Source organism: Microtus pennsylvanicus, chromosome 13 (assembly GCF_037038515.1).
Source record: "Microtus pennsylvanicus isolate mMicPen1 chromosome 13, mMicPen1.hap1, whole genome shotgun sequence".
In the NCBI taxonomy this organism is placed as follows: domain Eukaryota; kingdom Metazoa; phylum Chordata; class Mammalia; order Rodentia; family Cricetidae; genus Microtus; species Microtus pennsylvanicus.
In genome coordinates, this window is record NC_134591.1 from 64,486,099 (window position 1) to 64,603,288 (window position 117,190).

The window sequence follows — 117,190 nt, forward strand, 5'->3', positions numbered from 1 at the left end:
TTCTCACCTCTCTGGTAATGTTTATTGGCCCTCTGACTTATTCATAGGGTAGAGGAAGAAAGAGTCCAGGAGCTGGGAGCCACTGATGCACTAGGCAGTTACTAAGAGTCGACTCTGGCCGGGTGGTGGTGGCGCACGCCTTAAAATTCCAGCACTCGGGAGGCAGAGGCAGGTGGATCTCTGAGTTCGAGGCCAGCCTGGTCTACAAGAGCTAGTTCCAGGACAGGCTCCAAAGCTACAGAGAAACCCTGTCCCAAAAGAACAAAAAAGAAAAAAGAAAAGAAAACCAAGGCCCAGGGGTTGCATGATATGTCTGGATCACATGAATGCTTGTGACAGAGCTGACTTTACACAAAGCCCATGGTCTCTTCACCACACAATGTTACCACTGGGCTTTCGAAAGGGTGTGTATCAGTGTGTGTGTGTGTGTGCGCGTGCATGCATGTGCATGTTTGTGTGTGTTCTCTAGTTACTGACAGAAAGTTTCCCTAGAAACCCCTGCCATACTGAGGGATCTAAAGGCAAGCGGGCAAGGTGGCATCTACTGAGCGTTCCCTGTGACCGTGTCTGTACCAGGGGTTGTTGGACAGGGGTTGTTGGATAGAATCAGAAGATGGAGAAAATCCAGGTGGCTGCTCAGAGACATTGTTACAAGATGGTAGCTTTAGCTCTGCAGACAAACTCTCAGGTAGCAAGGCTTCTCAAGGCCACAGTCTCCTAACCAACCGAATTCCCAGGAGCCTGATGTGCAAGCCGGAAGGTAGCATTTCTTTCTTCCGGCCGGCCGTGGGGTGAACAAGTGAGGGCACAGCTCCGGAGCTGTAGGTCCTGCTCTGGCTTCTGCCTCCACCACTAGCTGCCTAGGGGGTTCTATGCACGCTTTTAATTTTGTTAAGCTGTAGAATGTTCAGTCCACATCAGCTGTTGGTCACTGTCATTTGCCCAGGTGTCCTGCTAAGGGCATGCTGCCATCCCGACCTCACATAACCTAGGGACACCGGAGGCTGTTCTGATAAACTGAGGCACTGTGAGGGAAATCGTGCCCCCACCACACACTTTTTTGTTTTTTTTGGTTTTGGTTTCTCGAGACAGGGTTCCTCCGTGTAACAGCACTACCTGTCCTGGAACTAGCTCTGGAGACCAGGCTGGCCTCAAACTCACAGAGATCCACCTGCCTCTGTCTCCGGAGTGCTGGGTGCTGGGATTGAAGGCATGCGCCACCACCACTCCCTCCCGCCCCCCCCCCCCCCCCCCCCCCCGCTTTTGAGATAGGCTTTCTCTATGTTACCCAGGTTCCCCACTGCTAGGACCATAGGCATATGTCATCATGCCCTGCCTAAGTGAAAATTTTGAAGGTGTCCAGCACCTAAGCTGTGGATCAGGGGCTGGGACCAAGTCTCTGGCTCCCAATTTAGTGCTCGGCCCCCAAGCCCTTTCCTGGAACCAGGATATTCCTGTCTGCCCCCTGGGGCTCTGCCTGCTGTCTGCGGCCCACGGAGTCTCAGTAAAGGCCCAGCAGGAAGCATCTGGAGTTCTCCAGGCCCCTCGCCGCTCTTCAGCAGACCAGAGCTTCCCTGTGGCTACAGGTTCCCCAGCACTCCCTCCAGAGCAGCTGGATGAACCTCCTTGGCACCCCCACTTTAGTACCGCCTCCTGTTCCCTCCAGATAGAGCACAATGCAATTGATTAGGCCACTGCTCTCTCCGTTTCAATCACATCCTCTCTCGCCCTGCCTCCCCGAGATTACAGGGGGGTCACCTTGATTGCAGCGTGCACCGTTCACAAAACTCTTCAGTCATTTACAAAACCGTCTCTCGCCTCATTCACTCCCCCACCTGGCTCTTCTCCGCCGCGATGTGTAGATTTTACTGGCTTAGGACTTGGAGGGCAATTTTATTTCCAAGTTCGTGCTGGGGGAGGGCACCTAATTGACTGAGGCAGGGTGTTTCACTTGCATGATCTAATTTGATCCCCGCCACGAGGCTCTGCAGCAATGTGAGGTTATAACCAGTTACAAAAATAAGGGAAACGAAGGCTCTGACCCTCACCCAAGGTCAAACAGTGAGGCAGTGGAGGCTAGGTCTGAACTCTTAAGACTCCTGCATCCCACTGTCACGTCCACTTGATAGGGTTGCATGGTGATCCAGGGAGGCTGTGGGATAGATATGGACCCAAGTGTCTATGCACACTGCCGATTGCACTCAATTGGTTCTAGAGAGATGGCTCAGTGGTTAAGAGTGCTTGCTGCTCTTGTAGAGGGTCTGGGTTAGATTCCCAGCATCCATATCTAGAGGCTCACAACTCCCTGGAGCTCCAGTTTCAAGGGATCAATGCCCTCTGGCACCCGCACTCACATGTACACATTAACTCATGCAGGTATACACACACACACACGTAAATAATTTACATATACACATAAGTAAACAAATAAAAGCCCCAACCTAGTCATTTGTTAATTTCAAATCCACCTGTTTTTTTTTGTGTTATTTTGTTTGTAGCTTTTGATGGGTTTAGTTCTCTTTGGTGTTGCTGTTTTTGAGATACACATGGTCTATGTAGTCCAGGCTGGCCTTGAACTCAAAAATCCTCCCATTGCTGATTCTCAAATGCTGGAATTACAGTCAGCTGCCACCCTGTTTGGCCAATTTGCATTCATTTGGTGTTTTCTCCATTAGGCTGGTCTTATCCAGGAGGCATGGCAGTAAACAATTTCAACACACGGCAGCGAGGCCAGTGTCGATGCCCTGGGAGATTTCTTGGAACATGCGAAATAAATTGGCCTGATGAAGTAACAGGAGAATAAGGCAATCCTGGTCGAAAGAATAACATGTGCAAAGGCCCAGAGGTGTGGCGGAGGGAGGCTCACTCTGACAAACGCAAATCACTACAGATGAGAAGGCTGAGGGTGTAGATGCACTCGGCAGAAGGATGACAGATCAGAAGACCTGAACAAAATCACCTGGGAGGTCGGGACACATTAGAGGAGCCCTTCCTGAGACCCACTGCCCCAGACTGGGCTGGAGGACCCCTCTGCCCACTCCTGTAGGTGCTTCCCTGGTACAGCTGGGAAACCTCCCTCTCTCTATCCCACCCACCCCATGCACATGGCCAGGATGGCCCTGCATGTGATGCTTGCCCCCCACCTAGTGGAAACTCTGAGAACTACATCGAAAAATGATGTTTGCGAGGTGGGATGGTGAGGTGCCAGGTCCCAGTTCCCATTCTCAAGGTACACAAAGTTTAGTGGTAACAGGGTTCAGAGGACAGATAGAGAAAATGACATCTAGGCTGTGTTAGCAGGGGAGGATCCACACTCAACTGGGCAGGAATTTTTCTTTTTCTTTTTTCCAAGACAGGCTTTCACTATGCAGGCTTGTCCCAGAGCTCACTATGTAGACCAGGATAGCCTCGAACCCACGGACATCCACCTTCCTCTGACTCACGAATGCTGGGATTAAAGGTGTGTGTCACTATGCTAGGCTTGGGCAGGACCTTTTCAGTGAAGAGAAGTAAGCAAAACCAGCCAGATGGAGTGCTTTATGTCCAGCACTCTGAGACAGAGGCAAGCCGCTCTCTGTGAGTTCGAGGCCAACCTGGAACTACAAAAGCTACATAGTGAGACCATCTAAAACCACCAATCAAACAAAAACCAAAGTCAAAGAACTGGGGCTGGAGATATGGTTCTGCAGTTAAAAGCACTGGCTGCTCTTCCGGAGGACCACAGTTCAATTCCTGGCACCCACACGGTGGCTCACAAGCATGTCTTATTCCAAATCTGGTGCTCTCCTCTGACTTCCTGGTCACTAGGCATGCACACGGTAAACACATAGACAGGCGACTCATACACATTAGATTTTTTGAAACGCAGGTGAAAAGTCGGGGGATGACTAGGAATGGCGATGCAGTCTGGCACTTGAGGATTGTGAATTTGAGGTGAACATGAGCGACATATGGAGAGACCTTGTTTCATATACGAAGAGATTAGAGAAGAAAGGAAGTGGGGAGGGGTAGCCTGCTGCAGCAAGCCTGCGATTTCAGCCCCTGGGAGGCGGAGGCAGGAGAATTGAGAATTCAAGATCCTCCACAGCTACACCGTGAGTTACTTTCAGGTCTGTCTGGGCTATTTGAAACCCTGTATCAAAGTACCCCACTCAAAAACGTTTCTTATTCTTTTTTATTTTATTTTATTATTTTTGGTTTTTCGAAACAGGGTTTCTCTGTAGCTTTGATGCCTATCCTGGAACTAGCTCTTGTAGACTAGGCTGGCCTCAAACTCACAGAGATCCACCTGCCTCTGCCTCCCGAGTGCTGGGATTAAAGGCGTGTGCCACCACCGCCCGGCTCTTATTCTTTTTTAAAGAAGCAAGAGACAGAATTAAGTGAACCTAGAGGCAGGATATTAAAACTGCTGGGAAGAATATTGCCTACATTAGGCAGGGTTGACTGGATGGGAGCTCCACTCTCCAGGGTTAGCAGCTAGAAAGGAAGATGGTGAGTTAGCTAGGTTCTGGTCAACCTTACACTTGGCTGGGATTCTAACCCTCGGGTGACAGGAAGCCAAAGAAGAGTTTTGTGGCTTTTTATTTTATGTGTGTATATGTGTGTATTTGAATGTGTACACATACACGCAGTGTCTGTGAATGCCAAAGGCGTGCCACCCCCTGGAGGTGAAGTCACAGATGGTGGTGGACTGCCCAAGGTGGGTGGATGCTAGGAATCGAACTCTCATCCTCAGAAGAACAACTGTAAATCCAGAAGGCATTCCCCTAACCCCCTGTTTTGTTTCGTTTTTGAAACAGGGTCTCATACTACAGGTCGGGTTAGCTTGGAACTATGTAGTCCAGGTTAACTCAGATTCACCTCCAACCTCCTGAGTGCTGGGGTACAGGCATAAACCACTGTGTTGAGCCCCTGGAGGGTTTTGAGCGTGGGAGTAAACAAGGCCAAATCCACTTTTCAGAAGAAAACCCCTGGTGACCTGTGTGAGGTTGACAGGAGACGAGGCAAGAGGATACCCATTGTGAACACACAGAACCACACTAGGTCACACTCATAGGACACGCAGCTCTGACCAGGCCTGTGAACCCAGCATATGATAAACTAGATAATACCTGCAGACTTATCAGTGGTGTCCCAGGCTAAGTACTCACAGACAGCAGCGTGCTGACCGCTGACCTACAGTCAGAGAGATAACTGAAAGCACACCAAGGACAGACATTTACCCCTAGACATGGAGAGAGCCAGGACCTTGCACACCCTGATGGGCACAGGAATTTACACACATGCAGTGTAGCTGTCAAGGGCCCTACCCTGCCCCCCTCTGTCTTCTCCAGGTCCCTCACCACCTCTGGCAGGAACAAAGCTGACCTTTGCCCTGTGGCCTCTGGCCTCTCCTCCCACACCCCCTGCCCCAGAGGGAGGAGCTGTTTGAAGTCTGGGCTGCAGCTGGGGTTTCCTGTTGCCTGGAGGAATGTGGGAGGACTTACACAGGGGAGGGGAGAGGGCTGGGCTCAGAAGGAGGGCTAATGGGGGGCCTGGGGGCCTGAGTCTCCACTTTGAGGGTGGCTTCCTGCTCCCCTGATCTCCTGGGCCCCATCCAAAGGAGGAGGAAAGTGGGGACCTAACGGCTCCAGTCCAATGGGCCTCTTGTTCTTGGATCTGCTGTTCAGTGGCTCAGGAAAGTTCAGGAGAGCTTGTTAGGTTTCAGTTTCTTCTTGTATGGACTAGGCTGAATTACTCTCTTGCAATCCAGGTCTCCACTGGAGAAACTCAAGAACTTCTGTACTCAAGAGAGAGGGCACCCACCCCTTCTTCCCTTTCCATAAATCCCAGGGACTTGACAATCATTGCCATTCTTTTATGACTCAATAGTCTCTCCTGTACCTTGACAGTTTTCAAATCATGTTTTTTTTTTTTAAACAGAGAGTCTCTTGTAGTCCAGGTCAGCCTTGTATATCTATATCTGTTTAGCTGAAGATGACCTTGAACTTCTGATCTTCCAGCTCCCACCTCCCCTGTGCTGGGATTATAGGCATATTCCACTATTCCCAGTGTAGTTTGCAAACCACTTTGACTTCTAGATGTTAGGTTACTCTCAACCTATTTTACTCATGGAGAACCTGAGCCTCTGACAAGAAGACATAACAAATAACAGCAAGATCAGGTGTGCCTGGGTCCCAGTTTACAGGGCCTCTACAACCTCAGATCCCCACAGCTTTATCTGGACTTTCAGCAATATTTCTTGGGGATCGAATATACCAGGTTTTCATCTATTGAAACAAACGTGGTTGGAGGAAGCTGAGCCCAGAAAGAGATGAAGACTCTTGGAGACAGCTTTCAGTTTGACGCAGTTTACTGACGCAGATATGTAGATTGGACACTAGGTGGCAGAAGCATCCCACAGAATATTTCATGTGTGGCGTTTGGGGAACCCCCAACATACTTTGGAGAGGCTTCATTTGATAAAAAAAAAAGAAGAAGAAGAAGAAGAAGAAGAAGAAGAAGAAGAAGAAGAAGAAGAAGAAGAAGAAGAAGAAGAAGAAGAAGAAGAAGAAGAAGAAGAAGAAGAAGAAGAAGAAGAAGAAGAAGAAGAAGAAGAAGAAGAAGAAGAAGAAGAAGAAGAAAAAGAAGGAGGAAAGAGAGAGAGAGAGAGAGAGAGAGAGAGAGAGAGAGAGAGAGAGAGAGAATGTCCCCAAATTTCAGTAAGACTGCTGTGCTAGTTATCTGCAACACTTTGGGGCCACCACTACACCCCCACAGCAGCCCCTAAAGCAGCTTGCAGTGCAAGGGGCATACTTGGAAAATTCTGCCTAACTTCTGTTTCCTTTTCACTACCCAACTAGCGTTCTTTCTCCATCCTTCCATGCTTTTCCCGAACTCTGAACTCCAATTAGTCCCTTCTTTGCCGGGGCTGTCTGCCTCCTGTGTTACTCCACCCCATCCTCTCTCTAAACTCAGCTCCAACAGTATAGAGCCTCAGGGTGGTAAGGGTGTATGAGGAATTAAAGATTGGGGGACCTGGACTTCTCTCACTCTCTTCAGTGTTAAAGTCTACACTGGGTGGAGGGGGGCAACTATGGCAAGACCCCCAAAATGTCATAATCAATTCCCAGGGTTACTCTGTAAAAGAAACTGCCCCTAGACAGAGGCCTCGCCAGCAGGTTGCAAGACACCACATCAGTAGGCATTCTCTTTGAACCTTTCAACTCTCCGATTGTCTTCTGGAAAATTTCCGTTTGTTCCATGGGAGGGGTTTGGGGGGAGTGGAGGTAAGGGGAAGGTGGTGGGAATGTGCTGTGCTTAGTTTAGCATAATGTCACCATCTACTTTGGATACATGATGACTAGCTATTACCCTGAAGGACTGAAGAAGGCATCAGAAACAGGTGGACCAAGGAGTAAGGGCATTGCCAGAGAAGCTTTGGACAAGAGGCAAGATGGGCTAAGCCAGCAGCCACTGGGGAAAGGAATGTCGGACACAGCCATGAAGTCGGGATCAGCTCTGGACCAGTCAGTATACATGTAGCAGAGCAGCGATCATGCATCCATTATTCGCCTACTTCTGCAAACCTCAGCTAACACTTGGCTACCGAAGTGCCAAGGGAGGACACACAGACACACGGGAAAGGTCAGCCACAAAGGGGGATATATAGGGAATCACTACTCTCCGTCGCTGCCCAAAGGTTAAGTATGTGAGCTTTGGAATTAGGCAGACCCTGGATCCACCACTTTCTAATCGAGACACCTGGGCTTCAGAACTCCTGTATCTACCATTGAAATAAGGGCTCCTAGGGTTGTTGCGAGGCTCAACGGCTCCGTGGTGCCCGGGTGCTCAGGAAATGGCAGCCGCAGCAATTCTCCTTTCAGAGCTGTCCAGCCACCTCCCTGGGGTAACAAAGCCTTTCTCAGCAGCGCACATTCCCATCTGTGGGGTAGACAAGGCAGGGGGCCTGAGCCAGGGGCTGGAGAACAGATGTGACCTGAAGAGGAGGTAGGTGAAAGTGCTGAGCCCAACCCCCAAGCCGCAGCAGGAGCTAGAGAACTGTTGAATTCCGCTTACAAACACTTGCTCAAATTCGGGAGGGGGCATGGTATCTAAGAGTTGTCCAGGATTTTTGCGTCCTTGCCGCCCTTGGACGACAACAAAATGTAGGAGCTGGAGGAATTAAATTCAGGGCTGAGTTTGAAGGGAAGGGCCACTAAGCACGGAGGAGGTTTGGCTTTTCCAGAACGGCTTTCTCGCCAGAAGCCTCTACTGGTAGGAAAAACGTTCCCAAATTGAGAGTGTCGGTCCTCTCTTTTCTTCACGGCCCCTCTCAACGTGTTTGGGACACCCCAGAAAGTCGCAGCCCTCTTGGCTCATCCTCTGATGCCCTATTCCACTCATTCCATTCTCAGACCCCGCCCCTGCGCTACCACCCGCAACCTCGGCGCAGCTAGAGCCCGGGGTAGGGGCCTCGGAACGCCGGGAATGTTCCTAACCCTTAAGGAGGCTCAACAGTCCTAGATAAACTCGTTCAGGCAAGGAAGACTCAGGCACAAGGTCCGCTTCGGGCCGCGCCGTCGGAGCAGCGGGAGCGGCCCCGCCCGCCCAGCGCGCGGAGCGGCCGAGCGGGGACTACAAGTCCCGGCGTGCCCTGCGCGCGCTCCCCCCTGGGGTTCCGGATGGTGAGCAGCGAAGGTAAGGCGAGCTCGCAGAGGCAGCGGCGGCGGCGGTGGAGACGGAGAGAAGCAGGCAGGCAGGCAGGGCGAGGGCGAGAGACGGAGGGAGGGAGCGAGCGAGGCAGACCAGACAGACAGACAGGCGGGCGGGCGGGCAGAGCGAGCCACCCGCCAGGCTGCGCTCAGCCCCGCTCGCAGCGGAGAGAGCAGAAGGCAAGAGGAGGGAGGGGAGGAGGGAGGAGGGAGGGAGAGAGGGAATCCAGCTACCACCACCCAAAGCCAGCGTCTGCTTTCTGTCCTCATTTCCTTTTCCCACCCAGCTCGGAGAGCAGAGAAAGGCAGAGAGAGCGAGAAATAGAGACAGGCAGACAAACAGACAGACAGACAGAGCGGGAGGGAGGAGGGCGGCGGAGGAGGAGCAGGAGGACTACGCGGGGCGCCTTCCCTCCCAGGTTTGCAATTGGGGGGGTTGGGGGCGGGGGTGTCCAGGGCTGTGAGAGTGTGTGCGCGGCTGGGGGAGCGAGTGGGGAGCAGATAGCGAAGGAGTGATCGTGGTGGGGGGGCGCCGCGGGAGCGGGGGGCCGTGTCCAGCAGAGTTAGCGGCGGAGAATGTGAGCCGAGGCGCGAGCCATGCTGTCAGCGACGGCAGGCGGCTCAGGGCTCCTCTACGACTCCTCTTCCCAGCAGCCGGGCGCCCGCGTCGCTGCCGCTGGCGGAAGATAGACGCCCCCCGAAACCCCTCGCCTGGCTCGGACCCACGGAGCCGGCAGCCCAGCACTCCGGTAAGTAGCGCCTCCTGCCCAGCTCTAGACGCCGCTGGGGACCGGCCGGCCAGGCTCTTTTGTGCAGCGCACTGAGGGGGGGCCCAGCGCCCCCAGTCCGGTCCGCCGGACCCCGTGGCTGCGGTGCCCGCGGTGCGGTCGGTCTTTGTTTCCACCGGGGCCCGCGGCTCGGCTGGGCTCGGCTCGAAGCCTGGCAGGCAGCGCCGGGAAGGGGGAGGGGGAGGTGGACGGGGAGGGGGGGGCGGGGAGGGGGGGTTCTCGGGTTTCCTGGCCGCCCCGCGGCTCCCCCGGCTCGGGGGCGAGGTGCGCGCCCAGCGCTGCCGCGCACCCCCTCCTCCTTCCCCCTCCCTCCGCCTTTGGATTTAAAACTGCAATTTGCTCTCCAGCTTGCTGAGAATGTGGGGGGGTGGGATGTAGGGGGACCGTGGGAGCGGAGAACAAGGCTGGATTTTAGGATAGACGCTGGGAAAAGGGGAGACTGCGGAGGGAGGCGCCCCTCCCCTCCAGCCCCCAAATCCCAAGGTTCCGCTGGCGCTCTGGGAGTTGAGGGGCGGGGACCTAATGACCCAGAGGGGGTGTGGGGCGGAGGAGGGATTTGGGGGCGGCCTGGCCAGAGGGGTTGGGCCGCGTGCCCGGTTACCTGGCGAACAAAGTCGGCTCACTTTTGCATAAATAAATAAATAATAGTCTATCAATACGTTTCCTCTAGGGCTCTGATTGAATCGGCCCCCTCTTCCCCAGGGGGTGGGGTGCTGAGTGACAGCTGTCAGCCCCCTAGGTCGGGAGCTGGGGTGAGCTGCTGAATCTCTGCTTTCTGGCTGAGGGCGCCTTCCCCGGCTGGGTCTGGGTCCCCGGGCAGAGCCAGAGGGGCAGGGGGCTGGCTCTGAGTCTAGGAAATAACCTTGTTTCCTGTTCTACAGGAAAAGGGACAGCAACCCAGAGTTTGGGGGCTGGGGATGAGAACTGATGGGAGCTGGGGGGAGGGTTCCCCAGCAGCCTGACCCCCCAGCCTCCTGCCAGGCAAAGGGGCCAGCTGAGGGAGGAAGGATGTGGGCCTTGCTGGCCGGAGGCGGGAGCTGGGGCTGTCCCTGAGGCGGGCAGCGGGCACAGATCGCACAGAGCAGGAGGAGGGAGAGAAGCGGGGGCGGGAATTCTCTACCGCAGACCCTAGGGGCCAGGGCCAGATGTGGAGGGGTGGGGAGTCTCCCCTCCCTCCCAGCTTGGGGGCCCTGGGGCTGGGCTGGGAGGGGCTGAGCCTGGTGCCCTCGGTTCTGCACCAGTGCCTGACTGGCAGGGCCAGCTGAATTTGGGCCCAGGCGTCACCCTGGGAGGCAGGGCTGGGCTGCACCAGCCTGGTCCCTCAGCACAAGGAGGGACCCTTGGGGGGCCTGTGCCTGTCTGGCTGGGCAGGCGTTTCCCGCTGGACCAGTTGGTGTCAGGCGGGACTTGGCCCCAGCTCCCTGGGCTGAGCTCAGGGTGTGAGGACAAGCTTTGCCTCCGGGTCAGGGTGGCCACATTCTGTCCGCTCTTGCTGTTGCCGCTGGCAGGGAAGGGGCATGAGCCCAGGCCTGGGCAGAGTCCTGCCAGGGGCATTTGGGGGTGTTTCTATTGTTGACTTGTTCCTGTTCAGCGTGGCCCGGTGTGTATGGCTGTGTGAGCCAGGGCTGTAAGTGAAAGATTACCAGTCTGTCCACCCGCCTCCCAGCATGGGAGGAGCAGGCAGGCTCGGCTGTGGTGGTCAGCTCTGGGACCCTCGAGGTAGCGCATGCAGCCACTTGTTATCTCCTTCCTTTGAGCAGACGTGTGTTTATTTTTATAGTAATGGAAAATCAAACTGGATAGTAAGTTGAATTCATTTTCCCCCGTGTCAATAGTTGGAGCAACCCCCAGAGACTGATGAACTTCTGGCCCCAGAGCTGCCACCCTTCAAGGGTGGCAATGACTAGGGAGGGTATGAGCTTTGGGAGTCCGTGGGCATCAACCCAAACCAGTGACTCATCTCCCACTTGGTCTGGCATTGGAGCAGGTGCCCAGGTAGGGCAGACATTACCCCCTCCCCAGGCATCCCCAGGGTGCAGTTTGACCATTCAGTCACCTCCCTGGCCAGTGCCTAAGTTGTGCCTAAGCCCTCAGGGGACATTCCCCTGGTGGGCTTTCTTCCCCGCCTGGGCTCCAGGCCCACGTGCTGATATTTATTTTCTGTACTAAAATCCATTTTTAATGCCGTTACTTTTGAAATAATATAGAGAGAAACAAATGTGATGTGTTTAAGTTGCCCTCTGTGAGTTTTTAATGTGATCTATGGCTGAGGTACTGATGGAAAGAGCGGCTGGGCTTGGAGAAGTCTGTTGTCAGAGGGAAAGAGAGTTTGCTGTTATTATGGTTGTTGGGTTGGGGGGGTCTGGAACAAGGTTGTGGGGTCAGGGAGCCCCCGACACCCCCAGGTAATATGGGTGAGCTGTTTAGTTTCTCGGTTTTAATGTGTGAGGCTTCCAGGATTATATCATATTGTTCCCCAGCCCAACTGATGGGGCCTTTGGTGTGTGGGGGGGCAACACTCCCCCCCCCCCCGTGTGCATAGCTATTGGTAGGAAGAAAACTCTTGCTTGCTAAGTTAAATAGAGGGATACAGTAGGGAGGTTACGGTTGGATTCTGGAAGAAGTTAAGGGGTGGGGGCTCCACCTGATTGTGACTTGGGGGCAGACTCTGGCTGAAGACAGTTAGGGTCTGAAGCATGCCTCTGTTCCCCATTGGACAGGGCTTTCCTTCTAGCAAACCTTGATTTTGGTTATTTCCTCTTCTTGCTCGGTACCAACCCCAGGTCTACTTGTGTGCTTTTGCTTGTGTGCAAGTGTGCTTGTGTGTGTGTGTGCGTGCTCACATGTGTGTGTATGAGAGGGGGGTGGGGGGAGTTTGAGCAAGCTCCATGTCTTCTGCCAGACTCCCAAGACCAGGGGGTGCCATGCCTGTGTACCAGATGCCCTGGCCCTTCTGGTCTGGCTGGGTGAGGTCAAGCAGATGCACTATTATGGGATGGAGCCAAGCTCTGTCTCTGGCGGCTGGGATCTCTTGGGACACAGAGAAGGGGCAAAGCTTAAGTGTGGTGGAGCTGGGGACTGCTGGTTAAAGCTAGGGTGATATGGTTGCTAATGCCAGCAGATGGGCCCCCCCAGGGAGACAGAGTGGGGTGGGGGAGGAGACCCAGACAGCCACATGCTGCTGGAGAGGGAAAGATAGAGGCCATAGCCAATGAAGAGAGTGAGAGAGAAAATAGGCAAGGAATGCCGGGATCTGGCGGCTCTGTGGTGGGCCCCAGGAACCTCAGAGGGCCTAGGCATGTCCCATTTACTGTCTAGATGGAGCCAGACTCAGGCTCTGAGGGCTTCGGGCCATGATTGAGTGCTAGGGTTATTTTTTGGTGGAAAGATAAGCACAAATGTCTCTGGGAAGTGGGGGGGACAGGTGGGGTAAAGAAAAGGGAAGAATCCCACAGGATGGGGGGGTGGTTCCCAGGGGTCTGGACTTTGCTTCCAGTCAGGGCAGCTTTTCCTCTCTGTCCTTCTCAGGTGTCTGGGAACCAAGCTAAGTTCTTGGGACCTGTGGGCGGGGCCTGGGCTCAGTGGAACACTCCACAGGTTGGCAGGTACCCTGTGATAGGAGACACCCATGTTATAAAAGTGGGGGACATTAGCACCCCAAAGGCATGTGTCATCATCCATTGGCATCCCCTCCTTTCCCACTTGACAGAAGGAACCCAAATCTAGAGGGGAGCTACTTGCCCAGGGTCATGGATAACTGTGGCAACCCAGCGGCTGTGTGCTACCTCACTGTAGCTGGAGAAGTAGATCAGCAGCAGGGGGCCTCGTCGACATAGAGGGGGGCTGGAGCCTGGGGAGAAGAGCAAGCAGGCACCCTTGTGGCCAGAGCCCCCTCAGGGGAGGGGGAGGCACTGCTGCCAGGAGAGTGAGGGAGGGAGGGGAAACAGTGAGTCAGGCTTCCAAGAGCTGAGGATGTGAGAGCCAGAGCGTGGAGCGAGAGGGCAGGGAGGGCTGCTCTGAAGGGGGAGAGGGAGAGAGCCCAGCCAGGGGCAAGGAGAGCTGTGGAGGGAGGCTGGCCCCAGCCCAGTGGCACTGCAGGGTGCAGCCAGTATGGACTTTGCCTGAGGTGGGTCAGGAAGGAGCTGAGCATCTCTTTCTCTGATCAGTCTCATTGGCTGTGACCCCAGGGTCCCAAGAGGATGATAGTGTCTTCCCATCCATTCCTCTTGCTCCTCGTTTTCTCTGTCAATTGTGGGACTTGAACTCTGAGCTATTGGAGGAGGGAGTGAGCGCAGCAGCCTGGAAGAATGTTGGGAGGTGCGGTCTGCAGATGTTGTCGGGGTGCTGGGGCACTGTTGGAGCCTGCTGGGAATGCAAGGTAGGCAGCAGATCTCTGGGTGTGTGCCACTGCAGTAAGGTCTAGCATGTGGGCAGTGTCACTAAGATCCTGTGTCTGGATGTGCATATGTTGTGGTTGCTTCCGGTTTGCCAGTGGTGAGCGGTGGATAAGTGGCTTTGTGTCTCTCAGGATGGTCAGTGCCTAGACTGCCCCAGGGTTCACACATGACCCCAACCACCCTCTGCTTGTTTCTGGGGAGATACTGGTGTGACTCCCCCTCACCCCATATCCCTGTGGGTAGACAGGAGGTAGAAATGGCCTCATGGAGCTGACAGGAACTGCCAGTATAGCCCCTAGTGCCTGGAGTTGGGAGGGGTCCCCAGAGACTGCCTGGGAAGGAGGAGGGAAAGAGCCCCTCCTGCCCAGCTGACAGGAAGCCCTGGCTCTCAACCCCTCCTTCCCTTCAGGCCTAGCCTTCCCCTCTCCCAGGATCCCTGTGTCTCTCCCATTGGCTAGGGCATAAGGAAGGTGGGCACTCAGGAGCCCTCTCCTACAGGGCCTGACTTTGGGGAGAATAGTGAAGTTGGGGTAAAGGGAGATCCCTGCTAAGCCATGTCTGAACTCAGCTGCAGATCAAGCCCTGCTCTCAGGCTCCTTTCTGCTCTGGGGTCCTTGGCCTGGAAGCCTAGGGGAGGGGCCGCTTGCTTCTGCAGCTGCCTGGCCCAGATGCGACTGAAGCCAGAAGCTGCAGGTCTCAGCCCCCTCCCATCCTGAGCCAGGAGAGGCCTTTGCTGACCTAGAGGAGGTTGAGAGAGAGAGAGAGTGGGTCCCTTTAGAAGGACTAGCACAGACAGATGGGTGGTAGAACAGACGGACAGGGACACCCACGCACAGACAGACCGAGAGAGACGGACAGATGGACTGGGACAGGGAGAGATGGACAGACAGAGGTGCTGACAGAGAGAGGAGTCAGAAAGATGGAAAGACTGAAGAGACACAGGGTAAGCCAAAAGATGGGGAGAGACTGAGAAACAGGAAGAGATAAAGCAAGGGGGAAACCCGGGAGGTGGGGGGAGAGGAGAGACACACACACTGAGAGACTGACTGACTGACGACTGACTGACTGGAGGCTACAAACCACAAACAGGAATTTGATGAGAATCTGGAAGGTGTTTTCTGCCTCCTCCCTCCCCAAACCCCCAGGCCAGCCAGCCAAGTCCATTCCTTCCACCCCCGGCTCAGTTTCCAGCTGCTAAAAGAGGTCAGAGAGAGAGAGAGAGAGAGAGGGAGAGAGCCAAGCCTTGTAGAGCCCCTTCTTTCCTGCTCTTCTGTTGGGAGGGGGATGGCTGAGAAGGCCGCCTGGCCCCTACTCCAGCATAGAAATGTATGGCTTTCTTATCTCTCAGAAAAGGTTCCTTCGCGCTCGCCACTCACTGGAGGGTTTCTCCTTTGTGTGAATGCACCCCGTGACTCCTACCTGTACACATTTTGTGACTTGGTACTTTACCCTTCCGTCCATTCTGTCTCTTACCATGGAGCAGATAACAGCCTGTGCCTCCTGAGCTAGCCAGGTGGTGACACACAGGCCTATTGTGAGGTCTCACATGTGTTATCACAGACTCAAAACTCTGACACATACAGTGCGAGTCATACCCGAGCAGAGAAGACCCCAACTCTGACCCTGCTGGTGGAGGGTCTACTCAAGGGGTAGAAGCTCTCAGGGAAGACAAGGCAATGGTCTGGGCCCAGAGGTGCTACGGAGGATTGGATATTGGGAAAAGGTGTGTGTGTATACAAACATGAACACGTATGAGTCTGTCATGGAGTATGTGAGAAAGACTGAGTACCTGTGACATGGGGTATGGGTGTGACAGTGTGTGTGTGTGTCTGTCAGAGAAGAGAGAGAGAACTGTTTGGCAGGCATCAATGGGGATGCATGTTTTTGAGATTAGTGTGCGGAAAGAAAAACTGGGGCTATAGCTCAGTGATTGAGCATTTTCCAAACATACACAAGACCTCAGGGTTCAGTCTCTGGTATTACCAGAAGAAGGAAAAAGAAAGAAACCTTGACTTTAGGTTGCCTTGACAAGATGACGTGTGGCTATGCTGGGTTTTACAGAGATGAGTAGCTAGATACAGTGTGTACATATATATATGTTATATGTGTGTGTGTGCATGTATGTATGTATAAAGGTTCAGGGGCCTGAGGATGAGCCACATGTATAAGGGTGCAGTGGTGAACCTTGTACGTGGAAGTGTGTGGGTGTTTGTCTGAACCAGGGGTTGTGCATAGGTGTGTACAGCTGCAGGTACCAGGCTGTGCCTGTTGTCCTGGTTTGGGTGGGTGTTTTTCAAGACCAGAATAGGAACTATCAGCCTAAAACCATGACAAGGGCTACCAGGGGGCTTGCAGCTGGGGACTGACCCATACAGACAGCCCAAGGACAGACATGCCTGCCCCTGTCCTTCTGCTTCTTGCCCGGCGGCAGTGGTTTTCAAAGGAACCTCCATGAGGACGGTTTCTGTGTAGTTCTCCCCACCCCCAGCCAGTGCCTCTTCAAACATAGTGACACCCTTCAGGCAGCTCTCTAGAAGCTTCTGCTTGGACCATCTGAAGGCAGGTGGGTGGGTGGGCTGAGTTCATTGTCGCCCCCCCAGGGACAGAGGAGTTCACTCTCCTCTTGGGCCTAGGCACGAGTGGAGACAGATGGACCTGCCTATCTCAACAATGTGGTCCTAGTACAGGTACCCCACAGCAGAAAGTTTCGGGGGGGGCAGTCCCCAGGTGGACCCCTGAGCAAAGGCTAGGACTCTGCCTTTCATCTTTCTAGAGATCTATCCCCTTCCCCTCACCATACAGCCCCCCAACAGCTCTCCAAGCCCCCAACTCCTCCGGCACCTCAAAAATATACAAGTGTCCCGCATATATGCTTACTGCTTCAACAGCCGCAGATAACTGCTAAACATACCTAAAAACACACAGCCCCAACACTTCTACACACAACCACCCAACACCAACACCTCCTTGACATCCAACTGTCTCACAAGCGCACAGCCAATACACCCCCAAATACAAACACCATGCAGCTAGCCGTGTAAGCTGCAACACCTCCCCAGACACTGGGAGCCTACTTATAATCCTGATACCCTCCTACACATGTGCTTTATAAGCCCGGCATCTCTGATATCAAGGACCCATCCTTGCCCTCCCAGTGTGTGATGTAGTTCTCAGGCCTCTGGCACCTCCCCAGATAGAACCGCCATATCCTAATACGGTAGCTCCTGCCACACTCTCAGACCCACGGCCCCTCTTTAGTCCCGGCACCTCCACATCCAGTCCCGGTTAAAATCACTGTAATCTGTCCAGAAACATCGCTTCCTCTTTTTTCCAAACGCAGTGCAGTCCCAGCACTTAACCAAACCCCAATTTTTATGACTCCCAGACACCCCAACACACACAGCGTCTACCGCATTCCCGAGTGCTTCAGAGCCTTCTCCAACCCCAACACTTCACCAGGTACACCCCAGAACTGCTTACAGTCCTCACACCTTCCCACATGCATAGACTCCACACCCAGCATTTCCCCTCACACAAGCCTGGCAGCCCTGTACCCCCACCTTTTCAAATAAGTCCCCTCCAACACAGACATGCACGCTGCACACACCCGGCCAAGGCTCCTTATTTCCACCTTTTGCCCAAACTCACAGACATACCTCCAAAGGTCCTCATAGCTTCTAATCCCTTCCCCAGCATGCGTGTGCATGCGTTCATACATGTGCATGCGTTCATACATGTGCATGCGTTCACATTCCCCGTGGGTTCCCACATTTCCATAGGCAACCCTGCCTGAGCCCCAGCACCTCCCTAGACTTAGCCTCGCTCCGAGTCTAGGCTCAACCCTGGAAAGGCACAAGGACACTCCTACACCTTTCTCCAAACACACTCAGCTTGTCTGTGACATGCACAGCCTTGCCTAGTCACCGCCCTGACCCATTCGCCCCTTTGAGCTCACATGGAGCTTTTCAGCTTCCCCGGCACCCCATGACACCCTGTCACACACCCCGCCTCAGCCTCATGTCTTCTGCAGCCCTCACTCCCACCAGCCACACATTCCAGCACACCCTCCCCCACTCAGCTCCTAACCCCCAGACAGCCTCGCCTTTTCACACACACGCAGAGCGCTCTGTCTACTGCCCAAGCCTCCTCCACTTCCCGAGCCTTCTCTGCCTGGGGAGCCATCTCCACCCCTCGCTGCCCCGGGCCTTTCATTCCTGGACAGTGAGGCTGGACATCTGGTTCAAAGCTGCCCCCCAGATCCTGCGCTGTGAACACTCTGGCCTAAACTTGGTGGGGGGTGGGGGGTTGAGCCCCTTTTGGGAATAGGCAGAGCCACTTGGCACCTGGTCACCCTGGACTCTCAGCCAAGAACTCTTTGAGTACCTAGCCTTGCCTGCGCTCTGGCATGCATGTTGGGGGTAGGGGAAATTACTCCCATATCTCAACCCTGCCAGGCCCCCCCCATACCTGAGAGGGACAGGGCTTCAGGGCTTTGGGGGAGAGTGCTGGCTTGATGGGCCCCCACAGATCCAGGCTGTGGGGCTTGGCCTCCCTGGGAGTCAGTTCCTTTACTAGATGCATGATTTTAAACGGAATCTCCACCATCTGTTCCACCCCTAATTACAGATGCACAGAATCCGCCTCAGAGGGCAGCATGAGGGGAGTGATTTAGAGCCCGAGCTGCCACTGCCTGCTTTAGGGATGGAGAAACTGGGGGGGGGGTTGTTGGGTATTACAGCACCCCCAACTCACTTCTTTGCTGAGGGTCCCTGGTATCTCTTGCTGAGAGAAGGCTCATTGGGGGCTTCCCTGACCTGCCTCCAAGTCCTAAAAGAGGAAGCAGTTATATTGCTGTGGGAGGGGGGTCCCCAAAACATTGCCTAGGTCCCAGTTTAGCAAGACCTAGGTTGTAGATGACGTTAGGCCCTTAAAAAAAAAATCAGAGGATACCATCTCCTGCCTTTGTGCCCTAGGGAGCCACAAGCACTGGCTTGACCAAGCTGTCTGCCCACCCTGGGGGTAGCAGGGATTAGTGAGATAGGGAAGGGAGTGAGAGCTGAGTTGGAGCAGCTAGGTTCTGGCACACCAGACACGGGCAGGCAGGCACTCCCTAGTGCTACCAGGTGTGTTTGTACATAGTGCTATCCGCCTTGGGACTGCTGGGTATACCTGACCCCAGCTGGACCTGGGGTCTGTGGGCTTGGGTCAGCACCAAGTGGGAGAGGGTCTGAGGGATGTAGGACTTGCACCATGAGGATGGGCCCATCTTTGTCCTTGGGCACAAGGGACCTGGGCCCCGCTTGCTTGGTCGTGGTGTTGCTGGTGGCAGTAGCGCAGCGGCAGTAGGTACACTGCGGTAGACTCCAGAGCATTCCCCGCAGGGAGGAAGGGAGAGAGGTCGGGCTGGGGAATTTTAAAGACCGCTGCAGGCAGGAGGGTCTCAGAACCTTGTGTGGCGTGCAGTCATGCAGAAGTAATCCTATCGCTGCCTGCCTGGAGGAGTGGAGAGGATTGGGGGGGGGGGCTGCATGAGGTTGGGAGGGAGGACAGGCTATTGCCCCTCTGAACCTGCCCCAGCCAGCCCTGAAGGGAATCAGGGTCTCCAAATCCTTTCCTGAGGAAACACCTTGTCTTCATTCCCCCACCATGGCAGGAGCCCCCAGAGGGCCAGTGTCACAGCTGCTGCTCCTCTCTCACCTCAGAGTTTCATAAATAATGCAGCTCAGTGGTGGGAGCCAAACCTGCCCCTAGTCACCTTGGTCACACAGCCTGGCACCTCTAGCTAGCAGTCCTGGAGCTGGGCTCCTCTCCCTTCCGGCCTGCTTCTTTCCTTCTGTGTGAGCCAGAGTCAGAGGCCTAGCCACTCTGGGCTGGGACCTTGGCAGAGGAGTATGGAAGAGCCCAGAAACCCCCATCCTTTTGTCCCACCTCTTCGCTTTCACAGGCTAACTGGCAGCCAGCTCAGCCAATCCAGACTGGAGAAGGATGGCCTGCTCGCCAAAGGCCTCACCTTCTGGCCCCTCCATTTTGCAGATGGAGTAACCGAGTCCAAGGGCGGAAAGGATGGTCAAGGCCAGCCAGCAGATGAACCCCCTCCTTCCTGCCCCATTCTGCTGCCACTCAGGCTCTTCCCAGCCTCAGCTGAGCTGAGAGCAGGGCCTGGGGGGGGGCAGGCGGGGGATGTTTGGGAAAGTGGTTGCGGCTGAGAGGTTGCCATGGCGATACTGCAGGATGCCGAACAGAAGTGGGGGTCCCACAGGGTCTCTGGGGCCCCCAGCTCTACACCTCTGTGGGCTTCCCTTCCCATCTCCTGTCCCCCACCCAGATGCCTGTCAGGCGGCTTCAGTGACAGGCTGGGTAGGTGACAGGTGGTGCAGGTGACGGGCTGGGTGGGTGACAAGCCTGGGTGGGTGACAGGTGGTGCGGGTGTGAGGCAGGCAGGTGACAAGCTGGGTGGTGACGGGGCTCTGCGGATGACAGGCAGGGGGTGTGGTTGGCGAGGGTGCTGTCTTCCTGGCTGGTGGCCTGTTGCAGCCCCCCTACCCTCACGCGTGTGCATACACATAGACACTGGGCTCAGAGCTTGGGGCTAAGATACTAATGAGGCTTATTACGCATGGAGGGGCAGGTGCCCGGGCTCACTAATGAGAGGCTTTTAACGAATAGGGGAGACAGCTGGGGGGCTTCCAGGAAATTTGGCTGGCCCTCCCGGTCTGAGGCTCTGGGGGTCCCAACCTGTCTCAAGGAGGTTAGTTTCATCCTCCAGCCACATCTGGATCCCTCCTTCCTTCACCTCTGGCCACCTGGATTTATGTGACTAGAGTATTAAGCAGTTGGGAGAGCAGTCACTGTGGGTCAGGCTCCGTGCCAAGCCATTCGCCTGCATGAACTCGGCCGGACTTCACAATCCCATGAGGGCTACAACCCCATTTTACAGATGCAAAGTCCGAGACGGAGAGAAGGTATGGGAGTTCACACAGCCTGTTAGTGGTATAGCCTGGACTTTAATTCGGGTCGCTGTAGCTTGTCCTGGCTAATTCTCTCCCAGAGTCTTAGTTTCATTGATACACAAAATGGATATAGGAAGGAGACTAATCCTAGGTTTTTAGCAATGACTTGGGTGACTTCAGTCTCTTTCAGTTAGTTGCCTGGGCCACCTCACCCCTTGTGGCCCAGTTTCTGTTGACTCCCTTGCACTGGAGAGAGGGCAGGGTTTGGTGTTGAAGGGGCTGAGCTGAATGGAGAATACCTGGTCTATCAGAGCCACTTCCTGTAGTGTGTGGTGGGGCCCAGAGAAGAGTGGAAGCCACCCAAGGTCACACGCCCTGATGAGCTGTAGGGCCTCTCTGGATCCCAGGTCTTTGGGTCTGTTGAAAGGGTGGGGCCTGGAGTGGCGAAGGGGCTGGGAGGCATCTCCTCTTGGGCCCCACCCTACAGCCTAGTTTCCTCCCTGGAGGTTTTGAGCCCCCCAGCTCTTAGGAGGGTGCAGGGTTGTTGGCTGACTCTTTAGGGCCATGCCCCCTCCCATCCATCTGAGTCCCTAGTGTCGGTTAAGCCCCTCCCTTTGGTACCCGTTGGGGCGGAAACTCCCTGGCAACAGCTGATGGATGGGTTAGGGCCTTGACATTGGCCTGGGGCCACAGCACAACCCTGGAGGGACCAGGCTGGGACTGGGGGACTTGGAGGGGAATTTGAGGGAGAAGAATGAGGCTCATAAATCTGGGAGTCTCTGGTTCCTCTTCCACCTTAATCTCTTACCAAACCAGCTTTCCTGCTGCTCATCCCATGAAGCTGGGGTTGAGAGACCCTACCTGCCCACTGATGGAGGCTCACTGCTCTGACTTTGCACTCATGGGAAAGAGAGAGGCGCAGCAGCCTTGGTGGGCAAAATGAAGAGGCCTCTGGATGGGTGAGAGGGCCTGTCATGGGTAGAGTAGAGGGCTTCATTCCCTCAGTTTCCCCAGCTGGTGCTGCTCAACTCAGTCCAGAAGGAGAGCTGAGACCAAGAGGATTTCCCAGAGGCAAGTCTTGGCCTGAGAATCCCCCCAGGTCTTGAGAAGAGAAACACTCCTGCAAGGCCCAAGACCTGGAGGTGAGCCTTAGAGCCCAAAGCAGGGTGTGTGCTGAGGTCAGGCTAGGGCGGTGCTTGGTAACTGGCCTGGGAAAGCAGGCTTCAAGGAGGCCAGAGGAAGGGTGGTGGTTTGCCTGGGGGGTGGGGGCTGGGGAGCCATCTTTGGTTGGAAGGCAGGGGGTCTGGCTTTCCCACAGGCCCAGGCAACTGTAGACTGGAGTTCTGGGGCCCTCCCAACTCCCCAGGGAACCCGTTGCTGCTGGGCCTTGGGGACTCAGGCGTCCTGGCGGGTGAGGGCGGGTCTCCAGCAGGCGCCCTGCCAAACCCTGCAGCCTGCTCACCAGGAATCTTGTTGCTGAGAGATGGAAAATCCCGGCTGGGCCTGCAGCTCATCCCTCCCCTCCGGGAGGAGGAGGGGCTCAAAGATTCCTTCCTGCACCCCCCCCATCTGGGGCAGAGCCCTCCTTGGCAGTGGGTGGGGCTGGGGGGCCCAGGACAGGCCTCTAAGGCCCAGTCACATGTCCTGGAGCCCTGCCCAGTCCACAGTGGGCACCAGGGCACTTTGGAGGCCGAATGAGCCTGTTGCAGCAGAGGAGGGATAGAGGTGCCAAGGGCCAGAAGGGGCCTGAGTGGGGGCTGGAGTCTGGCCCTGGCCCCACTGGCTCCCCCAGGGTGGAGGGTGAAGAGCTGGTTCTCTCCTTGGACAGGAAGACGAATGATCCTATTATGGGAGGGTGATTTTATTCCACGTGTCACAGAGTCTGAGATTAACTTGCTCACCAGTCTGTGACAAACCCCTCACACCCAACACACACACAGACACACACGTGCAGAGGTAGAGAGACACACACATCCACAGTGTCACAAACACAGATAAGCATTGCTGTGCTACAATACATAGCAGGGCTCACCCAGAGACAGGCTCACAGCGCACACTCAGGTACACCAAAGCTTTGGACCCAGCAGCTTCAAAATAGCGTGTCCTCCAGAGTAAGGCCACCCGGATCTGCGGATGCAAACAAGCAGTCCGAGAGGTCTCTTGCTTCCACGCCTTAAACATGCAGAGCCAAGGACACATGGTACCCCATAGACACAGATAAACTTAGACACACAAAACCAGACACCGCCACCCAGACAGGCAGAGACCAACAGCCACACTCTCAGACAAAGGCCCTAGCTACATACAGACAAAGACAAGTGCAGACACACAGCTGGCAGGGCTTACACAAGCACAGGCGTGCACACCCGGACATAGACAAAGACAAATAAATGCCCAGAGGTTTTGCTGTGGACAGATGTGGAGGCACATGCACATCTGGGCCTCCTTCTCAGTCTCCCTGCTTGGGAACATAGTAATCTGGCACCTGAGAGACCCTGAGGAATCTTCTGCTCCATGAGCCCCAGCCCTTGGCCCCCACCTCTGGCACCAGGCCTGTAGCAAAGGCCACTCCAGCCACACCCTCAGCAGAGCCCTGACATCTCTTAACTTCTATACTGGTCTTGCTCACAGGATACCATCTTCCCCTGTGAGTCTTATAACAACCCCCCTCCAGTCTCGCCCCCAGTCATGTGGCCCCTGCCTTTGTCTTTCTCGGTCATTCCTCCTTCCAGCAGACACGTACAGCTTCAGTCAGGTACATACAGCGTCCCGTGTGTGTGTGTGTGTGTGTGTGTGTGTGTGCACGCGCGCGCGTGCACAGTTTTCCTCAGACCCACAGCCTTCATGGCTTTCTTGCACAGAGTCGCGCCTCCCCTCCTCGTGTCCTTGCATTTTCACACACAGGCTAATTCACAAATGCAACACACATGCATCCTCACTTCTCACACACGCATGCATGTGCGCACACTTCCTGAGCCTCCCTTCTCTTTCCTTCCTCTGCCTCTCTCAAACACGCCCTCTGCCTGGAGAGGAGCTGTGCTGCAGATCTGGCTCTAGTGGTGCCTGTCCTTGGCCTTCCCAGTCTCAGTCTCTCCTCCACCTCCGGCCCTGCGTACTGTGGCCTTGAATTCTTTTGTCTTCTTTTTCTGTCTAGTCAACAAGTGTGTAAGGAGCACTCATTCCCCTAACGCATATTGCTCAGTATTGCTGGAGCGCTTGTTTAGGGGTGAAGCCCCAGGAAGACTGAAAACAAAGACAAACATAGGTTCTTTTCTCAGTCCCAAATTTTGTGATCGACCTGGCTGTTGCTTCTCTCTTTCTATGAGATTGGAAGGTAAGCCTTGATCTTGGCTATCAGGGGGCATGTATGACGTCATAACAGGAACACTGTGGGAAGAAGGTTCTAGCCAGCGGGGAGAGCATGTACAAAGCCTTAAGGCAATCAAACTTTAATGGGCCGAGAGAAGGTGGTACAGTTCAAAGAGCAGAGGGGAGCTTCCAAGAGGGAGAAGCCAGGCGGTCGAGAATGATTGCCCTGCTCAGGGAGATGAGTTTTGTCCAGTGAGCCCCAGGAGGACACAGGAAGTCTTTTTTCTTGATACAATATTTATTTAACTTTTATTTTTTATGTGCACTGGTGTAAAGGTGTCAGAGCCCCTCGAACTGGAGTTACAGACAATTGTGAGCTGCCATATGGGTGCTGGGAATTGAACCCGGTTCCTTTGGAAAAGCAGCTCAGCAGAGCTGAGCTATCTCTCCAGCCCCAACACAGGAAATCTTTAGCATCAGAATCTGGATTAGATCAGATCATTAGGATGGAAACAAGTAGTTGGAAAAGTTTGGATTGGTTGTTTTGTTTTTGAGATAGGGTCTTACTGCCTGGAACTCACTAGGTAGACCAGGCTAGCCTGGAACTCACAGAGCTCCTCCTGCCTCTGTGTGAGGTACCACACTTGGCCTTGTTTTGAGACAAGGTCTCATCATGCAATTCAGGCTAGCCCCAGAATTCATTGTGTAGCCCAGGAACTTGCTGTCCGAGGTCGAGCATCCCGACTGCTTACAGGAGGCAAGTGTCAGGACCCTGACTGGCCTGTGGAGCTAGGGGTAAACTGGTAGAATCTGGGCAGGCTGAGGTTGGGGGAGGGGCTGCAGGTAGACCCATTCATTATCCGCCATTAGCAGCCAGAGGGCAGGAACTGAGAGGCTGGTGTCCTTCACCCACTGTTGGGTAGACCAGGAGGTGATGGAGCTGTAGCGTGGGGTTATGGGAGAGAAGGGTCAGTGTAGAGCTGGGTTTCACTCAGACTCTATCAGTGTTTGATGATAACATGAAATGTGGCCATTGAGATTCAGCTTCAGGCCCCACCACAGGCTTGCCCTGGCCTCAGTTTCCTCATTTGTGAAATAAGCTGTTATCTTGTGTGGGAGGCATCGTGTGAGGGCTGAGCGAGCCACCTGGAGTGAACATCTTTGGCTTGGGTTCTGGGTCTCAGTTCGGTGGTGCTTTCTTACTGAGTGTACTGAGAAAATGGAATGAGGGGTCTCCAGAGAGGAACTTTAGGCACCCCGAAGAGAGGCCAGAGCCCCGTATAGAAGACAAAGGTCTTTCTAAAATCTGAATCTGAGCCCTACAAGGGACCCAAAAGAGAGGGCCTTTGTCCCTCTCCCGTCCTGCCCTAACTTGGATGGCAGTGGAAATGGGCCACATGCCCAGGAGGACACAGAGTCTAACGTCTGACCTGGGTGGTGTCAGGGCCCTTCCTCCATTGACAGAGGAGCAAGGTTCAGGAATACAGTTCATGGAGTCCTCTGGGGGTAAAGAGCCAGGTGAATGCCTTCGGGCAGGTATGTTCTGTCATGATCTTTAGGATTGCCAGGGGTTGTGGTGTGAGGTGAGTGGTCTGCCACACAGTCCCTCTCAGCTGCCCTGGATCAGGCTGTGAGGGACCTCTTTAAGGATCTCACCTGTGAGGTGGGGCTGGTAGAGAATTAATTTCCTGTGCTATTTTAATTTTGCTGTATTTAATTTGCTGTTTATTTTAATTAATTAACAGAGTTAATCTCTTATTCTAACTTGCTGCCACTAGCCCCACTGCCTTTCAAAGGGGTAGAAGGCCTGGCCAGGAGATGCTCGGTTACTGTGGTAGAAAAGGAACGCTCCGGGGAGTAGGTCCCTCCCTTAGCCTCTCCCATCACAGGGTTTCCCACAGCCCCTGCTGCTTCTCCAAGGGATGCTTGCCCCTTTTCTCTCCAAGATTGGCTTCAGGCCTTTAGCTACGGTGGTTGTGGCCTTGAGAAGCCTGACTTGAGACCCTTGCCTGTTTCAGTGTTATTGGGGTCGTGAGAGGGAACTTGCATCGGGTGGTATTTCAAGGCTGTTAGAGAACTTTTGAGGCAGGAGGATGTCAGTTTTTGCTGACAGCTCTCCGTCCTACTCGGTGCTCGGATGACATGCTCGTTGTGTGGTCAGGCTTCCAAGTTACCAGCATGACAGAACACCTGTGACACATGCGTGGATATGACCTCAGTTATCACTGGTAGGGGACAGGATTACTCCTGGTCAGTATGAAGAAGGCGAGGCCTCTGAGGGGCTTGCCTGAGGTCACACAGCAATTCCGGGAAGCAAGGCCTGGACAGGCAGCCACCCGTTCTGGTGGAAAGGGCTAACAGTTGGAGAACTCGCAGAGATTAGGGTGGGAGGATGAGGCCGGGAAATGGGGTCCACTGGTTTGGGAGGATGTGGGGTTAGGGAGTAGGTCCCTGTCACAGAGCTCCCCCAAGGGTAAGGTTGCTGCCACCGCTCGCTTTCCCTCAGCTCTTCTCTTGCCTGTTTGGATCTGAGGTGCTCTGTGGCCGGCCACAGGAGTCCTTCCTTCCGGGCAGGGTGGCGCATTCCTACTTTCGTTAAGTACTTTTTTTCCTGGTGCTGAGAATTGAACCCAGAGCCTCACGCACACTGGGCACATGCTGTTCCACTGAGCTGCTCCCACACCCGCAACTTAGCAAACACTGAGAATTTTACAAGTAATCGCCATCGCCTCTGTTGTCCTTGTTTTACACACCGCCACCCATGGCCTCTGCTTTACTTCTCTTCCTTTGCTTTTCCAAGATGGGGCGTCTCCATCTGTAGCCCTGGCTGTCCTGGAGCTCAGTCTGTAGACGTGGCTGGCCTTGAACTCACAGAGATCCGCCAGAGTCTAACCTCCCAAGTGCTGGGATAAGAGAGGTACGTGCCACCACCACCTAGCTTTTTCTCTTCTTTTCTAATTTTATGTGCATTGGTATTTTGCCTGCATGTATGTCTGTGTAAGGCTGTTGGATCCCCTGGAATTGGAGTTACAGTTGTGAGCTGCCATGTGGTTGCTGGGAATTGAACCCAGGTGCTCTTAACCATAACCACTAAGCCATCATCCAGCCTGGGTTTTACTTCTTTAGTTAACTGTGATCACTTGGAGTCCAAAACTATTAACTGGAAGATTCCAGAAGTAAACAACTAATAAGTTTTAAGTACTTTTGTTACAGTTAGTATATATTGTAAGTATTCAACTATATTGTTGCTAATCTCTTAGGGTGAGGAATTGATAAACTTAACTTGAAAACATAGTATCCATAGGGGTTGCTATTTGACCGTCTCAGGCATTCACCTGGGCAGGTCTCGGTAACTTACCTCCCAGATGAGGGGGAGCTCCTATGTCAACAGAAGCAGGGCGTAGAGAGCTATAGGACTTGCCCAAGGTCCTACAAGCCAGTACTTTTGAACTTAGGATGCTGGGATTAGTTCTCATTTTGAACCACCATATTGTCTCCTCCATCCCCTCCCCTCCATGGTGCTTTAAGTCAGGGAACGGGAGGAGACAAGGTGTCTTTGGGAAGCCTGACTAGGTTAAAAGGCAGACTCTTCACCAACTCAAATATCTGAAAGGGCGAGAGAGCCTACAAATCAAGGTGGGGCGGGGATGGGGGACCCGTCACAGGTATAGATAGCAGCAGGTGTCCCGGCTAGGGATCCTTTGTGGACATGGCCCCACTGCTACAGTGGTGACTTACTGGAAGGGGGCATGGGAGAACTGGCTGGCCTCGGACAGCTTGGGTCACACAGTAAGAGGAAAAAAAAAATCTCAGCTGGGCAGTGGTGGTGCACACCTTTAATTCCAGCATTTGGGAGGCAGAGGCAGGTGGATCTCTGCATTTGGGGTCAGCCTGGTCTACAGAGCTAGTTCCAGGACAGCCAGGGCTATAACACAGAGAAACCCTGTCTCGAAAAACAAAACAAAAATCTCAAATGCCAACAAGTGTGTGGTTGAGAGTTTAGATCTGGATCCTGTATCTTCAGTTCCTTGACTTCTGTTTGAGCCTCGGTTTCCTCCTTTGTCAAGAGGAAGTGATTACAGGGCTGATGTTTTAGGGTTTATTGGGGTCAGTGATGTCAAATACAAAGTTTTGGGCTCCAAAGCAGAGGTGAGCAAGTATCTGACGTTCAGATCCAGTTCTGGGAGTCCTACCCCAGAGCACAGTAGGTGGGAATAGCAGGGGGTGGGCAGGTTGTGGCAGACCCAATACTGGAGTGAGACAGCCTGGTTTTAAATCACATTCATGTGGTTAGAGAGATGGCTCAGAGACTGAGTCTTCAAGAGCGCTTGTTCCTCTTCCAGAGAACCCAAGTTCAATTCACAGTCCCCGCGTTGGGCAGCTCACAGTCACCTCTGCAACACCAGATCCAGGGGACGCAATACCACCTTCTGGCCTCTGAAGGCATCCACACACACAACACACACATACACAGAAATAAAAACAGAATCTTTAAATCCTACTCATGGTACACGCATGGCCTTGACTGTCAGTACAGTGGATGTCAATGGTGGCGCTCCCCGCCTTAAAGGGCATGGTGAGGATTTGGTTAGCTAATTGAGCAAGTAACACAAAGTTTCCAACCACTACAGATAGTAAGGGACTGCACATTTCAGCTGTCTTCTTTCCATCATAATCTGGAAAGAAGCGTGTGTAGGGGGCTGCTCAGAAAGGAAGAACTGAGCGGGCTGAGGCTCTTCGGATGGAGCCGAGCAGCACACGGAAATGTCAGCATGTGGGCTGGTGTTCACGGAGCGCCGAGTGTCAGGCACGCGCTCAGAAGGCAGAGCATGTATTATCCTCATTTTGCAGGTAGGAAATGGGTTCCGAGAGGTACAGTGACATCCCCCAAGAAACACAGCCAATCAGAAAATCACACACGAACATGCACACATATATGAAAGAAAAAAAGAAAGCTAGCTAGTAGGGGTAGGGCTGCCTGCCCGCCTTCCTTTCCTTTCTTTCTTCCTTCCTTCCTTCCTTTCTTCCTTCCTTTCTTCCTTCCTTCCTTCCTTCCTTCCTTCCTTCCTTCCTTCCTTCCTTCCCTTTCTTTCTTTGAGACAAGTCTCTCTACATAGCCTTGGCTGTCCTGTAATTCACTATGTAGACCAGGCTGTTCCTGAACTCACAGAAATCTCCTTGCCTCTGCCTCCTACGTGCTGGGATTAAAGGTGTGCACCACCATATTGGACTTGGGACTACATTTCTTTTTTTTGTTGTTGTTTGTTTTTGTTTTTCAAGACAGGGTTTCTCTGTAGCTTTGGAGCCTGTCCTGGAACTAGCTCTTGTAGACCAGGCTGGTCTCGAACTCACAGAGATCTGCCTGCCTCTGCCTCCTGAGTGCTGGGATTAAAGGTGTGCGCCACCACCGCCTGGCTTGGGGCTACATTTCTTAATCAAAAAGATTCAAACTAGTTGGGGGCTGGGGTGGAGGGGTTGATCCAGCAAATGAAGGAGAGGGACAGGGATAACAGGGAAGGGATGGAAGAGGGCAAGGTCTGTGCATGTGCGTGTGCACGCATGAGAGCACAGGCATGCTCTTGCTCAAACACGTAAGAGAAAAGGGGAGTATGGGAAGAGACAGAGTGACTTGTGTAGTCCAGGTTGGCCTCAAATTTGAATGTGCTGCAGATAAAAGAAAGTGGAATCTGGCAGGAATACCCCTACAACACGTGGGTTTTAAGAGACAGATGAGCTGGAAGAGATGGGGGCCCAGAACATTCTAGGCAGGGCCCAAGCACTGACCCTAAGGGGGGAATGAGTAGTGTAGCTTACTTAGAGCTGAGAAGTGGGAGGAAGTGACCCAGTGAAGAAGGGTTGGGAGGCTGGTGGCCTCAGGGGCATGTGACGGGTGACAGTAAGAGGCTTAGCTAATCACAGGAAAGGAAGTCCAGCACAGTCATTAACAGGGTAGACACCAGAATCACAGCCTAACCAGGCTGCTTCCTTCCCAGTGTTTTTAAGCACCTGACCCTAGGATGAGATGATCTGCAGCCGTACAGTGCCTGGAACGTGGTCCAGACGTGACTTGCTCATTCATTCCTCAACTAGCCATGCGGGTTTGGTGCTAGGCTGTTCTAGGACACAAAGCAGTAAACAGAGTTGAAGTATTAAAAAAAAAATACTCTACCCTCACGTGAATTTACACAAAGTAAAATAATTCACACAAAGGCGGGTAGAATGCAATGCATGGTTTATTAGCTGACTAGGCATGGCGGTATATGTCTGTAATCCTAGGAAGGCAAGAGAGTCATGAGTTCAAGGACAACTTGAGCTACATAGTAAGACCCTGTCTCCAAAATAAATGAGAACATGTGGGGGGGTGTGTGTGTGTGGTTTGTTAGGTGGTTATCAGAAGTACCAAGTAAGAAATGAAGCAGGGTGGGGCTTAGAGAGTATAAGATTGCAAGGGTGCCTTGGACATAGGTTTTTGTTTTTTGAAACAAGGGTCTCACTGTGTTGGCCAGGCTGCTGTGGAACTCCTGGCCGCCCTCCTGCCTCAGGCTCCTGAGTATCTGGAAGTCTAGATGCACAGCACTACTCCTAGCACGGATGAGAGCTCGAAATAAACTTACAGTTAGAGGCTGTCTGATGACTGGAATTTTTGCAAATTTTAGTAGAACACATCTACACATACGGAGACACAGTTTATAAAGATGGTGGAGGTGCAGATATTGCTGTCCCTTCTGCAGATGAGGACACTGACACTCACAGGGAAAAGACAAACTTACAGAACTAGTCCTGACTTTGAGGGTAGTGCTATGCCCTTGACTCTGAGTCCCTGTGGCAAGGGGACAGAATGGGAGTGGAGAGGACTAGTGAAATCTAAGGTAAGCCAGTATGCTGACGTGGAGCCAAGCTGTATAGTTAGAGCAGTGGCCTACTTCCTGGAGCCAGCAGTGTGGTCAGTATGCCTCAGCCTGGTCTGCTCAGGGTGAGCCGAGAGTGGCTGGACCTAGGAATAACCCGAAGGGCAGAGCAGGGGCAACCAGCTAGGCCTGAGGCACTGGGTGACAGGCCAGCAGGGCAGGATCCGTCCCGAGCTGAGTGAGCCTGTGGGTGTGGGTGGTAGTCAGACAGAAGAAATCAGCCCACTGACCAGATGAGAGGGAAGGGGGAGGTGACCAGCGGGGCCCAGCTGGCAGTGAAGGCCACCGAATGTCAACCTGGAGACCTTGACCTTGATGATGCCATCAGCAGCAAGGCTAAGACACAGTGTTATGAGATTGGGATCTGAGTAAGAGAGCTGGCGCAAGGTAGAGAAGGTTCCTTGAAGGCCATGGAGTGGGAAGCCCATTGAGGAACCTCTACCGCTGATCACGTGAGGAGTGGGGAGGGCAGGCCAGGCAGACAGATAGGTGGAAGGAATGAGACCCGAGATTTGATATTCTTTGACGTTGGCTTTGGGTCCTTCCTGGTGCTGGCTACTTTCTTTCTTCCTTTGTACCTCTGTTTTCTTGTTTAGACTTCTAACTTTTGGGGCTAAGAATCCATTCTGAGAAGGTGACAGAGCTAGGGCCTTCTCTCTAGATAAATATAAGAATGATTTGGGCAGCAGTTTGTGAGGCTATAAACCCGACAGAGTTCATTCATGAGTTAAGCTGGAAGGTCAGCATAAGTGCCGAGCGCCAAGTGCTTGCTCTGGACCAGGTGCTGCGTGAGGGCTTCTGTCTCACAGGCCTGTTAAAGCCGCACAACAACCCTAAGAAATGGATACCCTTGTATTTGACCTGTTTTGTAGATGAGGAAACTGAGGAGGCCTAGAGAGGCAGAGTGACTGCTTCAGTCACAGCTGGAGAGGCTGAGTTTGTCTCTGCTAATCGGACATGAAGGTTAGCCTGACAGGAATGGGAGGGATAGGCCTGGGAGGATTTGTAAAGAAAGCCATGAAGAAGTCAGAGCTGAAGGTAGGGAAAAGGGCCTGCTTAGCCCTGAGGTGTGAGAGGCATCAGGTGATCCAAGCTGAGGGCGGAGAATGAGGATTTCATTTAGAGCTCCATGACCTGGCTTCCAGAATCTGCCTTATAGGATTCTGCTGCTGCTGGGCCCGGAGTCTGCCAGGAAAGGGTGGCGTTTAGGCTGCTCTAACTTCATGACCTGATTATGTTCAGTGCCTGGCAGAGAAGGGCTTATCCCTGACCATTTGACTCAGCCTCCAGTGCTGTCTCTGGAATCTACCCTTCCTCCCTGTACCAAGGCCACCGAGAAGGGCCAATGGGCCTTGAACTCTCCAGGGAAATGCCAAAATGGAGAGTCTTTCCATTCCAGAGAAGAGCCTGGGGTCCGACTGATGAGATTACAGTAGAATCCGGAACCCAAGCCGCGTGGGACCCATGTTAGGTTCTCATCGGGCTCCATCTAGAAGTACAGTAAGAAGTAGCAGAGATTAGGTGAGGCCCCTGGCTCAGGCCGAAGTCTAGATTTATGAGGAATTGAACTTGCTGTCTAGAATAGGTCTTTTTGTAAAGAGCCAGCTAGTAAAAATTTTAAGGCTTTGTAGACCATTCATTTTCTGTTGTGATACCTTGAAAGTAGTCTTAGATAATACATAAACAGACGGCCTGGCCATGTTCCAGTCAAACTTCAATTATGAAATAGACAACAGGCTGGATTTGGCCCATGGGCTGAAATTTGCAAACTCCTGGTGAACAGCCTTATTCTTCCTGAAGGGTGTGCAGATTTTAAAGTAATATTAGTGATCTCTAAGCAAATAAGTTTGGTATATCAGGCAGGTTGACTTAGAATGTGATCTAACCGTTTGGAGTTGGTGAGTACAAACTGGACTAGAGCCAAGTGTGAGCACATCCCAGTGCTGGGGAAGTCAAAGCAGGAGGATGCTGAGTTTGAGGCCAGCCTGGGCTATAGAACACAGTCATATCTCAAAAAGAAGCAACGGTGACAACTAGCTAGTGGCTGAAAACAATTAAAAACCTCTGGTTTTGCCGGGCAGTGGTGGTGCACACCTTTAATCCCAGCACTTGGGAAGCAGAAGCAGGTGGATCTCTGTGAGTTCGAGGCCAGCGTGGTCTACAGAGAGTTCCAGTACAGTCAAGCAGACAGCTAAGGCTACACAGAGACCCTGTCTTGAAAATCAAAAACCACCACCAACAAAAATCTTTAGCTTTGCCTAAATCACAGAAAGCTGGGGTCAGGGAGTATGGGGCATTGAGATTTAGACCCATGTGTAAGGCTGTGGTCTGGATGTGGGGAAGTGGGTGAGCGACAGCCACAGATATTGATCTGGAGTTGGCAGAATTTTGGTTGTAAGCCAGAGCGCCATCTGATCTAGTGTGGTGCAATAAAGCACAATGGAAGTAATATATGTAATTAAAAGTTTGCTAATACATTTTATATACATATATATATATACATATATATATGAGACAGGGTCTTCTGCACAGCTCTGACTGGTCTGGAACTCACAGAGATCCACCTGCCTCTGCCTCCCTGATGCTGGGATTAAAGGCATGTGCTGCTATGCTTAGCCTAGTACCTCCCTTTTTTAAAGACAAGGTGTCTCTGTGGCAAAGGAAGCTTGGAGCTCACTGTGTAGCCCAAGTTTACCTCATCTCATACTCAAGACCCTATATTAGACTCCCACATGTTGGAATTACAGGCACGTGCCCCACCAGGCTGGGACTTCTAATGCATTCAACAAAGAAAAAAAAGAAGCAGCCGGGTGGTGGTGGCACACGCCTTTAATCCCAGCACTTGGGAGGCAGAGGCAGGCGGATCTCTGTGAGTTCGAGACCAGCCTGGTCTACAAGAGCTAGTTCCAGGACAGGCTCCAAAACCACAGAGAAACCCTGTTTCGAAAAAAACCAAAAAAAAAAAAAAAAAGAAAAAAAGAAAAGAAAAAAAGGAGCAAAATCCATTTAATAATGTATCTTATCTAACTCAGCATATCAAAGATAGGATTGTCTCAGTATATAATCATTATAAAACTACTGAGATATTTTCCGTTTCTTATTATAAGACTTAAGTATCTGCTGTGTATTTTACACCTAACAGCATTTCCCACTTCGGGCTAAGTGTTCTCGGTGCCCAGGAGCCGCATGTGGCAACTGGCTAAGTGGGCAGCATGGATTTAGAAGCAGCCTTTTCTCTGGGACTAGAGTCCAGGAGTCATGAGCCAGAATAATCTGGAATAAATAGGGTTGAAGCGCTAGGTTACACGTTTAACCAACTTGAACTGGTGCAGACTGGCCCAGTCTACAGGAGACAGCACCTGGGCTGTGTGTGGGTTGAGGAGAAAGGGTTCCCTCCCTCAGAATTCTGACCAGCTGGCCCCAGGTGGAAACTCTGTTGTGGCTCCGGGCCTCTCAGGACATTTGGCGTCACCTCTCTGAGCACCAGTTTTTAGCTCATCCCAATGTCACCTCTGACTCTGGAGTCCGGTCTGGCCTGGCAGGTGGGGGAGGGCAGGGTGGCAGCTGGACCCTTCCTTGGAGCAGAAGCCCTGCCCCTCTAAGCCAGCTGCTGCCAGCCTTCCTGGACGGACTCTGTGGAAACAGGGGACCCAGAGACAGAAATAAACTGCCAGGTTTCCGGGGCGGAGGGGGGGGTTATGTGACTCCAACCTTTGTGTTCCCTTGCTGGGGGGTGTGGAGGGAGCAGGAAGCAGCTCTAGACTCTCACAGGATGCCCCCCCTCCCCATGTGCCATCTCCTTTCCCATCTCCATACCCCTTGCCTCTGAGGCTGGGGTGAACCTAGAATCTGATAAATTAGTGAATTACGAGATGAGCGGTTGAGGGCAGACTGAGGCCTTTGGGCTGTTGAGCAGTTTGGTACCCATTTTTAGACACTGTCTGGGGGACCCCCTAGCTGTCTCATAGCAGGTGTTGCATAGATTCAGAGGGCTGCATCAGGGTGCTAAAAAGCTAGAAGACTGTATTGGGTACCTACTCCGCCACTGGTCAAAGGCAACTTGGAGCGACACACTGGGTCTTCGTTTCCACCTCTGTTTTAGAGTTTGTCTTGTGTCAGTAATTACCTCATACTTTGAAGCCACTTTGTCTGACTTCCGGCTGTGCCATTGTCTAACCTTCGGCAGGTCACTTAACTACCGAGCCTCAGTTTCCTCCGGAGCAAAAACACTGCATCTTTCTTGCGACCTTAATGGTGTTAGTTCATTCTGACAATGCAAAGCCAGCGTGCATGCCGTTGGCCACTAACACTGAGTAGGCGCTAGATGCAAATGTATTATTGTATGAAAATACATTGTTTTGGTTTCCCCTGAAAAGAGAGCTTTGCAATCCCTCTCACTTTATAAATGTTAAAACCAAGCCCCCCCTCCCCAAGAAAAGTGAGTGTTTTGCCCAGGGAAAGGCGCACAGCAAAGTGAATATGGTACCCTTCAAATAAAGCCCTGTAGCTCATCCCAACTTACAGGTAAGGAAATCGAGGCCGGTGATTGGCCACTGGTGCTCGGTGGCGCTATCCAGTGAGGCCCGAGTCCGCCGCTGGGGAGGGAGTGCCCGGGCCGCCGGCGCTCACCGGAGGAGGGGCGTGCAGGTAGCGGGCGCCCTGGAGCCACCGCCCGTGCAAGGCGCTATTAGTAATCCCGTCGCTCGGCGGGCCGAGAGAGCAAGTCGGGCCGGGTGTCTCTCGGGCCCTCCCCAGCCCGGAGCCGGATCGAGGCTGCCCTTCCCTCCCCTTCCACGTGTCCCTCCTCCGCGGGCAGCCGAGGGCCTGGACTAACGGGCCGGGGGCCAGGAAAAAGCCGAAAACACCGCGGCTGGGCCGCTCCCCTCCCGCTCAAAATAGCCCCCGACCGGGGCTGCCACGCATTCCGTCGGCCCCCGGGGTGCGGGAAGGGGCGGCGGATCAGGCTACGTGGCCGCCCGGCCGAGTGGGACAGGGTGGGGGCGAGGGCGGGCCGCGCGGTCGGCCGGCCGGCATGTGGCTCTCCTTCGGGGAGCCTTGGCAGCCTGGGCTGCGCGCTGCGCGGGGATGATGGAGAGCTTCTGGAATTTCCTGCAGCTGGAGAGCGCGGCCGGCCGGGGGAGCCGGCCCAGCGCTGCTCGGGAAGGGGCGCCGAGCCGCTCGACCCCCGGACGCGTCTCCGCCGCTCCGGTGGGGTGGGAGATTTCCCCGCCCGGTCCCGGACCTCCCCCGGGCGAGGCAGGAGGCTCCCCTCCCCCGCTGCTCCTTCGGGGCTGGCGGGGGTCCAGGCCCGCCCTCCTCGGCCTGGGCGGCGGACAGGGGCCAGGTGCAGGCGACGCCCCTCCCCCAGCCGCCTGGTTTCCCTCTCGGCCCGTCACCTCCGCAAAGAGTCAGAAGCCCTGCGGCCTCCTGGGGAGGGGGCGGGGGCGCAGGCGCAGGCACCGGGGCGGCCAGGTAGCTCGAGGGGCGGCGGCGGGAAAACTCGGGAGCGGATTCCTTCGGCCGGCAGACCCGCGCTTCCTGCTCGAGCTGAGGCGTCGAAGGGCTTCTCTGGAGGAGGGAAGCGAGGCAGCCCTCTCCCAGGTCCCCCTCCTCTCGCAACTGCCGAGCCAGTGGGCAACGGACCGCTGGGAAAATCCTGGATCCTTTCCCCAACACCCGCAGCAGCTTGCTTTGGGGGGCGACTCTGCACCTTGCTGGTCAGAGTCCGGAAAAGACACCCGGGAGGGAGGGCCTCCTATTTCCCGGAGCCCTGAAATCCAGGGGAGTTGGTAAGTGACTCTCAGGCTCACTCTTGGCACTGTTGGGTGGGGGGTGGGGGCGTGAAGAGATCGTTTTCCCACAGCTTTGCCTAATTCCAGCACCGTTTGGTTGAGCTCTGCAGATGGAGACGGATGGACCGTTTGGCCACTCCCAGCCAAAGGCCCCCAGTTCGGTTACAATTCCCGCCCCTACCGAGCTCACCTCGTTAAACTAAAGCAGTGATGGGAGGCTTGGGCTTGGTTGGATCCCTCTGTCGTGCACTGTGCAGTGACCGTGGGCAAGTCCCTTCACTCCTGAGTTCTCCTTTCCCCTTCCTCTCTGAAAAACTAGATGCTAGTAGGCAGGCCTGGGCCTTGTGGAGCTTGAAGTCGCACTTGTAAAGCAGTTAGTGCGATGCCTCCCCATAGTGAGGACACCTGAGTAACAAGCAGTCCTGCTCAGGAGAGTAGATAATCCCATCTACCTTCCACCGGGCCTGAAATGTGCCTTCTCAGGGTAGGCAGGGAAGGATGGAAAGGGAAAGCTATTGGCTTTATTGAGTGTTCATTTATTCCTTAAACTCATGCTTGCTGTTAGTAGGCTCAGCTCGCTCTACACTGGGACAAGAGACCTTTAAAGTGCTGGGAGCTGAGAACCAATCCTGATCACAATGCATTAAATTAAAGCCCTTCCGCCCGGGCCTGCTCTAAGTATGGTCTGGAAACTGATGCCCAAGGAGGGGGCTGGTCTCCTCCGGATGCTCCCACTGTTCCGCTGGGGGGTGGGGCTGGCAGAGCACAAAGCTTGGCTTCTCCAGGTGTATGGCCCAGGCAGGCTTAAGGTCAGTAGGATTCTTCCTTTGGGGCTCCTAGCTCACTTTCCACCCTGCCACTGCCAGATGCGCAGATTCAAATTCAAATTCCCCTAGGCTCCACTTCAGCCCAGGAAGTACACCTGGGCCCTCTCCCCACCCCCACCTTCCCCCGTTTTGTTTGCTGTTTGATTGGCCTTCCTTGTCCTCTGGGGAAAAACTAGTATACTGGAAAGAGCCCGAGATGCATCTCACTAGGCCCTGATGTTGCATGACTTTAATCCTAGCACTTGGGACGCAGAGGCGGGTGGATCTCTGAGTTTGAAGCCAGTCAGGGCTACACAGTGAGACCTCGTCTCAGAACAACAGCAAAAAAAAAGTTTCATTTGACTGTAAACTTGAGGCCTGCCTCTGTGAACCCCAGTTTGCCTTTCTGCAGAAACCACTTAGGAAGGGCTAGAGATGGAGTAGGTCCGTGAGGTGCTTGCCTATCAGGCCCAAGGTCTTGCATTTAATTCCCAACACCACCAGATATTATATATGGATGCATAAAGCTACCTTGAACACCTCTTCACCCATTATCCTACAGGCATCCTGGCAGAGATCTCCTTAAATAATACAAGACAGGTGTGCCCTTGGAGCTTAAGCGCTTTTGCTTTGAAGGCTAGGTATAGGGAATAAGAGAAGCTGCTTTGGGTTCTGGTGGTGCGCTGGGACCCCGGATACAAAGTTCAGAAACTTGCCTGATGGCTAGACTAAGTCCAGCCCAGCCCACCACACCGGGGCAGCCCGGTTTGCAGAGGCCGAAAGCGTTGAGTAGGCAGCAGGGTTGTAAAAGAGGTCCCATTGGAAGGCAACATGCGTACATCTGGCTAGTTTCTCTCTGTACCCATAGAGGGCTCACAGAAGCAAAAAGCTCCAACCAGCAGTAAGGCTGTGTGACTTTGAGCAGGTGATTTTTCCTCTGTCTCTGTTCCCTTCTGCCTGACACAGAGGCTGGATTAGTGACTCCCTCAGGCACCTTCCAGCTCTGACAGGCTCCAAGCCGGTGTTGACTGATGTCTCCTAGGAGATAGCATACAGAGAACCAAGTCGGCAGGGAGATCCCTGTCAAGGTATCCCCCCCCCCTCCAGAAAAGCCAGAACGCCCTCCTTACTGAAACACACCCTTCAGGGATTCTTGACGGAAAAAATCGTGGTGGGTGGAGGGGGCATGTCACCCAAATGAGCAGCATTGCTGACTCCCAGGGTTCCTGTTATCTGAAGAGAGGCCTGTGCTCAAGAGTGGCGTGAGCGCTTGTGTCAGGCAGGGCGGTGAGGCTGCATGCTTCTAGAAGAAAGGAATGTGTGTGTCAGGGACCAGTCAGTCTCTAGGGATGGGGTGCTGGGCATGGGACTGCTAACTTGTGGGATGTGTGCCTGAGAGTCATCACAGCGCCAGTGGGTTGGGGTGTGCTCTAGCCGAGGAGACTGGCTGTGGGACTGAGGAAAAATAAGGTAGAGGAGTTGGCTCTGAGTCGGGGCTGGACGGCTTGTGGGTGGAAGAGTTTAGCCTGTGCCTAGGTTTGTCCGCTCGGAGCTGGGAGTTGAACTGAAGGACACTATTCTGAATGGCAGTTCTATTGTGAGGGTTTCTGTGTGCGGTTGTTGTCAAGGCTTCCTGAACAGCGGCTCTCTGGAAGGTGTGTCACTGGAGGTGTGTGTTGTAAGGTAGACCCTGGCCGTTTGGGATGCTGTCTGTATTGACTGGTGTTTCCAGGCTGCCAATCAAGCCTCGTCGTTTTGGGTGCCTCTTCTCTTCTAGCCCCCCTATGCAGAGGGAGGTCCCAAAACTGGGTGAAGAGAGGAGGGAAGTCTGCCTTTTCTAGTGTCTGTGTAGGTAACAGGCAGCTCACAGTAATTTTACCACGGTTCCTAAGTCAGGAACAGGCGTGAATTGACCTTTTAACCCCTTCCCCACCACGGGATTAGATTCTGTTTCCTGTTCAATCTCCTCCAGAACCAGTTCCATGCCGAATCACATCCCAGCCCAACGGTGGATAAGCAACCCCATCCATCGCTTTTTCTCCCTTTACCCTTATCAGGCCTTGGGGGGGCCTGAGGGCCAGGCTGGTGCAGGGTCTGGCAGGAGCTGAGGGCCCAGGCGGGAGTGATAAATATTGAAGAGGAGGGATTTCGGTGTGGGCTGGAGCAGCTGCAGTGGTTCGAGTGTCACACTATCTCTCCCCAGGTTTACTGACCCATTTCCATTCACGCGGCTGCCGGTTTCCTAGCAACGGCAACAGTCCCCCCAGAACAGGCGGAGTGTGTGTCTGCCATTAGCGACTGCTGCAACTGTGTCAAGGTTACCCCGCTCCCTGCAAACCCACCCCGGCGGGTTTGTTTTCTGCCAGCGCCTGGCACACACCATGCCAACCCAGGCAGGGGGAGAGGAGGGCAGGGGGCCAGCCTTAGGGGCTTGGGTGGGGGGTGGGGGCGACGAGGAACTGCAGTTCCTGATCCAATGGGAGCCAACTTGGACAGAGTCCGAAGCCCCCCCTCCCATTTGCTGGTGGAATTCCTGAGCCTGAGGGGAGCAGGGGGTGGAGCTGTCCCTCATCCCTGACCCCCGAGATTCCAGAGCCTGGGGGGAGGGGTGTAAGGCCAGGGGCCTCTGGGAACCCTGCCGGGTCTGACCCCACCTGGCTTGTTCTCTGTGCTGGCTTTCTTCCACTCGGGTAGCACCTCGGGGGCCCCCTGTTGCTCTCTGCTCTTTGTCCCAGGCTCTATGAGGGGTCTCCCCCACCTGACTCCCCAAGACAGGGTTCTATTTCTCCCTCCCCGTAAGACTAGGGACACTCCTGAGGTTGGGGTTCATGAAACCTCTCTGCCCTCAACACCAGTTCCTGGCTTTTTCCCAGATTTTGGGAGACAAGATAAAACATTTATGGTGAAGAGTGGCCAGGTAGGCAGATGCCCCCATCCTATTGGAAAAGGAGGTTGTGTATGAATGCGTCCTACCCTCTATGAAGCCATAGATAGTTATAGATATACACACATACATACACACACACACACACACACACACACACACGATTGGTCAAAGGAAGTACCCATCTTTTCTTAAATGAAACTGCAGGGGGTTAAACGGCACCCCCACCTTGGTATGTGAGCTCCCCTAGGATAGGGGGAGTCTGTCACCTTATGAGCACTCATGGTCAGCTCAGACCTGACCAGTCACATTCCTTCCCAGGAGAGTTGGAGCTTAAGGCAGAGAGAGGGCAGGGGCAGAAGCCTGGAGGGAGTTGAGTTGATAGGAATGGAAGGCCCTGGCACGGGGGAGGGTGGTGGTGAGCTTCACCAAGAAGCTGGGGCGAGGGGCAGCTGGGACTAATGTCTGAATCCACTTCTCATTTTCCAGGCTTCGGTCTTCTGTCTTCCCTCCCTCTCTTTTCTCCTACTTTATACACCCACAAACCTTCCAGGTAGGCCCTCAAGCCTGTGCCATAGGTGTACAGACCTGATACCAGTTCTGAACAAAGAGAAGAGCATGCCGGAGGCAGTTTCTGACGTGTGGAGTGGCCCAGGGACTTATGGGTAGCCTCCAATGTGACTTTCTGGTGCTTGGGAGAGGTTGGCTGGGTCAGAGGCTCTGGCATCTAGGGTACAGAGCAGGCTGTTAGACCGAGACCTGGGCGGAAACTCAGAGAGCCTGGTTCCCTGCCCAGGCCCATGACTGGGTCCTCGTGGCCTCAGTCATGAAGAGCTTAGGCCAGTTAAGAGCCCTCCTATCCTGTTAGTCAGTGATTCTGGGTGAGAGATGAGTGAGGGTAGGCAGGGATGGTCAGGAGAGGTGTGGGAAGCAGCCAGCTCAAGGGGGAGTAGCAACATGATACTGTAGCGAAAATAGCCCAGGTCATTTTCAGCTGCTTGGGCCGAGGCATCTGATCCCAGCAGGGCAGCATGGGCAGGGGGCAGGGACGCGCCTTCTCTAAAGCTCCTTGGAAAGCCAGATAGGATGGGAGACTAGAGAAAGGTTGGCAAGCCTGGCTAGGCTCCTTCTGACCTACTGGGACCTGGCAGGAGCCCAAGAATCAAATAAGGAATGCAGGGGGTTAACCGGAGGTGAGGCCTGGCTCCCCCTTTGGGTCCAGGCCTGGATGAGGTGAAAGGTCAACCCCAAGGAGTCCAGGGCACAGCTGAGGGGGTGGGGGGGGCAAGTAACTTGATCCTTCTCTCTGCTAGGCTCCAGGATCACAGCGCCCCCCACCCCCAGGAAAGGTGCTCTGACATCCCCAGGCAGGAGTTTGTTTAGACTTGCTCTCATCGGGGCTGTGAGCTAGGGGTGGGGGGTCCAGGCTCGTGGGGGTCAGGCACCCCAGCCAGTGTAGACTGCTTTGTCATTCTGTGGTTAGGGGAGTTGGTGGTGGCCCGCCGGAAAAGTTTAAAGATAGCCTCTTCTGGCCCCACACATGCTCCAGACCTCTGTAATTCTGAGGGACAGCATAGGGTGGGACATCATAGGCACTGATGAGCTAGAATTGCCAGCTTGGTGCGAGACTGGCATTGAGATGTGTGTGGGATGGAGAGTTACACCTCCATGCAGACATGTCTCCGCTGTCTGGTCATATATGTGGTAGGGTGCTGGGGTGTGAGATGGGTGATGGCAAGCAGAGATAGCACATGCAAGAACTTGGGCTCTTAAATCAAGCCTGGCTTTGGTTCAGATCTTTGCCTCTGCCTGAGTGTTGAGATCAAGACTCATGCCACGAAAGCAAGCTTTTAACCTGCGCATGTTTACCTGTCTGCAGAGGAGGACAGGACAGGTACCCAGTGAAGGATAATGTGAGCAGGGCTGCAGCGTATGACTCAACATGCTTGAGGCCCCGGGTTCAATTCCAGCCACTGCCAAAAATAAAAAATTCAAAAGGATGGTAATAAGTCTCACTAGCTGCCAAGCCAACTCTAGCTAGAAGCTGGTGAGCTATATAGACAGTATGAAGGAGAGGGTGGCTTTGAGACTGTCTGGTGGGTCTTGGTTAGTCACTTCAGCCTGTGCTATCTAACTAACCTGGATGGAGTGTGGTGAGGTGAACTGTGCTCTGCATGAGGCAAGGGCTGGTTCAGTTTAAGTCTATTCCTATTGCTGACCTCTGGGGCTAGCTGCAGCAACACCCCCCCATCTCCACCCTAACAGGCTTTGTGTGGCTCTGTGGGTGTAGCTGTCCCCAGAGTGCGGCTGTAGGTATGTTTGAGAAGGCACAGGCATCCTCAGAACAAGTAGCCTTTTGTCCGCTTTCAGCCCCCAGCTGGGCCGGGCTCTCTCTCGGGGATCCCCTGTTTCTAAGCCCAGATCCCAGCCCACAGACTTTGTCTCTGCCCACAGGTATCCATCTAAGGAGTGTGGATGCTCTGAGCCCCTTCCCACCCATCTGGGTATGGGGAGGGGGGGTGCTAGCATTGAAGTCTAGGGAAAGAGGGTCTTGGATTAAAGTTGTGCCCAAAGCTCCACCCCCTCCCATGTCACTCTAGGTGCAACCATCCCCCTCGGAGCCTTGCTTGCTCCCCTGAGCTCCAGAGCACAGTGGGTGGAGTCAGCAGGAGGTGGCTGGAGCAGGCAGGGCTGACTTTGGAGCAGGAGACCTCAAAAGCCTCACCCTTTTTGCAGTGAGAGAGGCTGGACTGGGGTCTTAAGTCTTCTTCTGGAGACCTCTATTTTTTTCAGTTCATGTCCACATTTGCCAGCTACTCCTTTCTGCAGAAAACCTTCCCAGAATCGATCCTCACCTCCAGTGAACATACCCCCCTATTCCCTTTACTCTTAGCGCTGTGCTTGCAGAGGGAGAGACACTAAGGCACTAACAAGCCCAGCTATCTATGAAGCCGGCTACTGTGTCCTAGACTCTGCCCCTTCCTCATGACTTACCTTTTCACAGCAGGATTGGGAACTCCCGAACAGGGGTTACAGACATGGCATGAATCAGAAAAGGCACCACTGCGTGTTTAGGTTGGGACAGAGGAGGCGACACGCTTATATGGAAGGAAAACTGCAGAGCCACACAGCAAGCAAAACAGAAAAGCTAGAAGCCAGGCTCTTGGCTCTGAGTGTGACTAGGAGGGAGAGCTACAGGGAGAATTGCTAGGGGCCGTCCCCTTCCAAACCCGTCCCTCTACAAGAGCAGACAGGCACCAGGTGGATCTTTCTTTGCTTCCCACACATCTGTACCAGACCCTCTGACTTAGGGGAAGAAGGGGTGGCTGGGGGAGCTAAGAGCATTTACAAGCCACAGGAAGTGATTCTGGACTTCAGGAGGTGGTATGAGCCCAGTGATTGGGGGCTACTGGTTCTGGGGACATAAAGATTTAGCTTGCAGGTGGGAGGTTCCAAGTTGAGCAAAGAGGAGTGTTGGGAGCCAAAGTATGTGGGGGTTCAGTGCAAGGGAGGCAGAGATTATGCTGGCCCAGCACTCTTCCCCCTACACACACCCACAGGCTGGCCTAGTGGAATGCTGGGAAGCCCCAGGGATGAGGCCAAGCAGCCAAGGTGTCTCCGGTGGCACGGAAGCAGTTAAGAGCTGCCTCAGCCCGTTCCTTCAGACAATTAGTGACATCTCGCTTGACAACACCACACTGAGCCCATGCAGACCTCAGCCCCCCCCCTCAGCCCCCCCACAGCCGCTTCAGCTGTTTATTCTTGGGCTTTAACAATTGGGATTCTGACTTGGAGGAGCGGGCGCCCTGCACTGCCCTCTGACCCACCGTCGCCTTGGCAACTGGAGCCCGGTAGGCCTGGGCTCTGCGTTAGGATTACAGATCCTGAATTCACAATCTTGCTTCCCTGCAAGCAGCAGCAGCAACAGCAGCATATGGGATCTTCAGCCAGACTGGAGGGGACAGAGGAGGAAGATCCTCAGGGGACATCCTGAGACACAGGTGGAACCCTGGGATGGCACATGTGACCTGGGGAAAGGTGCCCCCCTGGGGTTGGGCAAAGCCCAAGAGCCCTATTCCACTCCAGCATCTTCCAGTTGCTTTCTGGAAACTTCCTGGTAGAGCCCTGAGGGCAGGGGCGATGCTTCTTCATCACACACCCCTTTTCTCCCCTTAGTCAGCCCCCTACCATGCCCATAGCTCCAAGTGCCAGCAGACTGTGCCCCTGCCGTGCCCGCTGCCATGGCAACAGGCACCCCCCCTTTCAAAGCCCTGCTCCCCCCAGCAGCCAACTGCCCCAGCTGAAACCAGAGCCGATGCATCTGTGAGCCTCATGCCCAGACCCACATTCCAGTTCTGTCCTCTGTTGTCCCCCCCAGTTCTGGTGACATCTCCCCCCTGCTTGTGCCCCTCCCTTCACCCCTGCCTACTCCTGCTGTTCCCCCCACACTCTATCCATCACTTAGTGTCTCCCCCTTCTTTCCACCCTATTCTGTGAGTGTATCTCACCCTCTTGACTGTCTCCGCTAGTCTCTGGGTGTGTCAGTCCCTCTGTCTCCTGCTCCCTGGGTTGCTGTGCCTAGGCCTGTCTGTGGCAAGCTCCTCCATCTCTCTCCTTCTGTGTGTGTCTTTGTCTCTGCATCATCCTCCCCGTCTCTTTCTTTCTCTCTCTCTCTCTCTTTGTCTTTTTCTTCCTCCTCTTCACACTCTTCCTGAGTCTTTTTTCTTGCTGTTTCTCCTGGCATGCTCTCCCTACCTCTCCCCAGCTCCGCTTCCTCTCCCCTCCCTCCTTTCTCCTTAGGCTGTTTTTCTTGCACCCAGCATCTTCCCCTCTCGGCCTTGATCTCTCCCTCCTCTTTCTGTCCTCACTGTTCTCTCTAAAATTCAGATTTCTTTCAAGATTCCTCCTCTGTCTCCTACTTGGCCATCTTCCTTGTAACCACTGGCCAGGGAGCTGAGGGTAGCCCTTCAGATCTACCCCAAAGAAATGCCCTTTCTAGTAGGGACTCTATGCCTGAGAGCCCCACTGGGCATGTGTAATTGAATTTGAAATGAACAGAGTCTAAGACTAAAGAGCCTTCAGAAAATAGGGTACCAGGCGAAGAATGCAAGGCATCCTTTGCAGTTTTAGAGTTTGGACATTCCCTATTTGGTCACCCTTCCACCAGCCCAAGTGGCACAAAAGAGCAGTCCCAGGAGCTAAGCTAGACAAGGGCCCTGACATCTTGTAGGGTGCCTAGGCCTCACTGATCCTGTCTCCCTGATATGATGGCTCTCCCAGGCTCTGCCTCAGTTTCCAAACCTGAGAGTCTCCAGCTTCTTTAAAGCACTTTGAGTTCCTGGAACAAAGTCAGCTATGAGGAACAAGGAAAGGCTTAAGTAACCAGCACTGGGGACACTGCTGCCCAGAACCAGAGTCTTGGTGGAGTCAGGGTCCTGTCTCCTTCAGTGCCGAGTGGAGGGCAGTGTCCACCTCTCCTTAAGGCTGCAGCCTCTGTTGTCCAGTCTGGACAGTGGCCTCTGGCTTCCTCCTGGCATCCTCCTTCAAGAACTGAGCTTTGAGTCATGGGCAAATAGGCCCTAGAGCAGTATGCCAGGCCTCCAGGGCCTGGCCTCTTGATATGGTGAGGCCTAGTCAGACAGAGATTTCTAGGACCCTGGGTCTGGACACTACTCACCAAGGGGGTCAGGTAGGGGGGTGCCAGGGGGGCGGGTTGCACGCAAAGCATGCTGGGCCCCCTTGGCGGGTGGGTGGGGGGAACAAAGCTGGCATCGAGGCCTCAGCTAAAATTAGCTGCTTCCCTGCGCGGGAGCGAGCATGCTTGCCAGCCGCCCAGATCGCCGCTGCCTCGGCAGGCCATCTGTCGCCACGTTTTTTTGCTAAGTCCCCCAGGGCCCCCTAGCTCTAGCCACCCCCGGGGGCTAGAGGACTCTGCTCTTGAGAATGTTGCTGGAGAGAGTTCTGGCCTTTGCCGCAGTCCTGCTGTGTGACCTCAGGCTAGCTCTGTCCCTCTCTGGACTTCCATACAGTAAGGGAGTCCCTTATTCCTGGGCAGTAGGTGCTCTTGTGGATCCTGAAGGCAGCAGGGGGATGTGTGTGTTCCACTCCCTCCCGTTTGAGCTGTTCTGCTAGTCCAGGTACCAAGGTAGACCAAGGGAGGCTGAGGGTAAAGGTGAAGGGGAGGGCAGACTTAATTTAATTCCTTGGTCTTAGCATAGGGCAGTCTGTCCTGTCTCCATCAACTCCTCAACACTCGCCCACATCTCCAGTCCCTGTGGGAAGCCAGGCAGTAGAAGCAGGGTTCAGCTGACACAGGTCTAGCCTGTGACTGTAGGGGAGTGCCCAGCTCCTTAGTTTCCTCTCTTCCCATTCTGCATATGGCGCGTGATTTTCTGAGGCCAGCTTTATAGATGGAGACTGAGATGCCAGAAGACGAGAGAGTCCTTGAGGAAGCAGTGGCAGGGAGTGGAGCCCACTGCCCTCCCTCCTCTAAAGCTGCCTTCTGACCCCAGTACTTCCTTGGCCCTTTCTCTCTCCCTTAAGCCAAAGAGGCTGAGCTGCCGCTCCAAGGTCACACAACTTGGCTTGGGAGGAGCGTAGACTTGAACCCGGGCCTCTTGGCTCCTGGCCTCACTCACCACTCTGGCCAGCAGGCTGGGCCTGTTCCCCAAGTGAGTCATGCTCCTGGACTTTGGCCTCCTTGTCCCTATCCCTAGTTCTGTGGCCTGAAGTTTGGAGAGGGGGCCTTTATAAGGAAGAGGGACAGCGACAACCTTCACAGCAAAGGGGAGCTTAGGCTACTGCGCCGCCCCTCCTTGAGTTCATTAGAAATGGAATGGGCGCCTGGGAAGGTGAAGTTTCCTGGTTGTCTATGTGCTCTGGCGGCTCCCTCCCCAGCACTGCTCTCCAGTGCCTGCTGCCTGGCTGCTGGGTTACCTCCTTACCTCCTCTCCTGGTGTCCAGGGAGCAAGGTCACACCCAGAGCCCTGTGTGCCTCCTCCTCCTCCTGGGGCCAGTAGCGTTTGTCACTGGGGCAACGTGTGGCTGTGCCCGGTTCTAGCATTGCTGGGGTGACATTCATGCCCTGTGAGCTGTGACGCTTCTGCAGGCAGAGGACAGACAGCACCACCCAGGCTGGCGACAGTGCTGGAGGAAGGATGTGGGTGGGCTGTCACCTGTCCAAAGCAGGCAGAGGTGGTATGTTGTGTCTAGATGAGGTGGGGGAGTGGTAGGGGGGACCTCAGAGAAGGACATGGTTGTGTCCCTGCCTCAGACTTTGGTGGGTGGAAGAGACTTGTCCCATGGTGGGGCTGTTTTGGTTCACTGCATATGTTAGGATTTTGTACATCGGAGACCCTGTCAGTAGGTAAGTGGTGCCTGGTTAGGTGGTAGGTTACACTGTTGTGACAGGTGACAGCCGGACACCTGCCTTGTGCCACCCAGGGGTATCAGATACAGCCATCTCACGCTTCCAGGGAAGCAACAGGTTGTGTGCTTAGTTCCCATAGGGAAGGTTGTCGGTGACTACACCTGTCTCTGACTGTCGTGGGGAGTGGCATGTATGATCAGCTCATGCTGTTGGGGTGGTCAGTGAGTTAGCTTGTCTCCCACCGTAGAGAGACAACATACTACCCTGTGGTATGGGGCTGACATTTTGTGGGGCTTCCCCTACATACCACAAGGCCCCCAAAAGGCTGGCCAGGGGAACTAAGTAAGCACGGTAGAAGGTGGGAGTCTTAATGTCACATGACCTCCCTTCTGACCCAAGTGCCAGCCCTTGGGACTGTGTCCCAAGAGAAAGGACCCAGTGTTTTTCAAATGGTGTGGGAAGGGGCCTCTGGGGCCTAGGCAGGTGTGTGACTGAGGAGGTGGAGCACCAGGCAGGGCTTGCATGAGGGCTGTGTCCCCATAGGCCTAGGGACCCCGTTGCCTGCCTCTTCTGCCCCTGAAACTGTTAAACTAATTAAGGCTGTGGAGCCGCAGGATTAATCGGGGCAGCTCACACGGACTGGGGCTCAGGTAGTCGATTAGTGCGCCGCGGAGGATATTGGATTTCTGAACCGCAAGTCAGCACTATTCGGGTCTGTTATCTCCAAGGCTTGAGGGTCAGCAGGCGGGAGGCTCAGGCACTGGCTGCCCCCACCCGCCAACCGCCTGGGCATCCACTTCCCTGCCTATGAGGCCCTCACCTCGCCTCCCTGCTCTGTCCGCCCCACCATCCTCTTCAGGCTTCTGTGGCTCAGCCTGGACTCTGGATTTCCTCTCCACTGTCACCTCTCCGTCGGTCTTCCCTTTGCTACTGTCCTCTCTGGATTTTTGACCTGAACTCTGTCTGGGGCCTAGCCCAGCTTGCCTCCTTGTCCCTGTCCCTCACTGTCTCTGTTCACCTTTCTCGTGACCAGCCCCTGCCTTCTGTCCTTGCTCTCTGACTCTTCCTTGCTTCCTCTGGTGCTTGCTAGAGAACACCCCCCCTTCTCTCTCTCTCTCTCTCTCTCTCTCTCTCTCTCTCTTTCTCTCTCTCTCTCTCTCTTGTGTGGTCTCTGCTGGTGTCTGCAACCAGAACAAATCTCCCCCAGCCAACACCCCTGAACAAGGAGGCCAAAGCAGCTAATGGGAAACATGTGATTCTGCCTTGCGCCTGGAGCACCGTGAAGGGAGCCTCAGTCCCAGCCCAACCCCGCTCCCCTTGCCACATTCCCTCACCACACGCCCCCCCCAGCCTGAATGGGCACAGTTGCATGTTCCCTAGTTATTTACTGGGGGGATGGCATTTATCAACTGAGGGATATCAGGATAGAGAGGCTCTGAGGGCACCCGCTCCTTAGGTCTCCTCAGCCCCAGGCAGACGCCTCTCACCCACCCACCATATGTAGAAGAAGGCCAAGATTAGCTGAGCTATGGGGGGCCAGTCAGTCACTGGGGTTGGGGGCTCAACGCCACCCAGAGTCCTATCTTTTTTACCATTCTGGGCCTCTGGAGAACTGTAGAGGTGGGGGCTCCCTGAGGGCTTGGGAGCTGCTAGGCTGCATTTCCGTACCCACCCAACCACAGGGAAGGGGGACGGATCAGAGGGAAGCTCTGGCAGGTTGGAATTCTTCTCTGCCTGTGGATAAATTGTCCCTAATCCAGGCTTGGGGAGTTGTCTGGCTCCTAGAGAGAGAGAGAGAGAGAGAGAGAGAGAGAGAGAGAGAGAGAGAGAGAGAGAGAGAGAGAGAGCACTCAGGCACTCAGGAGATAGTGAGGGGAGGAGGGAAGCCAGCACATACAACACACAGTGACACACACACAGCCTCACAAAGGTACCACACAAATGCTGAGGCACCATTGTGCTGACAGGCACGTAGAGCCTCACATGTGTCGACACTGACACTCAGCTACAATGGCACAGATAGATAATGGAATAACGCAGGGACCCACCAACATACACAAATACATGACATACACAGACTCACAATGGTAAGGTCATGCAAATCCGCACATCATACAAAGACACACCCGCCGCAAGCACATGCTGACCATGGCAAAAACAAACCCGCAGGGACACTGTGACCAGTCACACCATCACACCATGACCCTGAAAGCCCACAGAAAGGAAAGGCAGAGGTAGGAGGTGGGCAACGCTGATCTGCAGTGACACCAGCGCCTGCAGTCAAGGCCTGGAGATTGGAAACCTGCGGGGACAGCAGAGGATCAGCCACCCGCCCCCACCCTGCTGCCAAACCCACATCCAAAGAGCTCTGAGGCAGGCAGGAGCTGGCCTGGCTCCTGACACAGTGAGATTCAGCGAGCCAGGCACAGTGTGTACATACATGGGCACACTCACAGCTGGGCACACCTGTCACAGGCTCAGCTAGATACACATGCAGAGCTGAACAGAATAGAAATTGAGATGTGCGCATACCCACAAGTGTAACTGGAGACACTGGAGTCTCGTAGACACGGACTCAGCTGATACACCAGGTCCACACTCATGTGTTAAACTTTATTGTGGTGCTGGGAGTGGAACCCAGGGTCTCGTACATGCTAGGCATGCGCAGTCTTCATGTACTGGCGCCGACATTGAAATGTAGAGCGGTGTGGCAGGCAGAGTGGAGCCAGCAACTCTCACACAGGTGTGTGTATTTACTCAGATGACCGAAAGTCAGAGTTGTACCTTTATAGACAAGGGTCTCACACACATGCACATTCCCAGGCAGCCAGAACCTATGCGTTTCCGTGAGGCTTGTTTCTTACTTAGACACACACACACAAACCCGGCTTCAGGGGGGCAGCCAATGGGCAGGCAGCGGGGGAGGGTGAGGAAGACCATGGTTATTAAGGAAAACAAGAGATCTAAGGTCTTAACGGTTGCTGCTGCAGATGGGCAAGCAGCAGCTGCATGTGGACCTTCGTGGAAACAGGCATTCTCCCACTCAGAGCAGTGGCTCCCACCTGCACAGGCAGCAGGCCCCAGCTCCCTGGAGCTTGCTTTCCCTCTCGCTCATAAGATGTAACTCCCCATTTTAGGGATGAGGAAATGGAGACCCATAAAGGATACCGGATAAGGGAGTTTTGCCAAGGGGAGGTTCCCTCCTCTGTCTCTCCTCCTGTCTGCAGTTTGTGCACACATTTTAGTACCTAGACTTGCAGAGACTCCTCTTCCAGACAGGAGCCTGGGGTTGAAAGAGACGGACTCAGGGCTGGAGAGATGGCTCTGCTTAAGAGCACTTGTTGCTCTTGTGAGGTCCTGGGTTCCATTCACAGTACCTATCTAGTGGCTCACCACCATCTGTAACTCCAGTTCCAGGGCATCTGAGCCCCCTCACTGACCTGTGGGCACCAGGCATGCAAAAACAAAATATAATAATTAAATCTTTAAAGGATTAAAGGGGGTGGGAAGGTATTCAATTCTGCAGTGAGATAAAGTCAGAATTGGACTGGTATTCATGAAGAAGCATGCCTTCCTGGCTCAGTGGCCCTCTGCCCTTTGCCCTCCTCATCCCGCATCCAACGCTTATCTTTGGTATGCTGTATTTGCTTCTACAGATGGGAGCTTGCCTGATTGTCTACTCATCGGCCTGGACCCCAGAGCCAACCCAGCTGAGTGTGTGTGGAGGGTCCCAGGTGAGGCACACGGCTCAGGGCTCTGCAGAAACACCCTGGAGAATCTGATGCTGGTGGAGACAGACCTTTCCTGCTGAGCCAGGCCTCTGCAAAGCCTGCTCAGGTAACTCTGAGAAAGAAAGTAGGGCCTGGGACAGCTTACTAGCGATCTGCTCTTAGCTTAGGCAAAAGAGGTGGGTTGGGGGAGAGGGACCCTTTAAGTCAAGAAACCCTTAAGTCTAGCTTACTCAACCTCCCCATTATCCAGAAAGGGGAATGGGGACTTAGGGATAGACAGCGAGTCCCTTAGAGTCCTGCCTCCTAGCCCCAGGACTCTTCCCTGTGCCTTGGTGACCTGAGAGAACTGGGAGGAGAAATGAGTTGTGACGGTGACCAGGATTCAGGCCAGAGGTGGAAACCAGAGTGCCTGACAGGCGCAGCTGAACCCCCTGGGACACCTCTTTACTGCAGTCCTTGGAAGCACGGAGCTGGGAGGCCAAGCTGAGATACTGGGAGGGTATGGTAGTCCAGGTGTGACTGCAGCCGGCTAGACTGCAGGTCGGTGGTAGGACCCATCTTTCTCGTGGCCCAGGTTAGCCCACCCAGGCTCCCAGCCACAGAGGCCAGGTGGGGCTGCCCTGCCCTGCAGAGGCAACTCCCTGAACTGACACATGAAGCCTCAGGCTCCAGGAAGCTCCTTAGAGTTTAGCCTGCTAGGAACCCCACCCAACTTCCCAAGGAGCATTCCTGAGGTCTGTATGGGGGTTGGGCCTCCAGGGATAGGAAGGGTGGGGAGGCAGGGCTGTGGGAGGATGTGGGGCTGTAAATGTACTGGGACTGGGTTTGTGTGCAAGCAGGTGTGCAGGGCTCTCTGTCCTTAGTGCATGAGGCTGTGTATACAAGTTATGTGAGTGGCCTCGGCTGGGGGGATAGTTCAGAGCGCATGTTAGTTGTGCCGTGGTGATTGCACTGGATGTGGGTCCTGTGCAGGTGTGGGCATCCTAGGTCGTTCCTTCCACACAGGGTGCTGCTGGAGAGGTGTGTGGTCAAAGACTCAAATACCCTGGGTGGGCTTGGTGTGTGCTTAGGGTTCTTGGTGCTAGGTGAGGTTGCATGTGTATATGGCTTCCTTTGTGCTTTGGAGGTGGGCTGGGTAAGACTTGGGCTGAGCTGGGCTCAGCGGTGCCCAGCCTTGTGGCCAAATTGCTGAAGTCACTTCCTTTCCAACAGTGACTTTCCAGGGGGAGGAGTTCTTCCGACCTGGTCGGCAGCAAGGGGCGGGGCAGAACTGGCTCTCTCTGGGGAGGGACGTGGGCGGGGGCGGGAAAGAGGTGGGAGGAGGTGCTAGTGGTACCGGAGGAGGGAGTCCTCCGGGAGACAGAAGGAAAGACAAGGACAGGAGTCTGGAAGGGCCAAGGGCAGGAGGGGATGGGGTGGAGTGGGGCGGGAAGCACAGTCCCTGGGTGACCTCGGAGGGAGGAAGGGAGGGCTGCCAGTGGGGTGACCCTCGGGTCCAGTGAGAGCTGGCAGTGGCGCCTACACACCTGGCACCCAGGGCAAGGGGCTGGCAGGGGGCGGTTTAGGAACAGACCTGCTTGCCAGGTGCCCCACTCTGGACAGGAAGAGGGTGGGCGGGGGCTGCACAAAAGAGCTCTGTGTGGCTGGGGATAGGGTAGGGTGGGGTATGCAGTGCTGTACTGTGCTGGGGTTGGGGGGAGCTGGTGGCTCGGGGGCGGGGCAGGACCAGTTCCCCTTGGGGCATCAGTGGCTCCGAGGGGACACCTAGTGGTCAGGGAAGGTAGTGCATCTTGGTGACAGGTAAGAAGCTAGGAGAAAGATAGGTTAGAACAGATAGTTAAGATAGTTAGGGGAGGCGAGCTAGGCTAAATCTCTGGGTGGTGAAGCAATTTGGTTTAGAGGATCCCACCTACACACAGCAGAGTTGAATGGCATGGCTGTGTGTCCTTAAGGGCATGACTAAGCCTCTCTGTGCTCACTTTTAAATCCAAAATAAGTGACTAGTTCATTGTTTTGCTCAAAGCTGGGACTGTAATCTGCTTACTAGACGGACCTGCAGGTTGGGTGGGCAGTAGGAGCTAAAAGGAAGGGAAGACCAAGTTCCTGAGAGGGAGGTGTCTAGTCCTGGGAGGTAAAGCCTTCCCGCGGAGAAGAGAGGTCCTGAGGAAGTATTCAGAACAGCAGTGTTTTTCACTGCTAGGAAGCCTGGGACATCCTTGGGCCTTCAGACCAGCTGAGGGAGATGGGGGAGTAGTGCATGCAGTCTGGAGAGAGGGTCATGAAGCCGGAAGTGAGAGCAGGGGCTGGCAGCTTGGCTCCCCTGGGGAGGTTAGGGGTGGGTGAGGGGAAGGAGGGCTGGGGAAGGGGTGGGGTGGTCACAGCCACAGCGGGGGTGGGGGAGGGTGGGGCTGGGGATCAAGGATGTGGGCTGGTGCTTCCCGGCACTGTACTCTGCAGGTTGGGGCCCCCCTTCTAGCCAGCTGGTGTCCCTGTGGGCAAGCTCAGACACTGACCCGGGAACAGACAAGCAGACAGAGGACCCTTTTGACTTTTCATTCACAGACTTGGGCTTGGTGGTACCTTTGAGAAGAGGCCAAGAGAATGGCTGCCTGTTGGGGTGTGGTGGGGAAGGGAGCCAACTGCTTCCCTCAGATCCTGAAGGCTGCAGAAGAGCAGTGGACAGTCAGGAGGATGTGGCCAAAGGTCTTCATGGGTGGGTGGAGCAGAAGCAACCACTGGAGAGGTTTGTCTCTTCTGCCAAGATCACACCCTCAGGCCCCAAGTGGGAGGCCTCCAGAGCAGGAAGGCCTGCTGAGCCCCACCCACAGCAAGGGAGGAATGGTGGCTGCGGGTAGGTAGCTCTGAAAGCCATGGCGAGCTTATTGCTGGAAATGGACTTGGAGATTCAGAGTCTGGGCTGCTTCCATGCTTTGAGGCAGAGTCTTATTCTGTAGTCCTAACAGGCTTGGAACTCACTCTTTATTCCAGGCTGGCTTCGAACTCAGAGATCTGCCTGCCTCTGCCTCTTGAATGCTGGGTTTAAAGGTTTGTCCTTGCCTGGCTTTTCCAAAACTCTGAAGGTGTTCTCTCTTCAAAAATAGCAGTGCTAGCTAAACTCACAGACTGTGGCGGTACATGCTTGTGTTGTCAGCACTGGCAGAGGCAGGAGGATAGCTGCAAGTTTCAGATCAGCTTGGTCTTCATAGTGATTTCTAGGCCATCCATGACTCCAAATAAAACTTTACCTCCCAAAAAAGAAGGGGGGGGCTGGAAATGTAGCTCAGTTGGTAGAGTGTTTGTCTACCGTGCACAAAGCCCTGGGTTCATTCACAAAACATAAGAGTGGGGTGTGGTGGTGTACTCTGTGATCTCATAAGGAGATGGGGTCAGGGGGATTAGAAGTTCAAGGTTCTCCTTGGTAACACAGCTATGTGTTGGAGAATTCCAGGTTACATTTGTGTGTGTGTGTGTGTGTGTGTGTGTCTAGAGAGAGAAGCAGTGCTGAACCAAAAGGGGTATAGCTCCACAGCTGTATAGGAGAGATCAGAGCCTTGAGTTAGCAGGTGCATGGGAGGCAGAAGGATGAGGCTGGGACAGTGGACAAAAATAGGGACTGACCTGGTGAACAGCAAAAGGGTCCTTCATGTGCTGTGTGACCTTCAGTGAAGCTCTCCTGGTTCGGTCTCCTCTTTGGTAAAATGGCACTAGAGTACAAGGTACCCACTGGGGGAGCAGATTAGGATAACAGTTTCCCAGATGTCCCTCAGATGTGTGAGTCAGGCCCTCCTGGACTAGGGCCTGGGTATCTGGAGTGTTACACAGCTCCTCCGCTCCCCCGGGCTCAGAGTTTGGAAGCCAATGGCTTAGATAATTTCAGTGTTCCTCCCAGCCTTAAATTAGACCACAGCTCTAGAAGGAGCCTTTCCAGAAGTGGCTGAAGGGTTGTTGCAGGAGCTGAGAGTGGGAAAGAGGCTTTGGCCTTAAGAGATTTAGGAACTCTGCCTCTGAACAGATGTGTGGCTTCAGGCGAGTTTCACAAGGGCTCTGGGTCCGTTTGCTCTGTAGCTCCAGGATAGTAAGCCATGCATGCTTCCTGGGTTGCTGTGAAGACTCGGTGGGTCATGTGTGTGAATTGCAAAGTTCTTTCTGCCTGCAACTCCTGTGGGCTACATTCCTTTCCAGATGTCGAGAGATGCAGTGAGTGGAATAGACAAGAGAGCCTTGCCCTGTTGATGCTTAAAACTCTGAGTGGATTGCATATCGCTCCCTACCACAGGGGCCCACAAGAGTGTCCTTTCCCACAGTGTCCTCTCCCTGAGTCAGCCTTGCATTCTCCCTACGGGCCGGCACTAGGCAATATGGCACCTGTCCATAGAGCATAAGCTGATGATCCAGCGGGACTAGGTCAGGACCAAACAAGAGACATGATGGGGGCTACTTTCTCAGACCCTTCAGGAATTGGGGCTCAAGCTGTTGACTGAGGTCCTGGCTCGGGCTCAGCTCTGCGTCTTCAGGCTCCATTGGGAATCAAACAGGCCTAGATCTAAGTCCCAGCTCTGCCCTGACCAGCTCAGAATCACTCCGTAAATATTTATGTAGCATCCATAGCTCAGGCTCTGGGGTCAGAGGATACAGCAATAAACAAGACATGTGTGATCCTTGCCCCTCAAGAGCCTGCAGTCTAAAGGAACCCAGTAAATAGCCAGTCACACAAGTCATTGATTGCTGTTGTGATGAGTACTATGGCGGGGAAATAGACAGGGCCCCAAGAGGACAGAGGGCCGGACTGAAGGAAGGAAGGACTTCAGAGACTCTCTGATGAAGCTCTGCAGAATTTCTCTGTGCAGCCCTGGGCACCTGGAACTCACTCTGTAGACCACGCCTTGAACTCAGAGATCTGCCTGCCTCTGCCTCCCAAGCGCTGGGGTTAAAGGTGTGCACTGCCACCGTCTGGGTCCTTTCTACATTCTTGTCACTGTTTTCCCCTCAACGTCTCTGTTGGGTCTAGAAAAGAATAAGAAGAAACTTCATGAGAGCCAGACGCGGTGGTGCATATCTGTAAGACCCCGTCTACTGCCCTGTCCTCAAAAGTGGGGATGATGAGATGACCAGTGGCTGAGAGTCCTCTGACCTGACAAGCTGAGTGTGGTCCATGGGACCCACAAGGAGAAAGCTGGCTTCTGCTAGTTGTTCTTTGACCTCCATACATACACAACAAGCACTTACATGTACACACATGCACACAATTAAAATGTAATAAAATAATAGCTGAAGAGATAGCTGTTTAGAGCATTGGCTACTCTTGCTCCTGGTTCAGTCTCCAGCACCACATGGTAGCTCACAGCCTCCTGTAGAACTCTAGTTCCAGGAGATCTGATGCCCTCTTCTCCTCTAGGTACCAGGGCATGTACATGCTATATATACATCAGTACAGGCAAAACATGATTTTCTTGGTATAATAAACATGAGCTGTTGCAGACTTGGGGAGCCTCATGCATCAGGAGACGAACCTCTTCTAGATGGTGTCTTTAAAAGTGGGCAGGATAATAATTGATTTCTGTATGGTAGGGAGGTTAGATGAGATGACCCACTAAAGTACTTAGCCTAGGGTTAGCAGTAGAAAAAGTGTCCCTAAAGTACAGGCTTTTATTGTCAGCTTCCTGGTGGCTGCTGGACCCTTGACCCCAGGTGCTCTCTTCACTTTCTCTGTAGCTCTTGGTCCAGTGATTATTTTAATATCTGACTACCCAGGCCTTGTGCAGAGTAGACATTCCATAAGTAATGAACCTATGAATGAATGAATGAGCGAATGAATAATACTTCATGTCTGAGCCTCCATTTCTTCATCTGCAAAATGGGGTTATTAACAGCCCCTACCTCGCAGGATTGGTATGAAGAATTAATGAAGCAATGCCTGGACAGCTGACAGCCCAGTGCCTGGCGCGCAGTAGGTGCTCACTAAACCTGAGCTGCCGTGGTCCTTTCCAGGCGCTGTCCACGTCCCCGTCCCAAGGCCTGGACTCAGGCCGAAGTGGCTCCACAACACCCCCAGCCGACAGCCAGCGACTGGCAGAGTCCCCAAGCACGGGGACCCTCTGTTTACCAGGTCAGTCACGAGGGGGCACTGAAGGAGCTGGGGTGGGACTGTGCGCTAGTAGCAGGGTTTGGGTGTGGACCCTAATTCATGTGGAGAATTGAGATCTGTTACGTGTCTTGTTGCCCACAGAGATATCCAGTGTGACAGCCCAGGCGGCAGAGCCGAGGGTGAGTGCACCTTAGGGGATGGGGATGAGAGGGAAAGATACTCTGAGAGTTGGTCAGTTCTATGTGGAGTGGTCACCTTGTCCTGCTAGGCCTCCTCCAAGACGGGGATGCTGTCAAAAGGAGTTCGCTGTGTATACTTGATTGAAGACCTGCCAGCCATCTGGACTTGGGTCAGGGGCTGGAACGTAGTGGAGCAATCAATGGAACCCTAGAGAAAGGGTCCAGGGTCTCGATAGGGTGTGGGAAACTGAAGCCGGCTCAGTGAAGGACTTCCTGCCTCTCTTTCCCTGGCAGGTTCTGGTCCCGGCTTCTCGCACCCTCATGTCAGCCCCGGCCCCGCCTGGTGGCCCTCGGAGGACAAGGTCAGGATGCGTGTGAAGCCCCAGGGCCTGGTGGTGACTTCCAGTGCCGTCTGCAGCTCTCCTGACTACCTCCGAGAGCCCAAGTACTACCCCGGTGGTCCCCCAACCCCCCGGCCCTTGCTGCCCACCCGGCCCCCTGCCAGCCCACCTGACAAAGCCTTTTCCACCCACACCTTCTCTGAGAACCCACGCCCACCCCCACGCCGGGACCCCAGCACCCGGCGTCCACCAGTCCTTGCCAAGGGAGACGACGTGCTACCCCCTCGGGCAGCCCGGCCTGTCTCCCAGGCCCACTGTCCCACACCGGCCCCGGACAGCAACTCTCTCCGCCACTGGGACAACGGCCGTGTGAACCTGCGTCCAGTGGTGCAGCTGATTGACATCATGAAGGACCTGACAAGGCTGTCGCAAGACCTGCAGCACAGCGGTGTGCATCTGGACTGTGGTGGGCTAAGACTGAGCCGCCCACCTGCTCCACCACCCGGTGACCTGCAGTACAGCTTCTTCTCTTCACCCAGCCTGGCCAACAGCATCCGTAGCCCCGAGGAGCGCGTTACCCCTCATGCCAAGTCAGAGCGGCCCAGCCACCCCCTCTATGAGCCTGAGCCCGAGCCCAGAGATAGCCCCCAGCCTGGCCAAGGCCATGGTCCTGGAGCCACAGCCACAGCCACTGGTCTGCCCCCAGAGCCTGAGCCCGATGGGCCTGACTACTCTGAGCTAGCAGATGCTGACATCCTCAGCGAGCTGGCCTCCCTTACATGTCCTGAGGCCCAGCTCCTGGAGGCTCAGGCCCTTGAACCTCCATCACCGCAGCCTGAACCACAGCTCCTGGACCCCCAACCCCGTTTCCTAGACCCACAGGCACTAGAGCCTCTAGGGGAAGGTTTGGAGCTGCCACCCCTGCAGCCTCTTGCTGATCCTCTAGGGCTGCCGAGCCTGACTCTGCAGGCTCTAGATACCCTACCTGACTCCTTGGAGTCCCAGCTCCTTGACCCCCAGGCCCTTGACCCCCTGCCCAAGTTGCTGGATGTTCCTGGTCGACGTCTAGAGCCCCAGCAGTCCCTAGGGCACTGCCAGCTGACTGAGCCCTTACGCCTGGACTTGTGCTCACCTCATGGTCCCCCTGGTCCTGAGGGCCACCCCAAGTACGCCTTGAGGCGCACTGATAGGCCAAAGATCCTGTGTCGCCGGCGGAAAGCCGGAAGGGGGCGGAAGGCAGACTCGGGACCTGAAGGTCGCCTGCTTCCCCTGCCCATGCCTACAGGGCTGGCAGCTGCCCTGGCTGAACCCCCACCGCTGCCACCACCTCCACCACCTCCTACTCTGACAGGCCCAGGCCCAGTTCCTGAGCTGGAGCCAGAGTCTTCTCAGACCCCAGTGGTCCCCACCCGCAAAGGCAAGTGCAGGGGTGTACGGCGCATGGTGGTGAAGATGGCCAAGATCCCTGTATCTCTAGGGCGGAGAAATAAGACCACGTACAAAGTTTCATCCTTGAGCAGCAGTCTGAGTGTGGAAGGCAAGGAGCTGGGCTTGCGGGTGTCGACAGAGCCCACCCCATTGCTGAAGATGAAAAACAATGGCCGGAATGTGGTGGTGGTCTTCCCTCCAGGTGAGATGCCTATTATTCTCAAGCGTAAACGTGGCCGCCCTCCTAAGAACCTGCTGCTGGGTCCTGGCAAGCCCAAAGAGCCTGCTGTGGTAGCTGCCGAGGCTGCTACTGTGGCAGCGGCCACTCTGGCCATGCCAGAGGTAAAGAAACGGAGGCGGCGAAAACAAAAACTGGCATCTCCACAGCCATCGTATGCAGCAGACGCCAATGACAGTAAGGCTGAGTATTCTGATGTCCTTGCCAAGCTGGCCTTCTTGAACCGCCAGAGCCAGTGTGCTGGGAGGTGCTCACCACCTCGCTGCTGGACACCCAGTGAGCCTGAGTCAGTGCACCAGGCCCCAGACACCCAGAGCATCTCCCACTTCCTGCATCGTGTGCAGGGCTTCCGGAGGCGAGGAGGCAAAACGGGGGGCTTTGGAGGCAGGGGTGGAGGCCATGCAGCCAAGGCAGCCCGCTGTTCCTTTAGTGACTTCTTTGAGGGCATTGGCAAGAAAAAGAAGGTGGTAGCAGTGGCAGCTACTGGGATTGTGGGTCCTGGCCTCACCGAGTTGGGGCATCCACGCAAAAGGGGCCGAGGGGAGGTAGATGCTGTGACTGGGAAAGCCAAGCGCAAGAGACGGTCCCGAAAGAACGGGACTCTGTTCCCAGAGCAGGTGCCCAGTGGTCCAGGCTTTGGGGAGGCAGGTGCTGAGTGGCCTGGGGACAAGGGTGGTGGCTGGGCCCCTCACCATGGGCACCCAGGAGGGCAAGCTGGCCGAAACTGTGGGTTCCAAGGGACTGAGGCCCGGGCTTTTGCCTCCACTGGACTGGAGAGTGGGGCTTCAGGCCGGGGCAGCTACTATGCGGGTGCACCCTCAGGCCAGACGGAGCTCAGCCAGGAGCGCCAGAACCTCTTCACTGGCTATTTTCGCTCCCTGCTTGACTCGGATGACTCCTCTGACCTCTTGGACTTCGCCCTCTCAGCCTCTCGCCCAGAGTCCAGGAAGGCATCAGGCACCTATGCAGGGCCTCCCTCCAGCGGGCTGCCTGCACAGCGGGGTCTTGCCACCTTCCCAAGCCGGGGAGCCAAGGCTAGCCCAGTGGCGGTGGGCAGCAGTGGAGCTGGGACAGACCCCTCCTTCCAGCCTGTTCTGCCCTCCCGTCAGACCTTCCCACCAGGACGGGCAACAAGCTACGGGATAACCCCAGCCACTTCAGACTGCCGGGCAGCTGAGACTTTCCCAAAGCTGGTTCCCCCTCCTTCAGCCGTGGCCCGCTCACCTACCACCCACCCGCCTGCCAACACCTACCCGCCTCAGTATGGTGGCTATGGGGCAGGACAAAGTGTGTTTGCCCCAGCAAAGCCCTTTTCAGGCCAGGACTGTGCTAACAGCAAGGACTGCAGCTTTGCCTATGGCAGTGGCAACAGCCTTCCCGCCTCACCCAGCAGCGCCCACAGTGCTGGCTATGCCCCTCCACCTACTGGGGGTCCCTGCCTGCCACCCAGCAAGGCATCCTTCTTCAACAGCTCTGAGGGGGGGCCCTTCTCTGGGTCAGCTCCCACACCTTTGCGCTGCGACAGTCGAGCCAGCACCGTCTCACCCGGTGGCTACATGGTGCCCAAGGGCACCACAGCTTCTGCAGCCTCTGCCGCCTCCTCCTCCTCCTCTTCCTTTCAGCCCTCACCTGAGAACTGTCGGCAGTTTGTGGGGGCTTCTCAGTGGCCTTTCCGGCAGGGGTATGGCGGCCTGGACTGGGCCTCAGAGGCCTTTAGTCAGCTCTACAATCCCAACTTTGACTGCCACGTCAGTGAGCCCAACGTGATCTTGGACATCTCGAACTACACGCCGCAGAAGGTGAAGCAGCAAACTGCCGTGTCCGAGACCTTCTCCGAGTCGTCCTCCGACAGCACCCAGTTCAATCAACCCGTCGGTGGAGGTGGTGGTTTTCGGCGTGCCAACAGCGAGGCCTCAAGCAGTGAGGGTCAGTCCAGCTTGTCTAGCCTGGAGAAGCTCATGATGGACTGGAATGAAGCATCGTCTGCTCCCGGCTACAACTGGAACCAGAGCGTCCTCTTCCAGAGCAGCTCCAAGCCTGGCCGCGGGCGGCGGAAGAAGGTGGACCTGTTTGAGGCCTCACATCTGGGCTTCTCAACATCTGCCTCGGCCACTGCTTCTGGCTACCCATCCAAACGGAGCACCGGGCCCCGGCAGCCGCGGGGTGGCCGGGGTAGCGGGGCCTGTTCCGCCAAGAAGGAACGAGGTGGTACAGCGGCTAAAGCTAAGTTCATCCCCAAGCCACAGCCAGTTAACCCACTGTTCCAGGACAGCCCAGACCTTGGCCTGGACTACTATAGCGGGGACAGTAGCATGTCACCGCTGCCCTCCCAGTCAAGAGCCTTTGGGGTGGGAGAGCGAGATCCCTGTGACTTCATGGGACCCTACTCCATGAATCCGTCTACACCTTCTGATGGCACTTTCGGCCAAGGCTTCCACTGTGACTCTCCCAGCCTCGGTGCCCCCGAGCTTGATGGCAAGCATTTCCCACCGCTGGCGCACCCACCCACAGTGTTTGATGCTGGCCTGCAGAAGGCATACTCACCCACCTGTTCGCCCACGCTCGGCTTTAAGGAAGAGCTGCGGCCACCACCTACAAAGCTGACTGCCTGTGAGCCCCTTAAGCATGGTCTTCAGGGAGCTAGCCTGAGCCATGCAGCCCAGGCCCACCTGAGCTGCCGGGACCTGCCGCTGGGCCAGCCTCACTATGATTCCCCTAGTTGCAAGGGTACAGCCTATTGGTACCCACCAGGTTCAGCTGCCCGTAGCCCACCCTATGAAGGCAAGGTGGGTTCAGGGCTTCTAGCTGACTTCCTGGGCAGGACGGAGGCTGTATGTCTCAGTGCCCCTCACCTGGCTAGCCCACCAGCCACGCCCAAGGCCGACAAGGAGCCACTGGAGATGGCCCGGCCACCAGGTCCACCCCGCGGTCCCGCTGCAGCCACTGCTGGCTATGGCTGCCCACTCCTTAGTGACTTAACCCTGTCCCCTGTGCCGAGGGACTCGCTGCTGCCCCTGCAGGACACTGCCTACAGGTATCCAGGCTTTATGCCACAGGCACATCCTGGCCTGGGTGGGGGCCCTAAGAGTGGCTTCCTGGGGCCCATGGCGGAACCTCACCCTGAGGACACATTCACCGTCACCTCCCTGTAGTACCAACTGAAGTGCCGACTGGACCACGAGGTTTTGTTCCTGGGTGAGTCTGGGGATGTGGGTACTGAGGGCAGAAACCTGAGGGGTAGGGCGGGAAGGTGAGGGTGCTTGGTTATGGGGAGAGCTGTTTGTGAGGGAGGATGGCGTGGTGGGACTCACCAGCAGGAAGGAAGGACTCAAAATGAGAAGTTGTGTAGTCTGAGGAGCTTGTGTGGGAGACCCAACAGAATATTCAGAAGTCCCGATCACTGCAGTGGTAGAACCATAAATTGCTTAAGACCAAGCGTTCGTTTCCCCCTCATTCTTGCCTGGGTAAGAAGTACCACTTATCTTATGAAGGAGGACATTGGCCTCCCCCTCAGAAGAAAAGAGTGGGCCTTGAGTTCTCTAGGCTCCTGTGGTGGAGCTGGTTTGCCTTGGCACGTGCTCCACGGGGACTTTATCAGACGGCCCAGAGGATTCTCTCTCTCCTGTCCTCTTCTCAAAGACTTCTTAAAAACACTTAGACAAGAACTCACTTACATGCACTCCCAGATAGCCACCTGCCGTGCCCCTGAGAGCCGGGATTCAAGTTGTAACATCTTGGGCTCGATGTTGGTTCCGTGTGATTAGGCCCTATGGGGCAAGGATGGAGGTATGAAGAACAGAGCCTTCTCTGCCCCAGGAAACTGCAACCAGTGGGTCTGTCCACCGGGAAACTGGTCCCTTCCCTCAAATGCTTCTCCAGAGTTCAATCAAATATTCGGAGACACTTTGCCATTATTTCTGTCAGGTTCTATGCCTTCACGGTTGAAGTCTGTTTTAGTGTTTTCAGGAAAATAAAAGGCAGAAATGTTCCCATATAACTGGAGAAAACAGTGGGGTTAGAAGAATTATCATCTTGAAGAACAGTTTATTTCAGAATATAGCCACAACTAGACCCACTTTGGGACAAGATATCTGTCACAGAATGGGCCAGATGTGGCCATTGGCAGTGGAGTAGCTGAGGTCTTGACTGAAGCCTCATCACTCTTGCTGCCCCAGAGCCTCCTGGGTGTTTTGCTTCCTGATGGACTAGCCTGTCCCTGCTCTGGAGAGGCCATGCGAGGCCAGGGTGACTCAGGGTCCTGAAGTAGAGTCAGTGGAAACTTAGGACTTCCCCTCCCCCCACTTTGCTAGACCCCAGCTGCCCTGGTGCCTAAGGGTGGCAAAGAGCCATTGTGAAAACCAGGCAGCCCCTGGGAACACCAGTCCTCTGTCGGCCACCAGCTTGCCACATATCTGAACTTTTGCCTTTTCCCGGCCTCTGTTTCCCCCTCTGTTTGAGAAAATGGACTTCAGTAGTCTCTTGGGCTCTCACAGGTCTGTATGGTCTGCATAGCGGAGACAATGGCTTTTTTTTTTTTGGCAGTGTTTTTTTCCTCCCTAATGAAGGCAGGCTAAGATTAAAACGGCCTTCCATTCTCCATGCATCTCTCTGCAAGCAGCAGGGCTGCAGATCTGAAGCCGGCCAGAGAGAAGCTGCTTAGGGTTTAAAATGTCAAACTCTTGATCCTTCTCACCGGAGGGGAGATGTCTCATGGATAATCCAGAAATGTGAAATAATCCCAAAACCGTTCCTCCCAGGCTCTGGGATGGAAAATGAACATGTGGGGGCTGGGTGTTTGGGCAGGTCACAGCTCAGTGCATAATGGAACCACCCAGTGAGGTCTGAATGCAGGAGGAGCTGGGATGCCATCCAGCCCCACATTCTAGCCTGTTCCCCACCCAGCACTGGGAGTTAGCAACACTGTCCTCACAGGGACACATGCAGTTCCAGAGACATCTGTGCAGCCCTCCCCATGTATCCGGCATTGGAAGCACCACAGACAGGCGCTTGAACCTCAGAGGGCCTCCAGTTCAGAGGGGAAGACGCCAAACACAGAATGGCACGGAGCACTTGGTGGTCAGAGCCACGGGGAGGGGGGTGTGAGAGCCTGCAACAGGGTACCCAGACAAGACCTTACAGCTGCTGCCAGCTGATGAAGGGGCTCGCTGGTAGATGGGGAAGAGCGCTCTGGACAAAGGGAGCAGTAAGCGGTGCGCACAGTCTTGAGGGGAGGGATTTGGCTCTGAAGATCTTGCTGATGAGCAGGCAGTAAAGCTAAGCAAAGGCCAGGCAGGCAGAGCCAGATCCTGTAAGACACTGCAAGGAATTTGAATCATTCCAAGACGTACAGGGAGCCACTGAAGACAGTCCCAGTGAGACCGGGCAAGTATTGAAAGGAAGGAGACCAGACCAACCAGTCGTGATGGTGGCTTGGGCTAAGGCGGTCTGGGCTAGTTTCCCTTCCCTGGTTAGGATAGCCTGCAAGCGCCTCCGTGTAGAGCAAGCCTCTCGTCCCCACGACTAGTTAAAGCCATAGTGATAGTGAGAGAGGTTAGAGGATGCAGAGGAGAGTGGCAAGGAAGTGGAATTAGAATAGAAGGAGCCACATTGTCCACAGAAGGCCTAAGCAGAGAAGACAGTGACAGGCTCACTCACCCACAGGTAGTGAGCAGCTTTAATCCCGGGCACTGGGGAAGCGGTAATTCAGTTCCCGCTCATCTTGAGCCTTTTCGCGTTAACCCTGGGACAGGCACTGAGGAGACAAAGCAGACATGGCTCCTGTCTAGAGATCAGCATCTATCCCAGGAAGTTCAAACAAGCACACAGAGAGCCTGGAAACTCTGGGTAGGAAATGGCAGGTGCCCAGAGGCAGGGAGAAGCCAAGAGTGCACACCAAGCAACGGATGCTGTGCTCAGAGGTCATTGCTCTGTTCAGATATGTGCTGTCCCTTTGTGTGACACAGCATCTTGGTCAGGGAGTATGTTCTTGTCTTTCACTAGAGGTAAGGGAACAGGCACAACTGAGATCTGCCCAGGAATCTGTAGTTTGTCAAACATGGATCCACCTGTGACTTTCAAAGTTTGCCATGTGGCTACTCTTCACCCACATCTCTGGCTAAAAAATGGTGGGTCACATTAGGTGAACCTATGGTTCTTTGGGGGGTCAAGGGTTTTGGTGAGACAAGGCCTTGCTGTATTGTAGCGCTGGCTGACCTGGAACTTGCTTCCTCCTGCCTCAGCCCGCTGAGTGCTGGAATTACAAGCATGTACCACTGTATCCAGAAGGACTAGCATTTTAAATGAATTTTGTGGATTTGTGCTAGGAAGCTGCACTTAGCTTGAAGAAGCCACAAGATGTGGAGCCAGGGAGGGGCGCTGCAGGCAGTGGGCAAAAGCCGGTTTCATCCCAGTGAGAGCCGGGAGGTGAAAGGTCAGATGAGACAGTGGGGAATGTGTGTCCTGGCTCTCTTGAGTGCTGTAGCTGATAGGTAGTTAGGGGTGGGCCAAAGGAGGGGGGCCTTGGGCTCATACAGGCATCCTTTCTAATGAAGAGCAGAGCCAGACAAACTGGCTCCATGTTGGGACCCTTGAACGAAAGATCAACCACACCAGACCCCAAGAACAGAGGTGAGAAGGTGGGAAGTGCCCACAGATATTCAGGAATCTCTAATCCTTCCCCCTCTCTGTTAGCTCTTGGCTCTAAAACTGAGGCCAAGAGAAATGTCACAGGTCCTCCCAGGTTACACCAGCTGGGGCCTGACGGGAACTGGAGGCAGTTTCCAATGCCACCATCCAGCCAGGGTCAGCAGGCATGCCCAGGCCTGGGCCAGGCCCGACTGCTCTGGGCTTTGTCTCTCTGAGTCTTGAATCCTTAAGAGGTCACTTGATCTTGCCTCTGGCTCTGAGCAAGAGGCCTCATGTCAGGGCTCAGCCGGTCCTGCCCTGCTTCCTCTGAGCTCCAGGTTTTCTCGCCTTTCTGAGGTCATCCTCCAGTTCTGCTTGCGTTCCCTGTAGCCATATTTAGGCCAGGCCTTCTTGTTCAGAGCCCCCGCTCCTTGGAAATACCATCTCTCTATGAACATACCTTCTGCTGCTCCTCCTCTCCCTGCACCTCACATCCCTGGTAAAAAGCAGAGCTCCAAACTGGCAGGCAGTGGCTAGGAGTGCACGTCTGTGGTCACACAGGCCCCTCACCAGCTAGGTGATGTGGTGACTCACGTAACCTAGTGAGTCACATCATCTCTATCTGTAAGCATTAAGGGATTGACATGTAAAGCTCTTATCCCTGTCCTGGCCCACAGGAAAGCACCTAGTTGGCTGGTAGATGGGTGGATGAATGCCTTCCCACAGTCTGAATTCTGGGTCCTCAGTGCAATCTGCGTGAGTCACACATCTCCAACCCCTGTTCATGACCTTTGCTTGACCAAAGATAACCCTCCTGCATCTGTCTGCTGTCCTCTAAGGGTCTTGTATTCTGCTGTGGGCCTGGAGCATTTGGAAGCCTTGAAATTTCTCTGGGGCTGGAGACGTAGTAGCTGAGTATGAAGGGTGCTTGCCTACTGTGCACAAGACCCTTGATTCCATCCCCAGTCCTGGGGAGAGGTAGGGGCGCTGGGATGGAGGAAGCGCTACTCCAAAGGACTTTGGAAAATCACCCGGGTAGGCTAGAGCTTCTCCCCAAACACAAAGCACCTGAGAAACCTTCCTTGTAACTTTAGAGTGTGTTTTCATTTTCCTGGATAGCACTGTCTGCCTTGCCACTGTCCTCTTTGGTGCCATGATGCCTGTGCTGCTGGGGGTTGGGGAAGTAGGTGAAGTCTGTCCAGTCCGCATGAAGTAGCAGCCCACTCTGCCCTGGCCAGTATCCCATGCTCCAGATAGCACTAACTCACAGGCCTAATGGGCTTGTTCCAGACCTCTACTTGAGTACAATGTCTAGGGGAGGTGCCTCATCTCCTCCAGCAGCAGGGAGGATCCTCCATGCCAGCACTTCTGAGCTACATAAGGAGGGCAGCGGGGACTTCCTGGAGCTGGAAATGATCCGAGCAAATGAGAGACTTAGCAGCTAGAGCCCCACTCAGCCAGCTGGGTCTCTGGCCCACCCCCACCCCAGTCCATTCTGTCCGTGGTGGCCGCCAAAGTGCTTGTTGTTCAGCATTTTTAGATGCACGGTGTCTGGAGCCCCTAAAATATTTATTGGGTGAATTGATTAAAGCACATCTGCTCTTGAAAGCCGCTTCACACCTTTTGATTGTATCCTTCCTCTCCGGCACGACTGTCTGCAGAACACAAGCCCGACTGCCTGGTGTGGTGCAGAAGACATTCGGGCCTCTGTCTTGGCATCCACCCCTTTCAGAGAGTTCTCTGCAGGATGCGCCCTTTGCTTTGCCCTGGCCTGGTTGCCCTCTGCTATCCACTGGGGTCTCCCACCTGTCACTGCCAGTCTTTTACTCAGGCGTCACCTCCTCCAAGAAGTGTTCCGTGATCCTTCCCAGGCACAGTTAATCTCCAGCTCTTTCTGCATCCTTGACAAGCCCTTTCCGGGAATGTCCCAGCATGCCATCCGTTCCTTTAGGCTACCTGCTCATCTTCGCATTGACTCCCCAACTCCAGTGTCTCACCATTGGGGGGGGTATTTCAGGTATAAATGTGTGGAGGTCAGGGGACAACTTTTAGGAGTTCTTCCTCTTTTACCATGTGGGTTCTAGGATCAAACTCAGGACATTAGGTTTAGCAGTTAACGCTTCTCCTCAGTGATCCATCTTCACCGGAAGAACTAAGAAAGGAAAGGTCAGCTGAGCCATGGTGGTTGATGCATGCCTTCAATTCCAGCATTCAGGAGGTAGAAGCATGTGGCTACACAGAGCTACCCTGTCTCCACAAAAGAACAGGAGGGCTGAAGGTTCCCAAATCTGCAGGAAGTAACCCTAAAAGCAGTGTATTGAAGGGTATGTCAGTGAACCTGTCAGCTCCAGAAGAGGTGACTTCCAGAGAGGCCTCCAAGCAGTGGGAGCCACAGAAACACTGAGTGATGAGAGAGAGACTCTTGGGAGTTACTCTGCCTTCATCAGCCATGATGTCTGTCCTCACATAGGTCATTTCCCACACGGAGGGTGGAGACACACTTTGACACAGAAGTGTAAAAGTGTACAAATGTATGTATATGGGGAGGAGAACTTGTTTTCTTGGGACAAAATAGAATGGAGAGTGGGAGGTGTGGTCACAGCAGATCTGGTCCCGCTACCAACTACTGTAGGTCTCGGTGTCCAGCAGCAGAGGGGGCTCCCAGAGCCAAAGGTCAAGGCACATACTTTGGAAAGTAAACGAGCTGCCCCACACCCCTGGCCTCTTTGGTTCCAATTGGGAACCCTATGATCCTTCGCTGAACCTCTAGTGGTATTTCTGCCTATCAGGTGTAGTTAAAGCCCCACAGAAATAGCCTGTACATTGAGGTACCTCATAGGCTTGATAACCTGAAAATGGCAGAGAAGTAGCCTAGTCTTCGGGCAGTTGATTTGTCCTTTGACCCCGCACATCGGGGACACCTAAAGCTCTCTCGTCACCTGTTCAAACCCTTTACTTTGCAGAAAGAAAAGTGAAGCCTAGAGAGGGAAGAGGGGAGAGCAGGGGAGTGGAGGTCGAGCCTGAGCACACACCCTAGCAGGAAGTGGGTGTGATAGAAGGCTGCTCAGATGGAGGCCAGTGGATGCTTTGTTTATAGGGAGGATGGCTCTCTCTGGGCAGCCTGGTGTCTGTGTAATCTCTGCCCAGGCAGAGACCACTGAAGTCCCTGGCACCTCAATTGCTAAACCTGCAAGAGCCGGAGGGCGCAGTGAATGTGACTCTGGGGTTCCTCATAGAGGCACTCAGGTTAAGTCTGAGTAAAAGTGGTTGGCGTCTTGGGGTCGGGTGCATGCTGGAACTCAGGGTTCAGAGGTATCACACACGGGTCTGTGCTCTAGAAGAGCCAAGTAGAGAATGGCAAGTGCACTGGTAGCTATGGTAACGAGGCATTCTAAGGAGGCATCCTAGAGGTGTATGAGAAAGAGCTGAGCGGGACACTCTGACATGCTGACCGGCCTTAGATCAGTCACGGTGCTGTCAGCCTGCATGCATGCACCATCCCAGCACGCTGAGCTCTGTACCTAGTGGTTAATTTAGAGCTATAGCCTTACTTCCCAGACTGGACGGAATGCTCCTCCTCTTCCTGAGCCCCTCAGGACTTCCCTTGGCACAACCACCTACCTGCATGGAGACTGCATGGTTAGGATCTGTCTGCTTTGCTCTCTCTCCACTCCAGCAGGCTTTTAGGGTAGATCCAGAGCGCTTACCTTCTCTGCCTTGTTCCTAGTCCCTGAGCTGGGTTGCCTGACACCTTAGTATTTGGTTCAGTTTTCGAGAGTTGAGCCTCGCTAGATCTGTGTTCTATCCAGCATAGCATTCTCCCTTCACCAAGAACACCCCCAGCCTGTGATTCTTCCCCACCCACCATCCTCCCCCAGATACTGCCTGAGCCCCTGGCTGGCTAAGTCCCGGAAGCTGGGAGGGCGGTGGGAGGAGAGGTAAGGTGCTCTGGGCAGCTTAGCAGAGGGTGAGAAAGCCTCCTGCTGCCTGGCCGCAGGCACCATGGGAAGGTTCTGGCAGGAACCGCCTGCTGGGCTGAGATCACCATGGAGACCTGGCTTGCAGAGGGTCACTGGCAATGGCTAAGGGCTGGTGGGGGTGGGAGTGAAGGGGATTTATGCAGAATTTGTGCTCTGGACCTTTGAGGGGAGCAGGCAAAGCTGGGTTCATCACTGTCAGCATGCCAAGTAGTTTGCAGCAGCCCACCCTCTCTCTCCAGTAGTTCCCCCAGAAGATTCTTCCTCTTGGCAACTGTCCTTCAACTGCAGTGGAGCCAGCTTCTGGGATGAGGCTTCTCCAGTGCTCGCTGAGCCTGGCACCCCACACATCAGCCCTTTTTTTCATCTCTGCAATTGGTCGTGCTTGTCACCCTAACTGTAGAGAGCTGACATCCATCCTTGCAGCACCCCTGCTCCCTTTTCCTTACTACCCCAGTTGTCTACATCTGTCAGCACTCAGGCGCAGTGGCTTACCTACCCCAGGACTGTTGTGGTCCAGATCTGGTGTCCCGAGCCCTTAGCCCTCACTCTCCTTTTTGCTGCGGGCCTAACCACCAAGATGAGGTGCTTGCTTCCCTTTCCCTGCAGGAACCCACCTGGTGTCCCTGGCTCTCTGGGGTATCCTGGCAAGTCCAACCAGAGGACAAAAGTCATCCCTGGGGCTGATTGCCCGGCAGACAGCAGCTGAGGCTGAGCAGAATGCCAATGTGTCCCTACTGGAGAGGAAAGCTAACAGATACATGGGAAAGGGTTTTCTGTCTGCCTGGCTCCTGCGGCTGTGGGAGATGACAGGTGGCACACAGAGGAGGAGACTTAGGGGGCAATTTAGCACCCCAGCCCTACCCCTGACCTCTGTGAGGCAGGCATCCTAATGGCCCAGGGTTCTGGGAATGACCTAAGCCAGCCTTGTCTTGGCTCATCCCTTACAGTAGCAGAGCTGTAGATAGGGGGGGGGGGGGTGCACACTGGTGGTCTGGATAGAGACAATAATTTCCACACACATGATCAGAACTCTCTAGCAAAAAGAGGTACCTTAGTGGTTGTGGGGACTGGGGTGTTTCGAAGCCTCGGGAAGGCAGGCAGTGTTTCCACCAAACACAGATGGCATTGTGCTGGGTGATTTCTTCATTCCTTCGTTCAGGCTGACTTCCTCATCACCTCGTCTCTCCTAGGAGCAGAATGGATGAGTGGGGTTGGGAAGAGGGGTGGAGTAAAAGAAATAGAAGCAGTGTTTCACACCTGTGTGGTGCTGTGCCCAGGCCCTGCCCTGGTTCCTCTGCCAACCATGGAGGTTAGAAGCATTACCAAGCTAGCTTATTATTACAACATTTGGAAACTGAGGTTTAGAGAGCCCATCTGGCCCCGGGAAAATAATAAAAGTGAATTCATTTTTTAATGTATTACACATCTGTGTTCAACCTTTCTGTCTTAAACGCTGGATCCAGCAACAAACCTAGGAGGGTAGTCCCATTGCCCCCTCCTTTGCTTGTTTGTTTTTTAAAGCAGAATCTCCTGTCACCTGCTCTGCTCATGAGTACTGGGGTGACAGGCTACAATCGCACCTGGTTTATGCCATGTTGGGACTCAAACCCAGGGCTTCATACATGTTGGGCAAATATATCTATACTAAACGAAATATATCCCAGCCCTGATTGGTGGTTTGAGCCAATCCTGCTGCAGCTCAGGCTAACCTTGAACTCAAGATCTTCCTGTGTTAGTCTCTTAGGTGTTGGGGTTATGGGTGTGGGCCGCCATGTCTGGCCTTCTAGTATCTAGTATCTTTCACACTAATGAGTAAAGGAAGCTAGGTGCCTTGGCAGGTACCTTTAAATCTCATACCTGGGGGGCAAACATAAGTGAATCTCTTCAAGGCCAGCCAGAGTTCTGTGGTGAGGCCCTGTCTCACACACAACAACAACAAAACTTCAATGAGTAAACAGGCTTTAGCTCCTACCCACAGTCACAGAACTTTCAATTGGTGGCGCTGGCTGTGAGCTCAGCTATCTCTAACTCCAGAGCCCAGACTTTTAGTAAATCCTGCTCTGGGACTCCTTCCTTCTTGCCCTCCCTCCTTCCTTTCTGTCTGTTTTTGAGTTTTTAAGGTAGGATTTCTGTTCTCTGTAGCTCAGGCTATCCTGGAATTCACACGATCCATCCACCTGCTTCTCCAGCTTGTCTTCACTCTTGGTATGATCTTGGGCGTGTATATGTAGAAAAACCATACCTGTATTGCAGTTCTCAGGAGACTAAGGCCGGAGAATCAGGAGCCCAAGCTAGCTTTGGCACACAGCGAGTGTGAGTCTAACCTGGACTATATGAGACTGAAGAAAAGTACCTCCACATTAGGAAACTGAGCTTGGAGAAGTCACGTGGGGGCCTGCCTGGAGAAGGAACAATGTTAGCGTCTCCAGAACTTTCGGTGGGAACTGAGCCAAACCTGTTTTTAGCCCCCCGGGTCTTGGAGTTCAGTGTCTGTCCGCTGCTGACTTCTGCCTCTTCTTTTGTGTTTCTTTGCAGCTTTCAGAAAACCAATGCCAAGACCCCTCCCAGCGTCCACATCGTCCTCTGACAGGAGCACCTGCCCCTCTGCCTCCCACCTGCCCTTTGCACCCCTGCAACCCTATATCCCACCCCACCCCTCCCTGCCCATCTCCTCCACGCAGAAGCCGAAGGTGAGCCCTTTCTGCACAAAACCAGCAATTGTAAATACTTTTTAAAATGTACAAAACTTAAAAACAAAACACAGTTTTAGAAAAAGACAAAAAAAAGAGAGAGAGAGAGCGCGAGAGAGAGCGTGTGCAAGAGGTTGCGAGCGGGGCTTCGAGGTGTCCAGAACCCCTGCAAGTGTGCACTGAGAAATTTATCTACAGGTCGTTTGACAAAAATGAACAATATCCTATTTATTGTATATACTGTTTTATTATAAATTGTGGATTGTATATTGCATTCTGTAAACCTGCTGTGGTCCCGTGGTGTGCAAATTCGCATGGTGGGGGGAGGGAGGGAGAACCTCTTTTGGGAGCTTTTTTTTTTTTCTTTTTTTTTTCTTTTTCACTCTTGGGTTTTATCTTCTGTTGTTGTTGTTGTTTTCTGTTGGCAGGACACACCCAAAGATCCAAGTTTGTATTAAAAAGAAATGAAAAAAAAGCAAAAAAAAAGCCACCTTGTGTCTTGTAAAACAGAGTATGTAAGGGTGGACGGACTGAAGGGACACAGCTGGGCTTTGTTCCCACCATTGGTCCTCCAGAAGAGTTGAAGTACCAAGTGTGTTCCTGTGTCCCCTATGTCTGAGTTCTCCCACTTGCCTGCCGTCTATCTGGGCATCCCCCCGCCCCGCCCAGACGCTGTGCCTCTCCTACCTCTTCAGCACCTCCGTCTCTAGAACTTTAAAGATGTATTTATGTTATTTATGTGTATGAGTGTTTCAGCTGTATGTATGTATGTGCACAGCATGTGTGGTGCCTTTAAAGGTCAAAAAAGGGCATAGGATACCCTGGAACTAGAGTTACCAGCAGTTAATCTGCCTTGGGATGCTGAGACTCAAACCCAGGTCTTCAAGAGCAGTTAAGTGTTCTTAACTGCCAAACCACTGTTCAGCATTCCCCGTTTCTATCTTCAATGGGCTCCTGTGGCTCCCAAATCCTGGTTTCCTCCCCCTGAGGAGTCCCATGAGAAGCTTGGCCTCCATCCTCTTCCTCTAGATTCCCCATCCCACCCCAGGACCCTAAGCCTAGTCATTTGTCCTGTGTCCCTGTCCTTTAGGCCTCGGCATTCTATAGTGGTTCCATGATGCTAATATATTTTTTTTTTTTATTGAGGTAAAGTGTCTCTATGTAGCCCCAGTTGTCCTGGAACTTGCTATGTAGACCAGGCTGGCCTTGAACTCAGATCAGCCTGCCTTCACCTCCTGGAATGCTAGGATAACAGGCATGTGCCATCACACCCAGCAATACCAATCTTTGAAGCATTCCATAGTAAATCCACAAACCTTTGGGACTAGAGTACATGACCTCCTTGCATGGCTGAAGTAGTCCCTGCTAAGTGTCGTCTATCCACCCCAGGTCCTGAGTCTCCCCTATCTCTGGCCCCTACCCCCTCATTTACTATGACTTACCTATCTGCTTTTGTGACCAGACACTCTAATGTCCCTTCATGTTCCTCTTTCCTTCCATCCTGAATTCTAAATGCTATCTGTATGTTTCCTCCCAGCTTTGGTTAACAGAAGAACCAGATTACTTCTTACTCCCTGACCGTGGCCAGCCTGGCTCTCCATTACTTAACTCCACAATGTCCACTTTGGCTTGGTCTTTAGGGTTTTCAGGAACATGTTTTCCCGTGACCCACTTGACATTGAAGCTCTGCTGAGTGTGACTTCCCTGTCCCTCTTCCTTAGTGACAGTGATGTCATGCCATGGGGTCATCAGGGGAACTCACTGAAAGACAAACATGCCCCCACCTTCCCAGTACCTGCCTGGGAGAGGCAGAAGGATTCACAGGTCACCATCCCTGAAAACTGCTTCCTCTGTTGGGTGTAAAAGCCATCTGCTGCACAGCCCCCTCCACACAGCCTCGAGATGCAGACCTTGGCCTACCCTTCCTGCCTGCTGTGGAGAGACACCACCACTCTCGAGCTGACAGTCCCCTGTGGAGCTGGAAGTGGGGGCAGGAAGCAGTAAGACCTGCTGAGAGGTCAGGTCGTGGAAGGGGCTTTCCAGAGGAGAAAGCTTTTTAAAAGCCACGCCTAGGGTGGCAACAGAAAACTGAGTGATTTCCTAAGCAAGAAAGACATGTGCAGAGGCCAGAGGTGGGAGAGGATAGCAGGAGGCGGAAGCCCCGGGGAAGGCCTGACTTCAGTAGACAGGACACGCGCTCGGGAGAGCCCAGTGGAAGACCTGGCAAGGTCACTCAGGCAGGAGTGGAGAGGAAAATGGTAGAAATGGATTGAGCATCAGAAAAACGCAGACAATAACTGCGTTATTTAAGTAGCTCAATGACAGAATACAGGCCTGGCCCTAGGTTCTATTCCCCACTCCAAAAAGCAAAGTCACCCCAGGACTGCTGGGATAGACCAGCCCCAAAGAAGCCTGTTTGCTGCCTGAAGAGAGAAAATGCATGTATTTGTGACTGCTGAGGGGCAGAAAGGGGAGTCTAGCCAGGTGGAACTGGCAGGTGAGGGGGGCTGGGCTGAATGGGCATCTCTCGCAGTCAGGGTTCAGTTAGAGGGTGAGAGTTCCTCACAAGATGGATATCGGGGAGAGGGAGGGCAGTGAAAGGTTGTGTGTATAGTAACTAAAGGAAATCGGAGCTTAGAGCAGAGAGGAGGCGCCTAGGCTTGGACAAAGGAGGGCACTGGGAAGGGGCTTTGTGAGAACCTAGTGCTCCAGGACAGATGAAAGGGGATGAGAGGGAAAGAGGTGTCTGAGGGTACAGCCCAGTGGTAGAGTTCTTGCCTAACTTGCATAAGCACTGATCAACAGTACAAGAAAAAAGCATTTGGGGGAAGAAGGTGCTAACCAGCCTGGGTAGGCTCTGCTGCCCAGCAAGGGCTTCCAAGGTGTGTTTTGGAGGTCTGGGGATGGAATGTCTTTCAGGCCCTACAATCCCCGAGGAAAGGGCAGCAAGAGACCCTGCCTAGGTAAGTGACGAGTGATGGAGCTCACCCTGCTTCGATCTGTTTTCAGAGGTTGGGGCTTCACCACAGCCAGAGCACCACACCTGCTTCCAGAATGCATCAAAACTACATGATTCCTATTTGGGAGGGTGAGACAGGAGGATCTCAGGTTCAAGGCCTAGGCTATAAAAGAATTCAAGCCAAATGGGCAACTTAGCAATACTTTAAAAATAAAAAAGGTGGCAAGAGGACTTACCCCTTAAAGAGATGCCTGGTGGCAAGCCTGACCCCCTGAGTTCCAGCCCTGGAACCCGTGTGGTGAAAGGAGAAAAGCTATTCCTAAGAGTTGTCCTCTGGCTTTCACAAACACACCATGGTATAAATAAAGAGATAAGGCCTGGGACCAGGCAATGGTGGCACATGCCTTTGATAGAGGCACACAGATCTCTGTGAGTTTGAGGCCAGCCTGGTCTACAAAGTGAGTTCCAGGACAGCCATGGTGGTTATACAGAGAAACCCTGTCTCAAGAAACTAGAAGAGAAAAAATAAAAGATGGGGGCCAGCAGAATTACTCAGTCTAAAATGCTTACAACTTAAGCATGAAACCCAAGTTTCATCTCCAGAAGACACCTGGGGAGATGTTGGTGGGGGTGGTAATTTGGGCACAGTGGCACATGCTTGTCATCTCGGCATAGGGAGACGGAGACAGGGACATCCTTGGGGGCCTGCTGACCTGCCAGTCAAGCCTACTTGGTAAGTTCCAGGCCAGTGAGAGGATCGTGTCTCCAAAACAAGATGGATGGCACCGAAGAGAGACACCTGAAGTCGCTGCCTGGCCTCTAGAGACAGATTCTCAGATGCGGGCACACAGGAATACACGGAGAAGGATGGGGATATAACGTAGCTCAGTGGTAGGGTGCCTGACAGGCGGCCTGCGTTCAATAACCAGCACCAAATAAAACAATGAAGATGGTGTCTGCATGTTTGGCTACCATTGCTAACACTTGTCCAGGGTGTCCATTCTTCAAGGTAATCTGGAATCGAGAAAAGATCTTCCCATCGTTTATAGATGACAAGACAGGTTCTCAGTGACTTGCCCCTGAAGTGACTTAGTCCAAGGTCATAGGGAAAATGGCAGAAGTAGATCAGCCTGAAGACTGACCAAGCCTTTGTTTTCTTGTATAGACTTAATGAAAAACCAAATCTGAGCAAGACAGTAGTGGCACACTCCTTTAATCCCAGCTCTCGGGAGGCAGAGGCAGGCAGATCTCTGAGTTTGAGGCCAGCCTGGTCTACAAGAGCTAGTTCCAGGACAGGCTCCAAAGCTAGAGATACCCTGTCTTGAAAAAAGAAAAAAAAAATCTGTTCAACACAGGACACGGACACAATGCTTAGCATGTATGAGACTGGGCCAGGGATTGAGCCACAGTGCAGGGAGGGGCACTTTTGAAAACTACAAATTAATCCATTCTATAGTAAAAAGTTCTAGGCCAAGATATAACTCAGTGATGAGCTGATAAAAATTGAGTGTGTGTGCCAGCTTTTCTGAGTATTTATACATATACACATGGTTTCCATATAGTGCCATGAGGTTTCACTGTGTGCCCCATCCTAAATACAGGGTACGGTATACCTCAGCCATAGAGCCCTTGCTATGCACAAGGCCATAGGTTCAATAAATATAATTTTGAAAATAATGGTAGGATTAGACATGCATCAGCATAATGCTTCCCTTGCATGTGAAGCCCTAGAACAATTGCTTTGCATAAACATGGTGTGGTGGCACCTGCCTGAAATCTCAGCAGTCAGAAGGTTGAGGCCGTGATTCTCAGATGCATAGGGAGTTTAGAGCTCGAGGTCAGCCTGGGCAATATGGTCATGGAAAAGAAAGAAACCCAAGCCAGGGAGATCGCTCAGTGGTTGAAGGCTTCTGCCGCCAAGGCTGACAACCTAAGCTTGACCCCCAGGATCCACATGGAAGGAGAGACAACGCCTGCAAGCTGTCCGCTAACACCTTGACAAGAACATAGATACACAAGAAACCCTCCAAGTATAGAGAAGTAACTTGCCACAGCCAGGCAGAAAATGGTGACAGCAGAATTGAGCAGTCCGGTGGCTCTTAAAAGTGAGAGCCCAGACGCTGGCTCTTTCTCATTAGCAGAGTGCTTGCCTAGCATAAGCAGGGCCCTGAGTTCAATCCCCAGCACGGAAGAGGCCCCCAGACTGCTCTAATTAGACCTCTCAAGACTGTATCACGGTTCTCCAGCCCTACTCAGATCAGTGTTTCTTGACCACCCTTGAGAGAAGCCACCTGGAGAACATAAAATGCTGATCTTGCTCCTCCATATAGGGGCTGATCTGTAATGCTAGCGCTGAGGAGGTCAGAGGCAAGGTAATATCAAGTTCAAGGCCACCGTCGAGCTGGTTTTTTCTTTGTTTTTAAATGATGCAAAAAAAAAATTCTGGTGGTGCTCAGAACTAAGGGACACCGGATCTATTTCCCCGGGGTAGCATCTGGCTGAGCATGGGTTTTCTTTTTTTTTTAAGCTCCCCAATATTCTCAACGTGCACCAGAGTTGATAGCCTCTAGTATAGCTATTGTACTGAGCATTTGCACAAGCATCCACCTGTGCACACATCCATACTTAATATGTATTCCTATGCGTGTCTGCGGTGCTCTCCTGTGTGTACATACATGGTCCAGAGCATCCTTCACTCTTGAGTTCCCGGACACTGGCCGAGGCTCTTAAGGACACAACACACAACAGTCAGTGGGACAAATGGATTTTTTTCCCCCTTTAAACATACAGTCTGGTGGAATCATTAAGTTTAGTGTTGTCTCTTCCTATGAATGGCAGGAGTTTGGAATCCCATGAGGATTGACGGAGCTTTGCACACGAGAGATTTGCTCTTGTGGCTGTGTGCTGCCCATTGTACAGATGGGAAAGCAGGATGTTGTGGTGCAGAGGCAGGTGGATCTGTAAGTTCGAGGCCAGCCTGGTCTATATACAGCAAGCTCTAGGCCAGTCAGTGCTACACAGTAAGACTGTCACAAAGCAAACAAATGTGATAGAGACAGGCTTCATAGTGTGTGCCTGTGTTTGACGGACCAGCTATGTGGTGTCTATGTGTGTGAAGGTGTGTCTAATCTGGACCCTGTAAGAATGTGGATAGTGGGGAGGGATGATAGAAAAGGCTCCAGCCTGGAACACTACAGATCACGCATACGCACGCACCTGTGAGGAGGCTGGGTTCCAGTCAGAACCAGGAGAGCTATGCTTTGGGTATGTGGGGGAGGCATAGCTGGGGCTGAAAACTGGAGAGTGGGAGGGAGGGAGGAAGAGAGGGAGGCTGGGGAGAGCCATATCCTTGATCTCTGTTCTGTTTCAGTAGTTCCGGACTTGTGCTCTGGGTCTCTGCGTGGCTCTGGGTGTCCCTCTCTGTAATGTCAGGATCTTGGCATCTGTTTCTCTTCTGGGTCTTGGGCTAGGAGGCTGATCATGTGACTCTGGGTCTCCACCTCTCCAGTCTACTTGGCTCTGTGTTCCCCTTCTGTGTCTCTGTCTCTGCCTCCTCGTCTGCCTCTGTCCTTCCTTGTCCTTGCCAGGTGGGGGGAGGGGCCCAGTACTCAGAGAGCAGGTGTGGGCTCACTCAGGCAGCAGGGAGCGAAGCCCAGGAGGGCCAAGAGCCAGCAGCCCCTGGACACAAGCACACTCCAGGGTACATATTCTGAGTGCTCACGGGAACACACAATGACCTAAGTCCAAGGATGGTTCCTGAGGACTTTCACAGGAACGGGCACAGGTACAAAACTAAACAGTCCCTTCCCGGAGCACACAAGGATGCCAGACACAGTGGGTCACATGCAAGCTATCAATGGCTCACACAGACATGCTTCATGAAAAACCCTCAAGGCAAAACCTCATCCAGACACAGAGAAAACCCCAGAGCCACAGATAAGCACAGGGACCCAAACACACACAAAGACACACAGATAAAGAAGATGCAGGCATACGGGTTCACTCAACACTCAGAATCACACACTCAGGAATAAGGAGGGAAAAGCAACCCTCAAGGGCAATCAGAGACAGAGGCACACCGAGGGACCCACGAGGGACCCAGACAGAACAGTCTCAGGTACACACTCCTCCCCCAGGGCTCACTTTGGAGTACTTGGGGACACGCCCATAGGTGACAGGGGGTGACATGGGCCCTAGCGCACCTGGCGCCCTCGGCGCGCCCCCAGGCGCCAGGCGGCCCTAGCGTGCGTGCCCGTGCCTGCGTGCGTGCCCGCCCGTGCGCGCCGCCACCTGTGGGAGGAGAGGTGCGCACTGCGCCCCAGGCTGCGGTGGGGGGAGCGGTTGCCATGGCGCGCCGAGCGCGGCCGCATACTAATAGACGGCCACGGGCACTGCCCCCACAGCTGCCCCCCACTGGCCGCTCTCTCCTCCCACTCCTTCCTCCAGCTTCCGCCGTCACTCGGGTGCGCGCCTTCGGCCCACGCGCTCCACACGGATCCTGAGCCCTTGGTCCCAGGCCACTATCGCCTCATCTCTCCGGCACTGCGTCAAGCCAGGCCCAAGGGCGAGATAGCCTGACCCTGCGGGGCTACCTGCCTGGGCGGACGCAGGCACCTAGCGGACTTTGCAACAGGAGGAAGCTCCGGTCAGCCTTGGAAATAAGGCGACCACCCTTAGGGAAGGCAGGACAGGGCAAGACAAGGAGAGACTCAGGCCCTGCAGTCTGTCTTGCCATGCGATCGGATTAAAGGCCAACCATAGTGGCACCCTTCCCCTGCTTCTAGCTCCTCCCCAAGTCACGCGTGACTTTGGGCTAGGGGGTAGTTAGTTACCACCACAGCTAGGTAGGTCTTCCATCTCTCAGGAACAGCCCCTCGGCCCTCCAGTTCAGCCCTAATAGGGCGAGGTGGGAACTGAAGAGTGCCAAGGCCTGGGCAGAAAGCACACTGGAAGTATCACACCTCCTGCTGGATTCCGGTCCCAAAGCTGCCCTGACTCTCTACCCCACTGTGTTAACTGCCTTGGGGGTGACCGGAGGCCCTGTGGGGTGGGGGTGCCGGCAAAGAGTTTGCAGGTAGAGGCAGTGAGAGGGGAGCCTGATTGGGGGGGGGGGGAGAGCCAGGCGGTTGCCTAGCAACCCCACAGCTGTCTGTTGACCTAGAAGAAGCTGCGCTGTCTTGACACAGCTGGTGTTTACATGTAACCGAGGCTCTGGCTTAGCGCTTGCTTGGAGCAAAGCTGAGGCAGGGCCCTCGCGGCAGCCTGGCCCCAGCCCTGCCTGTCGTGGGCTCGTGGGTTCCATGACTGCCTGCCCTGTTTGCTTCTCTCCCATCTCAGTTCTCAAGTCCCACAGAGAAGGAGCAGAAGAAATCTCAGGGCTGCGAAGGGCAAGAGGTACTTGTAGGTTCACTACGCTGAAGCCTCCAACCCAGAACAGGGAGAGACTAAGGAAAGCACATTGGAGCTTCAGGTATAGCGCAGCAGGGAAGAGCATTTGGTGCTCGTCCAGTGTGGTTCCCAGCGCCCACGTGGCAGCTCACAAATGCCTGTCATTTCAGTTCCAGGAGATCTGACGACCTCTTTGGCATGCCTTCGTATGATAGAGCTAAGAAACGCACGGGCACACACACGGTACAGATATGCGCATGGTGTGCAGACACACATACACACATTTAAAAACGTGGATCTTTAGAGAAGAAAAACAGAAGGAAGCCGCATGCCAGTGCCACAAAGAACACCGACATCCACAGGGACACCTGGTCACAGCCTCTCCAAATCGAAGTGATACAGGCACATGCCAAGAGGTGGCATGTACCTGTAAATCCTGGCATCTGGGAGGTGGAGGCCGTAAGGTTGGAAGTCCATGGTCAGCCTTTGCTAAATGGAGGATTCAAGGCCAGCCTTAAGTACATGAGGCCCTGCCACAAAGCAACGTGCAAAAAGCGTGACGTAGGAAAACAGCCCATCACAGAAACGCCTATAGGCACAATGACATACACACAAACACAGGAACGCAGTCATCAAGTGGTTGAGACATGGGCGTAGAGATGCCTGCCTGCACATATCTTCACGCATGCTCACACCAGCAACTCCCGTGTGCACACAGCTCATAGTGTCTGTGGGTCTGTGTACCTCTTCACCACATGTGCACACCGGCACCCAGGGAAACACAACCCCCACAGTGCCCAAGACGGACAGCGACTGACACCACTCATACAGGAAGACACACCCAGGAGCCCAACGTATGAAAAGACATGGTCCCTAAAGGACCACAGGCCCCAACACGTCCCACCTGCACCCACACAAGTCCTCAAGGCACAAACATGTGCCAGCCCAGGGTGTGGTGTGGACAAAGTTGAAGCTCCTCCTTGCCCACAAGCTCTCGGTAGCAGCACATCTGCCTTAGAGTCAGAAGGTTCTGGTCCCAGGAACAGGGCTGGATGAACTCCTGTAGTGGCTGCTGCACCCCTAATCCTCAGCCCTAGGGAGCAGACAGTGGCATCAATTCCCTTGGGAGCCCCCTATCGGGATAAGGAGGCACAACCCTATCCTCTGAAGTCCCAGGACTCACGAAGGAAGCCTGGAGTCTGAAGAAGCCATATCTCCCTCCTGGGTAGCTTGGGATACCTCACACACACACACACACACACACACACACACACACACACACACACACACACATGTGTCAGTACTGGCTGCCCAGAAGGACTTCCTGAAAGAGGTGAACTTAGGGTCTGACTTTGGAGCCTCAAAAGAAGCAGGAAGGATGAGTACTCTATTGAAAGGGCCTCCTGTCCTTCCCTGCCCCAACCCCTCATCCAGCAGTTCCTCCTCCCCCAGGGCCCAAGGGGCCGGCTGGGGCCCCACAGTCCCATCAGCCCCAGCAGTGAGCAGAAGGAGGAGAGAGGATATTTTTAGCTTCTCTGCCACTGACATTTCACAGCCGGCGACCTGGGGTGAAGCTGAGTGAGTGCTGAAGGCTGGGAGAAGCCGGCAGAGACTTCCCGCCCCCACGCACAAGCACACAGAACTGTGCACACGCAGCCGGATCTCCAACACTAGCAGCGCTTCACATCGCGACACCGCTTCAGGGATGCAGTCCACTTCGAGACACACCCAGGCATCCGAGCACAGATTTGGTTCACACGTCACACAGGACAGAAATCGCACATATCTGGACACCTACAATAAAGTGTCAGTTCACACACCCTAACACACAGTGCGTGTGTATTTTCACACCTAGCCAGGCACACGCTCCATTATCCTCAGCCATTCAAGAAGTTTGTACTCAGTGCCTACTATGAATTGGATGCTTTCAAGAGTGAGTGAAATATTAAAATTGCAGTCCTCTTAGTCTGAGTCGACGATAGCAGGAGGTTGACAGTAAAAAAGAAATAAACCAGAAGGTGGTGGCTCACGCCTTTAATTCCAGCACTCAGGAGGAAGAAGCAGGCAGATTTCTGAGCTCAAGGCCAGCTTGACCTACAGAGAGAGTTTCAGGACAGCCAGGGCTACAAAGAGAAACCCTGCCTCGAAAAAAACAAAATGAATGAATAAATAAATAAAATATGGCTTTAAGAGCCATGCATATGCCAGGTAGAGGTGGCTCACGCTTTTAATCTCAGCACTTGGGAGGCAGAGGCAGACAGATCTCTGTGGGTTCGAGGCCAGCCTGGTCTACAAAGGGTTCCAGGACAGCTGGGACTGTTACCCTGTCTCAGAAAACAGCCATATCTGTGCCTGACCTGGCAATTCCAGCTCCTTGGAAAGCCGAGGCAGGGAGACCGGCAAGCTGAAGGCCTGCCTAGGTACAGAATGTGCTCCACACTACCCTAGGCAATTTCGTGAGACCTGGTCTCAAAATAAGAAGTCAGTCTGCTGGGGAGCCAGAGAGATGACTCAGCAGGTAAAGACACTTACCACCAAGTCTGATGACTAAACTGGATCCCAGAACCCACATAGTGAAAGGAAAGAACTGACTCCCGAAACCATCCTGACCTCCCGTGATGCCCAAGAGCACATGCGCGCACACACATACACACACACACACACACACACACACACACACACACACACACACACACACACACACTTTTTTGTTTGTTTCTGAGACAGGGTCTCTCTCTATGTAGTCCTGGTTGTTCTGGAGCTTGCCTCAGATTCACAGAGATCCTCCTACCTCTGCCTTCCACAGTGCTAGTATTAAAGGTGTGGGCCACCTTGCCGTGTCTACGTGTAAACAAAAAACAAACAAACAAACAAGCAAAAGTTGCTGTGGTCTAGCTCAGTGATAAGAGCGCTTGCTTAGCGTGCCCGAGGTGCAACAGGGAATCCACAAGACTTCAAAAAGAAAAGCGCCGCATGTCCACACGTGACTCGGACCTCCAATACACAGAGCCATGTGTGCGAGCAACTCCTTTGTACTCAGTACCCCACAAACATGTAGGAACTGTATTCGCGGCCCATAGTCAGGAACTACAGAGCGGTGGGTGAGGCGGCTGGTGGGTGAAAGCCGTTCTGGGAAAGGCTGAATACCTGAGTCGGATCATCACATCCCCGGGAAGGAGGAGCGAGCCAACTGCTAAAGTTATCCTCTGACCTCCATATGGTACGCAGTGGCACAGGCACAGGCCCAACACACACAATAATACATAACATACTTGAAGAAAAATGTAATGACTCACACTGACAACACATGTGTACCTCAGACTCCTGTACACCACCGCATGCATACACAATGGCACGCTTCGCATGTACTCATGCAGGAGACATGGAGACCCAGCCACGCGTGCACTTTTGTAGATGGCTTTCCACAGCAGGAAAACACACAGCCATTCCTCACCTGTTACAAACGGTCCCAAAGTTTTCCTCCCTCCTTTGCAGTCCCAACCTGTTTGTCCCATGCTCACAGATGTACACAGAGTTCTTTCTTTTCCATATATATAATTTATTTAAATGTATCTTATGCGCATTGGTGTAAAGGTGTCAGATCTCCTGGAACTGGAGTTACAGACAGTTGTGAAGCTGCCATGTGGGTGCTGAGAATTGAACCCAGGTCCTCTGGAAGAGCAGCTGGTGGTCTTAACCACTGAGCCATCTCCCCAGCCCCAGAGACCTTTCCCATTCCCATGACCAGGTTCCAAGAGGCCACACCCTTAATTAGCCCATCACAGCCCCCCTCTCTCATGGCAAGTGGTCAGCATACAGCTTAGGTGTATACTCTGAATACTGCTCTAAGATTCCAGCTCTTCTGTCCCTAGGACTTAGGGAGAAACCCCCACCCCGAACAGGATGCTCTCAGAACACAGTGAAATCTGGTGACTGGTGGGAAAGCCTGCTGCTCAAGGTGGCCCCATGCTCCTCTGCTCCGTCCTCCTCCCTCTCTTCTTGAATTGCTCCATCTCCTTACTCCACCATCCCCCTCTAGTAACCTGGTTGCAGCACCCAAGCTTTCTGTTAGAAAGTCTGAGAGCCACTGCGATCAGCAGATGGACGAACAGCAGACAGACAGACAGACAGACAGACACATCACTTGAGACAACAATAACAGCAAAGTCATTGCCATAACCCGGAGACCCGAGGGGGAGAAAGAACTAAATGAACCATGAGAAGAGTGCACAGCTCCATTGGAGGAGCATCCCTGGGTTCCGATCCTGCTTCTGTGGTGCGACCCTGGGATCAGTTGCTGACCTTCCCTAGTCCTCTTCTGCTTCAGTAAAACAGACAGTAACAGACAATTCCTGAGGCGCTGGCGTTCTGAAACACTGCAGCAGTTGTATAAGCAGGGGGCAGGGCTAGGAGCCTGGCTTGAGCCATAAAAGCCCCCTCCCCAGAGGCTTCCCCCAGCACTCAAAACCCCCACCAGGCCTGCTGGTTTAGGTTAAAGCACCAGAGGCCAGCAGCACCCCCTGTTCCCCAATACACATAAACACATGCACTCTTCCAAGATTTAGCCACTTCCTCTGCTCTCTCTGGATCTCCGTATCCAGGCTTGTGTATTTAGGGGCTCGGGTTTGGGCTCTGTGCCATGGAGCCAGTCTATGTGTGCACTGTCTGTCTGTCTGTCCGTCTGCCAACAGCCTTCAGGCGCCAGGAGGGGAGGCAGCAGCAAGGAGGTGGGGGCAGGGAAGGAGGTAGCGTTGACAAGTTCCAATGTCTGGCTTTCCCTCCTGGAAACCCCAAGCTGGGCTGCCCCCCCTTCCCTTCCTGTCTCTCTCGCTCAAGCACGTCCCTTCTAAGCCCCTCTCTGCAGACACCCCCAGTGGAACCAAGCCCAGATCTGCTGCCAAGAAGGCCGACATTTCTAAGACTTGCCACGTTAAAGGGGCCCGCACAGGCACGCACTCGAGTCCTCCCACCATGTCCTCCTCCTGTGCACATTCAGGCAACCTGAAACACACAAAGACACGGTTGGACACAGCAGCCACCTGTGCACACAGGCGGTAGGAGCGAATCTGACCTCGGGCGCACAGACAAATACAAACCCAGGCATGGACTCCCTCCCTCTCCAAGCTCAGCTCACCACAGACCCACGTGGTTTCCATCACACGGTACATAGAGACTCGCACACACAGGCACATACAGGCCCTGCCACACAGAGAAACAAGTGTGAATCGCCCAGCACAGCACCACCACTGCCATCACTACCGTCGTCCTGCCTCCTAATCTCCTATGCACACAGCCAAATATATACAGACATCTAATGTTTCCCTATGCCACCATCAATAGCCACAAAGATGGCGCATACCTACCCCTGGACATTTGGTCCAGCCCACACAGCATCCCTTAATGCAGACATCCCGGCCATGCCTTGTGTATAATGACCTCATTATTCTCTTGTCAACTGTAACGAGTTCATAGGGACGCTGACACACCCTGACATGGCCTACATAAAGTCAGGCACATGTACCGACCCCTTTGTGTGCACACCTGGATTCCTCGTCAGCCATGTGTTATACACTGCTTTGGAGGGACACACGCTGCTAGACACACCATTTCTTTGCACATAGCCCGAATTCAAACTCAAGACACCCACGACTTTCCCTTGTGCTTATGCAAACACACAGTGGGTCTCTGAGCAACACCAATGTACGCACAGCAGGACATGCACACTTGAAGCAAATAAATTCACCTGCAGTATGCTTTTTTATGCTGTATATGTGTGTGTGCGTGTGTGTGCAGGTTCGTGTGCATTTGTGCAATGTGTGTATGTGCTCCTGAGGGGACAGACCCAGCTGTCTGAACCTCATGGTCAGATACTCCAGCCTCCTAGCCCCCAAACGCAGCCTTCTACCTCCCTCCCTTGGCTGGTGAGAGCAGAGGACTGGGCTCTTGTTCCCTCCCTCCACTGGCTGCCTCGCTCCCTCCCATCTGGCAGAATCAGCCAGTCCTGCCCCAGCTCAGGCTCAGGCAGCCCTGGCTGCTCTGGGCAAACTCCTGGCTGGTTGGTCTCGGCTGATGCCGCATCAGCAGCAGTAGCAGCAGCAGCAGCAGGGGCGAGAAGGCTTCAGGCGGCTGCCAACGTGGCAGACGGCGGGCAGGGCGGCAGGAAGGAAACTGGGCCCATTCTGCGCCCACTCGCTGGGGAAGACAAAACCAAGGGGCTGAGTGAGCAAGCAAGGCAACTGGGCAGGGGACCTTGTGCACAGCTTGGGCTCTGGGCCCACATTGGTCCCACAATGGCTGTGTGACCTTGAGAAACTTGTTCCCCATCTCTGGTCTCGTTTCCGTTTCCTCCTTTGGCAAATGAACAGTTCCGACTGGACAGATTCTTGCCTTCAGTTCTGCAAAGGCAGCTCACAGGATGGAGGTAGAGGCTCACTCTGTGGCCTCCAGCTCTTTCAGCCCCCAAATAAAGATTCCTTACCTGCCAGGCGGTGGTGGCGCACGCACGCCTTTAATCCCAGCACTGGGGGAGGCAGAGACAGGCGGATCTCTGTGAATTTGAGGCCAGCCTGGTCTACAAGAGCTAGTTCCAGGACAGGCTCCAAAGCTACAGAGAAACCCTGTCTCAAAAAACAAAACCAACTAGCAAACAAAAAAATTCCTTACCTTTGTACAGCTGCCTTCCATTGACAAATCCTTTCCATTCTGCTTTGGTAAAGCCATTTCATTAATAAGAAAACAAGTTTTCTGGGTGGTGGTGGCACACGCCTTTAATCCCAGCATTTGGAAGGCAGAGGGCCAGTGGATCTCTGAGTTCGAGGCCAGCCTGGTCTACAGAGCTAGTTCCAGGACAGGCCCCAAAGCTACAGAGAAACCTTTTCTTGAAAAACCAAAAAAAATAAAAATAAAAAAGAAAGAAAGAAAAGAAAACAAGTTCAAGCAGGCATGGTGACTCATGCCCGGAATCCCAGGACATGGGAGAATGAGGCAGGAGGATTGCCATGAGTTCAAGGCCCAGTCTATCTCAAATAAAAAGGAAAAAGGGGATGCTGGAAAGATGACTCAGAGGTTGAAAGTACCTACTGTCCTTGTAGAAGGCCACGGTTCAGTTCTTAGTGCTGATACGGCCGCTCACAATCATCTGGAACTCCAGTTCCTGGGACCCCACACTCTCTCCTAAGCTCTGCAAGCACAAGGCATGCACATGTGCACAGACATACACGTAGGAAAAACTCATACGCATAAAATAAACCTTTAAAAAATGTTTTAACTAAAAAGGAAAAAAAAAACCCAACACATTACCTGGCCAGTGCTCATGGCCAGTGCTCAGCAGAGCTGAGAGAGGATCTTGGAGCCCCTGTTTTGGTGTTCAGAATCAACAATGTCTGTTATCTTCCAACCATCCCATGCCCTTCCTGCTCACTCTCAATCATCCCCAACCCCCCACCTCTTCACCCCGGGCCCCAACAGAGCCACCTGGTTCTGCCCTGGGGAGTCAGGGTGTAAAGGTCAGACAAGGCCTCCCACCAGCATTCCAGCTGCTACTGGGAACACAGCTGTCAGCAGGGTCCAGAGAGCCAAAAAACACCTCCTAAGCTGGCCCACATTGTCAGCTTCAAAACGAGGCCGCCGTGGGATCATGGGCCACCCTGATCCTTGGGTTTTCATCCTGATGGCTGCCATGAACTGGACTAGATGAGTTCCCAGGACCCTTTCGGCTTGCAGTATCACCGAAGGAATGAAAACCACGGTGTGGGGAAGTGGCTGTGTCCAGGCCCCCAGCCAACTGGGAACCTGGTCTCTGCATCATGGGAGACTCAGGTGGTATCTGCATCTCTGAGACCCCCATATAAAGGAGGGGTTCAGTCTTTGTTTGTGGGAGGAGTGGGTAGACAGATGGACAACGGAATGAAGGGGAGACGGAAAGAGGCCTCCATGGAGTGCTTAGCAGAATGAAAGGAAGACAGGAAAAAAAAATTTAAAAAGGCAAGAGAATGTCCCTTCTCCCTGCTTGTTTATTTCACCAGTTTTGTCCCTGATGCTCACTCTACCCACCCAGTCTATGGGGACCACAAATGTGGGACAGTTACAGGAGGGTGGAGCATCTGTGGATCATCCTGGGAAGAGTGGAAGAGGACCCAGATGGTCTGTGGTGGCAAAGAAAGGCCTGGAGTTGCCAGGCACAGCAGCACAGGCCTTCGATCCCAGCACTTGGAAAGCAAGAGGGTGTTGAGTTCAAGGTCATTCTTAGCTAGCTCAAGATCAGCACAATGTACTGGGTCTCCAAAACATGTTTTTAAAAAGACAGAAAGGGGAGAAAAGAGGAGGCAACAGGACTGGCTCGTGGAGGGGAAGGCACCGGGTCCCTAGGAAACATCCGTAGCATTTCCTGCTGTGCACGTAGACGCTTGTGATTATCGTCCCCATCCTGCAGATGGAGAAATCAGTGCTCAATGGGAGGGACGGAGCCAGGCTTTTATACCCAGGCTGGGCTGGCCTGACTGCAAAGCCAGTGTTTTGTGTGCTAAGCCGCGCTGCCTCCTGATGGAACGAATTGCTAATGGTGGCATTTCCGTTGTAGCGACAGTGCTCTGGGAAGAGGTTCTGGACAGATGGTTCCCAATTGGGCCCCTGCCTCAGGCTAGCGGAGCAGAGGGTTGCTGGTGCAGGAAAAACTCATCCCCCTCCGTTCTGCTGTGTGTGGGATGCAGGCAGGTCCCCTCCGGACTCCTCACCATCCCCCGCCAGCCCTTTGGCCTTGCCTGGGTGACCTGCATGAGCTCAGCTTCCCAGCAGCCCTGCGGAGGAGTCAGCCAGGGCAGAGACTGCCTCTGCCCTCGCTGCTTGGCAGTGCCAAGGGAGGCGGGGCCGCAGAGGGGTGCAGCATCTCCCAGCCACCAGACCTCCTTCCTGTGCCCCAACTCCGGCACCCCTGGGGTCTTCTGCAGAGGCCCAAGCTGGGATGAATGGTGCAGAGCTGGACACACTGGTCAGGCCCGTCCCCATTGCTGCAGCCTTGTTGAGTTGCCATTAACAAGTGGCCGGAGGTTGCCGTGTCTCCATGGAGACCAGACAGTCAGTGCGGCTCTGGGGTGAGGGCCGTGATTAGTGAGTGTCAGTTTTGCCAGCCCTGTCCTTCCCACTGCTGCTCAAGACAACAGGCCTGGGGGGTGGAGGGGAGGGCTGGGAGGGGGTTCAGAGCCTCACAGGCAGGGGGCATTCAGGCCCAGCCTCAGGTGCTGTGTCTTTGTCTCCCCCAGTGGCTCCTCAGTTCCTCCTCCTCTTGTCGCCTGCCTTCCCTCCGCAATCCATAATCCATCTTACACACAGCCACCAGGGTGAGTTTTCTAAAACACGAGCTGAATCCTGACACTGTCTTGCTTAAGAGCATTCCATGGCTCCTGACACCCTGGAGGCTGAGTTCACTGCTCGCGCTCTCTCTCTCTCTCTCTCTCTCTCTCTCTCTCTCTCTCTCTCTCTCTAAGCCCTCCCCCTTCCCCCCTCCCCCCATCTTCTGTGTCACATAGTATCCCACGATGTCCTTGAACTGGATGATCCTGAGCTGTTTCTCTTGCCTCCCTCTCCCAAGTGCCTAGAGTCTAGTCACTTTAGGCTAAAGATGTACACAAACACTTCCAGTTTATGTCATGCTGGGGATTGAACTCAGGGTTTTGTGCATTTAGGCAAACACTCTACTAACTGAGCTACACGTCAACAAAGGGTTTTTTGGCATCCTACCTAGGGTCAAGGAGCCTGCCAGGTGTTCAAGGTCAATGTGACAAACAGTTCTCTGCTTTTATGGAGGAAGGCAACCTGTCAATCTTGTGAAGAGGATATATTATAAATAAAATACAGGGCTGGAGAGATGGCTGAGCAGTTAAGAGCCTAACTGTTGCCGGGTGGGGGTGGCGCACGCCTTTAATCCCAGCATTTGGGAGGCAGGGCAGGTGGATCTCTGTGAGTTCGAGGCCAGCCTGGTCTACAGAGCGAGTTCCAGGACAGAGAGGCTTCAAAACTACAGAGAAACCCTGTCTTTCTTTTTTCTTTTCTTCTTGTTCTTCTTCTTCTCCTTCTCCTTCTCCTTCTTCTTCTTCTTCTTCTTTCAAGACAGGCTTTCTTTGTGTAGCTTTGGAGCCTGTCCTGGAACTAGCTCGTGTAGACCAGGCTGGCCTCGAACTCACAGAGATCCGCCTGCCTCTGCCTCCCAAGTGCTAGGATTAAAGGCATGCACCACCACTGCCCGGCTCTTTTTTTTTTTTTTTTTTTTTTTGTGGTGGGAAGGGGGTTTGAAACCCTGTCTCTTTTTTTTTTTTTAAAGATTTATTTATTTATTTATTATGTACACAGTGTTCAGCCTCCATGTATGCCTGCAGGCCAGAAAAGGGTACCAGATCTCATTACAGATGGTTGTGAGCCACCATGTGGTTGCTGGGAATTGAACTCAGGACCTTTGGAAGAGTAGTCAGTGCTTTTAACCTCTGAGCCATCTCTCCAGCCCCTGAAACCCTGTCTCAAAAAAACGAACAAAAAAAGAGCACTAACTGCTCTTCCAAAGGACTCCAGGTTCAATTCCCAGCACCCACATGGCAGATGGCCGCTAACAACTGTCTGTAACTCCAGGATCCAATACCCTCACACAGACTATACGCAGGCAAAACACCAATGCATATAAAAATAAATCATGCCTTTAATCCCAGCATTTGGGAGGCAGAGGCAAGCGGATCTCAGTGAGCTGGAGGCCAGCCTGGTCTACAAAGGGAATTCCAGGACAGGCTCCAAAGCTACACAGAGAAACCCTGTCTTGAAAAACATAAATAAATAAATAAATAAATAAATAAATAAATAAATAAATAAGAATCAAGAGCTTTTTGCCAGTCCAGTCTTTGTGAGTTCAAGGCCAGCCTGGTCTACAGAGTTAAATTACAGGGCAGCCAGGGCTCCACTGAGAAATCCTGTCTCGAACACCCCCCCCCCACACACACACACAATAGAGCTTTTCGCAAGGTGGCATAGGCCTATAATCTCAGTACTTGGGAAGCTGGGGCAGAAGGATTTTGAATTCAAGACCAGTCTGGGTTATATAGTGAAACAAAACAAAATAACAGGAGTCAGCCTACTTCAGGCAAGCAATATGAAGAAGGCAGTCTTGTATTCGAGTGTATGCATCTGTATGCCCACACATACATCCACATGTGTGGAGGCCAGAGCTCAGCCTTCAAGTGTCTTTCTCCATCACTCCCCACCTTTTGGAATGCTTCAAGGGACTCTGAGTGTCATCCTTGCCCAGGGCCGTGCTAATCTTCTCCTTATCATTCCAATTTTAGCGTGCTGCTGAAGCTAACACTGCCTTATTTTCTGACACAGGGTTTTTCGCTGCGTCTGGAGTTCACCAGTTCAGCTAGACTGGCTGGCCAGCAAGCCCCAGGGCTCCTCCTCACGTTGCTCCTTGTGTGGCAAGGGTTTTATCAACCGAGCCATCTCCCCACATCCCACTTTTCAAGTATTTATCTGTGATAGTGTGTACGCCTGTGTACATATGCGCCCACGTGTACAGAGGTGCCCACAGAGGCGAGACGGGGGCATCAGAGCCCTTGTAACTGGAGACAGGACAAGTTGTGAGTGCTGGGGACTGAACCGGGTCCTTTGGGAGATCAGTAAGTGCTCCTATTTGTTATTTATTTAGACATGTTCTCACTATGTATCCCCTGGCTGGCCTTGGACGGCCTGTGTAGACCAGGCTTGCTTCATATTTCTAGACATAGACATCTGCCTTGCCTCTGCCTCCCGGGATTAAAATTGTGTGCTTCCACATCTGTCGTGACTTTTTGTTTTTCGGGTTTTTTTGAGGCAAGGTATAGATCAGGCTAGCCTTGAACTCAGAGATTCAGCTGCCTCTGCCTCCTCAGTGCTGGGTTAAATTAAAGGAGCATGCCACCATGTTTGGCTTGGCAAGTTTTTTGTTTGTTTCTTTTGGATGTGTTTTTATTTTATTGTGTGTTCATGTGCATGCATGTGTGTGCATGCATTCATGCGTGCATGTGTGTGTGGGTGTGAATGTTTATCACACCTATGCAGGTGCCCAAGGAGACCAGAAAATGGTATATCAAATCCCCTGGAACTGAAGTGACATTCAGTTGTGCAATGCCTGATATGGGTACCGGGAACTGAACTCAGATCCTCTGGAAGAACACAAGATGGCTCTTAATCACTGATGTTCTGTATCCGCATGTTGGCCTTTAACTGCACCAGTAGCTGAGGCTGACCTTCAACTTCTCGTTCTCCTGCCTCCACCTCCAGAGCGCTGGAATTACCAGCGGACACCACACCACCACATGAATTTAATGATGTGCTGGGGATCAAACCCAGGGCTTCACGCATGCTAGGGAAGCAGGCCACCAACTGATTAGATACATAATGCGGGAGACGTTTTCATAGTGACAGGACTGACAGGGTCCCCCACCAGTGGGCAGACAGGAACATTCTAGAGAGCATGCACCACGGCCCTAGCCTCCTGTCCCTCTGGCCTCCTCTCCTTCCTTTCCCTGGTTGCCAACCCCTCCTTCAGGCTTCCTATCTTGGTGAAAGGCAGGGCTTATCCAAGTGAGTGGGGGTGGGGACGACGGGACGACAACCCAAACCCCTGAGTCATTCTCAGTCCGCTCTTTCTCCCCTGTGCGCGCCTCGCCTCAGTCCCTCTTCCTGTCCACCCTACCCCATCTCTTTTCTCTGTCACTGCCCACTTTCTCATGTGCACTCCAACTGTCACAGCTGTCCCCAAGAGGCTCAGCCACTCATTTCTTGAATCCTAAATGGGGTACCCTGGGTGCCAGGCACTGAGCCACAGCAGGCCGCGTAGATACGGCAAAGGCAAGTGCGTAGTCCCTGACCTAAACCAGAGTCCAGTCAGGAAAGCCACAGGTCTGTAAGCGCAGAGGAGGACCTCACCTAGGAGGGACGTCTAGCAGCATTCCAGGAGGACAAGCTGCTGAGCTGGGATCTGAAGGGCAAGGAGTGAGCCAGGCAAAGGGAGGAGGAAGATGTTCCAGGCACGGGAACAAGTACACACTTGGGACGGCAGGAAGTAGGAGAGGTCAGAGCTGAACCAGAGGTTGGGGGAGGGGGCTCCCACCGGGAGTCTGCTCAGATCTCCTCCCCAGCATGACCTCCAGTCTCTCTCTTCCGGTTCGCTCCCCGCACCACAGTTAGTCTGGGCTCTCGAAAACAGGCGGAGTCCCGCTCTGCACCCACAGTCAAACCCGCCGGCACGCACGGCCCTTGAAGCACCCGAAAGGCTCTAGCAGCTGCAATTCTACTTGCTCCTCCCAGTCAGCCACACCCAACACAGGTCATTTTCTTGGTCTCCTGGAATGCCCTCCCCTAAAGGCCCAACATGGATGCACCTCCCCCAGGAAGACTTCCTTATCCCAGTTTGCTTACCCCAGTAAGTTTCTCCTCTCTGCCTTTGCCCAACCAATTGGAGTAATGTGCACAGAAGAGCTGACAGCTGACGCTCACGGGCTGCTTTGCGGGAGACTTTATAGATGTGTTCCACGGAGATGACCTTATTTTAACTCTTCCAGCTTGTGGGGCTGGAGAGATGGCTCAGCAGTTAAGAACGCCCACTGTCCTTCCTGAGGCCCTGGGTTCAATTGCCAGCAACCGCATGGCAGATAGCAATGGTCTCAAACTCCAGTTTGATCTGATGCCCTCGTCTACCCTCTGTGGGCATACATACAGAATAAATACCCATACACATAAACGGAAAAGTAAAATAAAGGGCTGGAGAGATGGCTCGGAGATTAAGAGCACTGGCTTCTTTTCCAGAGGTTCTGAGTTCAATTCCCAGCACCCACATGGTGGCTCACAACCATCCGTAAGGAGATCTGGCGCCCTCTTCTGGCCTGTAGGCATATATGCAGGCAGAACACTGTATACATAATAATTAAAAAAAAAAAAAACAGAAGTAAAACTCTGCCAGCTTGTGAGGTCACCTATGCTTTACTCAGTTGACACTGAGGCTCAAAAAGGCTAGAGGGACTCTGCTGGTTACCAAGGGTAATAAGTGGCAGAGCTGGGACTTGAACCCAGGTTGACTATTGCCACTAAGACCTGTGGCAATGCTTTCTAGTACCTTCCACCAAACTAGCAGCACTTGGCAGGGCACAGTCCAAGTCTGATGCATTTGGGCTCCCGAGAACCTAGGACATGACTGTACTCACAGGTTGGGGTACACAGATGGCATGCTACCAGAGGGCTGGGAGAGGGGTTCACCAACAGGCTCCTAAGAGTAAAGAAACACCCTCTGCATCCTGAGTGAATCTGGTCATCGTCCTGGGATTGACCCACTGTCTAACTCAGGATCTGGCCCCTGAGTCAGGCCCCTAAAGATCTGCTGGCATTTCCATAACGTGTCTGGCAGCTCCTTTGGAATTAGACAGACTCGTTTTGAACTTTAGTTCTGCCCTTAGATGGATGTAGCATTGTAAGTGAGTACCTTCAGCTCTCTGAGCCTCCACTTCTCCATCCTTAGAATGAGCTGTAAAGTATCTGCTCCCCAGGACTCCACAGATGTAAACAATGTAGCCATTCATGCTGTTTCCCAAGTGTCTATGAACAGCGCTGAGCTTGCAGGTTTTTTTTTAATGTGTATTAATTGTATTGTTTATTTATTTGCTTGCTTGCTTGTTTTGAGAGAGGTTCCCACTATTGTAGATCTGGCTGGCCCGGAACTCACAGAAACTCCTGCCTTTGGCTCCTGAGTGCTGAGATTACATGTGTGAGGCCTCATGCCCAGCTTATTTCCTTTTCTGAAGTTGTGTGTGTTTGAGTGGGGATGCACATATGTAAGCGCAGCTCTCCGTGACGGCCAGGAGAGGGCGTCGGATCCCTGGTAGCTGGAGTTACCGGAAGGTTGTGAGCCTTCTGACATGGGTGCTGGGAACTGAACTCAGGTCCTCCACAAGGGCAGCGCAAGCTCCTCACGGCTGAGCCATCTTTCCAGCCTGCTCATTTACTTTTTTTTTTTTAACTATTTATCTTTATTCTATACGGTATTGTGTTTTGCCTGCATGCATGTCTGTGTGATGATGGCAGATCTGGAACTGGAGTTACAGACAGTTGTGAGCTGCCATGTGGGTGCTGGGAATTGAACTCAGGTCCTCTGGAAGAACAGCCAGTGTTCTTAACCTTAGAGCCATTTCTCCAGCCCTCATTTACCTTTTTAAACAAAAAATTTAAGTTTATTAATTCGTACGTGTAGAAGTGTTTTTCTTTCATGTATGTGTGCACCACATATGTACCTGGTGCTACAAGTTCAGAAGAGGTAGTTGAAGCCCCTGGAACTGGATCATGTGGGCACTGGGAATTAAACCCGGGTTTTAAGGAAGAGTAGTCTGAACCATCTCTCCAGTCCTAATTTTTCTTTTGTTTTGTTTCTTTGTATAGCCTTGGCTGTCCTAGAACTCGCTCTGTAGACAGAGTTGGGCTCGAACTCCCAGAGATCCGTCTGTCTCTGCCTCCCAATCCTGGGACTAAAGGTGATTCTTACCACTGCCCAGGTTTGTTGGTTTGTTTGGTTTTTGAGAGAGAGTTTCTCTGTGTAACCCTGGTTCCTGATTGATTCTTAATTAGTGCCACCCTTAAGTCCAGGCAATCAGGGACATGGGGCCTCAATACTTCAAAAGGTCACCCCAGCCCTCCTCCCCTGGTCCCTCCCCCACAGAATGAAGAATCAGAGAGGTCTGGAACTCATGCCCAGCCAGAGTCCACCCCCACTCCCTTCTGAAACATTTCTGGATACCAAGGATCTTAGAAACCCTGAGCCAGCTGACAGGGCGTGGGTGTGCCCTTCCCTAGTCCAAACCACACTGCCAGGGTAGATTCCTGGGCCTAAGGGATAGCCAAAAGCAGCTGTTCACCAGGAGGGGGTGCTGAGGAAAGCCACTGGGTAGGTAGGCGGGGCCTAGGAGAAGGGCCTTCTGTATGCTGTCGGCAGGAACACGGTGTCCTTCTGTGTGCCTCCGAAGGCAGGAACTACCAGCTCCATTTTAGAGATAAAGGAACTGGTGCTCAGGCTAGAGTCACTGGGAGGGAGTCTGTTTACTGAGCTGCCTCTGAGCTGGTCATGCTTCCGTACAGCTCAGTCACACACCCAGCTCCTAATGTAACTCTCGCAGTGCCCCGTGAGGAAGCTGAGGAGGCACAGCAAGGTTGAGAGACTTGCCTGAGGTTGCAGTTTCTAAGTAACAGCGTCAAACCCTGGCAGTCAAGTTTTTACCTCTCCTTCTGGTGCCCAGTACCATTATCGTCGTTAGACTGTCCCCTAATCTGGCTAACGCAGCGGCTGGCCTCAAGTCATCCGCCTGAGGAATGAGACATAGACATGCTCTGTGTGGCCTCTGTTTGGAATGCCACAAAGGGTCTGTCATCCAAATTGAAGGTGTCTCCATGGTCACTAGAGAAGGAGCTGAGGAGGGGCTGGGGACCAGAACTTAACCCTGCTTCTCACCTTTGTCCTGCAGGCCTAGGACAGCCAGGCAGGGGCCCTAGGGCTGTCCAGAGAGAGGCCCCCTCCAGTTCATAACTGGATCTGTGGCCTGAGAAGACGGTGCTTTCACAGAACCCAGGCCAGGCCCTCCCCTTTCCCTCTGTGGCCCAGCTGTGGCTGTTGTCCAAGCTCCCACAGGCGAGTCCCACCTCTTATAGACCAGGCCAAGCTGTTGCTCTGTGGTCACCTGGACCCAATTTCCTTCTTCCTGCCTCCTCCCATCTCTGGGAAGCACCACTGGACTGAATGCCCTGCCAATTTCAAAAATCTTCTCCCCCAGGAAGCCATTTCTGTCTCTCCCACAACCACCCCTGGGGTCTTCTCACTCAGAGCTCCCCAGTGCATCTCCCTTTAGCCCCCCACACTGAGAATCACTTGGACTTGGACCATCAGTCCATTTTCCATTTGGTTCCTGGCTGAACACTGGGTCCCTGGCCAGGCTGTGAGTTCCCTTCCCCTGGGCAATATCATACCATGTGTTTCTCTCTCTCCCCACTCCCAACTGCCTGGCAGAGTTGAACCCAGAGCCAGAAAGCTGCCCTACCTCAGGAACCAAGCCTCAGAGGTTAGAGGCCTGGAGCCAGCTCAGCCATTCTCCCATAACCCCGTCTATGCCATGTGAAGTTCCCCGGGAGGCCCAGGAAGGGGAAGGGACTGAGCCAAGGTCACCCAGAGACCCATCCAGCACTCAAACCTCTGTCTCCTGACTCTCAGGCCCAGGTTCTGACCCTGTACATAGATCAAGTTTCCAAATCCCTCAAGGCCTCATTTTCAAGCAGGAAACTGGAATGACTCCCAGTGGTGTACAGTCTGAACCCCAGGGGTTAATCTTGCTCCAGACGCCACATCTGGAAAAGCCCTAAGGAGATCATTAGTCCAGCCTCCTTCTTCCACACACTGAGACCCGGAAAGCAGAAGAGACCTCCTTGGGGTCACACCAAGCTAGGAGTACAACTGAAGAACACTGGATTCCATGTGGCCTTTGATGAATTGAGTATCGAGGGAACAGGAGTTAGATGGAGTCTCTGATAGGCAGACAGTCGGGGCTAGGGGTGTGACTAAATATAAAGATGGTGAATTTCTAAGATGTCCAGCTTCTTCTTCTTCACCATCTTGTCCTGAGACAGAGGCTTAGTCGGCTTTTTCTCTACCGAGTAGGGTCACCTGTAGAGACCCTTGGCCTATGGGATCAGTCTGTCAAGTTCAAGGCCAGAAGAGGATGTGGTTACCACAAATTTTTAGACCTATCACCCTCCTTGTGTTTTTTCAAATTGGCCAATCCTCAAATGGGGAAAGGCAGACACCCCCCCCACCCCTGCTGCCCCTTTAAAAACACTCAGTGCTCAAGGAGAGACCAGGCCTTGGCTTCTGTAGTCCTCCCTGTTTGGCAGATTTTCCTGTTTTTATTTTTTTCTTCTTTTCTTTCTTTCTTTCTTTCTTTCTTTCTTTCTTTCTTTCTTTCTTTCTTTTTTGTTTTATATCTTGATTTTCCTGTTTTTTAAATTCTTTAAATGGCAGAGAAAAGTTACTGATTCAGATCCTTAAACAGAGCAAGGCCTGGTGGCACAGGCTTTTAATCCCAGCACTCAGGAGGCAGAGGCAGGCAGATCTGTGGGTTCAAGACCAGCCTGGTCTAGAGAGTGAGTTCTAGGACAGCCAAAGATATACTGAGAAATACTGTTTCAAAAAACCACCACCAACAACAAAACAAAACAAAGACCCCTAAACAAGGACAGGCTGTGGTGGCACAGGCTTTTAATCCCATTACTGGGGAGGCAGAGGCAGGTAGATCTCTGTGAGATCAAGGGCAGCCTGCTCTACAAAGCGAGTTCCAGGACAATCAGAGAAATCCTGTCTCGCGGGTGGGGAAAAAGGCCTACAAAAACAAAAAGTCCCTAAGACAGTAACAGTATCTCCAACTCATTCATTCATCCAATAAACCCACGGAAGACTGCTAATTCCTGGCTCTGTGCTGGTACTGAGAAAACAAAAATGAAGAAGACTGGAATATGGACCGGGAAGGTAACTCTTTGGCAGAAAGCTTAACTAGCTCGTAGGAAAAGGAGTTCAAGGTCATTCTCAGACACCTACTCATTTCCGGGCCAGCCCGGCTTATGTGAGACCCTGTCCCAAAACAAAACAAATTTTAAAAACCAAGACAGTCAAAGCTGAAAGGACACAAGAGGGCTTTTGGGTACAGGAAGTGAGGAAAAGTATCTTGGTTTGGCTTCTGCTTTGAGGGTGACAATTCATCAAGATTTGTATTGATATGTATTTGATGTACACGTTCTTCTGTACATATCTTTCCCTCAAAAGTGTTTCTGAGGCCTGGAGACTTGGCTTGGTGGTTAAGAGCCCTTCCTGCTCTTCCAGAGAACCCAGATTTAGCTCCCAGCACCATATTGGGTGGCTCACAAATGCCTGTAGATTCAGCCACACGAGACCTGACACCCTCTTCTGGCCTCCCCAGGCACCCACACACATGGCATACACTTATACAAATGCACGTACCTTTTAATTTTCAATAAAAATTAAAAATAGGGGGCTGGAGAGATGGCTCAGTGGTTAAGAGCACTGACTACTCTTCCAGAGGTCCTGAGTTCAATTCCCAGCAACCACATGGTGGCTCACAGCCATCTATAATGAGACCTGGCGCCCCCTTCTGGCTTGCGGGCACACATGGAAGGAATGCTGTACACATAATAAATAAATAAATTTTAAAAAAAATTAAAAATAAAGCTGGGTGATGGTGGCGCATGCCTTTAGTCCCAGCACTCGGGAGGCAGAGGCAGGTGGATCTCTGTGAGTTTGAGGCCAGCCTGGTCTACAAGAGCTAGTTCCAGGACAGGCTCCAAAGCTACAAAAGCTTTTTGGAGCTACAAAGCTCCAAAGTTTTTCCTGTATTGAAAAACAAACAAACAAAAAATTAAAAATAAAATCAAGCAGGGCTCAGTCACACATGCCTTTAATTTCAGCACTCAGGAGACAGAGGAAGGCAACCTCTGTAAATTCAAGGCCAGCCTGGTCTATAGAGTGAGTTCCAGGACAACCAAGGCTATACAGAGAAATCCTGTCTCAAAATACCACAAATCAAGCAGGTATATGCTTTTAATCCCAGCACTTCAGAGGCAGGAGCAGGCAGTTCTGAGTTCTAGGCCAGCCTGGTCTATGGAGTTAGTTCCATTCCAGGACAGCCAGGACCACACAGAGAAACCTTGTCTCAAAATAAAATAAAGTAAAAAATAAATCATTTTTTTCTTTTTTTTTAAATTGAGAAATAAATCATTTTTTAAAAACCTTTTTTTTTCTTTCTTTGCAAAAGACAGTTATAGGGGCTGGGTATATAATTCAGTTGAATCGCCTAGCACACACAAGGCCCTGGGTTCCACCTACAGCACTAGGGGGAAAAAGCAGGCAACCATGGAAACTGAGCTTCAAGAGATAAGACACTGAAAACTGTCTGATCGCAGCTGGGAGGAGGACAGCCGTAGAGAAAGGGCAGGGTGTGTGGATCATGGGGCCAGGGGACCCTCTGCAGCAGGGAGGGAAGGGGAAGTGTGGTACGGGAGGTGATGTACACTCAGAGCTTGGAAGAGATGAACAGGTGGGAAGAGTCCGGGTGATTTCCAGCTCCTCCCCACACTGCACCAATGGAAAGTCGCCATGAATCACGGGTGGAAGCGTGATATAGCTGCTACAAGGTAACATATGGAGTCAGGCAAGGTGGTGCATGCCTGCAGTCCCAGCACTCCGGAGGTGAAGACAGGATTCTAAGTTGGAGGCCAACCTGGACGAGATAACAAGATTCCATCTCAAAAACCCAAAGGCTTGGTGATGAAGTCTGCACCTAGCATGCACAAAAACCAAGGTAAAGGTAAGGGGGGGGGGGTGGTAGCTGGAGAGAGGAGGGAAGGAGAGAGAGGAAGAAGGAAAAGGGAAACCTTCATGGCCTGTGATAGGTAACAGGTTTTTGCAGGTTGCCAACGCACTAACCACAATCTGACCCAGAGGCACAAGCCTGCTACAATCTCAGCTTGTGGAGGCCAAGGATCATGAGTTTGAAGCTAGCCTGGGTTACATAGCAGCATCCTGTCTCAGAAAAACAAGAGCCAGGTATGGTATCACATGCCTGAAATTCCAAAACTTGGGAGCCCAGGACGCCCCTGAACTCATCTTCCTACAAGAGACCCTCTGTCAAAACAACAAACCATCCAGGCAGTGCCTTTAATCCCAGCACTTGGGAGGCAGAGGCAGGCCGATCTCTGTGAGGTTGAGACAAGCCTGGTCTACAGAGCTAGTTTCAGAACAACTAGGGCTACACAAAGACACCCTGTCTTGGATTTAAAACAAAACAAAACAAAAACAAAGAAAATTACATTAAAAAAAAAAAGATGAAGCAGCTGGATGTGATGGTACACACCTTTATTACAGTATTGTGGAGACCGAGTTCCAGGTCACCTGGTCTACGTAGCAAGTTCCAGGCCAGTCAGAGTTATAGTGAAATCCTTGTCTCAAACACAAGTAGAGCCGGGCGATGGTGGCACATGCCTTTAATCCCAGCACTTGGGAGGCAGAAGCAGGCAGATCTCTGTGAGTTTGAGACCAGCCTGGTCTACAAGAGCTAGTTCCAGGACAGGCTCCAAAACCACACAGAAACCTGTCTCGAAAAACAAACAAACAAACAAAAAAAAGCCAAAAACCAAAAACAAACAAACACAAGCAAATTAGATGAAGCAAGAAGCAGACCACCCTGGGCTCTGAGGGCTGATAGGAGTTCATCCTAAGGGAAGTGGGCCATCAGAAAAGGCTTTAAAGAGCCCGCTGGACATGGTGGCTCATGCCTTTAACCCCAGCACTGGGGAGGCAGAAGCAGGCAGATCCCTGTGAGTTTGAGGCCAGCCTGGTCTACAAAGTAAATTCTAGGACAGCCAAGGCTACACAGAGAAAAACCCTGTCTTAAAAAACAAAGAAAGAAAAGGGTTTAAGAAGGGGTGACAGGAACAGCAACCGAAGCAAAGGCTGGGGCTAAGGTGACCTCACACAGACTTTATGAATTCTCCTTAGGTTCTCTGCTGGGCGAAGCCACAAAGAGGAGGACAAGGAAACCCGCCCCTTTCTCCTTGCTCAGCAGAGACAGGGCCAGGCTTGGGTTCTACCCCTCTGCAATCTAGATGCAGTTTACAACTTGAAAAGTCACTTAGTCCAGGTGCCAGGATGAGGTGGGGCACTGCAGGTGGCGACTGGCTGGGAGGCCTGGTCCTGCAGGGCCTAGCCCTGGTCTTAGAGGAGCTGCAGCCTGCCAGCTCCTACCCACGCCCCAACTCCTGCTCCAGCCCCACCTGCTGTGCTCAGCACCTGGGCTCCCCCTCCTCTTCCCCATCTTCCTCTTAGGGAAGAGAGAGCTTGGCAGAGCCAGGGAGCCGGGAGTTTCCTCCACCTACTCCCACTCCCACACAACAGAACCTGCACCAGATTCAGAGGACACCAGATTCCTGCAGAACCCCCTCCTCTGCCAGGCACTCAGGAACGGCACTGGCAGAACCGGGTGAAGTGGTACAGGCCTGTGATCCCAGCACTTGGGGTGCTGAGGTAGGAGGATTCCTAAGAGTTCAAGGCCAACCTGGATTAGATAACAAGACCCTGTCACAGAAACAAACACATAAAAAAACAAGGCTAGCAAGAACTCATCCTGGCAAGGTGCTTGCTGTGCAAGCCTGGCCAGCTGAGTTCAACCCCCATAATTCACATTAAGGTGAGAGAACCAGTAGGGCATAGTGGAGCACACGTTTAACCCCCGGGGTTTAGGAGACAGAGACAGGAGATCTCTGTGAGTTGAGGCCAGCCTGGTCTATATAGTGAGTTCAAAGCTAGCCAAGGCTACACAGTGAGACCCTGTCTCAAATAAACAAAACACAGTAAAGTTGGTGTTTAGATTGGAGGTACCCAATCCAGCTAGCATGTATTGAGTACCTGCTGCATACCAGGCCCTGTGTCCTTTGGGAAAGACAATACCCACAGTCAGCAACATCCCATGTGTTTTACAGAGGTACAAAGTGGAGTCCAGAGAGCAAGGCTGATTTCATCTGGGGAGTAGTATGTGGACACCAAGGAGAATTTCCTACACAGGGGGCCATGTGAGCTGGACCATAAAGAATCAGGAAGAGACCAGGCATAATGGCTCACAGCTGTAATCCCCATCAGTTACGAGGCTGAGGCAGAAGGAGCAGCACTGTTTCAGCACCTACACAGGGCACCTCAATTCCCATTGTAACTCTTGCTCCAGGAGATCCAATGCCCTCTTCTGGACTCTTCAGGTACATACGTGGTGTGTGTATGCATGCTCGCATGCACGCGCACACACATGCACACACAAACATATACACAGAGTTGTTTTTTTAATCTTTAAAAAAAGAAGAATGCTCTCTTGGTCATTTTATCATGGATGAGGGATCGGCTCATGAGGCCACACTTGGAGGTACTTCCGACAGTGGTTGACGGGGAGAGACATCATCTTCTTTAGCAGCATGGCCCCAGTAAGCAACCTCTCATCCATGCTCAGGTAAGCAACTTTAAACGCAGTGGGTCACACACACACAAAACCCGAGAAAGTAGGAAGGGGACTTTTTAGGGACAGAAGGCCTCAGCAAAAGAGGGTAGGAGAATGAGAGAGAATTCTAGTGCTTGCTGAGACCAAGACAGCCACTGATTCTTTTTTTTATTTATTTATTTATTTATTTATTATGTATACAATATTCTTTCTGCGTGTATGCCTGAAGGCCAGAAGAGGGCACCAGACCTCATTACAGATGGTTGTGAGCCACCATGTGGTTGCTGGGAATTGAACTCAGGACCTTTGGAAGAGCAGGCAATGCTCTTAACCGCTGAGCCATCTCTCCAGCCCTGATTCTTTTTTTTTAAAGCCTATTTATTATGTATACAATATTCTGTCTGTGTGTATGCCTGCAGGCCAGAAGAGGGCACCAGACCCCATTACAGATGGTTGTGAGCCACCATGTGGTTGCTGGGAATTGAACTCAGGACCTTTGGAAGAGCAGGCAATGCTCTTAACCTCTGAGCCATCTCTCCAGCCCCCAGCCACTGATTCTTCACACTGACTCTGTGAAATGGGGTGACATCATCCATGCTCCAGAGGTAGTCACAGTGGTAAAAAAAAACCCTAACCCTAAAGTTTTGTCCATATACATGGACAAAAATATCAAAGAACAAAAATAAATAAGTAAATGAAATGCCCTTGCTAAGTCAGGCCCAGTAGTTGATATCTGCGATCTCAGCACTCAGGGGGCTGCGGTGGACTGCGGTTTGAAGACAGACTGAACTACACAGTGAGCTCTAGGTCAGCCTGGGCCACACGGAGAAATCTTGTCTCAAAGAAATAAATAAACAAACAAATGAATGAATGAATGAATGAATGGGTAGATAGATAGATAGATAGATAGATAGATAGATAGATAGATAGATAACTGAGTGATAGTAGCACACTCCTTTAATTCCAGCACTCAGGAGGCAGAGGCAGGTGGATCTCTTTGAGTTCAAAGCCAGCCTGGTCTACAGACTGAGTTGCAGGGCAGGCTCCAAAGCTACACAGAAGAAACCCTGTCTTGAAATGCCAGAAAGAAAGGAAGAAAGAAAGAAAGAAAGAAAGAAAGAAAGAAAGAAAGAAAGAAAGGAAGAAAGGAAGGAAGAAAGAAAGAGGATACGGAAAGAAAGAAACAGAATTCTCAGAGAACAGAGTGCTCAGTATAGCGTAGCCCTGGGTTGGATCCTGAACAACATATCAACCAGACATGGCAGCACTCACCTGTGATCCCCATACTTGGGTTTTGGATCCAGTTTCAGGAAAGCGTGTGCTACAAGAGACCCATATGGTGGGGAGAAAGAACGACCACCTCAAGTTTTCTCTGACCTCCAGTTGAGGCCTCTGGCACACACTTCACAAGCAGACTAAATACATCAAATGTAAAAGGAAGACCTACCGTTGGTGGCAACTGCTTAGGGCCAAAGCAACCATGGAGCCCTCACACTGACCCTGTGAGATGCTGTGCTTTTATCCACACTCCAAAGGGTTGAAACTACAGTTGGCAGGTTGCTGGAGTGGGATTTGAACCCCACTTTGTCTGTTTCCCTGTTTGTACCTTATAGGAGCTTGGGTAAAGGATGTGTGGAGTCCTGAGGAGATTTGCAGGAGGTGGAGTCAGGAAGAAGAGAAGTTCAAGGTCACCCTCCGCTGCTACGAAGAATATTTGAGCTGGTTAAGAGTTGGGGAGGAGGGACCAGAGAGATGGTTTAGTGGCTAGGAGCACTGGTTTTTCTTCCATAGGACCCTGCTTCGATTCCCAGCACCCACATGGCAGCTCACAACTGTCTATTACTCCTGTTCTAGGGGGATCTGATGCCCTCTTCTGGCTTCCTCGGGCACTGCATGCACATGGTGCACAGACATACAGGCAGGCAAACACCCACACACATAAAATAAAATTAAAAAGAGAAGGGGGGGGGAGAAGCACTCTGGGAGATACCAAGCTGACACTGGGGTTCTGGTGGGGACTGGTTGGCTCTGGCAGATGAAAAGGAGGGAAATGTCAGAGGTTATGTCCCAGGTGGCTTCCATACTGCAGAAAGAATCTGGTAATGTTCTTTACAATAAATGGTCCAGAGTGGGGACCCATACCCGCCACCTGCCCAGCTCACCCAGGAAGATACTTTATTCTCCAGACATTCGTGCACATCCCGCAGCCATTTGTGTATGCGTTCAGCCAACTTAATGGATCACTGAGTGGATGCTGGCTGCTGGGCTGGGAGCTGGGGAGACATCATTAGCGGTTCACTGCAACAGCCTCTGGTATGGATTGGAAGTCTGGGTTTGCAGCTGACTTGCGGTGAGTCCCGGCTCGACCTTCAGCTTATTGTGACTTAAGGCGAGTGAGTGTTCGGACCTTTTATGTTTTTTTTTTTTTGTCATCTGTAAGATGGGAACATTAACGGCACCTACACGCCTGGAATAGTGTGAGCACTCGGTGTTAGCTGCCATTGTTTCCCTTTCACAAGGAGCCAGGTCCGGAACACAGTTTAACTATTTCATTCCAATAGTGATAAGTTATCCTGCTGCAGCCAGCGGGGGCTGGAGGTGGGGCAGGCTTCCCAGACTGATAACCAGTTGACCTAGGCTGGACTGCTGGGAAAGCAGAAGAAGGGCACAGGTCTGGAGGCAGGAGAGACAGAGAGGAGGTAGGCCCTGGAGGCAGAGCGACAAGGTCAGGGTTTCTGTCACTGTGACTCTTTGAACCTCCAAGCAGTGCTGAGAAGTAGGTCAGGGAGACATCCCGGCCCCATTTTACAGAAAACACTCTGAGGCCTCCAGACAACAGTGACTTAGCAGGTCTGTCTGTGAGGAGGTGGCTTAGGGGGCCCGGAAGGGACAGGCCTGAGAAAAGGCCTTTGTCCCTGTGCCTGCTGGGAGAAGACCAGCAAGAGCTGAGACTGCAGCTGGTCACCAGCAGCTGTGGTGGCCAGAGCTGCATTCCTTCCCTGCCAGCAGGGCAAGTCCAGGCTTAAGCAGGGGCCTGGAATTTTCTTCTGGTCTTAAAAAAAAGACAAAACAAAGTAAAGCAGAAAAAAAGCAAAAAAACAAAACCAAAAAAACCCTACGTGAGTCAACATTAAGTTGTACTGTGACTTCAAACAGACACAGCTTTGAACTGGCCCCACAAACCTCCCAGCAGCGAGTTTCTGGGAATGACAAGAAAGTCTGGAGTCAGAGTCCAGACTTTGTGGTGAGTCTTGGCTCGGCCCCTCCGCCTTGCTGTGTGACCTCATGCAGGTCACCAGCCCTCTCTGGGTCCTCCAAACTGAAGGAAGGGAGGGTGGGCGGGATGATATAAGAGGGGCGGAGAGTCCTGCAACTAGTTCCAGCCAGCTGCAACCAGCCCCACTGCTCTCCAAGTTGGAGGTACTTGGGTTCGGGGTGTGTGGGGGCGGTTAGTGGGGGTTGGTGGTGGTAGTGGTGGTGTCTGGAAGCTGGAGACAAGCAGCCTTTCATCTTTAGCTGGCCCAGGGTCGGGGCAGGTTGGCAGGCTCCACATCCCGAGATCACGTTTCAGGCTAGAAGGGGCCTTCCTGTGACCTCAGCCGGCCAGCCTCGTCCCTGCCTTCCTCCTCCGTCCACACCAGAGGGAAACAAGCAGCATCCCACCCAAGGTCACTGGCCAGCAAGTGGCTGTCCTTCGGTCTGCCCTTCCCTCCCCTCCTACTGGAGCCAACCCCCACCCCCGCAGCTCCCCCTGCAAAGCCCTGGTCTCCTGGGCCATTAGGAATCTGCCAGGCGAGGCGTGGTCTTTTTCCTCCCTCTTGCTTCTTGGCTGGTTTTCCCAGCTCTCCAAAAGCTGCCTCCTGCAAAAGCCTCGGGTGCCTGTACAGGAACATTTTTCTTTAAAAAAAAAAAAAAAGAGGAGGGGCTGGGGGGACCTCAAAAGAGAGAGAGAGAGAGAGAGAGAGAGAGAGAGAGAGAGAGAGAGAGAGAGAGAGAGAGATATGCAGCTAGCTATGGTTTGGGTAGAAAAGCACCAGCTCCTTAATCCTTGCCTGCAACCTCTGCCTCCCCAGCCAGCCTGTTGGCTCTAGGCCCTGGAAAGAAGCCGGTGCTCCAGCAAGAGGCCTAGACCTGTCCCCCGCCCGCGTGCCCGCATCCGCATCCGCACCACCCCTCTTTCTTTCTGGGTTTGCTGTGTCTTTTTCGGAACCCGAGATAAGCTGCAGAGCTCAGCAGGGCTGAGAAAATGTGGGAGCTGCAGAGGGGTCTGGCGGGGGAACCTCATTGCCCTGCCCTCTTGGCCATTCTCTGCAGAGCAGAAGTTGCAGGATCTGGATTGTTCAACCCTAGCCACCCCTCCTCTTCCTGCCCTCGCCAGTTTTCTTGAATCACTGGTCTCTCCAGTGCAAGCTCCCCCAGGGCCATCACCCATATCTTCGCTATTATTGACTTGTATAGGACTTGGCTTCTTCTTTTAAGAGCCATTTACTTTCACATTCTGAGTCCTTATTCATTGGAACCCGCCACAGTGGTGGCAGCCAATGTCCTACCCTTTGCTCTGGCCTGCTTCGGCATCTGACCATAGCTTAGCTGTGTTGCTGGATGTGTGTCTTTTGTTTTTTGTTGTTTTTTTTGTTTTGTTTTGTTTTTGGAGACAGGGTGTTTCTTTGTAGCTTTGGAGCCTGTCCTGGAACTAGCTCTTGTAGTCCAGGCTGGCCTCAAACTCACAGAGATCTGCCTGCCTCTGCCTCCCCAGTGATGGGATTAAAGGCGTGCGCCTCTTGAAGTGTGGTCTTGAATGAATGAAGTGTGTCTTGAATGAATGAATGCAAACCATAAACAGATCCCCCAAAATATTGAGAGACACCCTGTGAAGGGCCATTTGGCAATGGTGCCACCCTCTTAAAGGCCTTTTCAAGCCAGTGAGTGAGGTCATGCTCACACACAATCCCAACATTCAGGAAGCCGAGGTGGGATTGTCCAGCCTGCACTACATAGCGAGTACCAGGCCAGCCAGAGCTACACTAGTAATATTCTTTTCTCAGAAACAAACAAACAAAAACAAACAACCAAATAAAAAAAAAATCAGGCCAGCAGTCTGGCTTAGTGGGTAAGGCTGCGTGTGGCCAAGCCTGAGGATCTGAGTTCAATTCTCACATGATAGAAGACTCCTGGCCACTCCCATTTATGATAAATACATGTGAGACAAAATAAAAACTAAGAGAAATCTTGCACCCTGCCCAGCACCCTCATCAGCTCACACATTCATCTCCACCTCTCTATTTACCAGCCCCTAGGGAGGCTTTCTTTTCCCCTGGAAGCCATCTTTCCTCTTGCCTCTCAACTGCTGCCTATGAAATGCCCTGTGCCGCCCCCCCCCCCCCCCCCCGCTGACGTGTGTGCGCATTTTGGGGACTCAGGTATGCTAGGCAAACCTACCACAAAGTGACATCCCCACCCTTTTTCCTTTTTATTTTGAGCTAAAGTTTCATTCAATTGCCTAGGTTGGCTGTGAACTTCAGCCTGTTACTTGGCTTTGAATTTGCAATCCTCCTGCCTCATCCCTAGCTGCTGGCCTTGAACCAGCTGGGATTCAAGGCATTCTCTGCTATGTTGCCTATTTATTTGTTGTGTGTGTGTGTGTGTGTGTGTGTGTGTGTGTGTGTAAGGGGCCTGGGTGGAGATCAGAAGATAATTGCAGAAGTCCTTTCTCTCCTCCCACCATGCAGACCCCAGCAATCAAACTGAGGTCCTTAGATTTGCCAGCGGGTCCCTTTGACCACTGAACCACCCTGTTTGGATTTTAATACAGGTCTCTGGTAGCTCGGGCCGGTCTCAAATTCTCTATGAAATGGAGGAGAATGACCTTGAACTTCCTGCCTCCACACACCAAGTGTAGGGATTTCAGGTGTGAGTTACTGCACCCGTCCAGCACCACATCAGTTTTTATGTATGGCTTCTTTCTCATTAAGAGGCACTTGGAGTGCCAGGCAGTGGTGGCGCACGCCTTTAATCCCAGCATTTGGGACGTAGAGGCAGGCGGATCTCTGTGAGTTCGAGGCCAGCCTGGTCTACAAGAGCTAGTTCCAGGACAGGCTCCAAAACCACAGAGAAACCCTGTCTCGAAAAACCAAAAAAAAAAAAAAAAAAAAAGAGGCCCTTGGAGGCAGAGGCTAGGTAGATTGATCCTGAGTCACTGGTGCCCTGCATCAGCCTCAACAGCAGCAGACAGCAATCTATGCTTATTAAATGAATAGACTGGTAAGGGAGGAGGTTAAGTTCAGGCAGGATTTGGGCTTTTCAGGGCGGGGAGGGGGGGGATAGGCGCTGGGGAGTGAACTCAGGCCTTGCTGGGGTTAAGTGCTTTGTCTACCTCAGCCACATGTAAGCTTTGGAAGGCAAGAAGAAAAAGCATAGCATGTTGTCGCCAAGGGTACAGAGTCAGGACACAGACACACGTCCTCCTCGGCTTCATCAAGGCACGTGTGGACACAGTGTTAACTGCTTCACTATTGTCGTGGTCCTGCCCGACATTTGGTCTTGCCTGACATTTTTTATCTGCCATCTCACTTAGTTCTTACCATAGCCCAAAGAACCAGGGTATGTTTGGTTGTTGTCCCTTTTCCTAAAGAAATGAGGTAGAAGCAGGCCGAACAGTTTGCTGGGGTCACTTGCTGGGTAAGTGGCAGGAAGGGGATTTGAACCCAGGTCTCTCTAACCCTGCCGCCCACCGGCGTTCCCTGACTGCAGCACCTGCCTGCAGGAGGAGGAAGAGAAGAAGGGGGCAGAGTGGCATGGTGGGAAGGCAGGGGGGCTCCGCTGAGCTGAGGCCTCAGAAGCTGAGCAGCAGGCAGCTTCTTTCTAGACCTTTCATTTCCGGCAGTCTGTTCCAAGCAGGTGAAAAACCCTACAGAGGGCCCTTCTCTCATTCCCCACTTCCCACCTCCTCCCAGCTGCCTCTTCCCCCCACGCTGGGAGGGGGAGGTCAGGTATGCCGCTGGGGATGCAGGGGGGAGTGGAGCGAGGAAGGTAGGGGAACGTCATTCCAGATCCTTCCCCTTCAAAGGCGCTTGGGGAGGAGAGAGCATTCCAGGTGGAAGGAAAGGCAAGCGCAAAGGCAGCGGATTAAGGATGTGGAGGCGGGGAGAGCCTGTGAGCCAGGCTGGGACCGAGGTTTGGGGCCTCCTGGGATTGCTCAGTGAAGAAGAACTTGTTTGGAGGAGAGAGAGAGAGAGAGAGAGAGAGAGAGAGAGAGAGAGAGAGAGAGAGAGAGAGAGAGACTGTGTATCCCGCGAGCTGAGGAGCTGAGGATGCCAGAGGAAGGGGAGTGGCAGGACTTTCTGGCTCTGAGCACAGTACTCTCCACCCACTCCCCACACAGATAGGGGCGGGGATGCAGGATGCAGAGAGGTGATTCGTTTTGATGCCTCTGTTTTGTACCTGGGGCTCTGCTAGCTCGGTACCAGACCCAGGCCCGCAGCTCTTCAAGCTTTCTCACGTTTTCTCTCGCTTCCTACGAGATCCATATAATTTGCCCCATTTTATAGACAAGAAAACTGAGGCTCGGCAGGTTATATACCTTGACCGAAACCAGAAATCATTGGGTTGTCTGGCTGGTTAGGTTTGTGGTTATTTTTTTTTTTTTTTTTGAGACAGAGTCTAGCCAGGTAGCCCAAACTGGCCTCAAACCCTCCATCCTCTTCCCTCAGCCTCTGGGTGCTGGGATTATAGGTGTCCCACACCTAGCTCAGGACTGTTGGAAGAGGCACATCTAGGAATTGATCCCTGGTCTGTTTCTACAGGTGGCAATTTTGCTTGTCAGCCTGATGGGCTGTTCTCCCAGAGGGTTCCTGTCCCCATAGCAACGATGACAGGAACTCCCCGGGTGGACTGCACTTTAGAGTTTGTGCAGGCCTTGTTGCTTGTGTGCCTTGAAGCTTTATCATCCCCCCTCCTCCCCCCTTTCAGAGATAAGGAAACTGAGGCTGAGAGAATGGGTGTCGCCCAGCTAAGATTACAAACTCAGTAAACTGCAAAACTGTGTTCAAACGTAGGAGTGTGGTTAGAATCCCGTCCCGCTCCCCCCGCCCCCCGCCCCCAGGAAGAGGGTCTGTTTCATGTTCTTCTCAGGAAATGGACAGTTGACTCTGTTGTTTTGGAGACAGAGTCTCATTAGATATCCTAGCTAGTGCCACCACTCCTGGCCAGAAAAGGCTTAGGGCGTAGCCTTTGCCACCCGGGGATCTGCCTCAGGCACTGCAGACTTTCAAACTGATTCCCTGGGTACCAGAGGAAAGGCTTGGCTAGCCCAGGCTGGGTTCAGTTCTAGCTAGTGCTTCCTGACTGGATGTCCTGGAGCCAGGCCCTTAGCTCCCCTGTTCTTTCTTGACCTCATGGGTCACAGGAAGCTAACAGGAACAAGCCCATAGGCTTGTTGTCAGGGTTGAGTGAATACATACATAGAGAACAGTAGCACATGCCCAGCATACAGTAAGTGCTCATTAAATTGGTGATTATTAATATTTTTAATGTATGCAACATTATCGTCTCAGAAAGCAAGTTGTCTCACCACATCGCCCACACGGGAGATATTAAGTTTGTTATTGTCAGCAAAGCCCCAAATCTTGATTTCTAATGCAGGTAGAAACTGAGGATATCAGCATGTTAACAAATAATTTTTACTTGTGTCTGAGGCAGTGTCTCATTGTGGAGTCTGGACTGTCCTGGAATTCTCTAGGTAGACCAGGCAGTGTCTCATTGTGGAGCCCGGACTGTCCTGGAATTCTCTAGGTAGACCAGGCAGTGTCTCATTGTGGAGTCCGGACTGTCCTGGAATTCTCTAGGTAGACCAGGCAGTGTCTCATTGTGGACTCCGGACTGTCCTGGAATTCTCTAGGTAGACCAGGCAGTGTCTCATTGTGGAGCCCGGACTGTCCTGGAATTCTCTAGGTAGACCAGGCAGGACTCAAACTCACCGACATCAGCCTGTTGCCCTCCTCTGACAGACACCAGACTGCCTGTCTCTGGCTGAGTTCTGGGGTCAAAGGTCAGCCACACCAGACTCTCAAAGTCTTTCCCAGGTTGTCCTTGAATTCATTCTGAGCCTGGATGGTGCTCCTGTCTCCCGAGTACAGGGGCTGCAATAATAAACCACCGCCCTGGGCTTTAAGTAACCAGAATTGTTGTTACATCCATCATCGCCCCCAGTAGCTGCTGCTGGATGCCAATCGCTGTGCCAAGTGCTTCACATCTAAGGTGGCACTGGAAAGTTTTTTGAGACAGGATCCTGTGTCGTCCAGGGTGGTGTCAGATTTGCTCTGTAGTTGACAGAGACCTTAAATTTCTCATCCTTTTACCTTCACTTCCTGAGTGCTTGGATCACAGAGGTACCCCCACGTCTACTTAAATTTATTTATTTGCTTATTTATTTTTATTGATTTTAGACACTGTCTTTTTTTGGGGGGGGTGGGGTTTCAAGACAGGGTTTCTCTGTAGCTTTTGGGAGCCTGTCCTGGAACTAGCTCTTGTAGACCAGGCTGGCCTCGAACTCACAGTGATCGGCCTGCCTCTGCCTCCCGAGTGCTGGGATTAAAGGCGCGCGTGCGTCACCACCGCTCGCCTAGACACTGTCTTACAGTGTAGCCCCAGGCTGGCCTCAAACTACTGATCTTCCAGCTCCAACCTTCTGAGTGCTGCAATTTCAAACCTAGTTTAACCTCATTTGGTTGGCCTTGACATCTCTGGGAAACAGAATAGGAATTATTTTTTTTTTACTCAGTTTTTTGATACAATTGTAAACAACAATTTAAAACAATTTACCCAATTGCATTTTTGAGACAAAGTCTCACTATGTAGCCTAGCTAGCTGAGAACTCACTATGTAGACCAGAGAGATCCCAAACTCAGAGAGACCCACCTGCCTCTCCTTGCTCACAAGGCCAAAAACAATTCTAACCCTTGCTTTCTGTTTATTTGGAAACAAGGTCTCCATTTGTAGGCCAAACTAGATCCATACTTGCTATATAGTCCAGGTTGGCCTTGAACAACTACCTTAGTACTGGGATAATGTGTACACCACCAAACCAGGGACAGTATCTCACACTGGTAATGTCAACACTCAGGAGACTGAGGCAGGAGGATAACTAGGAGTTTGAGGCCAGTGTAGGCTACGTAGCAAGTATCAGGCTGGGGAGATGACTTCTCAGTTAAAAAGGTTTCCTGTTCTTCCAGAGAACCTGAGTTCCATGACCAGACTTACATTGGGTAGAAAGACAAATGATAAGACTGCCTATAACTCCAGTTGCAGGGGATACGATGCCATTGTTGCTATTTTCTGTCCTATACAGGTACACATACACACACACACACACACACACACACACACACCCCAGTGTGGACTACTAAGCCCAGCTATGATCCATATCTTTCAAATAAGGAAACAAACTGAAAAGAGGTGAAATACCTTGCCCATAGCTAGACTTGGTGGTACATATTGGTAATTCCAGGACTTAGAAAGCTCAGGCAGCAAGATTGCCTTGAGTTTGAGGCCAAACAAAATAAATGACAATACCCTCACACAACAATAACAAAATCACAGTAGTGGCACAGGCTTTTAATCCCAGCACTTGGGAGGCAGAGGCAAGTGGATCTCAGTGAATTCAAGGCCAGCCTGGTCTACAGAGCAAGTTCCAGGAAGGCTCCAAAGCCACAAAAGATTCCAAAGTCTCAAAAAATAAAAATAAGCAAACAAACATAAGCCCAAAAGCAAAACAAAAAATAAAAATCACACATTGGGAAAGGTGTCAAAGAATGATTTAAAGTCAGTTTGTCTCCAAAGTCTTTGTTTGCTTGTTTGTTTGTTTTTTGTTGTTGTTTTGCTTTTTTTTTTCTTTCCAAGACAGGGTTTCTCTGTACAGAGCCCCAGCTGTACTGGAACTCGCTCTGTCCCCTCTGTAGACCAGGCTGGCCTTGAACTCACAGAGAGCCTCCCGCCTCTGCCTCTTGAGAGTGTTGGAATTTAAAAGTGCACACGCCAAGGTGGTATACACCGTGCAATATGGTAAAATTGAGGTTCAAACCCAAGAGAGTCTACATTGAGACTGTTCTCTCCAAACAGTGCAGCGACCCTTAGAGAACAGTTCCACTTTCAACGCCAGATTTCCTCCCCTGTAATAAATATCCTTATTCATTTAGCAATAACAGGATCTGAAGGTCCTGTATGTTCTTCCCTGCCTCCCCCTGCCAGTAACCTCATTGGCTTTGCTCCTTCTGTGCCCATCTTTTGACTTGTACCACTTTTTCCAACTCCCAGCTTATTTTTGGACAGACATTCTTCCCTCTAGTTTTCATTAATTTCACCTCATACCAGCTGTTCAGAATGCATCGTCCTCTGACCCACTGTCCCGACATTCATTCTGGTAAACACATTGCTCCTTGCCTTTTTGCTCGTCTATTTAACTTTAACTCTAAGCTCCGTGAGGATCCCGGCTCCTTTGCTCACCACTGCAGCTGTCTGTTCCCAGGGTGCTCTACATATTGTAGGTGCTTAGCATTTTTTTTCCAAAAATATTTATCTATTGAGTGCGTGTGCGTGTGTGAACATGTAAAAGAGCATGGACATACCAAGGCCCATGCGTGAAAGTCAAAGGACTGTGGTTCTCTTCTTCTACCAAGTGGGTTCTGGGGATTGAACTGAGATCACCAGGCTTGGCGGCAAGCATTTTTACCTGTCGAACCATTTCAGTAGTTTCTACACTAGTGCATAAATTGATGCTTGCAGCTTTGTGAACTAATTAATCCCACCATTAACTCTGGACTCTCACAATTGCTCCAGTGTCTACATCAAAACATCTTTTCTTTTCGTCTTATTATTATTATTTTTTTAATATTTATTTATTATGCCGGGCGGTGGTGGCACACGCCTTTAATCCCAGCACTCGGGAGGCAGAGGCAGGCGGATCTCTGTGAGTTCGAGACCAGCCTGGTCTACAAGAGCTAGTTCCCAGGACAGGCTCCAAAACCACACAGAAACCCTGTCTCGAAAAACCAAAAAAAAAATATTTATTTATTATGTATACAATATTCTGTCTGTGTGTATGCCTGCAGGCCAGAAGAGGGCACCAGACCCCATTACAGATGGTTGTGGGCCACCATGTGGTTGGTGGGAATTGAACTCAGGACCTTTGGAAGAGCAGGCAATGCTCTTAACCTCTGAGCCATCTCTCCAGCCCCCTCTTTTTGTCTTATTTTACGTGTGTGTTTTCTTCAGTGTATACGTGTGCGCCATGTATATGTAGTGCCATTGGCGGTCAGAAGAGGGCATCAGATCCCTTGCAACTGGAGTTATGGATGGTTGTGAGCCACTTTGTGGGTGCTGGAACTGAATCTGGATCCTCTATAGGAACAGCAAGTGCTCTTAATGGCTGAGTCATCTCTCTAGCCCCTGTTGTCCATGGTTCTGGTCCATGAGGCACAGGCAGCCTAAATATGGAGGAGTAGAGAACCGGTCGGTGAGGTACAGGCAGACTGAACGTGGCGGAGTAGAGAACTGGTCCATGGGGCA

At 52.9% G+C, this 117,190-nt stretch overlaps 1 protein-coding gene and 1 non-coding gene across 10 annotated transcripts; one reads left to right on the plus strand and one right to left on the minus strand.

Annotated features, from left to right (window-relative positions):
* Positions 1-8,630: 8,630 nt before the first annotated feature.
* Positions 8,631-73,475, plus strand: Ahdc1 (AT-hook DNA binding motif containing 1). Of its 9 annotated transcripts, none has more exons than XM_075946365.1 (9): positions 8,687-8,733; positions 8,981-9,112; positions 9,348-9,442; positions 26,938-27,054; positions 51,553-51,733; positions 57,616-57,733; positions 57,854-57,891; positions 58,186-63,093; positions 73,038-73,475. In XM_075946365.1, exon 8 carries the CDS (start codon positions 58,260-58,262, stop codon positions 63,048-63,050), a length of 4,791 nt encoding a protein of 1,596 aa, XP_075802480.1. In that variant the 5' UTR covers positions 8,687-8,733; positions 8,981-9,112; positions 9,348-9,442; positions 26,938-27,054; positions 51,553-51,733; positions 57,616-57,733; positions 57,854-57,891; positions 58,186-58,259; the 3' UTR covers positions 63,051-63,093; positions 73,038-73,475. The 9 variants fall into 9 exon arrangements, with proteins under 9 accessions (XP_075802477.1, XP_075802483.1, XP_075802478.1 ...); XM_075946364.1 differs by lacking the exon at positions 8,687-8,733 and adding an exon at positions 8,788-8,873; XM_075946367.1 differs by lacking the exon at positions 26,938-27,054 and having other exon boundaries at positions 8,673-8,733; positions 9,345-9,442; positions 57,512-57,733.
* Positions 73,476-92,776: 19,301 nt separating this feature from the next.
* Positions 92,777-92,879, minus strand: LOC142834570 (U6 spliceosomal RNA). The gene has a single exon (XR_012907650.1). It is a non-coding gene; the product is annotated as a U6 spliceosomal RNA (small nuclear RNA).
* Positions 92,880-117,190: the final 24,311 nt, after the last annotated feature.

Bases quoted from the DNA above. Each gene is read 5' to 3' on its own strand.
- Ahdc1 (XM_075946362.1), top strand. From the start codon at position 58,260: ATGCGTGTGAAGCCCCAGGGCCTGGTGGTGACTTCCAGTGCCGTCTGC.